Here is a 141,614-nt window from a genome sequence, read left to right on the forward strand (position 1 = left end):
AGAGAGAGAGAGAGAGAGAGAGAGAGAGAGACTGTGTGAGTGTGTGCATATGTTACTTTTGCCACCAGCTGTGGGTAGTGTGTGTAGGGGGCATTGGGGGATGGGGGGAGATGGGGGAGCCCTGCCATGTGTTTATGTTGACTAATGAGCTAATTACCTAGCCACTAATCTAACTCAACTTGTGTCATTTCACAGGAATGCTGCAGCAGTCAAACGCTTGCAGATTATGGGTCATTTCCTGACAGTTAAAGGCAAACTACTACAGCAGTAAGTCCTCCACACACCAGGCATTAAACCACAAGTGCTGCAGCCTCTCCATTTGCCTTTTTATGAATTCATTGTCTGAAAATGGGACTGCAGGATTTAAATGTACTCCTTAAAAGGGAACCAGTTGACTTGAGCAAGGTGATGCTTAGATGATTTGGCTATGGTTGTATTTGTTTGAACATTTGTCTTTTTTCACCATCTTTTAGTGATCATTAGGCATTATTTGGAAATTTGAAGTGTATCAGAAATATTTGTATAATTATATCAATTCTTGCTCAGGTCAGTTCAAGGTAAATCTACTTGTAAGCATAAGCATGAACCCAAATCTATCTATTTACATGTATATTTTAGCCTCGACTGAACTATTTGAAAAGTTGACTTGTGTCTTTGAGACTGAGCCCAACAATTTAATATTTAATATTTTTGCTGTGACCTGTGAAGGAAATAAATAAAAAGGAATTTCATTTTATGGCACCATACCTACTCATTTAGAAAGTAATATGTATGTAAATGCTTATCCTTGTTGTCAGGTAAAAAAAAAAATGTTTTGATTTTTTTGAAACTGAAGAACCAAGTGTTTCTTAATGGTTTATAAATCATTAAGTTAAACAAAAAAAAGTGATTGAAAAACCTGTGGGGATTGTCTAAAAATGCATTTTCTACAACAGAAAAACAGAGCATAGCATGATAATAATCTATAAAAAGGTAACAACCAATATGCATATATATATATATATATATATTAATAAGGGTGTTTCAAGTGTTTTAGAAACATAGCTTGATTCAGTATAAATATTACAATGCAACTGGAAAGGCTTCATATTTCAATCTTTGGGAATGGTTTACAAATGTATCAGGTGAGTGGAGACTAATCTGCTCAGCAATACATCTCTTGAGTATTGCCCGCTTTCATCTAAGAATAATTTCAAAAAAACATGAATAGCTACCGCTATACACTTAAACTGTCAGAAATGGAGTAAGTCATCTTTACATATTATAAAGCCCCTGAAAGTGCATATTTTTCAACCCAAACAACTAAGATGAAAGTGAAAGATTTGAGGAAATACAGACAAAAGTTTAAAGTACTTTTGAGGATGAAGTCAATCTAATTTCCAAGTCAGACAGCATGGGAGGTCTCCATCCCCTCCACCCACAACGAGAGGTGTGAGTTTAAATTTAGTGAACTCTCCCCCTGCCTGCCTGCCCCACCTCCCCCTGTTCATCATCCCCCTCCCCTGGGGTGTATGCTGGTTGCTCCGCTCCCCCTCAACAAGCTCCCATCCATCACTCCTAAGATTTCACTTTAATAGGTGGTCCTCTTCCTCCTTTCACACAGCCTTATGGGAAAATGTTGCTGAAGAGAACAAAATGGCAAAGGGTGGAAAGTAGGACTGGGTATTGTTTACAATTTTTTACCAATCATTTTACATGAAACCTGATACTAAAACAAATGGCTTCAGCTGGAACTTTTTCTGCCGACATCTTTATGTCTTCAGTTTTGATTACTTCACATAGCTTTTTTATCCAGTAGATATTTCTTTGTCTTTAACAGAAACAAAACACATTTATTACATGTATAATGGCAGTTATCAGTCACTGCACTTTATTCAGCAGGGACAACTTAACATCTACCTGCTATTTATTCTCTTTGTTCTCATTTTATTAGTTTTACAGTCTCTTTTTTCAATATGTACATCCTGAAAAAAATCTGTCCTGAAAGAACCTGTTCGTTTATGTATGAAGAGAATGACAATAAATTCTACCTTGAACTTTTTACAATACTTTTTCAAAACTTTACTGAATTCTTTTTTTCTATTAAACTAAATTAGTCGAATCAGTCACTGTTCATTGTTGTATTAAGACATACAAGCTGTACAATAATGTTATCTTAAATACGTAGTCTCAAGCTATCTGAATTATCATTTATGTCAGCAACTATTAAATCACAAAACAAGTAAACAAGAGTGAGAATTTAACCACTCTTATGATGACATATGATGACAATGCATCGGATGCTAACTTTTAGTACTCGGTGTTATGGTTTTCCATGTGGTTTTCTGTGTCTGGCCTGAACTACCACATAGAGTACATTTAATTTCACAATCAACCTGCAGGACATGTTCACCATAGTGCATTGTTTTGCTGTTGTTTCTCAGTTTGCTTCCCATCCACGGCCCAGAAGGCGAAACACGTAACAACAGCATACTGGACGAACTCGGGCTGCACTGTGCAGTAGCGCCTCCATTCAAAAAGAAAGCAGGTTGGTTGATATTTAAATGGCCTCTGTTTGTTTTTCTTCTGGTCCCGTGTGTGTATGTGAGCCGAGTATAAAGGACTGTGTCCTTTTGAAGGGGATAGCACCAGGAAAGTGAGGGGGAAGGAAACTTTGCTTTGGTGTTTTATATATCAACGGAATGACTTCCCTCAAATAAAGACGTGCTCCATTCTGCCGCTCGGTCTGGAACAAGCTGCTCGTTTCCTGTCCTGAAAACTCTCAGTATGCTCGAACAATGCTCCAGGCCAGAATAGAGGAGATGTCACGTCTTGAAGATCTGGTGTGATGCTTTTGTGTGACCGCAGGTTCAGGCTGAATCTTATGTTTACAGTATTTGTGACATTTGAATGAACCAACACAATTGTGCCGTTGGAATTAATATAAATGTTGAAACAATAGATAGCAGCGTTTGAACTGTCACCTGGAACAAAAGAAAAACATGAAAGTATTTCCTCTTGGGCTGTAAAGTTTCTCTTTAAAATCACTTTTCAGCCTCAAATAGCAGCTGAATAATAAATCTAACAATGAGGATAAAAATGTCTCAATCCCAGATTAATTCATCTTCCGCTGAACATTCACAGTTCTGCCAACGGCCCTGTCCGCACTGTGGACAAAGACTTCTCTTTGCCTCTGTCCGCCAGGAGCTTGCCATGCAGAGTTTCTCACTCGCGCAGCCCCCTCATCAAATTACAGCCCTGCTCCCTCCTGTCATGTTGGCAAACAAAGGTCTTAAAGCGCACTCCCAGTGTAATTGCCTCTAATCTCAGACATAATGTGCTCTTTCATGTCAACTGGTCGGAGAGAAAAGGGAGCTGTTGTCCTCTCTGCCTTTTTTTCTCGCTCTGTGCTCTCTCACTTTCACTTTGAGAAGAGCTGCTTTGCGCTTCTTCTTTGTTATGAAAGCAGACTTTTATTGTGACATTGTAAACATTTTTGAGAGTATAATTATTCAAAATCAGATGTTGTGATTACAATTTAAATGAAGAAATGTCTTTGGCAGTGCAGTAGTTGTTGGTGAGCTCCTCCACCTTTGGCCTGAATTCTCTCCGCGGTGAGCATCAGGCAGTCTGCAGCTGGAAGTGTTTCTGTGGTTTGGCCAGGTGTCTCTCTGCGCTGCCCGGGACAAGGCCTCAGCGGGGCCTGGGACTGGAGTCTGGGAGCAGGCTGGAGGCGCTGAGTGAGCTGGCTGCCCCTCCGTGATCTAAAATGTCCCGCAGACCCACCTGACTGGTGGTCAGCTGTAATTGATACAACACGATAGCAGTGCTGGAGGGGAAAAAGAGAAAATTAAGATGTGTGTGAGCATGTGGGGAAGAGACGGGGAAGCATGGAGCTGTGGAGACAAATGTAAGAAGAGGAACGAAAGGGAGTAAAGGGATGGTGGAAATTTTAGACAAATTCTTCTGCTGAAGAGGCCTGTTGGTTAAAAATATGAAACACAGACTTTAATATGGTTTCCAGGGGCTTTGGCAAGCAAAGATGAACATATCGTGTAAAAAACACAGTATCTGATAGCTGTGCAGTTCTCAGTGGAGAGGGAGTGCAGGGTAAGAGGAGCTGCAGTGTTTCTAAAACCATTCAGCTGGGCTTTTTTAAGGGACCCAGCTGTGCGCCCTGGAGGTCCTGCAGCTCTAACTGGGGCAAAATCAGCACAGTGAGGCCAGGCTGTAGCTTCAGAGCCTGGTTAGCCATGACCTGATGTTCCAGGAGCCTCAGTGAATTGATGGGCCCCAGGAGAGTCGTCACAGGGGCCAACGAACAATCACCCATTCATCCCTGCAGCCACAGAAAGAGGGCAAACGCTCTCACAAATCTTGCAACAAGACATTTAAAATGCAATCTAGTTATATATGGTATTTTTTGATAGCTGATGTGTTGCAGGGTTTTTTTACCCACGTGATTTTTGTTTGTTTGTTTTAAATTTTTGGATTTGCATTTTGGAAATATTTTGCAAGAAGTAGGTGAAAGGAACATTAAATCCTAATTGGTATAAGTGCTTCCTCAACCATTTACATTGAGATTCTGAAGTGAGCTGACTTCCATTTAAAATTTTCAGAACACCAAATAGGTTTATGCTATCCCATGAATAAGGCCAGTATATTTTTGGATTATGTGGCTGAACTGGCTTGAGCCCATCACGCCTCATCTGCCAGGACTACACACTGCTGTTACATAAGACAGCTGAGCCAGTCCAGACATCAAGACTAGTCCTTATGTGGACAAAATGGGAGTGTTCACCATGTCCCCTAGCCCAAATCCATTTACCATGACTGCAGCAGCCAACTTTTCGCCAGCCTTAGTTGCCTCTTTTCAAAGTTTTTTTTTTCTTTCACCCTCAAAGATGAGGGGCTTAGAGGTCAGCGGCGCATCGGTTACATTTTTCAGTGACTTATACCAGTCAGTTATTTATAGAGCAAGAACAAATATACAATACAAGGAGAGTAGTGGTTTGGGTGGGAGGCAGGTTAAGCCTAGGAACATCTGTCCTTTCAAAGGCATCTCCTCCTTGGTATGCTCAGAATCCACTCCAGGGGTGTTGGCGCTTCACTGGTAGTCAGAGAGCTGGCATGCTAGTCAAAACATAGCTGAAGAGTGGTGGGAGTGAAGAACCTCATCCAAGCCCAATCTTCCATATCACCAAGTACAATACCTGTTCACAAACTCACCTGGCTCTTGACAATGGTTGGTCTTCCTGAACTAACCACAATCTCCTCCGTCAGGGCAAAAAAGAAATTTCACCAAAAGCACAAGAAGAGAAATGACAGTGGAGGTGTTGGTGTGGGTCTTATCAGAGATAGAGATCTGATAATAATCGATGCAAAATTTGTATTCATTATAGCGAGCTATAAAAATACAACTGACTTAACATTCTCTTTTTCTATCACTGACAGCATCATTTTTTATCTTAAGATAGTTCTGTTCTTATAAGATAATGTACAGGGTGTGAAGCCAGTGCTTGGACCGATACAGTAAATCTGGACAGCAAGCAAAATTTGCATTTGATTTTATTCTTCACTTTGCCTTTGTATTTGTTTTTCCTTTGGACAGTCACATGATGTCTTCTTAAGGCCTGAAAAGGTGATGTGTGTGTGTGTGTGTGTGTGTGTGTGTGTGTGTGTGTGTGTGTGTGTGTGTGTGTGTGTGTGTGTGTGTGTGTGTGTGTGTGTGTGTGTGTGTGTGTGTGTGTGTGTGTGTGTGTGTGTGTGTGTGTATTTGCATGTGAGGCCAACACAGTCTCTGTTTAGTCTGTCTGCGTCTGAGATGCTTCATTACACTCTCGTAAATTCAACCGTTCTGACACTCCAAGTCTGACCTCTCACTCTCTATTTCTGTAATTCTTTCTGACATGCATGGAAACAAACACACATACACACACGCGCGCACACACACACACACACACACACACACACACACACACACACACACATTTTTTCACAAGCGCATTGCAGGGACACGACAACTATTTAACTTTTATTTTCCACTGAAATAAAATGCTCGCGCATCACAATGTAAATTTAACAATGGTTTTGACACAATCAGAACAATATACTTGAGGGGCAATTCAGTCATATCACAGTGTATGAAGATAACACAAAAGCAGTCATTGTTTTTATAAATAGCATTCAAATATTCTGCGCACAAATTTATAAATTTTTGCATTTAGCTGTTACATTTCTCCCAAAAACTCACTCCCTATTTTGTATATGTGCAATTATACTGTTAGTTATACAACGTATTTATATAACTAAATATAACATCAATGATGGCCAAAAACTATTATTATTTTATTGTATAAAATATTTATAGTTGCTGCTTTATTTTGTGTGGGAGTGTGTGAATCAGCAAACAATAGGTAAAACTGAAGAAAGAAAAGAATTAATTGAATAGGACCATTTTTTTTCTTCCTGTGCCCCCAGTGTTTTACTTTCTCAGCCATGCATTGCAGAACAAGTAAGGACATTTTGAGGATGAATAGCAGACTAAATAAACTCACTGAAAGCAGAAATATCACATACTTGAACTGAGTGAGAGATGTAACATTTCTAAAACGTTTATTGAGCTCTTTAAAAAGTATTTTCTCATTTTACCAGATACCACCTTTCTATCAGTTTTATTTTTATTTTTACATTGCACAATTATAGCCAATATTTATTCCAAAACTACATTAGATAATTGTTTTTAAATTTTTAAATCCCACTGCTCCATCCATTTTAAAGCTATCATCCACTGCAGATGTTATTCCGTTATCGGAAAATAAAGGCTGCGACAGTTTATTTTTTTTTATAAAATTCCTTGTATTTCAAACAATCCCCCATTTGCAGGCATAATTTTTTGAAAATGCTTTTGAACCAACATCTAAAACATATTCACATGTTTAAGAGGACTAATAACCTTATTATATAATTATCAGCAATCCCAATAAAGATTAAACTGTCAGATTTATGACAAATTGTGGAGTAATATGAGGCATAGCAGAATTTCACTTTAGCAAACAGTTTTGCTGTTTGCTTTCCCTTTTAGCTCAGGTTATACAGAAAAGGGGGTACTCTGTCATCTAGTTTGAAGCCTTTTGAGCAGAACTATCATCAATGAGGGGAGAGGATCCTTGCAAAACTTGAAAATCAAATCAAATCCATTTTTAAAACTCCATGTTTGCTAGAATTAGCCTATCAGTGTTATGCTAAAATGTGTTAATTGGGGAAAAGTTAAATTCTAAATTTATTTATAATAGAAAAAAAAAAGTATTTTGGTTAAATGTGCAAATTGTTAGAGCCCTTTCTAATAATAGTATTGTCACAGGAGGAAATTGGTTCTAATTGTTCTTGTGTATTAAACAAAAACCTCAGTTATGTCATGGTTATAATAATTTTGTTATTTGCCATCACAGACAAATGCAGTGCATGTAGCCATCAGTTTGTAATTTGACAAAATGTGACTATCACATGATCAATTTTGAAAATTCTGTTTATTGCAAAGTGTTAAGTACTGAAATAGTATTTTTTGAAGTGTACTTTATGCTTTTATCCAGTATGGTATTTATAAATAACAAAATGCATTTGTTAGGTTTTCATTTCTTAGAAATACTCAAAATGTCTAAGAGTTTAAATGTTGGGAAAGGATCAGAAAACGTCATCAAAAACCAGAGACAATGTTAAATATTCCATTCAAATTCTAAATATCAACAAAGCATCAATGTATCAGAAAAAGAGAAAATTTCAGCAGAGTTACCAAACGCCTGTGCAGGAAAGAAATCCCCCTATAATTACATTTTAAAAGCAGAGGAAGCTGTAGGCCTGAACCCCATCATTTAGCCGGCATTAAATAAACACAAGCCCCATCAGAGTCAGAAATGCCCTCACACAGTTGCACTGTAAATAATGACTTTCATGGCCGTGAGCACAAAAATCCAGGGTCATGATCAGGGTGCGTGAAGAACAGTCATGCTATTGAAAGCTGGCATAATAAATGTGGGTTAATTACTAAAGCAGGCAAGAATGTAGCATATTATCACTTTAGTGTATCATCAATCCTTATTTACCCATTCTGAAAATATAAAGATCAATCTTGAAACATGATACAATCAATATAGGATTCCAATTTTTCAGCAAGGGGGAAAGATCAGGAAGCAGCATGTTGTTACTTGTCAAGTAGTGTAACCCAACACAATATCAGCAGACTGTCAATGAGCAGTAGCTTTCTTTTAACAAATATTACAAGAGGTGACCTTTGAATTAAAAAGTTTAGTGGCTGGAAGGAAAAAAAACTGCATTAATTGAACTGAGTAATGTGCCGTTCACAGAGACGTTTGCAGGATTTACATTGAACTGAAATATGATATCGAACACACGTGATGGAATTTCTATTCTTCATCTGCCCCAGCTTGCCTTTGATGTTTTGCCAAAACCTTCGGTGTGATAAACCTATAAGAACCTATGGAGATATGCATTGCTGAGGTATTACACTGATGCAATGACAAATAATTATTGTGAGTGATTTTTAGATCAAAAGCAAAAATGTGCACAAGCTGTAACTCAGTATCCAAATAAGTAATTCATTCATTTTCTATAAATATTTTGTTGTGTGACATGTCTTTTATGTCAAATTGTTTGACCATTATTTACCATAGTTTTTTTGTATTCATTCTATTTTTACTTTTTAATTTCTAATGAATACGTTAAGGTTGGACAGAATATTGATCTAAAAAATAGTAATCAAAATATTTTTTTTATCTTTATATTTATTCCAGGGTGGAATACTATTGAATGGCCGCTCAATCAAACCAATAAAAAATGCCCCCGATGAGCTTTGTCCCTCTCAAGTTATAACTTTACATAACCTTAAAGTCAACATCAACATTGTTTCAAGGTGGCATAGTGTAGCAATGTCGGTGCTCTATGACACAATGTAGCACTCTGAAACATCTGGTTTGCTCATAAAATTTCTAATAATTGAGGTTACAAACTCAAAAAAATAAAACTCTCATCAATTGATCTTGCCTTATCATAAATTCATGTATTTTCAACATAGGTGACATTAAACATGTCCTCTGCCAACTAAAAAAAAAAAAAAAAAAAAAAAGATGAAATAACTTATGCCGGATCTCCCGTCTATGATCTTAACTGTGCAACGCACCAAATATTTAGAGTAATAGCTGGTTGCTGTGCTGTCTCCACCACTACAAGCTGTCAATCTCTGCCCTGGAGCTAATTAAAAAGTATGTGGTGTTTTATTTGTTTGCATACACTCTGAGGGCAGACTGGAACAATCAAGCGTGGGGGCATGACAAGCATGCTATGCCTCTTTAAATCACTCCCCTGTGCCAAAATGCTGACACCACACCAAGAAGTGTCCCCCTTGTAGGTAAGACACACAGAGAGAGAATCATGATAATGATTTATAGGCACTTTATTCATCAAGTAGGTTTACAGAAATTCACAAAAATCTATTTTCTCAATATTATCCCAATTTTTCATAAGTAATATCACACAGCTTCATGCTTGAGTCACTTTGCAATTATGCTATTTCCACATAATGTTCTGCAGACAGTACAATATAAAACATATTCCAATTACTTACAGTATTGTCCAGGGCCTGCATCCCATCACCAGCATGTGGGTGTCCTCATCCTTTGCTCACTGTATTTTTGTGTCACTTCTGCCGTTGTTCAAGTGGTTTTCTACCTTCTGGACATCTTGAGAAGTGACACTAAGATGGAGCTGGCATGGAATAAAAGTCACATACATCTTAATTGTATTGCAGTGGACCCTTGGGCATCAGCTGCTGCAGCCTCATGGCTCTCTGCTGCCACCTGTATGTTTCTCGAGGAGCATGTGAATAGCTGCTCTGAGGACAGATCTGCAGAAGGTGCTGAGTAATGCAGAGATCAATTTGCTTTGTCTTCACATTAATATTTTTGTCACTTATCAAATGTTAGATGCTGAGCTTATCTTTATGAAGGCAAGGTATTAAGCAGAAAACCTCTTTACACATTTTACATGTTTCTAGATTCAACACTTAAACCTCATACACAGTTTCCTTACATTAAGTACAACGTGCAAAAATACCAACATGAAAATCAAAATGTTGAGTGGCTAGACTTATACTTAAGGTAAATAATTTGAAGAAATCTCTGGCAGCCAGCAACAAAATTGTCTTGTTTCTGATGAAATCTCTGTAAATGAGTGTTTGCAGAGTGAACCGCTACTTTGCATGATTTGATAGCCAAACAGGAAGCCATTGAAACTCCAACATAAATAGTAATCAGGCCATGAGTAAACCAATCAGCAGCGTTGTTTCAAAATATGCACCAATCAATTAGCAAATGGATTTCCTTTCAAATGTACAGGCCAAATCAAAGCATCTCAGAAAACAAGTTATGGGCAATCTACAGTTTGTTTTTTCGTAACTGAGGACCTTGTGGCAATTTGCAGTCTCCACCTTCTGGATTTTTATTTACTTGAGATGTGTTTACATTTCAGGAATTTCAACGTGTGTTTCATGAGAATTTTCAGGAAGTACCATTTGCAGCCACCACCTGTTGAGTTCATTTTGATCTGGCATTTTGTCTCTTGGCAAAATCTTCTTGCACACTGTGCAGATTGTGATCAATAGCTCATTATCGCTTCATTACTGCTGTTTAGACTTTAAACACAGTTCACTTTCCTTACAGGTTTCCTGTACATGCTTTTGAAGGCAGCCTGTTGGCCTCATATGTACTCCAGTCCCACTCACACAGCTGTCTTCCAGGCTACAAGCAGAGCTCCATCACCTGCATCCAGCTGCAAACCACAAACAGATTGCAGTATTCCCCCGGAGGGAGATTTTTTTGCAGTCAGGTCATCATCAGTACGAAAGATGAAGAGGCTAAAATATTATTTAAATCCTCACTGCCCATCAACAAAGGGCCAGTGCCAGTGAGGACTGACACAGTAGTAGCTAAGAAAGTTATCTGAGCATGTGACAACATTTCCCAGACCACTAAACATTGAAAGCAGACCAACGAGGCAACATATTGTATTGATTTAGTCATTTGACAAATAGCTTTGGAATGAGTATCCTCGGCCAGTCATTCGTAAGCGGTTGCCATATAAGTAGTGGATAAAAGGAAACATGGTTTCTTATTTTGAGAACAGGAAATGAGACAATGACAGCAGACAAACTTATCACATATTGAGATGATTGTGTTGACAAAAGCTTTATGGATGGTGATTTTATTGTCTCTCCATGCTAAAATCTTTTTGTGGTCATCCCATTCACAAGATTTCTCATGCATCTGGTGTAGTTCTGCAGCTCATGTCTGCATGTTTACAGGATTGGTCCGCTCCCATATCTTTCAGTGAATTCTAAAGTGCATTAATCATTTATAATTTTCTCCGGGATTTTCTACTACATGTTCTTGTGTGTGAGACTATTGATTTCCTTAGTCTGTCTCTCTTTAAGAGAGAGTTATTTTAAATATAGTGGGTCTGCAAAGTAAGTTCAATCAAAAGAGATAGAGTCAGCCTACTGTAGCGACAAGCATCTGAACTCTTAGAGTGTTATGAAACTATGAATTGCTAATATTAATCATTTTAATGAGAAAGCTCACTCTGACTTCCCTGAAAACAGGCAACACGATGAAAATGTTTTTTTGTTTTTTTTCCCCAAAATGCAGAAACTACTGAACTGATCTGAAGTACAATTTTGCAAATCGTGCCAAATTTAATTTGCATCACCTTAATTTAGTATAAACATGCCAAGTTTTCTTTTGAAATTTGACAGAATTTCTTATCACACCTTACACACCTACCCTAAAGTATGTGGGAACTCACACTTTTTTAGCTACATTCTGCATCTGGACAATTTGCACCAAACACCCATCAAGGCTCGAGTTTGACTTGTCAAAACAAAGTGATTGCCCTCCATTCGATTTTCCTAAACCCTGCAAACTCCAATGTGGAACTTCTGTCAGCAAGAGCAGCCCACTTGAGAAAACAGGATTACTCGCTATGGCAACACCTGCAAGCAGCACGTGCAAGCAGGAGAGACAAATGATCCTGTTTAACTGCTGAAGATAATGGCAGTGCTATATTTATATTTGTCTTTGGCAAGGGACACCTCAGCCATTCTACTACTAACCACAGGCAGTTTTTCTTTTCTTTTTTGGTCTAAATGTGGCCGATACAACTCTCAATCAGTGTTATAGTGAAGTGCAACAGAAGAGTTTCAAAATACTAACAGGGTCAATGGTGTCAAGAGTTTGTCGTTACTTGAGTGAGAGGTTGAGCTCTAGAGCATGTCAATGAGTCAAAGCTATTATGTGGTTGACAAAGAAACACAAAAAAGTGAAAACAATAGAAAGTGTTTTGCTATGTAAATGACGCGGTAATTCATCCGTATTTGTAAAAGGACATATCTCTTGATCACAATATAGCTCTTCTAGAACAACATGTTTCTGCTGAAGCTCGCTGATAATGTTTTCCACATTGACGTGTGTAGGATAAAGTTAAATGGCAACAACTTTAGATTTGTATTTAACCCTGACATTTTCCTGGGTGCAGACCCAGCTTAAGAAAAGCTTGAAGGCTAAGAGGCAGCTGCCAAGTAAGTGGTTGCAGAGAAGGGCCTGGCAGACCACCACATACAGCTTGGAGGAAAAAGAAGTTTACAGATGCAGGAACGGTATGCTATTGGATTTCCTCAAAGCCAAAACAAAACAATATTTTGTTTAAATGAAGGAAATTCTCAGTGCTCGATGAAACCCACAGAATATAGACACAAACGTTTATTTATATTTTTGTTGGTCACTCATGAGGATGAACCCACAGAATTATTACCAAACTATGCTTGTCCTCTCATCTTTATGGTGAAGTCTTTTAGCCCAATGTTTTGGTTTTCCCCTGCATGACTGTTTTAGTTCACTCATTAACCCTTGGTTCCAGTGGCAACAGTTATTTTATGTTCTTTAAAAATAAAAGAAAACAGTTCAGCTGTGTTGACAAGTTTAGTTAGTTAGAAAATTACTGACGTATCAACATGTTTCATCACACGTTTCTAGAGAGCACAATCCTGATTTATCCATCAATCCCAGTCAGGACTGCTGATAATGCCTATCTCCACAGTCCCAGGCCTCAGGTCACATTCAGGTGGAGCTTCTGTTTGACGCCACAGGGCCACGATCCCACCTCAACAGATCTCTTTTTTTTAAATAACCCTCTGACCCAGAGGTCCCAGACAGTACGCTCATGCTTTTATAGTCTTTTCCGGTCCATCGCTGTAACCATTGTGCCAAAATGAAAGCTACTATCAAAAGAGACGGAGAGTCTGAGGTGAGAAAGGGTAAAGAGATGTACAAACAAAGGGAGTGAACAAGAGATAAGATGTGAGACAAAGAGATAGTGAGAGCAGAAAAGTGAAAAATGTGTGTTATCGCCAGTCCTGTTCATCACACACTCAGGTCAGAGGGGTGTGAGACATGAGTTGGCAGAGCAGGGACTCACTGGAATATGTGTGGGGCCATAGGAAGTGCTGTTTGGAGAAGATAACAGAGTGTGAGAGTGTATGTGTGTGTGTGTGATGGAGAGGAGAGGAGGCAGTGGAGGTGCAGAGGGGGTAGAGAGAGTAACAGTGTCCTCAGCGCTGCCCTGTTTTCCTCTATTCACTGCCCACATCCTGTCTGTGTGCTGCTCCTTAATGGCTTTTAATGAGCTACCGGTGAATCCTGCTTTTTCCTGCCTTCACACAACATGCCAGACGAGACGAGAGCGAGTGAAAGGAAGTGCGAGAGCGGGTTGACATATCAACATCACAGGCTCCAGTGGTGGTCATGAAATGATATAGTAAGGTCATGATAAGGGAGTCTCACCCTGAGTGTACACCATGCACTCCAAAAAGGCCTATTAATCTTAAATACAGTATATATATATATATATATATATATATATATATATATATATATATTCCACATATCAGTTTGTTTCGGTTATTTTAATTGACATTTTCATTATATTCAGTTAACTGCAACGTCCTAAATTGTTTAGCACAAACAAAATTGTGATGCTGGTTGCTTAGAGAACAAGTCCTTGAAATGATTCACTTCCAACCCAATCAACATGCACAGCTTTACTTAACGGGACACAAACACAGTAATCAATTACATAGAAATCATATTATAATTAGTAAATAAGTAAAATGTTATTAATAGTTTTTAATTAAAATTCATTGTTAATTTTGTTCAGTAATGCCTGAACAAAATGGCCAATACGTACACAGACTTAATGACCAAACTATAATGCTTCATTAACTTAACATGTAAAAATCTTCAGGTAATTTGAGATTTTTTTTAAATTAACTTTTTATTATCTACTATATTGTTCCCAAGTCTTCAGGAACTACTGATTAGTAATTCCTGATTTGTTCCTTGCTGACTTCAAAGTAATAGTGTCACAGATTTATGTTTGACCGGATAAAAATCAACAGAGAAATGAACAAACAGATATGTGATACAACAGACAAACACTGCAAAGGTTGAGCATTTGTAATTGCTCAAACACATAGAAAGTACAAAGCACTATGTAACGCTATACCTTAAATGTCTCACTGTCATTTGCTGTCTCCCCCCAGTGTGCTTTCCCGTTGTGGCTGCCAGGATTTCACAGATGAGAGTTGTGTCTCGTCGTTGTGATAGATGACAGGTGAGAGCGCCCCTCTGATCCCTCTGACACTCTGTAATCGAGTTAAGAATGCTGGATTAGAGGATCCTTTTGAAAGGGGCTGAGGTCAGCTCTCTATTCTGCCTGATGCATAGCTTCAGAGAGTAAGAAAAGACCTTACATTAATTGCAGGAATGTCTGTGCTTGTGTGTACGAGAGACAGGGAAAGAGGAGGAGAGAAAGGGGCACTCAGTTATAGTTCATGTAGAGGAGGCTGTGTGGGGCCTTCAAGCTGCTCTCAGGTTAGGGTTGAAGAGAAGCCCCGTCCCCTTGGTTACTGTTGCTATCCCTGTCAAGTTTTCCGTTTTCACCACAGTACGAAGTCAGTTTGGAGGGATAAAGGTGGCTGATTTATCACTGAAAATTATTATCACATTTTGAAACAATAGGACTTGAATAAAACCTTTGATTTTCTGAACGGAAATGCAGATTTTATCAGCTGTAGCCACCGGGAGTTTACAAATGCTAATGCAACAATTCTGTGGCCTAGGTAGGAACTCCTCATCCAACAAGTTATCTTAAATCTGGGCATGTGGATATAGATATGTCTAATTGCTGCATCCCCCAGGTCTAATGTTCAGCCCTGTATCACAGCATGTAATAGCATGTAATACACCCGGTCACCTTTTTTTATGACTAGGCAAGCCAAAACGTGACCTTCTGACAGATGTATTACACGCTTCGACATGATTCTTAGTACAAATGTCAGCACCCTCAACAGCTAATAGAGCAACGTTGAGCATGAATTGCAGCATACAATTATTTAGCCCTAGGCTTTTAGTGCTGTATTATGAACACAAATCCTATATAAAAGGTTGGTTGGTGAAACAAGTGGTTAAAAAAGATTACTATAGAAAAATACACTGGGGCAGGCTAATGTGATGAGGACAATTAGTCTGGCTAAGCTAATGCTGTCTGACTTAATTTGTTGGCTAACTTCACCAAACCAAATAAAGAAGGACAAAGCATTTCATTACTCCAATGCATGTACTCACAGGTAGAAAACTGGCTTATTTATGGTGGGTTATTTACTCCTCCACTCACAGTTGCTTTGAACACATGGCTGGGTCTACCCAGAAACCTGGTGAAACTGGGTGGGACAACCTCCATTCAGTTGATGAATATAATTACAGGAGTATCAGCAACGCCCAAAAAATGAAAAAGGTTTGTACTGTAGACAACCTGTGCTGAAAGAAACGGTTTAAGTCACTTTAAGTAAGTCAGCAACAGAAAATATATAGCACACTGCTTGACAAATCCGTCCACACAGCTTCTGCTCCCAGAGTTTTAACCGCATTTGAGTAATAGGAGGAAAAGTTGTCTTTTCATCCCTTAAAAATCATTTCTTTGAGAAGAACTTGAAAATAAATGAAGCAGACCTGCTAAGCCAGAGCTGTAGACAGCAGCCAACAGATGGTGGTTAGTTTAACATTAGTCATAATAGTCATGATGCCGATGAGGATGACAATAATAGCTCCAGCAGCAGACGATGACAGTTGCAGGTGGGGATTCAAGGAGGAGGAAATGTGTATATGTGTGAGTGTGTATGTGTCCATGCAAACACCTGAGTGTCTTGGCAACCTTTAGAGGAAGGGCCCCAGTCATCGGACATCCCTCTCCCAGGGCCCACTCTCTGCAGCAGACCCCCTAATCAGTGGAAACAAAGGGGGAGGGCGTGTAACAGCTCCAAAATAGCACGAGAAGTAGCAGTGGAAGGATGTAGGGAATCTGATGCAATGTGTTGGAGTGCATGTTTTAGTTATGGCCAAAGCTGACTCAAGAAACAACACAATTTGTTAATATCTGTCATGTAATTGCCTCCTATACAGGAAGCTCAGAGAGTAAAAACAGTCAAGGAGTCACTGTTGTTTATCTTATTCCCTTTTTTTTTTAGTAAAGAGTTTTGTTTTATGGTCCGTGTAAGGATTAGGGTTACGCAAGAAGTGGTTAGGGTTAGAGTAGGATATGAATGGAAGTCAATGTAATGTCCTCTGAAGTGATGGAAACACCAAATTGTGTGTGTGTGTGTGTGTGTGTGTGTGTGTGTGTGTGTGTGTGTGTGTGTGTGTGTGTGTGTGTGTGTGTGTGTGTGTGTGTGTGTGTGTGTGTGTGTGTGTGTGTGTGTGTGTGTGTGTGTGTGTGTGTGTGTGTGTGTGTGTTTGTAACTTCCTCAGCTGTTCATTATGAAGTGACAGCCTGACAAACTGTGGTTCTTCTGGTTGCATCAACTTCCTGACCCCACAAGCCACAATGTTTTCTCTGATGGACTTTACCTCTCAGACACCACACAAGATGGGAAAAGAGTGTACGGACATGGTTTCTGGGGAGATTTACATCACTAATCCTGACATGAATTTGTTGTGCAAACTACATTAAATAATGTATTTATTTGAACATAACCGTGTGTGCACAAAGATGCATTTTTGCCACCCAGATTAGTTTTTTTCATGCATGTTACGTGCAAATTTACTTGTAATTCACTACAAGCAGCCCACATTTTTTTCATGATAAGTCCCTGTCCATATGGATAAAGGCCCATCAAAAGCAGGAGATGATAAAGTGGACAATAAGCGGGGGCCACCAGGTCCCCCTCCTCTGGGGGCCACAGATTAGGCCTCCTGCACTTCCTTTGGAAAACAGGCACCGGACCCAGAGGAAGCTCCTGTCAGCTGCGCTCCCTCACCTCCCTGGCCTCCCTTGCTCTAACTCCTAACTCCCTTTCTCTACCACTGTCTATCTCCCTCTTTCTCCCTCTCTTACTTTTATTCTCTCTGTCTCAGAGATGAAACACAGGCCTCTCCATCCACAACTTGCCACCGTACTCCACCCGGATACCACAGGCCAAGGCTCATCAGGCTACTGCAGCATGTCGCTCTGACACTTTTTTTTTTTTTCTGTTTCATGCTGCTACATGGTACGTGGTAGCTGAATTTAAAACATAATCTTTTTTGTGGATAGCATTCATTAATAGATCATAACCCAGGCTGTGTGTGTGGAGGGGGTGGAATAAAAAAGGAACATAATTTTGTGAACAGAAGCTCCTGCTATGAATATCCTGCATTTGACTGTCTGGTGGATGTCAGATGATCAACTGTGATTGAGAATGGGAACTCCCTCCACTGACTGCAGAGCCAAATCACAGCTTAAGTCATCAGGCAGATAGTCTTGTGTCGCCTCCACCCTTCTTCCGTCTTCCGGATGACCCAGACAATTATGTTTGGTGGTTCTTCAACCTTTAACATCTCAGGAGTGTGTTTGGTTGTATGACATCGAGGTTGCTGCATACTTGAAATCAGCTAGTCTGTATTTTTTGGTTGCGTGACAATGTTACCAGATTTCACCAATTACTTTGGTGAGTACAGCTTTATTATAGCTGATAGAGCAGATTGCCTGAGCTACAAAAATGAAACCTAAGTTGCAGTAAACCATACTTTTTCTGAACAGTTTTTTATTTTTTTATTTTGCAATGTATTCAACCTTACTCCTGAACACACTTTCACTGAACCTTGCAACTGTGCCTGAGTCTAAATCCTGTCTGGCGTAGACAATGCCAAAAATCATGCTTAAATCGCAGACCCCAATGATTGACATGTTTAGTGTCACATGTGTGGTTATTATTCCATCCATGGGTTGCGTTCTGGTCTTTGTAGACATGACAGGCATCTCAGAAGACTGCAGGACTGCAGATTCTATTTCCAGCAGAACCGCCACAGGCAATTTGGATCTCCTGCTAGCCAAGTAGTGCTCCTGGTGTGGCCGCACATGGAAAGCCTAAGTAGGTAACTCTGTCAGGCTTCCCTGCAGACCCAGTGGCCAGTGAAGGCTGGCACACAGTGCCCTCTTCACCGCAAACACTGCCACAGGTAATGTTTTCCTGAAGTCATGCCAGTGTTTTAAGAATTTCCATGCATTGAGGAAAAAGACCTGGGCTTGACTCCTGAAATACAAGCAGGCTTTTCAGCCAAGACCGGCACTAATGTAGTCTGCCTCTACAGACAGCATGCAGACTAAAGCTCTGCTGTCTTGGAACCAAAGAGGTGAGAGGATTAGGGCTTGCCACAACATTTAACGACACTGAACCTTGTTTGATTCAATCAAGCGTGGTAAAAAGCAGGCACAGACAACTCCTCCTGTTTTTGACACCGCCATGTGATGTGTGGTTGTGTTCATGTGTATGGAATTCTGTGCACGCGTATGTGTGAGTGCTTGCATGTGTGTGTCTGCTGAGTGAGAGACTTCTGGCACCTTGCCACACCATTAGCAAGCTAAGAGGACAGGCTGATCTTGAAGCAAATTTCATCATGTTTCCCCTGACAAATTTGACAAATTCACAGGAAAATCCCATCATTTGTAATCATTGTGAGCCTTTGATGAGATTAAAGGTGAGACAGTGGTCCTTTCAGAGAGGCACTTACTTAATGTCTGAATTCTGAACAGCCCTAAGTTTTTTCTCAAAAAGTGTCAGCCTGAAAAACTTATAAAACTTTGTTAACGCTATAAATGCTGTCTTTTTGAGCTTTGCCACCTGCATACTCCTTCTGCACATATTGCCAAATTGACGAAATTAATGAAATTACGCTAAAATAGCTACAGTGACATGCCAACTGAGCATAAGTGCAGCTCTTGGATGAGATGTGTCTTTCTATCAACCCTTCCATTTCACATGAGCCAAAAGCCAGAGCTCAGCCAGACACCAATACACCAAATCCTCCGGAGACTAGTTCAGTGATTTGACAGGGTCTGGGACGCAATCTGGTCAGGCCGGAGTGGAGCGAGCCACAGAGGAATGACATGTGATAAATGGGTCTTATCTGGAGGTTGTGGCGTTGGGAAGCTGACTCTGTTTCCCTCCGATTACATTAGCAGGCAGGAAAATGGGACGCAGGGGGAATGGCTGGAATTCCATAGAGCGAGGGGCAGACACTCATTTTCACTTGTTTGCCGATTGATAAAGAGACTGCTAGGAGGCATGGAGAGGGAGTGCTAGAGACTCGCTGGGTACATGGCCTCATTACTATTTGCTATAACTTCATGGTTTCAATTTTGACATGCACAAAACATTACAAAGAGGGAAAATTAAATATAAGCTTTAGTCAAGGTTTTCTGAGGATACACAACTCGTTCACTTTCGATTGCAGGAGCAGGTTTATTTACAAATGAACGGAGGTCACTATATGTGCTGCTATCTCCTGACCTTCAGCCTTGGAATAACAGACTGTTTAGAGCCAATATCCTGGTGCCTGCACAGGTCCAACGGGTGATTCATTACTAAGGACACCTGTGCCACTTGACTGCACTTGACTGGATTGTTTCCCTGTCACGGACCTCTGCAGGGGTGCACAGCTTGATTTAACAGAGGTGTCACAAGGTGGTGTATCGGTGGCATAGTGCTCTCAGAATGGGAAAGAATTACACTAACCCAGTTACACACAACGGGCACTTTAACAGTTTTAATTAGTATAAATGTAATGTTGATTTATGATTTTAGCAATGGTTAGGTTTGGTCATTTAAGTAGTGTCCTATTAGCTAAACTACTGAGATGCTGTTAGTAAACCATTCATATAATTAAAAAAATTGATATATACTAAAAGTAAACTTTTCCTACACTTCATCATCCCCATTTTCCAGACGCCCTGTTATATATATATATATATATATATATATATATATATATATATATATTTTTTTTTTTTTTTTTTTTAGTCTGATAGGTGGTTAGTATGCAATTAATATGCATTGCCAAATTTTGACCAAATGACTGTTTCTCATTTAAAGAAAACATGATTTGCCGTGTTGCAAGTTTTCTGATTGTTTCCGAAAAAGAGTAACATTGTTTCATGATTTTGTACCGATAGAACACAGATATATCGTATGATATTGAGGGAGAGGGAGAAAAAGGAAGAGAAAGCAATTGTGATAAGAAGTAGGCAGCAGCCCAGACAAACATGGCGTGGCCCTTCCTTACTGACATCCTGAGGAGGAAGCTGTGCTGCGCTGGCCCCTCTGCTTGCAATCCCTCAGAGACGAGCTCGTCCAACAGGTCATTGAAGTGAGCCAGGATCAACGCTTATTAACACTTTCCCTTTTGCTTTTTCTCTCTCTCTCTTATTCATTTTTCTATTGAACTCAACCTACGATTAACATGTACGTGTTGTCTGCCTGTCTTTCTGTCCAGATATGTTGCTATCTACATTTCTTTAGCTTGCCCATTTCTTTGCTCCCACCATTGTCTCTCTTCTGCAATCTGTGTCTCTTTTTCCATCATTTCCATCAACTTCCCTCCCATTCCCTTCCTTTCCACTCTCCACATCACTTATTTTCCACACCTGCTTGTCATGGCTCTGAATGTAAATCATGTACCAAATAACTGCAGATATCTACCAGACATGCAGGAGGGCAAGCAGAGGGAAACTCCTGCTCCCGGCTTCATAAATCACTATTCAGACAATCAAGCTAATTGCTGCTCAAATGGCTTCTAACGAAGCTCTAATTGAATAAGGTGGCTTATGCATTTAAGCAGAGCAGTAAGTTGAACTCTGGAAAGGATATCTTCCGTGTGTGTGTGTGTGTGTGTGTGTGTGTGTGTGTGTGTGTGTGTGTGTGTGTGTGTGTGTGTGTGTGTGTGTGTGTGTGTGTGTGTGTGTGTGTGTGTGTGTGTGTGTGTGTGTGTGTGTGTGTGTGTGTGTGTGTGTGTGTGTGAGGACCAGGCCTGCTGGCACCAGACACACAGTGGTAAACGGCTCAGTTTAGCATTACAGTGGTGACTCCCTGCGGGCCTGTCCTCCACTGTAGCAGCAACCTGAGGAATTGCAGGCTCGCGAAGAAAAAGGCTGGAAAATAAAGAGTGAGACCAGAAGAGAACCAGGCTGTGCTAGTAAAATATGTACACTGCAAACACCCAAGAGTAAGCGATTTACACACAAATTCAACAAATTTTTGCTGCAAAATACAAATGTTCCTGTGCAGTTTAAGTCAGAAATGTTTATAGATTTCATTCTATTACATATTTCTGTTTTGTTTTGAAATATGCTCTCAGCTTTCAAACACAGGAGGCCATCGACATGTTTTGAACAAGGCGTGACCATCAAAAACAGACCAAAAAAACAATAAGAGAGCGACTTTTTTCACCATGTTGGTATGACTGCATCTATTATTATTCCGCTTTCATTTTTTCTCACATCTATTCATCCTCTATCATGGTTATCTGCCCTCTACATGCCTGTTCAGCACAGCAGTGGTCCCCGGGAGAACAAACCCACACCGGAGGGTATGGAGCAGTCCCACAGTCCCCCTCTCCCTCCTCCTTTCCTACTCTGTCTGCCTCCTCCTGTCCCACTGTGTCCCTGCCTATATGCCCCGTCACTTTGCCTTATGACCTGGTTGCTGATAAGACCAGAGGCCCCTGCCTGCGGTGCCCAGCGCCTGATGCCAGCACTTCCCTCTCATACAAAGTCAGTCGTGCTGTGTTACAGATGGTATAGGTGATCAAAAACAGAAGCCCTGCGCAAAAAAAGAGTAAAACCAATGAGACAATAGGGCTCGCTGACATAGTAGTCTGGCCCTTTTAACCCGTATGTTCCTACTTTCTTAGTAATCACTGAGATAAAATTTCATTTTGTCTAACAGCTTTTTTGGTTTGTGACCAAATTTATACAAAACAATTGCTCGTTACCATGAGCTCCATTTGCTCATGGTAATGGTAGCTCATTTGATGTTATATATGGCTCTGGAACTAGCTCTGTTTTTACAGTTGATTCGTTGATACGTGGCATGTTACTGTAGCACTTTTTTTTACTGTGTTTATTCAGGATTTTTTTTATCTATTTATTTGACCTGAGAATTTTAGTAATAGTATTTGGCCCCTTTTTCGCCACAGACCGACACCCATTCAAGGCGGCATACATCCTCCAAATGCTCCAGCAATTACATGTTTACATACATCCCCTCACTCATTTACTCACTTATTCACTCAATAATTCACTTAAGAGCACACCTATTTGAGAGAGAGTGTGTGTAAGTGTGTGTGCTGTCTGGTACAGCTGAGTGTAGTCCCTGTTACTATTTGTCTGGACACACATAACAAGGCTCATCAATCTTCTTCAGGGACTGTTCGGAGTTTGGATTGAAAACACCTGGGCCTCGCCAGGCTGACTCATGAGGTGGAAACACGCTCCTGCCCTGTCAGAACAGCAAAGAGTGGTCAGTGTAACACAACCTCACACAGATAGAAGATTGAGGCCACGAGCAGGATACAGAACCAGACTAGTGCTCTGGGAGCTGTCTGAAATATTATCCCTTCTTCCAGAGCACCACTGGGAAGACAAAAAGGAGACAGACAGTTTAGCATATGAACCTCTTCATCCAGATCCATAATAAATCTGTTGGAAAGGGTAGAAGGAAGCAATAATTGTGCACCGGCAGTGGTCAAAACCTGTGCTTATTGATGATAAGCTGGTGACTCACTATACAATGCACCTCCTACTGGTTGAATATTGAAGCAAAACATTAAAATGTCCGGGCTGTGAGAAGGATATTGGCTTCCTTTGTGGTCTGTTTGCCTTCCTTAGCTGTTTTTGGCTCTCACAAAGTTTAAGTCAACTACAGAAACAAGAAAGGTGAGACCTGAGGTAGACTTAAAAGTGTGCCCATGTTGAAAGGTTGGTATAATCCACAAGAGGAAGGAAGAACAGGCAATCTGAGGGTGTTCCATAAACACATTCCTGAGCAAAGCTGAAGCAGTGCAGAGAAATAAATTTGTCTGATGAGACATTTCAGGCAGTCCCTGCAAAGAAAGTTGATAGACAGTGTGTGTGTGCATGTGTGTGTAACTATGAATTGTTAGTATCTATGTGCATGTGGATGAGAGAGAGGTGCTTTGACCCCGGTCAAGTCACTTGACTTCTCAGCACCTCTGCCTCTCCCAGCTGTATCAACACATCGCTGCACTACCCGCACAGGCAGGCAGTGGGCCGGCAGTGTGTCAGGAGCCTGGCTTCAGCCCATCATACTGAGGCTGACTGGGTGTTTGTGTGAGTTTAGGTGGAGGGGATAGAGGGTGGCGGCACCCTCCACCACAACTCCACTCTGCGGAATTCAAATGATTCCTCTCCACCCTCTCATCCCCCACTGGCAACCATGCCCTGAGTAAACAAGCTGCTAGGGTCAGGGGCAAAGCAATCAGCACCACTGGGTAGCTCTTAATGGATTGCTGTGTTTGCTGACAGGTGGTTTAGCGGTGCCTCAAAATCATTATGGAATCAGTAGAAGCCTCTTTTATGTTATGTTGTAATACAACAATGTTGCTTACGCTATGTTGTTTGTTGCCATAGAAGCAGTTTTTAGATGTTGCATATCAGGTCTAATTTGAAGTGTCCTTCCACTTTGATTTGATTGTGTCTAAAATTACTCTCATTTTGTTCACTTTAACTACACAACAGGCATTAAATAGGTTACTTTGTACCACTTCATTTTCGAAAAAGTTTTCAATGAGCCATCAAGAATTTAAAATCAAACTTTCGCCCTTACTCGTCAGTATGTTGAGTGGTGTCCAGATGTACTTTTTCAAATTACCATCCTTAACCAACAACGTCATTGATTAAATGACTCTTGTTTCACAGCTTTCGAACAGAGTTCAGTGGTTGAGTCAAATAAAAGCAAAGGTTTAAACTTTTGATGGAAAATGTAGGATTAGATGGCCATTTATTTTAGAACGTAAACATTAATCCCAGGACCACATATCATTTTTTTCCAACTGAGTAAATGCTCAATAAGTTAAGGGATAGCAGGTGGTGGAACAGCAGATAGCACAGAGGTGACGGAAGTACATTGACATTGTATATTTCAAGCACCTATTAATCATCAGTGTTTTGCATCACCACTGACAGGTGAAGTGTTGCATAACTGTAATATACACATCTGTAAGGTCAGGAGCGAAGGTCAAACAATGCATTTTGGAATATTTGTAGCATGAAATAATGTACGCTTTCAAAGTATTTTCCTCCCTTGTTGAAAATCTCATTTACATTTTTCCCCTATAATTAAGCATAACAAAATGTGGAAAGCAAATATTAGCAAATTAGAGATGATTTGGAACACAAGAAACAATCCTCCCTTTATCCACCTGAGGTCTTGGCAATTTGTAGTAGTCTTCATATCATGCCTCACTCCAGGCTCACTACTGAAGGTAGCCGGAAGAGGATGTGAATATGGGTGGAGGCAGAGAGTGGAAGAGGTACACCCTGTAAGCGGGGTGTTTGTTTTGACATATAATACTTCTTCTTCTTTTTTCTTCTTTCTTCTTTCTTCTTCTTCTTTTTCTTCTTTTTCATGGAAATGTCACCACTGCTCGTTCAGTTCAGAATATTGCAAATACAAGGGTTTTCATCAGTGGACCACAGGTTTTATTAACATTGTGTTACCTCATCTGGTGATTGATAGCGACTCAACAGGCATTTATTTAGGTCCAAATTAAATATTTTTAGATGACTTCTTCTAAAAAGGGCTTGCACCATTTAGCTAACTGACACCCTAACTTGACCTTTGTATATTTTAACTTCTTTTCCATCTTTACCATAGTTAAACAGATTTGTCAAGATGGTTGGACACTTTTCCATTTTCAAGGATGACACCACAGGAAGACTGACTTTCTGCTTAAGCAGCTGTTAAAGATATGATGCATGTTTAATTTATATCCACTGGGTGCCTTTTTGAGTCTATTTAAGGATGTTGGATGCCCTCAGCAGTGACATTAAAGAGAAAAAAAGTCTGCTACATTGCTAATCCTCCCTGAATCTCTAATATCATTACTGTGGTAAATTCATCTTGGGGGAGGAAGAATGAATGGGCCTCTTTGTTTTATTATTATTATTTCTGGCACGGAGAACCACACACGTCTGTGCAGCACTGACCGAAGGTCTATACCCAGATGGCAATGGTGCTACAACTTATTGTACAACAAACACATCTTTCAGGCTTTCCAGCCAGCACTGGCCTCACTATGGGCTGGGACAGGGGCCAAACAATGCATTACCTCTCACCGCCTAACCTCCACTGCTTCCATCCCACATAGTTAGCCCTCCTCTGAACAGGAGCATCCCAATTCTAGGGATGATTTACAGTCTGAGGGATGCAATGGGTTTCCTGCTCCAGAGTACATAGAAGCCACAGTAGGACACAGCATGTAGACAAATATCCTTTAGAACAATGGTACAAACTACGAAGAAAAGGGAACATTCAGACATTTACTTGCTTATCATATATTGTATGCGTGCCTTTGGATGACAAATGACTATTTACAAATGAGAGCCTCAAGGCCTTTAGTGCTTGGGTGTGTGGTTCTGTACAGTCTGTGTTCTGACAGCTGGCAGAGGAAAAAAAAAATAACCTGGCAGAAGCCTGCTCTCAACAAAAAAAGCAGTCAATAACAGGAACTCAATCAAACTGCCCTGGTTTCCGGTAAGCTATGTACTCTGGACTGCCTAGTCTGACAGAGGCTGGCTTGCTGAAATACTGTTGGCAGCAGGTCGGCCCCCACCACAGCACGGAGCACTCTCAATTGGCTCTGTTGTGCCACACTCATTTGTACCTCATCTGAATGAGGTTTTCGTCTTTTATTCAGCCAGGTAAAAAAAAATGTGCCTACTGCAATGGTCTGCCAAAGTAAGTACTGAGGCCAAGCCTCAAGTCAGGTTAATGCAACCTAAAGATTTGACTTATCCTGTGCACGCAACAGAAACATGAAGTGGTCAAGTTTTCGAAACTGACACTTGCCATATGTAGAGGTGTTTGTATTACAGTATACATATAGTAGTCAAAAATTTTGTTTTTTTTCAATCTAAAATGTTAAGTTTTTGCCTGCTTTCATCCCTCTCTCAGTCTGACCAGTCTCCCTCCCTTTAAGCACCGCTATAACATGATGTTACTGCGACCAAGCTTCACCATAGGGATGGTATTAGCCAGGTGATATGTAGCGCATTATGTTTGCCAAACATAGTGTTATGAGTTCTTCCTAAAGGGTTTAATTTTTGTGTCATCAGTCCACAATCTTTTTTTCCTTGTGTTCTCAGGGTCCATAAGTACATAATATTTATTTTATTCAAGAATGACTTTCCATCCTGCCACTATACCATAAGGTCTAATTAATGGAGTGCCACTGAGATGGTGGTTCTTCCGGCAGGTCCTCAAATCTCTGTTGAGTTCTTGGTTTTTCACAGCTTTTTGTAGTTCTGAATGCTGTGTTCAATTAGCCTTTCAATAAATAATTTGAAGTATGACTCGGTGTCATACGAGTTTAACACATAGTTAGAGATGATGACGTGATAATTGCTAGCCACCTTGCCTCTAATGATGAATTCTTGCTCTGGTGGTAGGATGGAAAGAACAGAAAACCTCCCACTTTTCTTAATCTGGAGAAATATTACAAGAAGATGTAATCTTGTAGTCACATCAATACAGTGTAGAGCTACTTTTAGATTTGCTGAATGGACTTGTTTAGATGTAGTGTAGCTAATAGAAAATATTTGTATTCGTAAGCATTTTGCCAGTAGTGACCAGGTATGAGATATTGAAGTCACAACTGTGAGGCTGATGTGAAAGGTTTTCCAACCTAGTCATCGTCTGAACAATATAACATAAACACAACAAAAGATTGGAGCCAGGAAAGAAATAGATTGTAACTGTCTCTCATCTCCAACTGTTAAGACTTGCTTTGTGTTGCACTGAGCTAGACTTCTTAACTGGATAAGATACTAAATGATCCTAAAATGTTAGACTTTGAAGGCGAATGTGGTGCTGTTGTATAAAATTTGTACAGTTTGAAAGGTCTGCATGACGTGGTGCAAATTCATACCGATACGTAGAAGTACAATGGTGGTCAGGAAAGGGCTTGAGGTGGATGTGGCGGTACATGTGGCACCTAATGTCACAGCCAGTAAACCTCCTGAGTGACAAGCAGTGTTGGCTTTCCACACTTGGATTCCACACCTCCTGTCATCACCTCCTCCTTGTTTAGTCTAAGTGTCACTGTCTATCAGCTCACCGTTACACAGAAATATTCCTATTTTTCCCTACAGACAAGGAAGGAGACAGTGCTGTGAAAATCAGATCCAGAAGTGTAGAGTAAGAAGTGAGAGAGATGTTTATGGGAGCAATACATTTATTAGAGAGGGCTTTTTTTGTTCGATTTTGCTTAAACTGAGCACTCCAATAACTGTTTTCAGTGCTTTCTCATTTATAGTTCACTTCAGATTTGCAGTAGGAGATATCGCAGTGCAGTAATACAGACATAAAACCCTGAGGCCCCTGTTCTTTTTGCTAAAAAATTTTTTTAGCTGGTAATCAGAGGCAATAATCCAACATCAATACATGTTAAGTGACCTTTGGTGGTTGTGTGTGACAATAAATAACAGTGTATAGGTTTACAGATTACATTTGTTACAAAGCCCTCTGGTGGCTGTAGTAATTATGACATGAGAGGGAGGTCGGGGTCAAACACAGGAGTTTAATTTGGATGATTGTTTGTTTTCCATTTGAAACAGTTAGTCACAATTGTTTGATTTCAGCATTTTAAGTTTATTGAGATTGTCTTCCCTGAAGAAAATGACCCAATCTTCTATTCAAGCAGCAATTACAACCCACATATACTTGCCAATGGTTTTAATAAATAATGGCAATCGGGTGTCTTGGAGAAGTGATGCAGTCCACATTCGGTCCATCTAATTTAAGATTTTCAAAGTTAGGGGGTTAAGACAGTTTTTGAAACCATGTTTTTTGTTGCCATGATGACAAAGGTTGCTTAACTCTAAGTAGTAACTTTAACACATAACACACAACACAGCTTAAATCATCATTTTAATCCAAAACATAGTTTTTTCCAAATCAAGTGTTTTTAGTGCCTAAAGTTTATCACGGCACTAATTTAGGAAACATTTTGTGGGTTACATGTGAGGGTCAGAACAAATGGCCTTTATGGTTGTATAAGTTGGAGGACTTATTGGTTTATCTGCGGTATTTAATCACATGCCACTGCATATTCTTATGGGTCATAACAGAGGGTTGAGCAGAGGTGAAAACAGTCTATATGGTTGTTTAGTTTGGAGGACATTTCGCCTTTTGGCTAATGTTCCTCCCGAAGTTCCAAGTGCTTGTGTTTTTAAAGTTCCAGAGTGGTTGTGTGTTTGATAACACGCAATAAATTAAGATTCACAGTTGTTAATTTTCTCAGCTGTTTCAATTATGGCTTCTTCACCGTCCATAATTCAGTGCATCCTCAGTCGGCAAATAAGCTTAAGACGTTTTTATTAGTCCTCCTGATACATTCTTAATGTTTTGGAGTCACACTTATAACTGCTATTATACTTGGACTTGCAGTCAAACTAGCTGTTACACAGCAGGTCATGTGGGAAAACATGAATTGTTTTTGTAACTTAGGTCTTTCTATCAGCAATAATAATGTTTTCTGCATCAAGAGAATGGATACTGAATGTTTTTTTTTTTTTTTTTACAGTAGACAAAGAACAGGATGATTTTCCAGAGAGGGGAAGTCCAGAGCTGGTGACCAGAGCTTCAGGTAACTGAACAGCTGCCTCAGGCTCTGTGGTTTGGGCTTCAGGCTTAGTGATGACCCCTCAGGAATGGGCCGCAGTCTCTCCTGTCCTTTTTATCAAGCTCCCAAAGTTATTAACGCCTACTTATGAGATGTCATGCAGGCGCCACCCTCTGGCAGAAGACCTCATCTACGCTCAGCAACAATTTATTATCTCCAAATATTTTCAGTCTCCTTTCATGTTATTGTCTTCTGACTCCTGCTTCTTCTGTCCGGCATAATAAAAGACATATAATCAGTGCCAGGTCAGAGACGATTTAGGATGCAGCTTCTACTCCACACCATCACCTCCAACATACACACGCAGAGACCACCACCCTCTCTCTGTACACTTTCTCACACTCTTTCTTGCCCTACCATGTTTAGAGCCATGGCTTCAGACTAATTGAATAAGCAGCGACCCTGTGGACTGCCTCTCTGTGGGATTAGGATATGATCTCAAAAGAGCGCTCCTCTGAGGGCAAACACAGCCAATCTAGAGCCATTTCATGCTCTGCGCTCCAGCACACGAAAGGTCGGCATGGAGGCCACACACATGTAGTAATTCATGGGCTCTCAAATCAAGCATGCTTTAAATGCATGTCTTTCTCTTATGAAACACAGCTGTTTTTCCTCTCGTTTTTTGTCTCTCTCTCGTCTCCCAAGCCACTGCACAGACTTTTAATTATCAAAAACTACCTTGGCAAGACACCGAAATACACCATGTTCATGTAACACTTCTTAAATGCTAAATAATTACAATTCAGCTCCCAAAGATCTCAAGGGTAATTTTAACTGATTGATTGTTTATTGTGATTGGACTGTATTTTAAATCTCAGTGTTTTTTGTCCCCCAGCAGTAACACTGCTAATGGCTGTGTGCCAAGGCTCTGTTGCATCAAATGAATGACCAGAATCTGTTTATTAATGATGCTTGCTTCCATTACATTTATTATAGTCAGTCTATGGACTGTTTATTGCACAGATAATAATCCCTTACGTAGGACCCACTATTCTATTTTCTAAAAGAACACTGCAGTCAGTAAGCTTTGCACAATGCTAGCATCTAACTCAAAACTTTGTTTAGTTATGACAAAATGTACTTCGTATTGTCTAAAGTGGGGTACTTAAAGGGAGAAACATTCTGAGTATCCAGTCTTTCAGTCTTTATACTTGCCTGCTTTGGCTTTTCACTCCTTTTCTCAAATGTGAAATTCATAAGCATTCACATCACCTTAAACACCATTTCTATGAGCTCTAGGGTTCAGAGGAAGCAAGTCAAACAGTGTGGGTTTTATTACATGCCTCAGCAATCCAGGAAAGGGGAAGCACATGTCTCAGTGAAATACGATCGAATTTAGATTATCTGTGGATATTTTGCCCCATTTTAACCTCTCACATAAAATGAATCATATAAAAGTCTGCCCTAATTCAGTATACATTATTTGTTATGTGGAGCGTCTTCTCATTCCCAGGGCAGCCAGTGCAGTAAGTTGATGTCTGCCTTTCTTTTTCCAGCTGCCTATTAGGATTGTGGCTTCCCCCGTGGCGGTGTATTTCTCCCCCCTGGCAGAAAGAGAAGTATGCCATTAGTTCACCAGACCTGCCATTGCTGTCAAAATGTGAGTGGGGAGTAGATCTATTAGATTCCTATATTTCCTGGTAGGACAGCCTCCATCTCCTGCCTTCCATTTTGGCACATTAAATAGAGAGACAAAACCCAGATGACTGGTTTTGAATCTATGAAAACATGGACTAAGTACACTGCTTTGGATGTGGATTCTAAAAGAAAATAATGAAAAAGCCAATGGTGGAAAAAAAAAATGCTTCTCAAAGGACAATTCCATTGAGAAGATAGTTTGCTGTCATGGTTGATGCAAAGTGCACTTTTTTCATTTTCATTTTACTGATGACTTTATTTGTTTCTTACCTTTTGCAGTGTTCTTGGAGGATTCTTTAAAGGAGTGTTTTTTTGTAAACTTAAATTTTTCCGACAAACAAAGTATAAATCATTTTTCAATGACAGAAACATTTGCAAATCCTCTGTGCTGCGTCACCTCATCTATCTTTATCATGAGAGTCAAATACAGTTGGAAACCATCTTTGCTATTTAGTACCAGGTTTCAGTTCCACAATGAAGCCAGTCTGATTCCTTAAGTAGCAGAGGGAGAATGGTGCGAGAAAGATTTGTAATAAAAGCCCGTTCAGGTAAATCACTTTTCAACCTGTCATCACCCGCAAGGGCAATATTATTGGAAACAGGCGGTGTGTATAACATGTGGATATTGGCTACTCATTTCACGGTCCCTTAAGACTTGGGCACTGGTGAATTCCACATTTCTTTTTGAATTATCTTCAAACCTCATTTTGGCCGACACTTTGATGTCTTTTTTTTCCACCTTCAATTATTTGATAGCTCACCTTTTCATGTCTAAACTTAAATTGCAACTTATATCCTCTGTAATTTGTCCATGGTCAGAGGTGAAGGAAATATTCAGACATTCAGGCAAAGTTATGCCGTAAAATACAACGTATTTCATTATAACTAGTATTCTGGATTGAAAATGTCACTTAATTAAAATTAGTATAGAAAAAAATATTTAATGTGTCAGCGTACTTAATGCCAAAAATTGGTCCCTTGTTAGTGTTAGTGCTACATATCACAATATGGGATCATTCTATTTATTATCTTATTACTAATACATTAATGTGTAAGCAGCATTTTACTTTGGTGGTCATGGTGGAGTTTATTTATAATAGTTTTAATCTACACATCAAAAATCAGTGGTTTAGAATTTTTTTCTTATTTGGATCGACATAGAACCAGTGCAATACAGTGTTAACTATATCCAGTTTGGGTTGTTTTGACCCAATGTCTGTATTGTGATTTACACAAACTAAAATACAGTTCTTCCAACCCAGTGCAAGACACAACGATCTCAAGTTTAACCTTGAATTATGTGCATAACTTTTAAAAGGTACATAATAATAACAAATACTGGCAGGTAATTTTGAAAAGGGCTACATATACAGTTCACCATCTGGTATAATCCTGTAGTAATATAAATAATAACACTAATACCGGGGCAAAACACCTCCTTCGCTTGTGTGGTTGTTTACCCATAGGTACTGGCTAAAATTAATCCATATTGAGCCCATTGTTATAAATTTTTGTATGGTATACATTAATTTTATTTTGTAAGATCACCACATATTGAGTATGTAACACCTTACTTTATAAAGTAAAAAGTACAAGTACAATATATATCTAAAATAAATTACCTCAAATTTGTGCTGAAATACACTACCTCCAAAAATATACTTTATGACACCAAAAAGGGGGTTAAGTAAACAAATAATGAATTCTGATGATTGATTATCACAAACAAAACCAAACAAAAATAGTTTACTCTAGTTCAATGATCAAACCTAATTAATGTGCTTCCAGTGGAAAAACTGTAGTTTGTGCTCTCAGGAATATAATTCAGCAGTTATTTGACTACCCTGTCTGTCTGGCCAAAGCCTTATCCACTAAGCTGAGTCTCAGGGCAGTCCACTGTTTGTGTGAGCTCTGAATCTGCAGGCTTTTCAGGCTTTCCTCTTCCCCAGGCGAAGCAGAAAGGCTGCTGACTCCACATTCTCATCCCTCTATCCCTTTTCCTCCATCCCTCCATCCCCCAGTGTCCTGTTTACTCTCGGCAGCCCTGCGGCCGTGCCACCTCGGAGACTCTCCAGACCACCAAGGTCCTGGCCGCCACCTTGGATTGGTTGGTGACGGCCCTCACCATGGGAACAACGGGGAGAGGTGCTGGAGTGGGTGGGGGAGTGGCACGGACAGTGGCTTGTGGTGGGGAATTTTTATGCTGTGGATCAGGCCGGAGAGTGAAGGTATGATTAAATGTGGCCAGTCCTTGACATTCAAAATGTATAGCTATGTTGTGTGGCCAGGTGACCTCTTACAATGCTCCTCCACTGCCCTGGATTTTTAGATTTTTTTTTTTTTTTTTTTTTTTTCTTAGGTTTACAGTGGTTGATGGCCATTTAAAAACCATGAAACCATAATGAAAAAGAAATGGGATTTTACAGTGACGTTGGAGAAAACTTAAGAAGATGTTGCACCTTCCAATTACATTGTACACAGCCAGTGAATAAGAATATTCTTCTAGCAGATTCTACCGTAACATTTTGTCTCAGCTCTGGTTGACAGGAGGCTTTCATACCATCCTTCTTAAATATCCTCTATAGCCATGAAAGTAATGGGAGATGTTATTTTTGACACTCTGAGAAAAAGGGAGGGAGTTCATGTTGGCCTCTAATGTCCTGGGATTCTTTCCAGAGTCGTGGTCGCCCTCTGCTGTTTAAAGGCCACACTGTTCCTCTCTCCTCATCAGCAGTAATGTGGTGTGTTTGCACAGAACTACAGCCTACCGCAAAAACAACCACAGTAAGCTCCATCATGACGTTTAATTTTTGCATGGGTGGTCCCCTTTACATTGTTAAACTCAGTGACAGCAAGCTATAACAAATGTACAAAGAAAGCAGTGGTCCAATTTTGGGCAGTAAAAAGATTTCTGCTTGGGTCAGTCTGTCAGCGACCCATTAAAACCAACAGCACTGGCCAAGCGGTGCATATAGCTATTGAGGGCTTTCTCAAAATGCTCACTGGCAGGACATTATATTATCTACAAGAAGGCTTCTATTGTGGGGTGAAGGAGATATTTGTTTCTGTTTTGGATGCATGAGGTGTTCAAGGGTTATTTTCAAGGGTTAAAGAGAGACCGCTGGAGAAACAGAGGCAGGGGGTGGAAGGAGAAGGATACAGGTGTGCGCGCGCGCGCGTGTGTGTGTGTGTGCCACCTCAACATGAAACCACTCTGTGCTAATTTTCTGCTGAGTTTCAGGAAAGTGGGTTCCTGCTCCGAGGCAATCAGCACTGTTTTTCCCATGCTGATGTGTGCTGATGTAAGCTCTGCAGGCCTGCAGGTTCTGATGGCCTCTCCCTTTCAGACTGGAAGGAGGAGGGCTGCTGAGACAGCAAGGGAACGTGTGAGGCCTGGAAAGGTCAGTGATTTAGCAAATTGCTTGTCTTTTATAATAAACACGACCACTTCCGAACTTTGGGCTTTTTAAAGGGTTAGCAAAAAATTTATCAATATATCTCCTATAATATTCCTGTATTTCTTTCTTTCTCTCCTCGACCAGGAATTTTTTTTTTGTCTCCACCAACAGAAGGAAACATACAACAAAATGCAATTCTTAAAAATGCACTTTCCCGCGAAAAAATAAAGCAAAATTCTGCTTTCAAGACTTTACAAAAACTCTCCCGAACTGAAACAAAATCTGCACTGAGGGAAAAAGGGAAAATTGTGGGCCCTCACTCCAAAGTGTTTGTGTATAGGGTCTTCAAGATTTTGACAGCCACAGGATATGTGTGGGCCATTGTTAGTCACTCTAAGTGCTACCTCTGTGGTACAGCTTCCTCCTCTTCCACCAATACCCATGCCCACACACAAACACACACACTCATATTAACTTACAGCATATTTTAAAAGGTCATTCTAATCACAAAATTGAATGATTAGTTACTTTAACACGTTTAAAATGTTATTTTAAACTTCTGTAACTGTTTTATTTACAATATGTGATGTAATTAACAATATTTGCTTGTTTGTGGCAATGACTTCTCATTTACTTGTCGGTACTTTGTTATAATTTAACTCCAAACTAAATAATTATAAAAATTTAACTTCATGAGAATAAAACTAATCAAGATTTCTTGAATCTTCTCTACCATGCTTCAGTAAGAATTGTCATTGTTTAATAACATTAAAAAGTAAATAATTGGGTTTTGAACTAGATATTTTTTGTTCTCTAATTTTGTATTTAAAGACTCCTAGTTGTCTAAAATGTACTCTTAATTTATAAAATAATTATATATTCTAAATATAGACTATGTGTTTGCTAAATCCTTCATAATCAAATCTAATATATGTAATTGTACAAAATATGCAGTTACAACATATTATAAAGTATTTAAATATACAGTATATATGGTTTAAAATCTGTTCTAACAGTTTAAAATGGTTTAGTATTAGTAAGGATAATTGTATATTAGCGGCTTTGTGGAAATAACATTTATTTGTCTATTGTTTAATAAAATAACATTACTGTTGTCAGAAATATCGACCTGATAGTATTTCCCAGCTGCAATAAATCCTCAGCCCCTACCAGTAAAAGCATTAACATCATCCAAAACACCCCTGAATAGACACAGACACAGTAAATCTTTTTTGCTTGCGCTGCCTGCCACACAACACATAAAATGTCTCCCTCAAAATGGGCTCTTTGTGTGGTCAAGTGAATATGGCCCGAAGAATGAACCGCAGCACTGTGACTCTTTTCCTGTTTCCCCTGTCTAAAAGCAGACTGGCCTGAAATGAAGGCAGGCGCAAAAATGCCAAACCAAGAACAAACTAGCAAGGAATTTTTAGCTTAGGTCAGGTATCAGTGATCCCCCAACAGTGACCGACACGCTATAATCAACACCAATGGATGTTATCCTTTGAAATAAAGTTAATGTTACTAGACAGAAATATAAAAGAGGGTTTCTGGCTGCTGTGGTATTGTGTTTCTCAAAATATATGGTGTTGCAAATCTTGAACTAATTTTTATTATGCTGTACTTAATGTTTCACAAAGATACAAACTGAATTGACACCCATTAAATCATTACATCTCTTGCTTCACCTCAGTTCGACCCTTGTCTCTTAATTTCAGGGTTGTGTCATCCATCTAATCCTCCTATCCTGCCTTGAGCTCCATCGTGGGAAACATTTCACACTACAATAGCAGCAGCCGTACGGGATGCCATTTGGGTGCCTTGTGCTGTGTTTTTGTTGGCCATGGTAGCTGTTTTTGGGAGTCAGACATAGCACAGGCTAAGGGTCTTTTCCCTTCAGTACAGTCCCTGCTGCAGAGAGACTGGGGATCAGCTCATCGATCACTACATGCACTGGTGAGGGAGGACAGACTCTGTGGGTGGGATGGAAGAACATAACTGAGACATGAACAACATGGATATTTAAGAAGCTTATGGGTGTCTCGTATGCTGCATTCAATATGAAAGCTATGCAAGCATACAGCATGTGTGTGCGGCCAAGTCTCACACATTTTGTGGAACTAGATAAAGTAGATCCAATAAAACATGACAGGGGTATGTTGTGGGCAGAATAAGTAGATGTTTGCATGGGTAAGGGGTCAAGAAGGAGTTCATTTGTCTGGCTGGAAAAGGTCTGAAGTGATTAAATGTGCACACAAGCAGCATGTTCTGCCTACACACAAGCTTGTGTTAACATACTAACCTCAGACACAGAGAACATGCTCCTTCACTCTGTTTGAACAAGGAGTTTGGCTCCATTTAGTTCCTTCAGCAAAGACTCCTCAGCAAGAGCTAAAGCATAAAAGAGTGAAGCACGTACACACACAGAGGCCTGATGGATTGTGGCTCTCTGGGCCACAGAGGCCTCTCAGCAGGGTTGGCAGAATGAACAGAGACCCCATGCAGGCTGAGGGGTGAGCCAGAGGGATGAGTAAATACAAATGTGATGGAAAGGGCCCCATTGTGGGACCGCCTGACCAGCAGTAGGGCCCTACCTGGAGATGATATGGAGCCAAGCAGATGACCCAACAGCGGGAAACCTCAAAGATCATTAAAGGCTTCAGCATGGCCATTTGATCAGAGTTGAAACCACCGACTGAAAACAGTGGACACAGCAAGCTGCTGTGTTTTCCCCTCGTCTGGAAATCAATCAGCGTGTGGGTGGGAGCTATTTTCATTTCAAGTCATGTTGTAATGTTACTGAAAAAATGGTTTGCACCGTTTGAGTCCGGAGCATATGTGGACTTCAAGCTCTCAATCATTATTATTGATATTCGAGTAATTGGACAATTTAAAATCAAAATTATCAAATCCATTATGGGTGATATTCAGATATTTTGGCCATTTTTGGGGAAACGAGGGGAGACTACATAATTGGCATTTTACCTTTACTTTGATATTTGGTGAGCTTTAGCATAGAGTTGCAGGTGTGGAGCAACATTACCTTTCGCTTGAAGTGGTGTTTGGAACCACATGACAAATATGGGTGTACATTTTCTCTCTGCTAACTCTGTTTTTGCTCTCTGACGGCTCTTTAAATACCGAAAGCTCCATGTTGCGAGCTTATACCGATTTGCTTGCTGTGTACGTCTGCAGTTTGTTGCTAGCCAGGTTTTTTTATTATTATTATTAAAAATCTGCCTGTTGTGGCCAATAATAACGCAATGCGATCTGTGATAGTGAACCAATTAAGTTGCAGTTTGGACTCCTTTAAGCAGAAGGGGGCTGCAAATTCAGGTGATAATTCTCTGTAGGTTCAAAATTACGAGTGACACCTTTCACATGGTCACAAAAATATTAGGTATAGCAGCTCTCTAATTTTTGCTTAATGGCAGCAAGTGTGGTCACAAGTAACATGTATAGTAAATGCAGAAAAATAGCTTAACGATGGCACAAGAAAATAATACTCATTAAGCGAACAAACTGACTAAGTAATGCCAGTAACACAGAAAGGTTTCCAGAAGATTGACTAGACTAACCAACCCTGGAGGGGTAAAACATACTGAATGTATTGAGTTTAGCAAAACTGCATTTTATTGCTGATGAATTTTTATTAGTAAAAAAAAACTTCATTTTTTTTCTGTCTAAGTTACATAGTCTTGCTTTAATAGAGGTGCAGTGATATCCAGGTGTGACTACTCTCGGGGTGAACTGTGAAGGGATAATTGGACATCGCGCTCTCATTGGTGGCAGACTTCAGCGGTGTAAAAAACAGATCACTCACCCAGCATGTTCCCACCACTGGACGTGACGACACGTGTACTGCTATTAACTGAACATAAACGTGGTCTGTTCCCCCCTTGCACAAATCAGAACCACCTGCCCCTGGGCCCTGAGAACTGGCTGGTCGTCTCTCTGGACCTCCTTTGAGAGAGAGAGCACCTCTTGTTTGGACAAGCGTCAGGACCAGCTCCGGGGGTTCTTACATGAAACGAAGAGCGAAGAAGGGAATCTTACCCTTCACATAGTCTCCTTCAACCCAGAGCCTCGTCTCCTCCCTTCTGAGCAGGGCCCAATATTTTTTAATTACATACAGGAAACTCCTGTTACAAAGGACACTTTCTTTGTAAATCTGGAGGGAGGCTGTGAGGAGTTGTGGGGTCACCCTCTCCTTTTTTCTCTCTGTGTCCTTTCTTACTGAGTGTGTGTGTGTGTGTGTGTGTGTGTGTGTGTGTGTGTGTGTGTGTGTGTGTGTGTGTGTGTGTGTGTGTGTGTGTGTGTGTGTGTGTGTGTGTGTGTGTGTGTGTGTGTGTGTGTGTGTGTGTGTGTGTGGGCGGTAGGCGTATCGACTAACTAACTGGGGAGCATGCCACCGAGAAATTCGGGTCAATGCTGACAGCCTACTTTCCCAAAGCCAAGATGGCACCAGGTCTCTAAATGCAACTCCCCAACCCAGATACCAACACCAAAACTACAGCTGCTGTCTTCCCACTCACAAGCCCATGCACCAGCAGCCAAAACAACCTCAGCAGCAACTTCTGTCTTACTTTCTTGTCCACATATAGTGTATTATAATACTTGTCAATATCAATTAAATGTTATATAGTAGGACAAAGAGTTAGACATGTCAGTAAGCTTTTTCCACTCTCAGCTTCTTTGCTCCGGTGGTCTCTAACTGACAGGAACTCAGGCACTATTTGTTATCTTTAGGTCCAATAAGTCCATCTGGTTTTGGTTTGGCTCCTCATGATCGCCCCTGGAGATGTGGATGGAGGGGACTTAGGGTTGAGGCGGGGTGGTGGAGGGGCAGTTTTTGGAGCCTTTTTTTTTTCTCCTCTTAAATTGAATTTCTCACCATTCCAACCTGGGCCTTGGACCAGGGATAGAGTGAGAGCTTGCATTTGGTTCCCAACCCTCAGGCTCCCGAAAAGCTGTGCAAAAGAAAAAAAAAAAAAAAAAAGGTAAGAAAGAGTAGGAAAAAAATCTTTGGACCAAATCAGTATCACCTGTTTTGCCAAACGACTCACATGTTCGGAGTAATGGCTATTAAGTGACTCAGATTCTCTCTGCCTGTGTTTGTAATACAGGAATGTATGAACTCTCTCTGAACCTTTGCTGACATGAAACCTTTTGTGTCTGATGAAATGATGTGTGAAAATAAACAAATACTAGACTAAACAAAGAGTCCAGGGTAGGAAATCATTATGGAAAGTATTTGAAATCCATGTTTAGGGTGTTATATTTAAATGTTGTAAAAATGTTTGTTTTTAGTACATGTACACGACAGAAGAAAGGTTCTTAAAAAAGGAATCAAAATAATAAAAACAACCTCTCTAGCAAAGATCCATATAATGTTGATTGTTACACATGTACAGTAGCTGAGAAATCCTGGATGTACTTGTGACCATATGTCTGTGCATTCTCATCACAGAATTTGAAATTTTTACAATTTATTTATTTGTATAATATTGATTCTAAACATAAATATACTTTATACAAGATTTTCAAAACTATTCTTTTTTCTTTTTCACTTTAAAATTGGACCTAAGGTCTATAAATATTTAATATTTAGCAATCAGCTGTTTGTCTGGTGTAAGAGAGGCAATGCCTGTATGACAAGAAGATCACCATCCCAACAGTCAATCATCGAGGTGAGTCTGTCCTCCTGGTTGTTTTGCTGATGCAGGGACTGGTATGCTTGACAATATGACTAAAGCATCAGAGTATCTTTGAAATACCAGGTCATTTTGTAGCAGAATACGATTACATCGAGTTGACGCTTAATCCTTGAACTTTTCAACAAGACAACAAAAGCTCAACATTCTGATGTCAAAAATCAATCAAGTATGCATTGAAAAACTTTTCTTTGGTTGTACCTTATTGAATATATCTTTGTAAAACAATCACGTCATTGATTACATTCATGGAACATAGAACTTTTTGAGTATCATTCCTTACAAACCAATTTATTATATTTGCTTTTTCTGTAGTCTTTGATACCTGATGTTCTCTAAATATTTCTTGGGTGGTTTTACATTTGTGGCTGCAGTTTAGAGTTTGTCTCTGTCATTCATCGCTCATGTCACTGGCTGTCTCAATTCATGTACCTCCATTAGTACACTTACATGAAGTACAGAAAAGTGAAATGTGTACATACTTACAAAAAGACTAAACTTTTTGACAGATATGAGTGCACCAATAAGGTAGTCATAGTGAACTACGCTTATGTCATTATGTCAGGTTTAACAAGCTTATGCACTCAAAAGTAACATGTGTGAGTACATGAACTGAGACACAGCTTACAAATAAAAAATGCCATAAATCAAAACTGTGAATTATTTTCTCAACCCTTACAATTTTACAGCCATGACCATCTCAAACTGCTGGATTAAAAAGTGGTCTGCTGCTGGGTTTCTCTGCTCTTTGGTAGGACAGTTTGCTTTTCTGGTATTTCTGTACAATTGAATACATGGTTCCCATGGTACAACCTCATAAAGACTGCACTTATCCCGGACTAACCCTGTGGGTTCTGTAAAATAAGACCTTGCTGTCCCTTAAAGGATAGAGCGCACTGAAAGTTGAGGTTTCCTTTATGGAAAGGTAGCTTGAACTGGACACATCCTCACAAACTTGCACTGCTATTCCCACTGTGATTTTTTTTTTTCAGTCTTTAAGCCCTTTCTTTGTTCTCTGTAAAAATCCCTGATACACACTTTTCCTCCACCACATCTGACTTAAAACCCCATTCCCCCGACATCATCCTCATCATCCCACCCACTCAGTTTATTTTCACAGGTGACTGTGCAGCACACACTGACTCCCTCAGATGCTCTTTATTAGGCTCCTGGAATCAGCTGTACTTTCATCCTGAGTACGAATGTTTAAGATTAAAATAGGCTCACCAAAAATAGTACATCATCAGGAACAGTTTCTAATCACACACAAGGAATATTAGTTTTAAGATATGAAAAAAGGTTTATGTGACTAAATATCCAATGAAAATTGGGTTGATTTTTGATTTTTGGCTTTTCGCACTGGGCGATTACAAATTAGTTTTTGAAAGTGTGTAACATTAACTTAGTTGTATGTCTGAAATTAATGTATATGTAAATGTATAAATGCTACCATTTGACATGCGGTGTACTATTCTTCAAAATACAAGAAAAAGAAATCAAACAAACTATTTAAGACACAATTTCAGTTTAATGGGTGTGTACACACTTCACAAATACATGCTTGAGGACAATTTATTTTACTATTACTCAGTGTTCCATCAATCAACATAACATTCATCATGACAGTGTATTAAAACCACATAAATGTAGCTCTTAAAACATTTGAACAACTTAGGAAACAGTAGGTAGGTAGTGTATTACTTTCAGTTAGTAAACCTTCATAGAAGGCATTTTAAAGATAACTTTCTTATGTGGGAAAAGCATCTACAGTGCCACACATATGCAGCCAGAGTGGCATGACAGCTCAAACCTACAGTACAGTTAAAAAAAAAGGTTTTAAAAAATAATGACTCAGCATGTCAAGTTTAAGCTTTAGTGGCTAATCAAACAAATAAAGACATGCAGCAAAAAATCTGAAATAATATGGTTTGCTGATAAGACATAAACTATGTTTAAGGTAAAACGTATTTTCTTTATAAATAAATGTAGGAGACATGAGGAGATCCGAGCATACAAGTCTTTCCAGTGGAACCACAGTAGTTTTGTGAATTATTTTTGTTTAAATAAATAATATTATAAAGTGCACATACTATTAACAGCAACCACATAAATTCCATCCTGTCCTTACACACAATACCCATCCAGCATTTTCATGGAGTCCATCCCCCATGTTGATTTGATGCATCTATCTCAGCATCTATTTACAACCCAAAATTAATATTTGACCATTTCTATAAAAAGGGGGGGGGAGAAGTGCAGCACCCATAATCACATTGCCATAATACAAATATTTCTGTTGCCTTAATACATTAGCAGTTGAGGTATGTTCCAAAAGACAGAAAGTCGTGTTCTATGTGCAGAAAACAAAAGCAACATAGTGTTTTTGGTAAGAGATAAACATGAGTGAGTCAAACGTCAGCTGTCAAGGCAAAGGTGCCACACACTATCAATCTCAAGAACGTGATAATAGGCGTCTACTGGAGCTATGTCACGTCATGGCTTTAGCACCGTTTTTGAAATGCCACATACCACAAGATGGAAAAACATTCCAGTAAAACAACTACCACAAACACAACATGTTGAGTTAACATGTCCCTGACACCGTTTTAACAATAACGGCATGGCAATTTTACTGGATTGTTTAATGTTGTTTTTTCTAGCATTACAATGCATTAAAGACATTTCATGAAACCACAGTATAATGTAAAGTGAAACTATCCACTAGTAAATCCAAATTAAACAAAACTGTTTTCCTTTGTATATTTTATCAATATATTGCTTACATGAACAAAACATAGTGAATCACATGTTAGGAAAAGGTTTGCAGGGTAGCCAGAATTTCAGTCCATGTCATAACGTGCACAGACTGTGATTTAGGTCAAATTAAATGGACAGAAGGGTTGGTCCAAGTGGCCACAGCTGGAGCCGTCACATCAGTGTAGAGCTAAAAAAAAAAGAACCATTGGGAGGTTTATATCTGTAACAAACAGGTATTCTTCTGTTATACCTACAAAATTTGAGACATGCCTCCCCCTTGTGGATGATCTGAAACCGTTCCTCTGAAGGTTAAATGTTTAGGATCATATTCTGAGATCTCTTTATGAAAACATACGGACTTTAAAACGTGTGAAGATCAACACTTTCAAACCCACCTCAACTATCAGTCATGGGCACACACGATGATCTCCGTGATCTGCACATGGTTTTCTGAGAAATAAACAAAAAACAATAAATAACAATGTAGCAATCACAAAGGAATCTTCAAAAAATATTTGTTAGAACAAATGTGAAGGACAATGACACACAATATAGGTTTCTTTTTTCCTTAAAGATACTTCTGTCCAATTTTGTTAAAATAATTATATTAGAAAATATATTTTACTTACTGAAGCCCTTCAATGACATAAAAAAATACGTTATACTATTTCCTAGAGAGCTTTAATACAAAATAAATAAAGTATGTTTAATTAAAATGCCAGCAACCATTTGTCTTTTATTTAACTTAATATTCTACCTTTGAATGAAGACGATGATGAAGAACCGGGTCAGATAACCAAGGATGCCTCAAGGCCTCACATGCCCCCATCCTCCAACTGATGACAAACATAATAACACAAATATTCCTGATATTTGACCTCTCACTAGATATTAATATGTGTACAATTCAGACAGACAGAATATGAATACCTTTTATTTATAATGAGGAGGCGAGAGATGAAGTCTTTGGCTTGTTCTGATGTACTTATAAACTCTTGTTCCTCAAAGTTCCACTGACAGGCCAAGATGTTATTCAGAGTCTGGTTGACATCATCTCCGAGGAAGGGGCACAGACCGCTCAGACTAGTAGGAAGAGGGAGAGAATCTAAACTTAGCATTAGTGTGTGTGTGTGTGTGTGTGTGTGTGTGTGTGTGTGTGTGTGTGTGTGTGTGTGTGTGTGTGTGTGTGTGTGTGTGTGTGTGTGTGTGTGTGTGTGTGTGTGTGTGTGTGTGTGTGTGTGTGTGTGCAACCCAAGTAATGTCGAGTAGCCCAATTTACAGACGTTCCCTAAACGTCTCACCTAAGGAGCTGGTGGTATGAACGTACGAGCGGTTGCACGTAGCAGAGCTCTTATCCACCCCTCCCACTCTGTGAACCACGCACTCACCTACCGGAGACCCCGTAGCTAAGACAGGTGCAGGAGGCAGACAAGATATGGAGCAAAGTAAGGTATGTTGAGATTCCCAAGAAATATCGAGCGAATTTTTTTAGCAGTATTGCAAGTGAGAGTTACATGCTGAGCCGCAGCGGAGCTGTCGAGGGAGAAGTTCTCACCGGGACGAACTCCGTCCTTTTGTTAAAGTTACTGTATATGTTGTAAAAGTATGTTGAATGCCAAGTGTATTTGTTTAAAATTGTGGCAAAATTAGATAATTTAGTCACAAGTGTTTTAAAGTTGTGAAAGTTTTGTATAAATCTAATGTGATGGAAGGAACAAGAGTAAACTCAGACTATATAATGATGTTCTGCACACTTGTGTGCAGGCTGTTTTTTTTTGTTGTTGTTTTTTTGTTGTTGTAGGGATTCATCAAGTGAGGAAGAGCTGCTTCGTCTGCTGTCCCGTCTGGCTCTTCACCGCTGCTGGTGGATGCTGGACCGTTTCACGGGGCGGTAGGAACAAAATCTGAGAAACTTAAAGGATCCAATTTTATTTGTACTTTTGTTTTCTGAGGTCTCAGTTGTTGTTGTTTTTTTTATTCAAACAAACAACCGGAAATTCTTTGAAAGACACTAATGGGGAACTGTTGAACTTTAAGGAACTTCCAAAGATATAAATACGAGACCTACTTTGACTGACAACTGTAAAGGACTAAAACAGACTATTAAGAACTAACAACTGAATTATTTTGGGTTTAACAGAGTTAAGAGGTTTATACCTGATTTGAGTGACATTATTTGTCATAATATGCAATTTCATGGTTGTATATCCAATTTTGTTACAAGGTAATTTGAGTTAAGTGGAATTATTATTTTTTTTTTTGTTAAGAACTGAAGTTGGGTTAATGTGAGATTTAAAGGTATTGTTCAAGTGAGATGGTTTAAATAATTCTGTAAATATATTCCCTCAACATTGAGTCATTGATTGTGTGGGCTGGGGATCCCATTGCTCTTGTATAGAGTTGCTACCACCAATCTCCATACCGAACCCAGTAATTTAAATAAAGTGAACTGTAACCAAGATAACCTGCAAAATCTTGGCCTGAACTGTTAAAGAACCTCAGATAGTGATATTACATAGATAGTAGGGCCGGGGTTAGCATCATAGATTACCCTTTAGTAAAAGATGACGTGCTACAACAGCAAGGGTTACGTGTGCATGCGTTTGTGTGTTTACTTACAGCATGTAGGTAATGACACCGAGGCTCCACATGTCGGTGTTGAACGACACAAAGTCGTAGTTGATGACTTCAGGAGCAAGAAACTCTGGAGTGCCAAAATTCACTCGCAGTTTCTCCCTTGGTTTGTATCTTGGTGGGGATTTAATTGAAATCCATGTTATATGGTGGCATTTTACATTTTGAGTGATTGTAACGTAAAATTGTCAGTAAAATAGAAGCAAATGCTGGTAGCTACTTACATCCTGGCAAGACCAAAGTCAATGATCTTGATTTTATTTGTGACCCGGCTCACACACAGAATGTTTTCTGGCTGAAATTTAGCAACAACAAAGTAAGAACTTTTTACTTAATAACAAACAACAACAAAAAATTCTCTCAAATTAAACAAATTCTGTTTTACATTGTCTAAAAAATATCACGACAAATATATGTGACTTTGTTACCTTTAAGTCGAGATGCAGGACAGACATTTTGTGCATGTGCTGCAGGCCCTCACAGATCTGTCTGATGAACACCACAGCGTCCAGCTCCATTAAAGTGTCGTTTTCATCGATAATCCTGTCAAACAGCTCCCCTCCACCAACACTAATGATAAAGACAAATGCACAGAAAACATTAAACACGCATCCAACATTTAAAGCAATATCAAGTACTGATTTATTTTTGTATGATTAACTACACTATCAAGAATTGATTAATTCTCAAATTATTTTACACTGTCGACAATAGCTATATTAAATGAATGGCTAAAAAGTTCATGAAAATTCTACTGGGCATTATTGATGTAGCTGTAGCCCCACAAATTTAAGGACAATATCTCACTATAAAGTGATCAACAAGCTGTTTTGAAATTCATAACCATGCGCTAAAAATATAAAAGAAGGAGCATACTATTCAAGTACAAGGATGATGTCAATCCTTGACTCATAAGCTGCATAGAGCTGGATCAGGTTGGCATGGTCCAGATTATTCATGACCTGGATCTCATTCTTCACCACCTCCTACCAAAAACACAGGCGCGGACAAACACACGCACACAGATGCGAGACGCACAAAGACAGATACACAGACAAGCGAGCACATGGACACGATGAGAGCTGTCAGCTGTTCTCTGCTGTGAGACACAATGCATCTTCTCTTCTAGGTCAAATATTTCTCACCTTGGTGAGAAGTATTCCCTTCGCTTCTGTTCCAAGTGTAGCCTCGTAGTGGAACTACTGAAAATTGTAACTAGGCCCCTGCTTTTTATATCATGTGGCAGAGCTCTCGCTGTCGTTATCAAAACAGGACTAATTCGTTTTAAAGACAGTGTGTGTGTGTGTGTGTGTGTGTGTGTGTGTGTGTGTGTGTGTGTGTGTGTGTGTGTGTGTGTGTGTGTGTGTGAGAGAGAGAGGTGTTGTACCTTTTCTTTCTGACTCCTGGCTTTGATGACTTTCGCCGCCAACGTGAGACCAGAAGAGTTCTCAACACATTTGTGCACCTGGCCGAAACGACCGCTGGAATAGAGGGATGGACAAAAATGCGATCGGTGTAGCTGCATTGTAACAGTTGACAGCTCGATCATCTCAAATCATGTCCTGGCAGTCTAGAAACAGTTGTGAAACCAGACAGTGATAGTGTCGTATGTGATTTCCCATGACAAATCAAAAACTGATCTTCCTTCAAACAGGGATGTTTTTGAAGAGTATTGCGCCTAATCTGTTATTTCATTAAATCTGAGCCGGGCTGTGTCTCCTCTTTGAAGACTTGGATTAACACTTAGTGATTAGCTACCAGCTGGCACCGGGGATACAGTTTCACATACCACTCAGTCCTAAAGTAAAAATAACTGCCATGACTCTGAAGTTATGAACCAGTGGAGAGAAATAGGGGGGGGGGATGTTACGCAATTAAGCTCGTATGGGGAATTGAGAACCTCTTTCTCACTGTCTTTGATCTGAGTTAGATCAACTTGTCATGTGTAGCTTTCATTTGTTCTGCATCTCATGGAGATTTGAAGCAAAGTACAGCACTCACCCGCCCAGGACCTCCTGCCAGTTGATGGTGTAGAAGTTTCTGATCTGGTTGGGTTTGGCCGACACAATGCGGTGATTAAAAGGAGCCGCCGGAGGAGGAGTGGTGTCTAAAGTAGGGTGGGGGAGAGAAAAGACATAATCTGTTTTAATAAATTATGAGGAATGTGAGAACATACAAGCTCCACTGATAATCAGCCACACTGAGGCTTTTGAAAGGGTGCATGGCTGCCATAATCAAGTTAACACATTGTGTACGAAGGTGCTATGATTAACACTGACTACAGACACAGTTGTTGTCTAGATATTCCAGAGGAATAAACTCATTATTTGACTTCCTACCACTACAGTCAATCTCTCAACTAAGTATTTACACATTCTTAATGAAGATAGCAAGAAAGCAGTTAAATGTATGCACTGAAATGTAAAACTTCTATAAATCACTGTATAGAAATCTAGAGACCAAAAAAACTAAATGGAAGTTGAACCGTCTTCTGAGTATAGACTTTGTAATTACGATAAAAAAAAAAGCTTTAATTAATCTTTAAATTACTTTGACGTTTCCTTTAAGTGGCAAAAAACTCTTTCAATAAAACTCTAAATTTAATCTCCCGACCATGATAAGCAAATAGATGCTATGACTCACCAATAAAGTACCGCTCAGCATTATCGTCATCATCCACTTTTTCTGCATCTTTTTCCGCATCGTTTTTCTTTCGCTCCCTCTCCACCCTTTCTTTTAGGTTCAGCTGGAGTTCAACTCCGTCTGCCCTGAAGACAGCCCAGCCCTCAGACTCGAGCTTCTGTTCATCCTCCTCATTGTCATCTTTCTTCTGCTCCTCCTCTTCCTCCTCCTCCTCCATTGTATGTTCCTCCACTACATCCTGTTCCAGGATCACAGAGGAATTGGCGTTGGTGCTGCTAACCTCTGATATCTGGTCCTGTTCAGCCTCCACAGGTGGTAAGGCCTCTTTGTGGTCGTCACAGCTGGATCAAAGTTAATGGATTATATTTGTATATTTATATTCATATTTTTTAGATTTGTATTTTTTTCATTGGCTATAGTGTAATTTTTGGTACAGAAATGTAGGCATAGCTCAAGTCAATACAAAGAATAAATAGCAAAAACTAAAAATCAAATGTATCCAACACATGAATTTAGTCATTAAATTACTTTACTTTCTAGACTGGAGTTTATAATATAGGTCAATAGTAATTATAAATAAAATGGTAAATTATCACGTTTTTTTTTTTTATATGATCTCTAAAATACATCTGCATTCATAGGAGCTAAATAACATTGTTCTATTTAATTGCTGAATTAAAAAAATAAAAATAAAATGCCCATCAAAACTTCTTAAAGGCCGAGGTGATGTCGTTAAATATCTTGGTTTGTCCAGCCAAGATCCCACAATATTCCTTTTACGGATGTAAGACCAGGAAACACGGCTAATTCCCACATCCGAGACCATGAAACCACAAAATGTTTTCTATATTTTGAATCAAAAATAACTGGAATTCTCACAGTTTCTTGTAGTCTGACTAAAATACACTGGACTAATCACTGCAGCTCTTATTAGGTTTAAATATAGACTACCTGATGGCAGTTTCTCCTTTTTCATCGTCATGGGGAGCAGGCAGCTCTGGTACTTCAGCTACTTCTTCAGCAAAGGAGGCATGTTTTTCCTGTTTTTCCTCTGGTATTTTAAGCTTTTCTTCTTCTTTCTGTTCCACTGCCTCCTCCACATCAGGCTCGGCTTCCTTCTCTTGAACTGCTGCGTCTCCCTCGGGCACCTTTTCCTCAACATCCTCTTCCTCAACGGCTTCATGTTTCTCAGCCACAGCCACTTGGGAGTCTTCACGCAGGTAGTCCACTAAGTTGCAAGCAGAGGCATCGGGTTGTTGATCTTTGGGGGGCACGCCAGCCTCCAGATCCAGAAAACCAGGGGTGAGCTGGTGACTGGATTTTTCTATATTCTCCCTGTTGAGTTTATGAACTTCTTCGAGAAGTAGAGCTTGCTTCTTCAGGGAGATATTATCTACAGAAAGTCCAAACAGAATTTGAATGAAGTCTCTCGCAACATATTTAAAAGGCATACACATTGAATACTTTTTTGTGAAAAATGATGGGGCACAGCATGAGGTCGGCAGATATTTCACATGACCCTCTGAACTTGCTTTCTGTGTCAGTATAAATTCTATGTGGCTACAGCTATGTGATAATAGCATTCTAGTGAAGTGACATGTTCCTTTCAGAGTGCAAATTAGTGTATTTATTTACATTTTGCTTAAGCTGTGTCTCATTATTTTTGACTGGAAAAGATACTCTAGTCTCTAGAGAGTTTGTAGCAGTGACAGTGTGTTGATCTCAGCACCTGCTATATCTGGAGGCTTCATCTTCTTTTGAGCTTTCAGACCCTTCGGGCTCAAACAGGGTTTATCTGTCCCATCTTTGCCTTTGTGGTCCTTTAGCTGTTAAATAGAAAATAATAAATCAGTGAAACCAAAGAACTGGACAAGCTATCAAATATTAAATTTGCACATCCTCAAAGAAATTACATCAGTTAAAATGTTGAATGACTTGGCTTTTGTTCTTTATTTGAACTTCAACAACATAATAATACTCGCAGTATAAAGGCAGAGTTTTAAGCTCAAAACATGAAAAACAAGACCCCAGCCTGAAGCTAGAAATGCAAAACGCACATTGCATAAAGAAAATAGAAAAGACAAGTTCCTGTATAAATACAGTCTAAGCACAATAAACGTACAAAGTTTCCACATTTGCGAGAGGCGAGGAACTGCTTTGGTCCGTGGAGCTTTATCTTGTGACAGGGCTGCAGAGTACTGGGATCACATGCAGGAGTTATGTCTTGTTTCCTTTTACTGGCTTTATTAGAGGTAGTTTTCTAATAAAAAAATAAAAAAAAGACAAGATGGCAATGCTTAGTAGGGTTACATGAATGCACATAGAATAAGACAAATATCATAGTTTCGGTATGAATGTCAATAAAAGAGACGGGTTTATATGATGAAGTTAGAGTCGCACGTAATACACACGACAAATCAAATACCTCAAAGAAATTATACTAAGGTCGATACGTTGCATTTAGGGCCACATACAAAACAACACCGATTAATGGAATATTGCATTATGATTTGAGAAAGTGATAGATAAAGTAATGAAAAGGACAAACCCTAAGCAACACTTCCTGTTTTCAGCTCATTAGCACATTTATTGCACGTCTCCATGCGCAGACTGACTCGCATAATGGCATGCCTTTGATTATTCATAGCCGATGGATGGACAGCAGCAGGGCAGTGAATTTATAGCTTATCACTGGTCACACTCAGCGATGGAATGCAATGCTGACCCTGGGTGGAAAATATGACAAGCAACCGTAGACTGTTGTTCAGATGTCTCAGTCGAGGAAACCCACTAAACACTCTCCGAACAGGTTAGCATGGAAAAACCTGCCTTGAACCTGGGGTCTCTCACATTTGTTTTCTGACTGCTGTCGTCGGGTAAACAGCAGAGGAAGTATTTCAAGTGCAGTGTTTCCCCAGTGACAGCAGTGCAGTTCAAACCTCTGATTGGGAGATTGGGAAGTGCGTGTAGAGGCAACAGGAATTACTTGTGAAATATCTCACGCCAGTGGAGGTGAAGGAAGTCGGAGCAAACATCTGACAGGTGCTCTGACGACAACAGAAATTCCCTGAAACCTGAGTCACACGGAACCCATCAAATTAGTATGTGGTCATTAATCATCTTGCTATTAAATTAGAATCCAAACCCGGCTGGAAATCAATAAGTCATGTCTTAATTCAACACAAGTGTGAGGATAAAAAAAAACTGAGCACTGCCCCATAAGTATTTCTTCAGGTACAGTTTGTGATAACGTTACATGACAACACAACCACTCAGGTAAGTTTGCTCTTTGCTTGTTGGTCTTGCATAAAATAAAATGCAACCACTATGCAAGTGATAGTGGAGTGGAGTGGGCTGTAAGAGCAACTCATGCCTCTGATTGCCAAGCAGCACTCAGTGACCTTTAGATTGAGTCATGGTCTGTCTAATGATTGGGTGATGAAGACAGAAACCTTTGGTGATGAAGACTTTTATGGGTTTAAACGCATTGGTCAAAAGACACATTGCCGTGTAAAATAAAGGTATTTTAATTTTTCACTAATCCTACAGCGTACCTTGGATTGTTTTTAAAGAAACTTGCATTTTACATTTTGAACTGAGACCATATTCCACATATGCAAAGCCCTTCACAAGTTGGAATATAAACCTCAGGTTTGATTAGGATGTGACTTCAGTGTCACAGGAAATGCTATTTACTCCAATAGACAAACAAAATTGTACATTTGAGTACTTTATTCATTTGTGAAATCCAGCTGAGACAAAACTGAAACTTTGAGGCATGAAGTTAAAAATGTTAATTCTGCTCGTTGACATAAAGGGCAATGGGAGCAACAGTTACCTCAATGAGACATATTTTAATAATTTTATTTCTAATGCCTTACTTTTTGAACCACGAGCAGCATTTCCAAAACATTACGTGCAGCGTTAAATACAAACATTTATTGGAAGCCCTAAATCAAAAATACTTTGACAGCATTATCAGCAGAACTCCCTGCAAAGTTTTGACGAGCTATTTTGTGTTGCAGGAAGTTCAGTAATTTGCAAAGAATCACATGGCACAGTTGTCTGGAAATACTCAGTTTACAACAGAGGGGGGACTCCAGGAAACCAGGAATGTAAAACACACTGACCCTACTGGCACAAATTTAACTTGGACACAAGTAACACTAGTAGAGCTCTATACAACACATCCACAGAAATGTGAGTCAGCGAGAAAAAACAGACAGCAAAAGAGAGAAGGGGGGAAGACTAACTCATCACAATTTGTCGACACCTGACTCCTGAAAAGCTGAAGGGGTTAAAGCTCCTTTGGACCACAAACACCGATCCAAAAACAGCATTTCCAAACTTGGCCACTCGCATTTCACCCCTCGCCTCACTCTGGCCCTCTCGTGCAGCGTAGGGATCCCACAGTAAGCCTCATACCCTGGAGGCCATATTGCACTCAGCACCGGTAGAGATCCAACAACTATAAATGTTAGTTAAGTCGGGACTCTATCAGCCTCTATAAGTGACATGTTTATTGAGCAGTAGCTTACCTAACACAATTCAATTGGAGTTCTTAATGATTTTACCTTCAATCAGAAGTTGGCAAGCTTGTACATGCCAAAGTCCAGACCCTGGTCCATTTTATGAGGAATTCAACACACAAGCCAAGTCACATTCATAGACTAGAGAACTTTTACAGTGGTCAGCTTTGCTGCTATGATTATTTTCGCATGTTCTGCCAAGAACAGCAAGATCCTACTAAGATCAAAGAAATCAAAGTCATCAGGGAGAAGACTGTTGCTTGCAACACTGACCAGAACAAGACTAGATGTTTGTAGTGAGGGTGATGGCTGGCACATTGAGATACATCAGAATATTAAATGCACACTTCAGAATCTAATTTGGCAAATTAATTAACCACTAATTCACATCATAAACAAAAGTTGCATCATATTTCCCCAAAAGAACATGCAGAAATGCAGCCTTTTGATATTTGACTGTACAGTGGGTACACACCTTAAAGCAGGCATTTTAAGTGTTATTTCAGCTTGTCTCACCTTGTCAAGCTTCTTAGTTATTGTATCTGTGGAGGATTTCCTCTTTGTAGCTTGCTTTCCTTTACTGTCTTTGGGTTTGGAGCCCTTCTGAGCTGCTGGGCCTTTGAACATCAGCTCCATAACCCTCGAACTCTTCACAGTCTCCCCAATGAAGCTGAGGACCTGCTGCATGCTGAGGACCAATTTTTCCATCCCGTCCAGCTTCTGAGCCTGTTGCTCGGACCGCTGGTTCACCGTCGACATTATGGTGCTCATCTCCTGGCAAATCTCCCTCACCTCTCGCCCCATCACCTGAGTCTGGTTCATTACCCTGGGTGGGAGATGGATCTCCTCCTTGTCAACCTTCAAATTCTCCATATCTTTTTCAATGCCGTCAATGTCCTGAGACATCCCATCTAGTCGGTTGAGCACCTTTTCTTGTATGGTGATGAGCTTGTCCATCTTGCTGCTCAGTGACTCAATGCGGTTTTGAATGAGGTCGAAGCCTGCACTGTTGCCGTCTCCGGCTGTGTTTATTATTAAGGAACTCATGGCTTCTAGTGATACAAAAATCACGTCAAGACACCAGCTTGAGACAAAAATAGGACCAATAATGTCCCTGAAACAGAGACAAATGCTTCTTCAAAAATTTTAGCCAGCTCTATGCAAAAAAAAAGTTCAACATAAAAGAAATCCAGAAAAAACCCCAGTGAACAAATGACAGACCAAATGAGTGGAGATTTGAAATCTATAAAACTGTAAAGCTCAAGTAAACTGAGCTGCTGTTGTTATTCTGTCAAACTTCTGCTTCTGTCACGCTTTATCTGTGGCGCCTGCTCCTGTCCTCTACAAATGGTATTAAGAATGGACTGAGCCGGTGTCCCTAAATGTAAATGGACAGCCTACGTCAGCAGGGGTCAAGTGTTTGGGGTGGCGGCTTGGCAACGCTTGGGGTATGAGACATTTGAGAGCCTTTAAGTGCTAAGCCCTCCACCGTCACTTGCCTGTTAGGTGTCAAAATGGTCACTGTACACAGTTCTTCCTCTGCGTGTAAGACAAGTAGGATCATGCTCATTTATTTGTACCAATTTTTTTTATTATTCCACTGACAATGGCTTTAACTCACTGTAACAGATGGACACACGTGGTTCACATCTTTGAGTGAACAATACAACTCTTCAATAAGAGAGACAACATGGAGTCCACAGGTGGGTTTTTGAGATCATCTAAAAATTCTAATTTATGTCAATTTTAAAGATGAGTTTTGTATTAAAATGTTCATGGCTTCGACGAGTTTGAAAGACTTTTCTGCTCATTATTCGGCTCTGCTGCACGTGGTTCTGTCTGTACAATTGTGAATGAGCACCATGTTGCAATGCAAATTCCCTCATTAACTGTTGAACGCCTGTAACTTCCACTCAGTGTCAGGGGAAATGTGAAGAAGCCTGTGGTCCCTGGCTGAGGGGACCTATAGTAAGATGTTTTTGCCCCCGGAGCTGAAAGAAGAGACGGGTGACGCAGATGATTTATACGATGCCTGCTCACTGACAAAAACAGCCAGTGATAACCTCCCTTCAAAGAGTAAGGGATCCATTTTAACTGAGCACTTGTAATATGACTGTAATCCATGTTCCCTAGAAACAACAAACACGTGTTTATTTCAATTTACAGGGTCTGAGAAGATACTTGAGCAAACACTGAGCTACATCTGAGAATAAATGCTATAATTAAATTTATTTGAATAACTTTAAAGCTGCATTGTATTTACTGATGATTAATGAAGTTATGTTTCTTGACAACTTTGCCTTCACAAACTTCTCAAACTCACTTTGCCCCCATAAATTCATGGTTGACAGAACTGACGGGGAATCCAGCTCTGCTCAAACCACCATGAAATACTTTTGACAACAGAGGCATAGACTGCAAACTGAGCCACGGTGACCTCAGCCAAACTCTCCTCACTCCACTGACTCAAGCCAAAGTCTGCACGGACCCATGGGTGCAGGTACCAAGGAGGGATGTGAAATTGGCAGATAGAGGGAGGTCGAGTGGGGTAAGGTGAGAGAAGGGAAGGACTTCACCTGTCAGTTCGTACTTACCACACCAAGTTGCACATTGATCTCTTTCTGGTGTGGAAAAGAACCAAGCTGTGTTGTGCAAAGCCTTAGAAAAATCGTACACCCATGAGATTTGCAAGAGCATGCTGACCCACTGCGTTGCCCTGTATTTTTTTTTTTTTCTTTTCTAGGTTCACTCGAGCAAGCTGGCTACAGCAGAACGTACAAGTAACTCTGACGGGGCAGAAACAGATGGGAGTGAAACCAGCCATCAATCACTCGGGGAGATGCATGGACGCTCACACCTGTCTTTGAATGCCAACAGATGACAGACAACGTAGGTCATTCGCAGCATGTTGTGTCAATTTGAGGGGCAAAAACAGTCAACTGTCTTATGCAGTGGTGTGCAGAGATTATTCCACACAAGCAGTGGAAAGAACTTAAAGTTTTTGTTACACATCTTGTAATAAAAAAGGGAAAGAAAAGGATTCTGCGACACGGCATTGTTAAACATGTTATGTGACTGCACATTGAATGTTTGAGTGCAAAACTATGGTGGCACTATCACATTACAGTGTATCTTTCATTGCTTAGAGGTAGAGGGCTACTCTGAGGTTATTGAACCCTGCAGGGGATAGACAGACCTTAGGTCTCTGAGGCTTATGACATAAAACAAATATCGAGTTTATATCACTTACACTTTACAGTGAAACTAAAGCCAAAGAAAGTAACGGCATCATGAGCGGTGCTCAAAGTCCTCTCTCACCTTCCCTGCCAAGAGCAAGTATGTGTACACACAAGGGGGCAGTGGAGAAATCTCTGCCTGGTCCACTGGTGCATCATTAAATGTTGTTTAGTTAATGTGACAGCAAAATTATCAGGATGGCTGGAGACAGTGGCATCTGCTTAAATGCTCAGAAAGTCCATATAAAATGTGCTGAATAATCCTATGTTTACGTACTGTGTGTGTGTGTGTGTGTGTGTGTGTGTGTGTGTGTGTGTGTGTGTGTGTGTGTGTGTGTGTGTGTGTGTGTGTGTGTGTGTGTGTGTGCGTGCGTGCGTGCGTGCGTGCGTGCGTGCGTGCGTGTCCTGGTTGACCTTGTAGTGTGAACTTAAGGGCTTCTGGAGTGGAAAAAATTTAAATGTAAATTGATATACAGCACAGGGGATAGAGCCTTTAAATAGTAAACCTTCAAACATTTAAGGTCACCATGTATTCTTTGTATCCCTGATGAATGTGAAATCAAAATATTATTCGTGCAGAAGCAGTACAATATATATTTTTTTTTAATCTGGTTTATTAACATTATTATCAGACAAGTAGGGCTGCAGCTAATGATGCTAATTATTTCTAAATTAATCGATTTATTGTTTTGTTTATGTAATGTCAACAAATGTGAAAAAAAATGCAATACACCAAATAAAATACATGAACCATTGACAGAGTTGGGCCGGATTTTATTGACATTCATGAGTATGGAAAAAAAAGCAAAAAGTGCACTTTAATGCACCAATGTTTTTTAGTTTTTTTTATTTAGAGACAATCTTCTTTCTTTCTTTTTTAAGTCGGTAACCAAGACAAGAGAAATGGGTGAATAATGTGACCTACACGACCCTCTGTTAGGCTATTTGTTTGGCACTCAGACTCGACAAACTGTTAAAAATGGAGGCCCACCTCCATTTACAGAGAACACAATGTCCTGGGAAGCACCGGGGATGTGTGCTGTGGCCACTGTCCAGTCACCTATCCCGTCTCCACTCGCACATCGCTCAGCTCTGCCAGCGCTGGCTATACTTTCTCTCGGAAACTTGTGGGCTTAAATGTGTGAGGCAGCCATGAAACTGAACTCCTCGTGGTAATGTCTGAGCGGTCCTCCTCTGTTCTTCCCCTGTCATATTTTCTATTGGTGTGTAAACACATTTTTGGGGGTTTGTTTATATAATGTAATAAGACCACATTTGACTATATTATACAAAATTATTACATATGCAAATATGTCGCAGTTTATAAATGTTGTTTTACATGCACAACAAGTCTGTACATGTTGTGCATGCATTACACAGGATGTGCACTGTTGTCTTTTGAAATTGGACGTGCTATGAACTAAATTATGTGAAGCTTTACTTGCCTCATCGTTTTTGTTTTTTTTTACTAACCAATAAATTTACTCACATTTTGATCTCAAGTACAATTTCAAAGAACTTGTAGGCTACTATAATTTTATTTACAATGGAATATTTTATATTGTGTCCTGCTTCTTAATGATTTACATTGTCTGACTATATCTTCCATCACTGCTGCCAAAGTTTCTATTTCAAACAGTAGGTGGCATCGTTCATCTGTATAAAGGATGATGGAGCTCTGAAGTCAAAATCCATCCTTTGAGTATTATACTTCATATGCTTGGTGATGGCTGTTTCCACTTTAAAGTCTAAAAAATCACCCTACACGAGTGGCGAAACGTAACTCTGGGGCTGCAACTAAGGATGGTTTTCATGACTGAATTAATTGTTTTGTCTGAAAATAGAAAAACAAAATACCCACAGCAATTTCTTAGAGTTTGAGTTGACTGAAAACCCAGAGGTAGTCAGTTTAGAGGGCTGAGAAAGCCTGAAAAAAATTCACGTTTGACGGGCTGAAGAACAAAAACGGCATCTATAAATTTGACTACATCATTGTAATTTCAGCTCTATGGTGCATCAGATATGTTCACAAAGACTTGTTTTTTTTTCCATTCAGCAAAAGTAATCCTAATTGTACTTCAGTGACACCTAAACAGTCATATTGAGGAAGATATTCCCATATCCACTATTATCATCAGTATGGAATTGTAAGATGTGTTTTATATTGAGGATGCCGTAAAGGGTATTCATTTTAGCGACAGAATGCAAAGAAAGCTTTGTCACATACTTGTGGATCTACTATAGTAAATGTCAGTTTGCATCTCCTAAATGCCAAGAAAGGAATGGAAACAAGAGATGGTGAGAGGGCTTCAGCTTGTCTCTGCGCTATACTAAAACAGCATTAATGATAAATACAGGATGTGTGTATTTATAAGCAGCGGTGTATACATACACTAGTGTACAGTATATATTTACTCCCAGGCAGAAATCTCAAAGTCTGTATCAGCATTGTACGAGATGGAAACGTGAAAAGCGAAAAGAATGGTCAATTATTTGATATTATCAGACAGAAAAGCTTTTGTGCACTGATCTGTACACATTTGAAGTCAATTTAATGTGCAGTGATGAGACCATTGTGGTCATAAAGCCATGCCACAGTCCAGGAGCCACATAAAATCACTAGATGGCAGCAAAACCAGAATTTTCAGACAATATTTACTCATTCAGTTAGAAACACTACACCGCCCTCTGCCACTAGAGTGCACTGTGCCCCTGCAGCAGGTTCTAAACCCTGCTCCAATAAACACCACCAACCCTGATCTCGTGTTTTATCCTTCCTGCTTCTATCCATAACATAGCAAAACACAAATGCAACGAAACTACTGAGCTCACGTTTCACTGCGTTACTCAGGATCACATTATTGCTGAGAGGATAATCCGCCATATGTTGAGCTAACTAATTCAATTAAACGTGACATCTATATGGAGGATAAAATAAGAGGAGTGAGTGCAACAATAAAAACTTAATTGCATAAAAGATTGTTAGATCTGCAGGTTGTGGATATTATTATCTTTTAATAGATAATAATGTTCAGTTTTGATGACACTGTCAGAGTTATGAGCTCAACTATGTTTATTTAGATTTCCATTAGTTTCCAGATTTGTCTCAGTCATAAGGAGTTGCTGAGAGCCTATTATTTGTGAAATGTGATGCTACAATACAACACAAGACCCATCATGCTCCTATGCTGAATATTGCTCACATAATTCAAACTGTTAATATGCATCATGTGTGATCAGGTATTTTGACGTCAACTGTGCATTGTAGCCTCTTTCAAGATACCTAAGAATAATAACACAACAAACAGAGCAAACAGACAACTTTGCAACAACCAAAACTTGAGGAGTATTTTTAAGATGGCTGTCGGAATTCAGACCACTATATATTTGGTCACATATATAAGGGAGTGAGTTTGACATTTAGCGCATATAGAATTTTACAAATATAAAACATACCAGGTGCTCTTACTGTAACTCATTTTACAATTCTGGAAGCATCTCAACACATAAACTAAGCCATCTGTACATTTAAAAACAAAGAAGGAGAAAAAGAGGAAGACATGTGTAGCTTTAATGTGTCAGTAAACTATTTTGCCTTTCTGGTTGGACATTCCTGTGAGGACAGTAAATTTATCGAGTAATAAATGTTCTTGCTCCACCATCTGCTGCCATCTCCTCTGAAGTGTTTTTGGTAGGATTTACAGTATTAGTTTGGTATTCTGTTGAAGCAATAACTCAATAAGTGTTTCCAAGGAAAAGAAACCAGAACTCTAAATGCAATCATGTTTTTCTGCAGTATAGTCCCATTGGTATGCAATAGGCCTATGAATAATATTGAAGATATGGTATTCAGGACATGTATAAGATTTGTTTCCTCTCATCAACTGAAGTAGCGTCGCCTCAGCAGACCTATCATCCAAACGCCATCTTACACAGGTATCAGCAATCAAGAAAAGTCCTGAAAGTTCTCCAACAAGACTGCAATATCAAAGATAGTTTGGGAAATTCTCAGGTAATAAACCATGCAAAGAGAAACTGTAAAATATTGATGCCCATGCTAACAAGAACTACATTTATAAACACTGTTGCTCTGTTAATATTCTAGTTACATTTGTTAAAGAAAAACAAACATGTGCTAGTGTTCTTTAACTAAGCTTTAAGTATTGCTCCAGAAGTCACACAACCCTTTATGTACCTGAATTGCAGATGCTCTTTGCTTCCTCCTATAGCAGAGTAAATCCCACACCCTGCGCCAGAGGTAAGAAACAACCAGACACATGCTGTTGACTAGCCAAATGTCCCCGACTGTGACAAAGTTCTCCATGCCTTTCACTTTACTCTTCATCCTTACTCTACAGCCACGCTTTACTTATCTTTAACTAGCAAAGGGCCTCTTGGAGCTTAGAGAGAAGTGTCTCAAGTGAAGCAGATGACAGCACCTTCTTAGGGTGAGGACCGCCCAAATATTAATATCACACTATCCTCCACAGCCTCTGTTAATTCAGTCAACCCCCCACTCCTATCAGCACTTGCAGCCAAAGGACGGACACTGTGTCCTCGTGACAAAAGAGTGACAGGTGCCAGGAAAGGGTATCTGAGGGAACAGCTCTTTCTCACTCTATCCAGTCATCTTCATTAGAAACCAAGCCTTTAATGTTGTGTCCCTTATCACGTCCTTCACTCAGAAACTATGTGAACCACGAAATGAATCTTCAACACAGCACTGACAGAGAAAACTGAGAGAATTGTGATTGGGGGTCTACTCTGCCTGTCAACACAGACACTTGGATATAGTGTAAATAAATAGCCTGTGCTATTGGATTACTGCTGCATATGTCACACAGACTATCGCATGCATGGGCACTCACACTTAACAGTCGCAACTGAAGCTATTTTATTTTAACTTTAACTTATTAGTATATCTACATTGCAGGATATAGTGTAAACACAACAGCTGTTCAAATGTTGAATAATTATAAAATGCCAGGTGAACTTCTGATTTAAATGTATAAATCGTATTTTTAAGGACTTTTAAGCTCAACAACACAGTCTTTTGTATATTGCGTAACAAATACATTTTGGGTGTGAAAAATGTAGCCACAATGCTAAGAAGGCTTCATCTGCCCAACGGTGGCCAAACGCAGTTATGTGCGGCATATCTGAAAACCTCCCCAGCCTCCTCTGGCCTTCTCTGCCAAATACAATAATGAGCTCATTTTTGGATGAGAGCTGTGCTCTCACTGCTCAAATGGATATATTAGCTACCATGAAGGGGAAAAAAGGAACATGGTCTTTGATTAATTGCGTCATAGTACACTCCCTACGTTTCAACAGCAGCATGTGATGAAGTGAATCCCAGGCTACTTGTTTTACACTATTTTTGGCACATCTTGGTTATCACATAATTTGGCAATTGTTAACATAGACATAATCCAAAAATAACAGTTGCTCTTTAACTTTTGTCACACTTCAATGTGCAGTATGGGCATGAAACATGGTGCCATATTTTGCCACTGTATACTTCAGTAAATATTTGTTTTTGACAGTCTATACTAAAATATCTAATCATCAAATACCTGTCACAGCTGTAATAGCTGTAATGGTTGAATAGATCATGGCAAGGTCTCATTTCACAATTTGGGCAAATTATGACTTCCAGCACCCTACACTGCTGCTCTGACAGGTTAATAAGGCTGATTAAAAGGATACGACCGCAATACTCTGACATTTGTGAAATCTGCTCCAGAATTCATGAACTTCATGGATACCTCTGTTTCAAACTTCATCTCCCAGAAGCAGCGCATGGTTTTCACCTTCTGTAAATAAGGGAATAAGGCCAGCATGGTCATGTTTCGGCTGTTGGCCCACTGACGACCTGACTTCAGCTCTGTCATTCTCCCTGAGGGGGACACTTGGCTGCCAGTGCTTTCCTTGTTGAGCTTTCTCTTCGTCTTTCCCAGCCTGGTTGGCCTCTCTGTTGTGTTTCTCTTGGCGACGTCTTTTATCTGAGCAGAGACGGATAGACAGCGGAAGGCTTTGGTACAGGACCAATAGAGTTTGTGAGAGAATGACACCATTAAATCATTATAGAGTTTGTTTCCTAATTATAATGTTTGTGTTTTACTTTCCTTTAAAAATGTAATTACGTATAGTACCTTAATACTGTGCAACTACCTGAGTAGTATGAAATCCAACAGGTCAAATTTGAGCAGGTATTCAGACTGAAAACATAGTGACTCTGCTGCTTTTGGGCCCCACAAATCTGACAATCCAGCCTTGCAAGTTATATGGGAATTAATTAGTTATGAATTCATCATTGACTTTTTTTTTAAAAAATTTATTGTTTGTTTGTTTGTTTGTTTTAACAAGAAAATCTATTCTATAATTAAAATTGTTCATTTAGGTTAAATAAAAATCAATAAACACACAAAGGTCCTGAGGGCCAAGTGTGTATCTGTTACTGTAGGCCTACCTGTAGCTACTTGCAGCATTCACATACCACCGTTTTGATCAAATTGTTACAGACAATTATGCATGAATTACCTTGATAATTAAGACAAATCTTCAGGCAAATTCTTAGGTATTTCACTTCCTGGCTTTATTATTGTACATAATCTTGTCATTATAAGATAACTTCATGGTAAATATGAGATTGTTTTGAAATCTTCGTATTTATGACATAGTAAGTTGTGGGTTTTTTTCACTTGTGAATGCCATGCGCTTCCGTAAAAGAAAACGATGGACCAGAAAAACTCTGACGTCAGACTGTTTCATCAGCACGTAAACAACACAAACAGGAAATAAATCAAGGGAACTCCACTGAAAATGTTAAATGAACACAATTGTACACACACACACTATTTTCAGTTAGCTTATAAAAACGGTAAGTCGCATTTGGACATCACAGTTTAAGGCCCAAAACAACTTTTCACAGGTAAATATCGAAAACGTGTTTGGTCACGTGACTACAGTCCAACGTTTCGCGGGAAATTAACATGGCGACCGAGATGACATCTGCAGCGCCGGACTCGGTGCAATGTCCCGTTTGTTTTAAAGACTTCACGTCTGACACTGTTAACGGACATCTCGACGTGTGTCTGCTGAACGGCGTTACCGACAGCAGCCCGTCAACACCGGAGGAGAGCGGACCTCCTGAGAAGAAATCCCGTATCAGTGCGGAGCCCGTCAACAAATCTGCGACCAGCCCTCCTTCCTCCTCCATGGCAGCTCCGCAGCAGTCCTCGGCAGTGTTTCCTCTGTTTCACAACAACAAGGGGAAAGTTACAGCTCAAAGCGAGCGAACTGGTTTGTTTATGACGACACAAAGTCCCGTCCGCGCTGTCAACAAGGGGGTGAAACGTTTCCTGAATGAGGCTGATCCTGGACCAGCAGCCTCGGAGAACCCGGAGAGCCAACAAGCTGCATCTGCGTCCAACGGACAGACTGTGAAAACGGGTTTAACGCCAAGGACATTGTTTAAAATAGACAAGCCTCTGGCTGATATTCTGAGACCAAACACACTGGAGGAATACTTTGGTCAAAGTAAAGTTGTCGGGCAGCAAACGCTCCTCCGGCCTCTTCTCGACTCCCAGGAAATACCATCTCTGATCCTCTGGGGCCCCCCGGGATGCGGAAAGGTCGGTGTGGAGGTTCACAGCTGAGATGATGATGCAGCAGCTTTCCCTCCCTTTCATCGGGGAGGAGGGGGGGGGGGGGTTCAAGACATATTCACATCCTATACTTGAGTAAAAGTACCAATACAGCAATGTAAAAAAAAAAAAAAAAATACTCCATTACAAGTAAAACACCTGCAGGAAAAATCCTACTCAACTAAAAGTATTCAAATATTAGCAGCGAAATGTAGTTAAGTATTAAATGAATCCTGGTACGGTCCACCTGACTGATTTATTTGTACTATGACATCATTAGATTATAAAACACCCAAAATATTCAAAAACAAAAAAAGTCAAATCATTTCATTTTAAATTTTAACTAGCAAATATTTGGTATTTTTATTTATATGTCAACAGATGATCAAAAGAATTAAAAGTGAATTATCTGTTCATGCATTGATCCTCTAATCGTTACAGCTCGAGATTAATTGACCAACTGTTTGGTCTTTAAACAGAAAACGTGAAACTATTCTTGCAATTTACCAGAACAAAAGATGACACTTTTCCCCAAAAAAAAAAGGAAATATTTTTTGGGGGGGTTGTTGTTGTTAAATCACTTGTGTAAATTGTTTACAGGGGAGAGGATCGTTTACAAAATGACTAAAGCCAAGAATTACCTTTTAAGTAAGATAGAAGACAGATTGGTCGAACTTGATAAATCTAGCTTTAAGTAATTGGTTGTAACATTAAAACCACACTATTCCACATATTCTATTAACCCTTCAGATTGTTGTTTTGAAATATCCAGTATCACTCTCGGCCCAACTGCACTGTGTATAGAGAGGTCGGGGCTCGCCACCGTTCTCTTGGTCAGGTGTCAGTAGAGCATGTTAATGACTTCTTGGGTATGCCGAGCTACCAGCGTAGATTGTTGTCCAGCCGCTTGTCATTCTTAGACTTTGTTGACATGCTTTCTTAACACGATACCTCTTTAACGTCTCCTGTCAGTTGTCTTATAGCGTTCAGGTTTCCCCATTGAACAGTTATTTTTGGAGCTGCCTATGAGGAGCAACAGTGGACAGATTCAGAAGGCTCTCAGAGGAAGGTGTATTGTATGATCCCCCTCTGCAGTGCACACATTTGAATTCAATTGCTCCTGTGATTTGTTTTATCTTTCAGACCACTCTCGCCCACATAATCGCCAGCTCCATTAAAAAGGAGGGAACAGCTCGTTTCGTCACGCTGTCTGCCACCAGCACGTCAACCAATGAAGTTAGAGAGGTGATCAAGCAGGCGCAGAATGAGTTGCGACTGTGCAAGAGGAGAACCATCTTGTTCATAGATGAGATTCATCGCTTCAACAAATCCCAACAGGTGAGAGTATTGAGCCAGAAAGATGTGCTCTGGATCAAAGTTTGCAATGTTAGGCACAAAGTCCAGCCAGTGATCAGAATAACTATTGAGGCGCAACGATAGAATTTCTACATTGTGCTACAGGTCATGTTTGGATTTATCCCCCTTTTCTGTGTCGTACATATGAAGTCGTGGCAGCGTCAATACGTTTATTGTAGTCTGTTAAGATGTTTTAAGAAGTCCATCCTCCTGCCAAACCACACTTACATTTTCTCTGCAGGAGTAAATATAGCGGTGTAAATAGTTTACAGCCCAGTGTGTCTGCATCACCGGGCATCATTGAGAAAATGTCACCCAAATATTCACTCAGTTGATTCCCTCACAAACAATCCAATTCCTCCAGCTCCGACGTCTGATCCTTGGAAAACATTTATTATGGATTTAGAGTCCGTAAAAGAAGTGATTCTACATACAGATTCCTTGATTTACAGTACGATATATTTTTTTCAGTTGAATGCCTGTATGCAGCAGTTCAATCAGAGTTCTGCTTGTTTCTTCTACTTTTATTTTAAAAACTACAGCTTTAGTAAACCAGTCTAGGATTCTGTAAAGTCCTGTGTTAAATACCCTTAAATCCTTATATCAGATAGCAACAAGGACTAGTCCAAATCTATCTTTAATGACCTCGTAAGCATGACAATGCATAACAGAGTTATGCAAGTGACTTTGTCTTGTGTTGGTGGCATGAAAATGATCAAATCCCCTTTTTTTAAATGAAGTTTTATGAAGGTAGTAGAATAAACACTCACCCTTGATATTGCACGACTTCACAGGTGGTCTGTCTTCTGTGCTGTTTTGCTTCGCTGTCTGCGCTCACCTTTCTGTTGTCACTCAGAGTGTGTTGTGTATCTATAGGACACCTTCCTTCCTCATGTGGAGTGCGGGACAGTAACTCTGATTGGAGCCACCACCGAGAATCCGTCCTTCCAGGTGAATGCTGCCCTGCTGAGCAGGTGCAGGGTGCTGGTTCTGGAGAAGCTGTCAGTGGAGGCAATGGGCTCGATCCTGGGCAGGGCCGTGGCCACGCTTGGGATCAGAGTCCTGGGACAAGATCCGGCAAATCCCAATGATCAGGACCAAACAGATGGACACGAGTAAGTGCGTCTCCCGGCGTCACACAATCCAGAATCCTTTGGTTAAGTGGAAGGCCTTCTCATTTTTTCTTGGCTTAGTGGGTTCAGTTAAATCATTTATGGGAGGCGTGTGTTAGTAGTTGTCGGAGCCACAGCAATCCCCTCAGCTCTGGTCTGGTCTGGTCTGATATGTTGACAGAAGAGGTTTTGGCAGATGGGTTGATGGCTGTTAACTTCTGGCTGCAGGTGGTATGTGATCTACAGGGAGAGCTATATTATTATTATTACATTACAGCTGTATCATCTGTATGGTTTGGGATGCAATGAAATCTGGGCCTGTGACACATATTGGGATTAAAGGGTTAGCCAGTTTATTTGAGGCTTAAACCACAGTGAATCTCTCTCACTTTTATGTTGGTATATCACCATGGGAACCTACAGTGTAATCTACTGAGCGAGAAGCAAAAGTACTACATTTACAATAAATAGATTAACATAAGTTATATATAACTACAGTTAGTTAGTTAGTTAGTTAAGTTAACATATAAGTTACTTTGCTTTGAATGATTTTCATATCAGAGTGACTCCTCTTGTTTGGACCACAGTGGTGCTGCATCATCTTACATACACTGTCAGTGTAGATAAATGTGAAGAAATGGCATTATAGCATATATACATGTGATGAAATAGACCGTATTTAATCAGTTTGATGGATGAGTTTTTGTATTTTGACCGCCCACCCCTGAGCCTGGTTCTGTCGGAGGTTTCTTCCTGTTAAGAGGGAGTTTTTCCTTCCCTCTGTTGGAGGTTTTTCTCCCTTAAAGAGGAGTTTTTTCCACTCCTAGCTTATGTGGGAATTGTTGAATTGTTGGGTTTCTCTGTATAATATTGTAAAGTCTTGCTGTAAGGACTTTAATGTGTTAAGTGCCATGAAATAACCTGTGTTGTGATTTGGCGCTATATAAATAAAGTTGAATTGAATTTTCTTCATCGTAGCCCATATTAAAAAAGTATTGACACAGATACAGTATGTCTGATATGTCTGATTGTTTTTAGGCCAAGAACTTTCATTGAACAAAAAGCCCTGGACACCATAGCCTACCTTTGTGATGGCGACGCAAGAACAGGAATCAACAGTCTCCAGCTGGCTGTTCAAGCTCAGGTGAGCTTGATCCGACCAAACCTGTCAGCACAAGACGGTCCTCCTCAGGAGATACTGGTGACGGAGGAACACATCAAAGAGGGTCTCCAGAGGTCCCATATTCTCTACGATAAAGCTGGTAAGCTCAGATGTGCTTATGTGTTAATTCAATTTACTTCAATGTTATATGTATAGCGCCCCAATCACAACACAAGTTATTTTTTTAGCACACTTAACAAGGTAAAGTCCTTACAACAGTACTTTACAACATTATACAAAGGAACCTAACAATTACCACATGAGCGGCTGGGAGGTAAAAACTCCCCTTTAACAGGGAGAAAAACCTCTAACAGTATGAAGGAAAAACTCCCCTTTAACAGGGAGAAACCTCAGACAGAACCAGACTCAGACGTGGGGCGGTGTTCGGCCTCGACCGGTTGGGGTGAGGGGAGGGCAGATGTTATGGGACTTATTCTCCAAAGTAGCTCCTGTAAAGCATAAAAAATGTCAACTAATAATACCATGACATGTTCTTGTCCTTTTTCTTTTTTTCATTTTGCACAGCTACCCTACATATCTATATCAACAGTTTTGTTAAGGACTGGACCAAAACGTAGAACGCCGTCTGAATCGTACGTCCCTGTATCGGTTCTGTCCTGTTCAGAATACACCTGAATCATCTGTAACTTTAGATGAAACATCGATATAACTTTGAAGCGTTACTAATAGTGGGCCTTTGGCAAAGAGGGTTTCACACAATTAGAGGCATATTGAAAGATTATTTAAGGGCGGGTATCAGTTACTACATATTTTACAAATCAAAATCCTCTCAGTAGCTTGAGTGTAACAGCTGCCGTCAATCTCTTCAGGTACATAACTGCATGTTTTGAGCTTAACAGCCCTATCATATCACTTCCCAGTAATGGTGATCACTGTTCCTTAGTAGAGCACCCCTGCCCTAAACAATTATGGATTTAGGACTCTCCTCCAGACTTGTGTGCTGTACAACTAGAACAACTAGAAATGACTGTAATCAGGTGATTGCATAACTATAATAGCTAAATAACGCAGAGATTCAGTGTTTGCTTTGTTCTCCTAGTTACAACACTACTACTCAGCGCTGTGGTTATTAACCGTCCTGCAGTTTTAGCCGCTCCAATCGTCTACGCCTTTCGCAGAGCGTCCATCGATAACTCCCCCTCATAAGACTTATTAGTCCTCCACACTGTCCTGTTACACAACACCCAGCTGTCCCAAAACATAGAGATTTACTGTTCCCCTCCGTACAGGGTGATGAAACTCTGTCTCAGCTTGACTAATGACCTTCATGGAGACAGCATTTGTCTCTTCATTATGGCTTTGTATGATCTGATCAGTCTTTATTTTGTGTTTCTTTGTGTTAGTGCAGCATTTACATTTATGAGACAATATGTTTGTAATCCAACCATTCACACCAAAGTGATGAACTTGGGAAAGTGGTTGATTAAATGCCACCTGCAGGGGGCTCCTCTTTCCTTGCTACATGTAGTGATGTGTGTGTGTGTGTGTGTGTGTGTGTGTGTGTGTGTGTGTGTGTGTGTGTGTGTGTGTGTGTGTGTGTGTGTGTGTGTGTGTGTGTGTGTGTGTGTGTGTGTGTGTGTGTGTGTGTGTGTGTGTGTGTGTGTGTCTCATTTAAAGGTGAGGAGCATTACAACTGTATCTCAGCGCTACATAAGTCTATGAGAGGCTCCCATGAGAACGCCTCTCTCTACTGGCTGGGCCGCATGCTGGAGGGGGGTGAGGGTCCACTCTACGTGGCTCGCAGACTGGTACGCTTTGCCAGTGAGGATGTGGGTATGTGAATATATCTTATCTCAGCTTGTATTTATTTACGATTCTCCAACTTGAATCATCTAACATACAGTTGACAATCACCGAAAAAGCAGACTGCATTATTCTGATTCACCCATCTCCCCGCATGGATTGCTTGTAATTTTTTTAATGATGTTGGTAATGTTTGTACTGTACTCAGTCATTGTTACACCACTGACATGAGCATTTCATATGAACCAGAGAGTAGGCTGTGCCTTCAGTGCCTTTTGGTTGTTCCTAAATCAAAGCTCTTAATTAAAGACTCCCATCAGCTTCCTTCAGTTTTCCTCTTCTACCCTCCACGCCAGCTCTTTCACTTAGTGTATGTAATGTTATTATGCTAGTATATGCACTATATCACTATGTAAAAACCAACCATTTTATTTGTTGGAAAATTAAAACCTATAAAGGCAAATAAAGCCATTAAATAGTAGTAATTCTCAAAGTATTGTTTTATATATTTTATGTTATTCAGAAGTGATTATTGCATTGTACTTACTCAACAAATTTGTGGGCTGACCCCGAATATTCAACTTCATTTGTTGTTTAGTTGCAGGTAACGCGTAATGTATTACATGGCGTGCAACAGGCTTTGCGTTACAGGCTTTCTAAATTGAGTGCACCTTCTACCTTCTCGTCCTCTTTCTGTCACTCTCACTCTAACACACTCAAACACACACACAAGGACGCCGGTCCTCTTATGTCCTGGCTGCCATCTGTTAGCAGACTAGACACAGATTGTTACCTCGTGAACCTAAAACATATTAGATATTTTCTGAAAGCCTTTTCGTTGTCAAAATGCTCCTAAACAGTATATTTTTAACGCCGTTTGTAGTATGAAAATGTCATAGGAAAGAAAACCCTGACTGGATTGAAACGAACTAATACATGCAGCGAACTTGTGCAATAATAAAAGAGTTTTATTTTATAATGCAGTGTGATTGGACACGTTGCGTCTTTTGTCTCTTTCAGGTATGGCAGATCCCTGCGCTCTCCCGCAGGCTGTGTCTGCCTTCCAGGCTTGTCACTTCATCGGGATGCCTGAATGTGAGGTAGTCAGAGATTGTTATTTAGTCTTTTTAATTATGACATATCAACTCTAATTTTCTGAGAATCTGAGGCTTGCAGCATCAGTGACATCTTTTAAATCACTTTTCAAAACTTATCTTTTTTTTTTTTAAAGCCTGGTAATAATTATAGCACAACATTCTTATTTCCAACATGTGTAACCTGATTTCTTGTTACTGTTGTTGTCTTATATCTTTATTGTTGGGGATTTTTTTTTTTTTTCAATTTCTTTTCCATATTTGTATTATTTTAATTGCCTGATTTTAATTCCTTCAGTCTTGAAAATGTTTTGATCCTGGTTCCTCCATGCAAAGCACTTCATAACTTTGTCTTGACAACTGCTGTATGACTAATCGTCATTATTATTACTATTATAATGTTCACGTTTTTCCCCCGGTGTCTTTACCTCCGCTCTCCTTTCTTTAATCCGTTGCTGATCAGGTGATCCTGGCTCAGTGTGTGGTCTATCTGGCACGAGCACCGAAGTCTGTGGAGATCTACAAGGCCTACAATAATGTGAAAGCCTGTTTGAGAAACCACAAAGGCCCCCTGCCTTCCGTCCCCTTGCACCTTCGCAATGCCCCCACCAGGCTGATGAAAGAACTGGGCTACGCTAAAGGCTATAAATACAACCCTGCCTTCAGCGGTCCCATAGAGCAGGACTACTTACCTGAGGAGCTGCGGGGAATGAACTTCTTCACCTGGACACCTTCCGACCCATGAATACTTCTCGTAATACTTTACCCTGCATCATGTAAAGTCTTAAACCAAAGCTGCTGAAGGAGAACAGTCTTTTGGAAATTGCCAGTAGAGGGATAAAAGCTTAATTGTGGCTGTTGATCCAAATTCAAACTTAAACTGATAATCAGTCAACTATCATAGTTATATTCCAATTAAACTACAATTTTACATTTTCAGTTTCTTTTAGATATGTTCATAATAAAGTCCTGAATTTATTCAAATACAGTAAATAAATATACAGGGTTTGACTTTCAGTTTTCATAATAGTAATTTCTATGTTTACAATGTTAAATATGTGTTAAAATTGAAATGTACATTTTATTTTTTTGTTGAACATTATTGTAGTTCTTATCTGTGTATATTTGAATGAAACACAAGTAAAAAATAGGTTGAGCATTTAACTATATAGTTTATTGTTCCGTCTCATCAGTTGTGAAAACGTCCTCAGTTTTTGGCCATTGTCTGCAGAGAAATATCAAAAGATTAAGTTCATACATTCCACAAAGAGCCTCCTGCATGTCTTTATGCAAAGTGATTAATTTGTGGGTTCCGGGACGCTTCCCTCACCTCACTGATCCAGGGGATGAAAGAGGCCACACGGGTAAAGATTGTGGGTTTTCGAGGGCTATTACATCCACGTCCATCCACAAAACTAGTAACTCCTTCGACGTACCATCGGCCGTCTCTGCCCTCACAGTTCAGAGGGCCTCCGGAGTCTCCCTGGAAGTTGACGATAGATACAGGATACAGGACCACTGAACGACAATATCCGTTTGTTTTACATAAATATAATATCACGTTACATTACATTTCATTTAGCTGACGCTTTTATCCAAAGCGACTTACAATAAGTGCATTTCAACCATGAGGGTACAAAACCCAGAACAACAGGAATCAAGATGTTATGGGGTTGTTTCTCACGTGGCACGCTGACTTGCTTTCTCCTCCGGCACAGACCATTGTTGTCTTTGCTGAGCTACCCCACCAGTCACTTTGACTACACACGCTGTGATCCACCACAGGAAGTAGGGCCTGCTGTAGAGTAGTTGCCCGGGGGCCGCCAGCTAAAGAGAAAATGACAATTTGATGCATCGTTTGAATACAGCACACTCCATATGAGCCAGGTGTCAGCAGCGGGTCTCACAGTAGAGACGACCCCAGCCTGTCACGTAACAGGGCTGGTTGTGGGCGAGAGCAGCACCGTGCTGCGGCAGGCAAGCCGCCTGAACCTTGTCATCGATGACAGCGCTCTTCTCCAGTTTAAGCAGGGCGATGTCATTCCTAGACAACGGGATTAAAAGAAGCATTAAACATGTGAGTAATTACATATTTTTATTTGCGTTGACTCAACTGTGTAGAGTGCCTGTTTTTTTCCACAGGTGGAGGTTTATTTGTTTATATTTATTAAAAATGATCTTTACTCAGCTGCTGTTTGATGGGAGTACACAGAGTAAACATACTTTTCAACGACGTTACATTTCCCTCATCTTTCATAACAGACCTACAAAGCAACATCTTACCCACAAGACACACAGTTGTCATTCCATTTGGGATGGATGAACATTTTTTCCACCATGATGAACTGCTCTGGTCCCTCGTCCTTGTTCATATCATGCTCTGCAAGCACCACCCTGTACGTGTGGAAACTGGAAAACAAAAGTCATTTCAGAAATTCACATCAGAGACAATACATAAGGAAAGGTCAATGTCAGTGTTCCACTCCCTCAGTTCTGCTTCCTGTTCTGTTCTGCACGTCAGTCTTGAAATTTGACGTGATCATCTCAAGAAAAAACATCTTGCAATGAATTCAGGTACCTCACGTGACATTTACTGACCATATCTGAGAAGCAAACGCCACAAAGACACTTTTCCTCACGTGATGCAGTGTGCAGCAGTCAAGACCCAGGTAGGAGCAATAAGTGTTCCTCCACAGGTGGGGAAGAAAGACTCCAATGAAACCTAAAAGAAGACAGAAAGACTTTGATCAGCATAAGTCATGGGTAATTTTGTACATTTTGTTCAGAGGCACACTTTCAGGTAATGTGGGGCAGCCCAACCATTGATTTCCATCATGTATAGTAGGTGTTATAAATACAGTACTACAATATAGTACTGTGGAATTGTTTTAAAAAATTGCTCTAGTATGATCAGTAACTTGTCTAATCAGAGAATGAATTACTAAAACATGGTTTTAAGGTACTAAAAACATTGTATATATATCTTTCCATTAATATGCTGTACTGACTCACCTGCCATGGCCAGCTGTATGGTTGGGCTTCCTCCCCATTCACCACACGACTGGTGTTGGCTGGGTAGCTGGGGACACCACAGCCAAATACTTCAACACAGTGAGAGAAAGAACCAAGACGAGCCAAGTAAGTGTAAGCAAGTTCCCAACCTACGAATGGCTTTCTTCCAAATCAAGGCAGCACCCTTGCTTCATGTTTATTAGGGCCCGGGCACCGATGGTGCAAAAGCCATATTGTTATTCAAGCGATTATTATTATTATTTTCCGTAAAACAACTGCATTTTTGGCTGCTTTATCATACTCAAAAACTCATGAAAGTTGGTACACGCGTTTCTCCCGGCAAAAATAAAATAAATTTCTTATTTTAGTGGAGTCGCGAGTGGGCGTGGCCAAATGGCTCGCTAGCGCCCCCTAAACAGATGTCCCGGCCTACATGCACGAAATATGTCAACTCAACAGGAAGTCTGCCATTTTGAATGTATTCGCCATTTTGGGCGATTCACACTTGTACTTTAACGAACTCCTCCTACAAATTTTGTCGGATCGACTTGAAATGTATTCTGTGCACTCTGAACATGTTTAGAATTAAAAGTTATCATAAGAATTTGTTTTTCGGCGATCGGTGTGGCGTGGTGGCCAAAAAGTGACCCAAAAGTCATCCAAAAAGTCGCCCAAAAAGTGACTATAATTTGGACAACATGCTATAGTATGATCTTTTTTTTAAATCAAGACAGAGGGAGGGATTAAACCCCTAATATTCTTGCTGAGAGGCAACAGTGCTGACGACTGCACCACCAATCTTCCCAGGAGATATAATGCATTGTGACAAATCTTTGGCTCACTGCAACCTATAACTCCACTGTCCACAAATATTCATTCAAACGCGACCAAAATTGCCATGTGACCTCATGAAGATGCAGGTTCGAGCCCCGCTCAAGGTAATCCACACAGTTCACAGAGGGGGCGAGTCCCTCTAAGGGTAAGCCACATGTTTCACAGAGGGCAAGTCCAAGGGTAAGCCACACAGTTGCGGTTTTGTGTTGTAAATGCAGTCATACTAATACCAAACCAAAGCTCAACAATAATACAAAACAAAATCCTAATACCAAATTAAAAAAAAAAAAAACTCAAATCAAAGTCAATTAAAAAAAATATAAGGTGTGTCTCTTTGGATTTCTATCCAAACTACCGCAAACTTTATCCCCCAAAATCCCATTGATACGTTTTAATGCTATAGTATGACTTTTTTTAATCTTATCTTAAGGTCAAACGATGCTCCAAACCTCACGAAACTTACGTCAAGCACCAACTTTCAAGAGTTTTTGAAGATGTTAAAGTCGCCTTTTTTGGCTATTGTTTTTAAAGAAGAATAAGGAACGAGATCGAGAAAAAAATGTAAACTACAAGGGGGAATATGCCAACCCTCGCGTGCTGCACGTCGGGGAGCCGGCGGCCCCGACCCGCTGGATTCCCGACGTGCAGCGTGCGAGGGCCCGCATATCACTGCTTGCAGTTTGAATTTTTAGTTGTAATGCTCTTCACTAAATATGGTGTGTTTAATGTAAACTTACCAGTTGTGACAACCAGCAGGAAGACAAGAGCCAGTTCCATCTCTTTCGTCCAAAAGAAGTGACTTCTCAAGCAGAGCTATTTCTGGGAATCAGTCCAGACGAGACCAGACACAGCCTGGGAGTTTTCCTTCCATTTTCCAGATGGTGAAACTCCTGTGTACACAACAAAGAAGTCAGATAAAGTCTGAAATTCAAACCGTGTACATGAGGTGCAGACTGAGATATTCCTATAATGCAATACAATATAGACACCTTGTATTTTATCCACATTTCAGATGTTCCCTTTACAACTGTGAGAAAGATGGTGTCAGTCATAGGTTGTTTTGGACCATTTACCATTTTCTCCGGATCCCATACTAAAAGCAACAATTTATGGCATTTGGTGTGTTCTCATGGGTAAAATAGGAAAATGGAAAGTTATACTGTAGATCCGATAGACAGAATGATAAATCCTTTCAAACAATCCAATAATAATTGGGGTGTTTTCAGGGATTTCGTTTCACCTTTCACAAACTCGACAATTGATACAGCTAAGACAAACTAACACGTCTTTAAACATTTCAAAGTGATGTGTACATATGGGGAAAATATCTATACCACTATAAATCGATTTAATTTGGAAATTATGAGTTTTTGAATTTCGTTTGTTAAGGGTTTGGGTTTTGTCATTGAGAACTTCATAAATAGGCATTATTGATTAAAAGCCGATGTAGCTTTGCCCTGATAGGGATGTAAACATTTTCCACATGTATGTGTCAATTAAGGGAAATTATGTATCCCCATAAAATCGACTTTATTTTTTTCATCTGCGCCTTTATCTATGTGCTTTTAAAGGGTTTCATTTTCGTCGTTTGACAATGCAACCCAATTTTTTTTTTATTTTATTTTTTTGTTTTATTACTCCCCGCCACGCGGGGCCGCTGTGAACCCGGATGCTTACGTAAGCGAAAAGCGGCAGAAGAAGCTATTAGTTTAAAGATGGCGCAGCCCGGTGTTTTACTCACGCGACTGAGAGCGCTGTGCAACGTTGGAAAATGCGTCCAAACCGGCAAAACAGCGTCCAGCTGGAGCAGACAAACGCGGTGGTATGGGACCAAACCTCGGAGCTTTCAGGAACACGGAACATTGGACTCGCAGAGTAAACGAGGTGGGTGAAAACAGCTGACGGCTCACCGCGGCGCTAAACCTCAAGGGCATCCATCGTGCAAAACGCCGCATCAGTCCTGCTTTTATTTTTTTGGGGGGGGTTTCCTTTAGTATTTACGTAAGGCCGGAGTATTAAACCGTGGTTGACCTGGATTTGTGTTTGACCCTTTTTGTTTGTACTGTTTAGGCAACGGTAGCTCAAACCTCCTGAATGAGTTTCCAGATCCTAAAAGCCTCCTGAACAACACGATCTCCCGGTCACTGGGGGTCAACGACCTGTCCCGGCTCATCCACTACAGCTGCACGGAGCATGCGGGCGTTAAGGTCAGACCAGAAAGCCTTTCTGCACCCAACGCGTCTCCCCAAGAGCCACAGTCGTTTGTTGAATTACCATTGTGACTTTGTTTTTTTTTGTTTTTGCAGCAAGCCACTGTCACGCTGCTGTGGCCCTGCAAGATTGAAGAGGAGGGTTTTGCCTCCAAGAAGATCGACGCGGAGCGATTTGCTGCCGCTGCCGCTTGTTTCAAGCTCAGAGTAAGCTGCTGAGAAAAGGGTGCACGGTTTTGCGTTTTTTGTCTCGCTCAATCTGCAATAATATTTGCCCCCTCGTTTACCCGGCCATTCCTTCGCTCCTTGTGCACAGGAAATGGGCGTGATTGGTCCAAACAACCAGCTCCCTCAGAGGAGAGCTGGCCGGGGGAGAGGGGTGCCACTTTCACTGCTTTATGACGATGAGGGCGACTGCCTGACGGATGACGTCCACGTGTCCAAAGCTGGAGCAGTTGACGTGTCGCCTCTTAAAGAGGACGTCTCCAATGTCTCTGAGGCGCTCTCCCTCTTTCCACAACCTAAATCTCTTCTGACAAAGGTCATCCAGGTGGCCACATCGCCCAACAGAATCTGGGTTGGTGCCGCTCTTCCTTTTCTATTATGATATCGAAATCACCTTTGACTCACCCCGTATTTTAAATGACCCCGTAATTGCTCCGCCACAGGAGCTAATAAAGTTCAGAACGACAGGAGGGAAGCAGAAGAAGTGTGAGCTGAAGCTGCTCTGGCCCGAGGAGATGACGTTCACGGCCGTAGCGACCAACCGAGTGACGGCGGAGAGGAAAGCTGCAGCACTCGCCTGCGTGAAGCTGAGGGTGAGGGTCGCTTTGGAAAAGTTGCGAGAGCTTCTTGAGCTGCATGTTAGGACATGCGTTAAGATGTGTATCGTGCCGCCCGGTTTCAGGAGCTGGAGCTGCTGGATAAAGACAACAACCCTCTGACTCACGCCAAGTACCATCGAGAGAAGGTGAAGGAGGCGGGAGAGAGGGAGAGACGTCCACTCCCGCTGGAAATCCCTGAATACCTTCAGCAAAGCATGAGAGAGTATATCGCACAGGTCAGTTCTCCGCTGATGGAAGAAAGATTAAAAAATGGTATTTAGAGCTTATTTTTCTTTCTTTTCTTTTTTTCTTTCTTTTTTTTTTATGATTGTTCACTCTATGGCTACAATCTGTGGGACGGGAGCTGTTTTTAAGTTTTTGTACGTTGGAGCTTTTCGTGGTTTGGGACCGACCCCTTAGTCTTTTATCAAGGGATTCTAAATGCCACAGCAGACTGGGGCTGCGACAGTTCGTTTGTGTTGGAAAATTTACTCGGGAGGCTTGTTTCAAAATCAAACACATCGGACATTTTATTCTCGCAAGAAGGAGCAACTACATGCACCCTCAAAGAGAGGTGTCCAGCAGTGCTCCCCCCCCCAGCAGTCCTCTAGCAGGGCTCTCCCCAGCAGGGCTCCAGCAGTTCTCTACAGCAGGGCTTTTATACAGTTAAAATTAAGTTTAAACAATTGACAGTCACCCCCATTCCTTTTGTATCTGCTTTCGTATGGTAATAGAGTTGGTTGTAGGTCACAAGATAAGGACACAGGGAGTCGTCAATTAGATGCGGAAAGAATCACTTGCAAATAAGACCGAAAACAAAGGAAACTTTTCGGAGCCTGCTTGACAAAGAGACTTTCCGGAGCCACAATGCAAACGAGGCAGGGACAAATCCTTTTTTTTGCTTAGACAAACAATTAAAAAAAAAAAAAAAAAAAATGCTAAACCTTTGCTGGTGTTACTTAATTGAGGATTTGTGCTTATGTTACAAAATCCAAAAGTAAAAATTCGGTAAAATAAAAATGTTGTAACAAAAATGTTTTGTTTTTTTCCCCCCACATATTCTTCGTTACTTTGTTACCGCTCAAATGTATCAGCAGTGACAGGTATCCCCCCAAAAAAAAAAAATCACGTGAAACTTGTGTTAAAAGTAACAACTCATTTTCCAACAGTACCCAGTGGCAGCAGAAGTCCAGAAACTGCAGGAGGAGGACGGCGACGAAAGAGGACAGCAGACCTTAAACCAGGAGGAAGAGGACGACTCTGTAACCGACGCCATCACGGGCAGGAAGTACAGGCCGCTGTCTGAACTGGAAACGCTGCAGCTCAACATCCACCTGCAGGAGGATTGGGAAACGGCAAACCCCAGACTGGCGGTGGCGCTCCCAGTCGATGCCCACCGTCAGCGCGTGGTCTCGGCTGTGAAGTCCTCCAGAGCGGTGGTGATCGCCGGTGAAACGGGATGCGGCAAAACGACACGGATCCCCCGCTTCCTGCTGGAGGAGCACACGAGAGGCGGCGCGGGCGCCCAGTGCAACATCCTGGTGACCCAGCCCCGTCGGATCAGCGCCGTGTCGGTGGCCCAACGCGTCGCTCATGAGATGGGACCAGCTCTTAAACACTCTGTGGGCTATCAGGTATGTACAGGTTTACGTAATATCGTGATATTTACCGTGTTAAATCTGTTGGACTTGAAACAATTCGTTTGATTTTTGTCAATTAGTTCAGGCTTTTTAACTTGAAGATGTCACTTTGGCTTTAGAACATTTTGACGTGCATTTTTGAAAATATTCAGACATTTTATAGACTAAAGGGTGAAATACAAAATTAAGAAAAGTATTGGCAGATTAAGTGATGAAATTAACTGTTGATTGCAGCCCTCATTTTATTGCTTTTGCTATTAAGGCGAGCAGCTCTTATTCCAGTGGCATAGAAGTAGACATGGCAAGAAGAGAAGTATCTGAAACAAAATCAAGGATACCTCTTATACTTTTGAGTAGTTTGTTTTTCTTCGATTGACATATTTTAATAAAAGTAATCGTATGTTTTTTTATTATTATTCAAAAATTTTCTTTTGAATGCATTGACCGTACAGATTACATATTAAAAATAGTTTGTAATTCCCCTTTTAAGTCCTTTTTTTTTAATTGCAATGCTATGTTTAATTACAACACTTTTTGTGCACTTTTGGTACAATCAATCTTCTCCGTACAAAGGTGAGACTCGAGAGCCGACCCCCAGAGCAGAGCGGAGGAGCCATGCTCTTCCTCACAGTGGGCATCCTGCTGAGGAAGCTGCAGTCGAACCCAGGCCTGAAGGGAATCAGTCATGTGGTGGTGGATGAGGTCCACGAGCGAGACATAAACACAGACCTGCTGCTTGCCTTACTGCGCTCCAGCTTAAAGGAGAACCCCGACCTGCGAGTGGTGCTTATGAGCGCTACTGGGGACAACCAGAGGCTCGCGAAGTACTTTGGAGACTGCCCCGTTGTAAAAGTGCCGGGCCTCATGCACCCAGTACGAGACAGATACCTGGAGGACGTTCTGAAAGAGATGGGACGTCCATCGCTGGTCCGAGAGAGAGGGGAGACGGACAAGCAGGTGAAACTCAAAACCTGTCGGATTTCTGTTTTGTTCTCAGATTTAATCCCACATTCAGTAGATTTCTATTTTTTTTTTTTATCTTATGAGTCTTATGAGTTTGCATCCTGTTTTCTTTAAGGGAGGATTCAACGAAGCCTCACCAAATCCAGATTTAGTAGCTGACGTTATCGAGCACATTGACAGACATGGAGAGCCAGGTAATGCTTTAACTTAACAGGACTTCAAATCATGCCCTTTCTTGTCGTGTTTGAAATTTTGTCTTCCAATCGTATTTGACAAAATTGCTTTCTCCTCATTCTCCAGGTGCAGTTCTGTGTTTTCTCCCCGGCTGGCAGGACATCAAGGCGGTTCAAGAGAAGCTCGAGGAAAAACGACACTTTTCCTCGGGCTCACAGATGATCCTGCCATGTAAGAAAAGAACGGACAGATCGGCTAGAACCAGTTGAGAAGAATTTCTGACCCCTTGTCAAACTTTATTTAATTTCTTCCACTTTCTTTTAGTGCACTCTAGTTTATCAGTGGCTGACCAGCAGGCAGTATTCCAGCACCCCCGACCGGGCCAGAGGAAGATTGTGCTTGCCACCAACATTGCCGAGACCTCCATTACAATAGATGACATTGTTCATGTGGTGGATGCAGGAACTCACAAAGAACAGAATTATGACCCACGGACTAAGGTTAGTTTGTAACATCTAACTTCTGATTTGGCTAAATGTAGTAATAATCCAGCTAATCATACATTTATTTGGTTTGCCAGGTCTCCTGTCTGGATACAGTTTGGATATCCCACTCCAACGTCACTCAACGAAAAGGGAGAGCAGGACGATGTCAACCCGGACAGTCTTATCACCTGTTCCCAAGAAAACAGCTGGAATCCATGACTCCCTTCCCCATCCCCGAGATCCTACGTACCCCGCTCGAGAGTTTAGTGTTACAGGCCAAAATCCACAGTCCCAACTGCAAGGTACTACAATAAAACAGTGGTTTTTTTCTGCTTTATCTAACCTATTTGTAATCTTTCTGTCATATTAAATTATGTCCTGTGTCTTTTTTTCTTCTTTTTTCTATTTGTGGAGGCTGTAGATTTCTTATCCCAAGTGTTGGACAGTCCAGAACAGGAAGCTGTGAGAGATGCTGTTCAAAATCTACAGGATATAGGCGAGTTACTCACCAACAATGACCCATGTTCTGCATTTTGGGGCTAAAGTTAAAACATAATGTTTGCCTTGAATTGATGTCGCTTTCTTCCTTTTTACAGGAGTTTTGGACAAGACGGAAGCCCTGACTCCTTTAGGAGAGCGTGTTGCCTGTATGTCATGTGACCCACGGCTCGGCAAAGTGCTGGTCTTGGGTAGCATGTTCAGATGTGTTCTGCCCATGTTGTCTATAGCTGCCTGTCTCACCAGAGACCCGTTCTACAACAGCATGCAGAACAGAGCACGAGTCAACAAGGTAAGCTGTTTTGTCAGATATCAGGTAAGTTTTTTTTTTTTTTTAAAAGTACATTCGACTTAAATGTAATACATTCAATCGTCTGTGTTCTGTCAGGCTAAAGAGACTCTTGGTGGCTCGAGCCACAGTGATTATTTGGTGTTCAGTCGAGCTGTTCTGGGCTGGAGGCGACTTCAGCAGGGGGGCAACAGAGATGAAAGAGATGAATTCCTGGACAAACACACTCTGTCCAAAGCCGGCCTTCGCTTCATCAACGGTTGGTTTTATCCTACATTTAGACATTACCAAAAAAAACTTTTTAGAAGTAAAAACACCTTTTTGTGAAATTGCAACAGTCACAAAATGATTCCTGTTCTTTATTCATCCTGTTGCAGGTCTCATCTCACAGTTCAGCGAGAACCTGCATGAAGCAGGGCTGGTTTCTCGAGCCAGTGAGTGCCAGCGTCACACTTCTTTCTACAACGAGCACAGCAACCGGGATGAGCTGCTTAAAGCTGTGCTCCTGGCTGGACTGTATCCCAACCTCATCCAGGTACATGGTTACCGCCCAGAATTACCTTGTACAGCTTATTTACAGCTGAGAGAACTGGCAGTTATCTGAATTGGTATATACTGTGGTTCTTATATATGTCTTTACTCTCTGTTTATGAAGTCATGTTATTCCTCTCCTGTAAATTCTCATATAGTAAAAAATTTCCTCTTGTTGTTCTATAAAACTTTTCCAAAAACCTACTACCACCTCTCAGCTTGAAGCTGTTTTTAAATTATGGTTACCACAAATACTGCGTGCTGAGATGAAGGCCAATTCATGGTTCCATACTACAATTTTAAGGTCGTGTCGATCTGCTACGTAGAAGCGAGCCAGATTCCGTTGGCTCCCCCCATCCAAAGTGCAGTGGGCGAACTTCCCATCGATGGTTTGAGCACCATTGATGGAAAGCATTCACAAATCAAAGCACCGCCAAAATCCAGCTTCATAGAGCTCATGACTGCATGTGATGCACATTATCACTTCACAATAGTGGGCGTGGGTGGGGGCCTAGTCATGAAAGTGAAGGTGGCATATTCAAGGAGAGGGCTTTCACTGGGGGCTTAACACCGTCGGTGTGTCCTTTTGACTCTTTTAAAGATGAACTACAAAGGTGTGAAGTGGAAAATATCTTCACACACTCGCACCTAGAAATAAACATCTGTATTGATTACCTGGCGCATGTGCAGTCGATGCACTTGAAGTGCGTGCGGTCCACATGGACCCTCAAGAAACTGGATAGATCATTAAATTCCTCACGTTGACCCGAGCTGATGTGGAAAGCATGAATTGGAGTTACGTTCCAACTTAACATAAATTCACTGACTTTGTTTTCAGGTGAAGAAAGGTGTCGTGACCAAAGGAGGACGCTTTCGTCCTAATAATATGTCTTTGCGCACAGTCAGCGGACCAGTTCTGCTTCACCGCTCCTCAGTGAACAGGTTTGAGAAAATTCCCAAAAATTCAACTACAGCACATCTTGACTTGCACAACGTCTACGTAGACTTTATGTCTGCCTTTCTGTTGTAGAGGAAAAGAGAAGCTCCCCAGTCGTTGGTTGACCTTCTTCAGCGCAGTCAAGTCCAACGGGAACGTTTTCATCAGAGACTCCTCTGCAGCCCATCCACTCGCCCTGCTGCTGCTTACAGACTGCGACATCACGGAGACGAGTAAGACGTTTACTGCTGTCCATGCAGAACAGTTTAATAGCACAGGCTGTCGGGCAGCCGCAGTGTTTGCCGATGTTTGGGAGTGTGTGCAGGATTGGAGGACACCTTCATGCCTGATAATCAGACCAAAATGGTGTTGGTGTTTTTATTTTTTTTTACTTCAATGATCAGTCTGAGCAGTGTGTCAGATTCCTGGACAGTTTAAAAAAAAAAAAAAAAAACAACATTTTTTTAAAAAAGCATTTATTCACGGAGATGTTGTGTTTTTGATTTGACACATTTTTCTGCCTTGTCAAACCTACGCGCCTCATACTGCACTACATTTAGTTCAGAGGTTTCAGTATGTTATGCTAACAACAGCTAATGTAGGCTTGAAGCTTCATCTGAGGAATATTTCTAAATTGAAATGTGTGTCTGCACACTACATATTTCTCTGGAAGTCTGTTTTTTTTTTTTTGGCTCTGGCACAGAAAGTTGACATCCCCTTCTTTATCTTTTATACAAAGCTGATTTTATTTCAGTTTTTTCCCAAACCAGGCAAAAAAAAAAAAAAAAAAGCCTTACTTTCTACCATTTAAGTGTAAAACAGTGCTGGCTAATGCTTTTGTGTTTACTTTATGGAATGCTCACAGACTTATTTGCCCTAAGAGCACAACATTTGGTTTATGTACCTGTTTGTCCTGTGCATTAAAAATACATTTTGTAACATCTCCTAACCATCAGAAAATATAATTCCCCTCTTGCATTACCAGACTTAAATATTCCTCTTCTCTTTGTTCTTCTGTCCCAGTGAAGGGAGACAGAGTGGAAGTGTCCTTTCCTGGACGCTCTCTGGTGCGCTGTGAGCTGTCGGTAAAGACGTGGGAGCTGCTGTGGGAGCTCCGCACTTCCATTCAGACCATGCTATACCGAAACCTCAACAATCCCGGGAACGCAAACACTAACTTTTTTCAAGACGGAAACCTCGTCTCTTTACTCGTGGAGCTGCTCAACAACACCGAGCCACACCGCTTTGCTGAGAATCCGAACGGCGACAGTGAGGTGGATTAATAATGGCGAGTGTTTTCCGGACGTGTACGTTGGATCTGCTGGCTGGCACAGAGGAACCAAAGAGGACAAGGATTTGTCGTTTCAGAACGGTTGTTGATGCTCTGATTTAATTCTTAACTCTTTCTGGAGCAGAAATCCACAGTGGACTGTGATGCTGTTATGTTTTTTTTAGGAGAATAATGGGCTCCATTGTAATGTGAGGAAATCCATTTGGATTGTGGACTTTTCATTGTATTATATATCATTAATTGCTTTCTCAAAAGCAGTATTTGTTGGATGTTACTCTAATGAGTAAAGAGAAAGGATGACTGGCCAGAGGTCAATGACATGGACAGAATGCAGAACATAATGTAATATTTATTGTAACAAACATTCATGCCACCATGAGGAAAATTAAAGTGAGATCAGAAAATAACTTTTGCCCTTTTGTGTTTTTGTTCTTAAGAAAAGTCTTTCATGAATTTTGCATGAAAGCTGCTCAGGCGCCTCAGTAATTCTTCACTGATGTCCCGCGAGGTCATAATCAGAAATCTGCAAAAGACGTGGTTAAAGACCGAGTGTAAAGTTGCATTCAAAGTCCTTTTTGAAATTCATCTTTTACTTATAAAACAGGCTATAAAACCTACCATATTGAAAAACTTGCTCTTTATTTAGTGAAAACCTTGTATTGACTCTGTGCTGAGCCTAATGTTTGACTGATGTTGTATTGTACCTGATGTGGTAGGTTCCTTCCTTTTGTCCGTACTCACAACCAGGACTTGCGAGCACTCCAGCTTCCTCGAGCAGTCTCATACAGTAGAACATATCCGGTTGCAGTCCTACTTCCTATATCCAAAGATGATAACATTTTATGGCTCATACCACAGACACGTGACCTTTTTTTTTTTTTTTTTTTTTTAAATGAGTTGCATTAATGAAGTCATGTTGCTGTGGTTCTGCAGTGTGTACTTCGTTCTGTGTGACAGTACTGTAACCTTGGCTTTCTGAATGGCTTTAGGTGGGAGATACACTCGGGGGAACGCAAACGCTCCTCCTTCCACTGGTTGGCTGCTGAAACCCGGCAGGCTGTTGACAACCTCGTAGGTTCTCTTTACATTTTGAACTAGCATGCTCCTGATGTGCTGGGTCTCCTGCAGAACACAGAACCGTTTTCATTGCATGTTCTAGAACAAATGAAATCTAAAATTCTTTATTAAACGCTCCTGGGAACCACACAACGTTATCTGCTCTATGGCATGACAGAACTGCATTTCTCAGGTCTCACCTGATTATGGAGGTGATAGGACGGGTCTCCAGGCTGCGGAGGGTTCACCATCAGATCGAGGGCAATCTGACCCAACACAGGCGCACAGCTATCTTTGGAGAACAGATTGTAGATGTATTTCATCACGGCAGGGTCCAGATTTACGAGCTCAACATATCCACCACGCAGACCACACCTGGTGGAAGAGACTTGCATGTAGAATCATAACGGTACCATCCGATTGGTAGCTTTCACTTGCAACAGATGGCCGGCTGTCACTTGTCATGTTACAGTTAACAACTACGCTCTGTTAAGCAGGCAATGCGAAAGCTGTAAAGGAAGTGGCGTTCCACTAATTTAGAAGAATTTCACCTGGCCTGGAAGGATAATCTATCATCTAAAAAAAGGCTCTTCGTAAGGCCAGAACTGCGTATTATTCATCACTAATGGAGGAAAACGAGAACAACCCCAGGTTTCTTTTCAGCACTGTAGCCAGGCTAATGGAGTCTTCAGCTCTCTTCAGTAATGATGTCATCAACTTCTTCACTAATAAAATTGTTACCATTAGGGAAAGAATTGGACATACCCTTCCTGCCACTGTCACTGATATATTGCTAAGCACAGCAGCCCTGGAAGCGACCGTGGGACCGGATTTGTACCTTGAACATTTCTCTCGTGTTGAGCTATCTAAGCTAACCGCAATTATTTCCTCATCTGGATCATCTACCCGTTTCTTTCTAAACTCCTCAAGGAAGTCTTCCCTCTAATTACTACTTCCATATTAGATCAGATCAACCTACCTCTTTCAACCGGTTATGTACCACAGGCTTTTAAAGTGGCTGTAATTAAGTCTTTGCTTAAAAAGCCTACTGTTGACCAGGCTCCAGCTAATCTCAGAGATCTTATAGAACCATATCATCCTGACAGAGCACTTTGCTCTAAGAACGCTGGCCTGCCTGTGGTTGCCAGAGTTTCCAAAAGTAGAATGGGAGGCAGAAAACTTACTCTCCCATGAAGCCTTTGGATGTTGAGTGGAAGGATGCCAGCTCCACTGTATCTGAAAGAGGAGGCCCCATATCAGCCAGAACCCTTTTGTAGGAGACAAACTCACTGTTTTCCCCGTAAACACAGTCCTGATAGACCTGAAGAGGAACACGTACAGCCATAAATTGATTTACACATGCTTTCAGATTTTTTTTTCCCCCACCATATGCTGGAATAGATAATACACAGTAAGATATCCACCTCATCAGCCAGAAGGAAGAGCCTCTTCTCTGAAACAAACCGGATCACTTCTTGCATTGATTTTCTGCTTTGAACAAGACCTGCAGGCAAGGTAGCATGTAAATAGTTGTATGATAGGCATTCTCAATATATATATATATGTGTGTGTGTCCCCATGCTGATTGGACTTTTCTACCTGCTGGGTTTCCAGGGTTGATGACATACAGAGCTACAGGGTTACTGTCTCCTTTTGCAGATTCCAGCGCTCGCTGTAGCTCCTCCACCTGCAGCGCCCAGCCCTGCTCCTCACTGAGGTAGTAGGGGATGACAGCGGCTCCCAGGCTCATTATGGACAACGTCATGGTACAGTAGCATGGCACTGGAGTCAACACACCTGATCTGGGTGAAGTCTCACTGTTCACCAAGACATTCAGAATGTTCTAAGCACAGTACAAAAAAAAAAGTAAATTGGATTAACTTGAAGATTATAATTCACCAGAAAAGGAGACCCGGCAGCACATAACATGCAGTAAGACAGTAACAATGACGTTACCGTGAGTGACCACTGTGAGCCAGGGCTGATGTAAATGTTTTCAGGGCTAGATGGAACCCCACCATCTCGTCTAGTTATGAATTCAGAGATTCTGTGGACTGTTTCTGATATACCTGCTGTAGCAGTATACGAACCTGAAGGAATAACAAAGATGCTGTTAAACTCTCACAAAACATGCAGTCAAATATACTGCATGTTGGCATGTTTAAAACATGTCTTGGATACCTCTATCATTTCTTAAAAGTAGAACTACAGCAATTCAATGGTCAACTGACAGAAAATTAAATGGCAGCTATTTTCAACCTGTCAAAATGTAAACCGATTACGCTTAGGAGCACACGTGTATGTGTGTAGGCGTTTACCCGTGTGCACATGACACGTTAAGTAATTCAGGGGTGTGCCCTCGACACGCCTGGCTTGACCAGGCTAGATAACTGTAAAACGTAATCAACTAGGATGCACTGACAAGACTAGATCAAACCTCGCTTTACTCTTTTATCCTAGATTTCCTAATTCTGCTTTTGTCAAACATCCCCATGATTCATTTGTTGGTCTGCAACACTGGCTATTGGGAAGTAATAAAATATGTTGTTTTGTTTTTATTTTTATTTAAGTGAACTGATTGTTTTACATTTTTACCATAATACCACATCCACAACCCTTACCCACGCTCCCTCCAACACAACTCCCAAGCAGCGTTTGAGCCCTCTGTCTGACATCCAGTGGCAGTTTGTCGCTTTTCATAAGCTGAGGGTAAAGACAGGCTGCAAGAACCTGCGAAACAGAAGAAGAATGAGATTTGTAGGCAAAAGGAAATCCAGAAGTTTGACAGTCTTTGAAAGTCACAAATTACCTGTCTGACAAATGACAGAGGCTTCACACCTGCCCTATGTGAGTCACCCCAGGTGACATCTATCACCTCTTTGTAGGGCTTTCTCACTCCCTGTGCATAGGAAAATTGAAAGTAAAATCTCCGGATATCACAACACGTTACAAAACAAGTCTAGCCATCAATATATCCATCACCTTTGAGAGAATTAATTTTTTTCCTTACCCGTCTGAGCTCTTCCTCAATCTGGTTTGCTCGTCTTGCCAGGACTGCATACTCTAACTGCTTCATGTTCTTCACATTCGGGCCGATCTCCTGCAGGACAGACATTTCTGCAACTTCACTTCACTTCTATCAAACCAGTAGCTGTGTTGAGGGAAGCTGATCTGAACTGTTTCTCATTGCTTGGATTGATGCAAGTGAAATTATTTGGTCATAGAGAGGTTTTCTAGTTAAAGATATACATGGAAGGAATGCGGTAATATGTGTCTTATTAACAGACTGTGCAGTCTGCGGCCAGTCAGCTCTTGCTGGGTGTCATTTTGCTTCATTCATTCACTTCCTTCAAAAACACCAAGTGAATAACAATTTACTTCTTTGTTACATATTAATTTTTAGTCCTGACCATGCATGATAGGAGAAATTAGAAGTATCTTCTCTCAATAATACATGTTTATAAACATAGGAAATTTTGACAGAGATGTGAATTACTCAACACTTTAGTTAGATTTATAAACCCAATAGGTAGATAGGTAGGTAGGTATTTATATTAATCCCCGAGAGGAATTTTTTTTTCGCTACAGCAGCATACAGAAGCAATAAGATAATAATAGAAATAATAGAATAAAATAATCAAATAGAATATAATATAATAATAGAAAAGCAATAAAATAGCAGTAATAGCAGTAAAAAATATAAATAGAAAATATAAAATGCACAGTATATACAGTACATTATATATCTATATATATATTATATACAAACAAACCAAGAAACACAGTCAACAGTGTTATTGTACTGTGATGGATTTTGCCAGAGGTGAGTTATTGTACAGTCTTATTGCAGTGGGCAGGAATGATCTCCTGTATCTGTCCTTGTGACAGCAGAGCTGGAGGAATCTTTTAGAGAAAGTGCTCCGCTGTCCCTGCAGCCCTGCAATAGGCTATATTCAATCCATTTACTGAGCCTAAAATGTGAGTGATGAATCAATCAATCCACAAATTACAAAAGTAGCATAAATATGCTGGTAACACATATCTCAGCTGTCTGTACTTATTTAACACTTTCTCACAAAATCTCAGCACAGCCACCTCAGGAGAAAAATATTGGTAGCTGTTCAGTTAAATAAAACTCCTGCTGTGTTTTTTTTTTTCATCATTCAGGTTTTTTTTTTTTTTCATTCAGTAGACACAATTACTGTAATCATTACTCTTAGGTCTACACCAAAAAAAAACTTAAACTAAAATAGGTGAACTTTTCATGCAGAATTTAAATCTGTTTTTAGAACGTCTCTATCAGAGATGGTCTGTAAGCGGCAAAGTGTATATTACACATATATAAGGCTTTTTTGTACAAACTTACTTCCAACATGTACAAGTGTATGATTTATGCCTACATTTGACCACAGGAACATCACTCTTTAGTGTCCAACAATAGTCTGCCAACAAAGAGGGGCTCTACTTTCCTTGGTAGCCAACTGCTTTTCTGTGTCGATGTGAGCACGCTGGAACAAAACAACCATGAGTGATAGAGAAATTCTGAAAACATATTAGGATTGTGCTGGCAAAAAAAAGGGAAAAAGCTGGAGGAAAGGAGTGTTTTATTTCTTAGTCCAGATTTATATGGTATAATTGGACCATTCCTGGTGGTAGTTCAATAAAAACTCTTTATATTGTGAAAATTACTTTTGTGTGTCATATAGAGTACCTTAATTTCCCCTATCATAACAGTCATCTCTAAGTTAAGCCTTGTGTATTTTTTTGCGTAGTCTGGAGGATTTTACAAACCAACCGGTGTAATTCTTAAACCTCTGTAAGGTGCCACTGTATGCAGAACGTTGCTGTTAAAATATCTACAATTCTTATTAAGTATTATTTATTGTAAAAAACGTATTTCCAAATGGTTTAGGTCACCAGCTGCTACTTGACACTTGGTCGGTTTTTTTTAATTTTTATGAATAAAATAAAAACGGAAAATAAAGAACACAATCGAAAATGTGCATCTGTTGATGTCTTTATTAATTATTTCAAAAATAACTGTAATTATGAATTGATTTTTTTTTCCATTGAGCTGTGTTTGCCGCCCAAAAAACCGAAATAAAATGGAAATGAAAAACTTTCCTGAGCTTCACTGAGGCATTTATATGAGGCCGGATGTACCGCGGACACGTTTCTCCACGGAGATAAATAATAGACGTACTCCTCAATTTCCTGTTTTGTTTTTCTTTCGCTCCGTGTCTGCTAGGGTAGGGTAGATATGGAAGAATTTGCGAGGCGAGGAGACGACCACAGCCTGCCCGCGAAGAGACTCGCTTTCCTTAGACATCGGTGGACCTTATAAACCCAACAGAAGAAGCGGGCAGCAGCTACGACCCTCACTGCGCCTCTGGTGTCCGCGACATGGCACTCAGCTCGGGCGGCTGGGCTCCGCCAGCTCCCGTCGCTGCCTCGTCCCATCAGGCTGCGTGCGGCGGGCCTGCGCCGACCGCTTGCTGCAGCACTGTTTTAATGTCAGTCCGTGTTTCGGTGTGCCATTCCGGGATCCGACCCTTGTGCCTCCCCGGAGCAGGCAGCGAGGCTCTGCGTCTGCAGCTCAGCATGGACCCGAGCCGGGCCGGAGAGTTCCGACTCGCGCTGCGAGATACAAGCGGAAACCGCAGTGTGGTGAGATTTCACACACACGCACACACACACGCACACATACACACACCTGTATGTTTAGGAGAAATGCTGTCGCTTACCGGTTAGATATGTTTGTGCCCGTATTGAATCATATTTATATTTTATAGCAGCAAAGGCCCGTACACGCCATTTTATGGAGCAGTCAGCCAAAGACACTTCAACAGATTCAAATTTGGGGGATGAATTGAGATCGTTTTTTTTTCTGAGCATTGCAGCTGCACACTTTCCTGTAAATCTTAAAGATCCACTATAACAAAAACGACGTGCCAAGAATTTCGCGGGAGACTTCAGACTTTCTGACAGTATTTCCTACATGTTTTAAAAGCTTCACGTTGCTCTTTTGAGCTACTAAAACTGTAATCCAGGAGGTTTTTTAGTTTCACTTTCATTCAGTCTTCCTACAACAAAGCAGCATCACGGGGAAATCCTTCAACACCGATAATTGTGGTAAACAGTTTCAGCACGACTCTTTAGGTCTTAATACTGAGGCAGGTGGAATTTCCCCGTTCTCATTTTGTCATCTCAAGAAACTGTTTTCAGCCTCATGTTTTTCACATGGACCATGTGCACCATGTCACTGCCCACTCTGGATCGTATAGGAAGTCGATCCATTCAAATTCTGCACCTTTATGATTCAAGCTCAAACATTTGGGCCCCAGAAACTGTAATCATGCTTCTTGGACCTTGAAAATGGTGGATTTTGTCATTACTTTTCAATTTGGGCTTCTTTACAACAGTTTTGTTGGTGGATGCAGCCTTTCTATGAGACGAGAGGAGCGCCAAAGTTGAACCGCGTAGATATAAATAACAATGTGGGGCAGTAGTGGGTTTAACAGGAAATTATGGTTCTCCACACTTTGAACACAGAGGTACAGCTACACCACCTCTGCTTGTTCTTAGGTTACATATGGCGTGAACTTTGTTTAAAGTTTCGAATCACAGACCAAGACAAAGGCAACTCTTTTGGCCTGAAGCTGATTTATTACCATGGTAATGTGCAGCTCAGGACGATGAAGCAGCTCTAACCTGACACACATCAATAAATCCTGAGCCTGTGCTTTGTTTGAGGTGACCTAAAATTGTCCCAGTACACACTTTTGATCTATCAAACAGCTCACAATCGCTCTGCTGCTGACATAAAACCTCGTTTGTCTTGTCTGAGGGGTGATGTGGCTGCAGCATCGCAACTGAAGTGGTTCAGAACTCTCGTCGCATGTCATCTCACAAAGATGACAAAAGATTGACAGACTCCCCAAAATAATCCTAAAAAAAACAACCTTTACAATCTTTGCTCAACGACTGGGAAGTTTTCTCCAGTTTTCATTCAACTTGCAGCTACTGTACATTAAAGTGATGACCATTACACCCTTTAAGTAACAATATCACATTACCTAATAAATACACAGTCAATTGACAACAATCAATTAAAAGTAACTCATATCTATAGGCCTGGTTTAAAGATGCTAATCTGGCCTTCTGTTAGGCGCATTATACTATCAGAAGTAGTAACTGATCATCAGAACTGTTTGAGTTAGGGCTTGAAAACTTTATTTTTGTTGATTGATTATTATATCAATTAATTGTTTAGTTTATAGATATCAAAGTGGTCAAACATGTATTTGTATGCATATATTAAAATGTGCAATACACATTGCTTATTTTGTCCAAACAAAAGCCCAAATTTACAATGACACACAAAAATGATACACAACAGAAAAGCTCTCTTCTCTCTTTTCAATTTATGGTTTCAGCTCTAGTTTGACTAACAATCGCTTGTTTAATTAAAATTACAACTACAGCGCAACATAAGGTGCTCTGTGATGTAGGTGTAATGAGCAGTTTACTGGTTTCTCACTTTCCTTCCCTTCCTTCTTTCATGTAGAGATTTCTGGTCACAAGCTTGTTTTTCGAGACTTTAGGCCACCACTGAAAACATGTAAGCGTTAATGTGATGGTAAACTGGTATTTTGTGAGTTTTGCACCACTCATATGGCAGAGCAAACAATTTGAAGCTGTTAAATTGGTTGTTAGATCATTGTGATGTGTTTTTTCTGACAAATTTACAGTTCAAATGGTCAGTCGAGGAGATAATTAGCAGATTAACAGTTAATTGAAATAATAGTTAGTTTCAGACCTAACTTATTTTTCTGGTTACTGTAACCATATAAAGGTGATTTAAGGCCACTTTCTCCGTGCAGTGCCTCCAGGCTTTGACATCAATGGACTAAGAAGGCATTTCAGTACAAGGACGAGCTCTTTCTTCTCTGGTTGCATTATCGAGTATCCCCTGTCAATGGCCACATCAAAACAAACTGCAGACGCAGAAGCTCAATCAGGCTTGAAGTTGACCTCACCTTGCACTCTACTTTCTTCACCACATCCTAACTTAACTCTCAAATCTCTGCTTTGTTTGTTAACTTCACTTTGTGTCATCTTCCTAAAATCTGACAAGCTCGGCATCGGCTTTTCATCCTAAGTTAGACAGATTTCCCCCTGACAATTGAGACGCTTCTTGATTCGCACGGTTTTTACTTTGATCCCGGCTTCTTTGAGGTCGCCTGTCTGCGCTCTAAGAGATTTTCTACACTGTTAAATCAGAGAATTGCTACACACTCTTTGTGGCAGGAGGCAAATCCTTCCTTGCTGCCTTTGTCTCCCCACAACACACTTCAGTTTCTTAAAGATTGCCTCAGTGAATGTTAAAAGACAGATAATGTTTAAAAAAAAAAAAAAAAAATCTCTGCTGCCAAATGCACTCACTGATGACAAGTCTTTCTCTGTCAGAGTGAAAATTTCTCCTGCTTTCTGTCATATTTCAAGGGATTATTTCTTACTGCGTAGCATTTTTTATGAAGTCCATGTGAAGTTCAAAGGCGAATATGAACAATTAAGAAACGGTCACGTTCCAACATATACGTGTACATTTTGAAGGCTGCCTTAATTCAGCAACACCTTAAATATATTTCTGCTTTTTCCAAACAAACAAAACAAACAAAAATGTCTTACAGATGAACTGATTCTGTCTTTTTGACCAAACCTTAAAGGTCACTGTGACCTCACAAAACACCATAACTCAAAATTTCATACGAAATTATGACAAAAACTGACGCAAATGTCTGATGGGATATAATGATGAAGTGATGACATTGTATGTCCCAAAGGTCAACTTTACCCTGACATTATAATAGTCTGCAAAAACACTTTTCTGGCTGTTATTAAACACCACAAGTCAGAAACAGAAGGGGAGACTGACCATATTTTACATTTGGTCAGATGCTTTAATTGATGACACTAATCTTGGGTGTTCACCTTGAAACGGTGGCGGTTGTATAAATCGTGCGTCCTTTTGGGTTGAAGATGTGTGTGAAGCCTCCATGTTGAAGAATTTGTGGCTTCTTTTCAGCAAAATCTATATTTGAAGCATTGCCTACTGCCGTGGCTACGACTTTATGTTTTCTCCGAATCAGCTTTTTTTGGCCAAATTCATTCAAAGTCTTCATTGCAAATGTTATACAAGTCTGGGCAGATACGGAGGTAAACCGGAATCGACTGGTTGGCGGCAGCATCCAGCCACTAGTTTGAGATCTTAAACAGTAAAATCAGATGAATGAAAAATCACAGTAGTTGTTAGTTCTAATCCCACTTGGCTAAAAGTAAAAACTGAGATTTTAGGGTTTCGGATCAATTTCTACAAACTTTTTGCTTATTATACATGTTGTAACATTCATTCAAATTGAACTTTCCTTTGTGTTTTTACCCTCAGTTCATTGCGGAGTTTGACTTGCGCTCGGTGCAGTATGAGGTCAAATCCTCTCGCAGCCATGAGATGCGTCTCGCTGCTCCGCCTCACGACTGCATCCGCTTCAACTTCCGCTGCGACCGAGAGGCCGAGGAGTGGGCCACCGTGGTCATGTCGTCATTAAGAGAGGCACATAGAGGTCAGCTGGGTGGCTTTATTATCTTTCTTGGCTACTTTGTTTCTGACAAAAGCTCTTCAGTTTGTGTTTTACAAGCAGCGTGTTGTGGCCACTTTTCAAAAAGAACAACTACTTCAGGTGCTCCGTAGCTGACTTCTTCAGGAGAGAGCTTGAATTCTCAAAAGCCGAAAGTAAAACCAAGCCAGAGTAAATCCTGATTATCGGTTGATAATCGGGGCACTTCAGTAACACGCTTCCCCCGTCTCTCCTCTCACAGTCGCAAATATTAACGCGTACGAATCGGACGGCACGCAGAGCGACACGGCAGCGGCGATGGAGCAGTGGAGCTCCGCCTCGCTTCCACTCAGCGGTGAGTATCTTCTTGTTTGTCGCCGTGTGTTTTCTCTCTCCGCTCGAACAACGTGCTCTTAAAAATGTCACTGTGGATTGCGACCTTTCGTAGAGGAGCGCTGCCTGGAGCTCGCCAGGGCGATCGAAGCGGGCGACACTCAGGCTGCTTCGCAGCACGCGTCCGCGCTGGCTCGGCAGAAAGCGGCGCTGACGATACAACTGTCGGAAAAAAACTACGCGGACGGGGAAATCAGGTGAGGGATGAAACGGGTTTATTCAAGGGCACTTTATATGTCGTCCGGGTTAGCGTGTGGATGTCACTGACGGCGCCATGTCTGTGTTGCAGTTTATCTGTGGTAGTGGAGGATGTTTCGTCGTCATGTTGTGTCACAGTGAAAGTCTTTCCCTACATGACCGTGGCTGCACTCAAGCAACAGGTCAGACAACTGTTCGTTCATGAAAACGCGACTCGCGGTGGATTTTTATCCCCCCCCCTAATTTCCTCCGCTCGTCTTCTTCAGGTGTTTCTCGAGTACGGTTTCCACCCTCGCGTGCAGCGCTGGGTGATCGGTCAGTGTTTGTGCACCGAGCCGAGGTCGCTGGCCTCCTACGGGGTGCAGAAGGACGGCGATACGGCGTACCTCTACCTGATCTCTGCCCGACAAGCTCGCATCACCCGCCAGCTGTTCCAGCAGGACCTGGAGAGCGCCCTCCTCGCCCCGCCGCTCCCCCCGGGCAATGGCCCCACCTCCCAAGACTGGAGGGGTTACAGCACCCTGCCCTCACGGCTTCCCCACAACAACCAGGGTGAGTTCAACAGAGGGTGACTCCGGCTCATTGGATTTGTAAACTATTTATAAGGAGCTGAAGTGTTGCCTTTCAGCTACAAAGGTAGAAATATATATATATATTTTTTGATCGGAGGGCATCTTTAACTTGCTGCCGGTGTAAACCGAACCTTTCCTGTTGTTGCTTTTCATACTAAAAGCGTTCTACTGCCAGCCAGAGGGTTTCCACGCAGTTAGCTGCGGTTCGGGTGAAGTGCTTTACCTTCCGTGTGGTAAACAAGCCTGGCGCAGCTCATCGCGATTTGATGAACCCGAACAGTCCCTCAGACAACGCCGTAGAACAGCGATTTTAAATATGCAGCCTAAGCAGAAAAGGAGCTTTAGGGCTGAACACTGCAATGTTCCAATTACTCCTCTGAAACCTCATGGTCCGTCCGCTCATGTGTTTGACTTGATGAATACCAAGCTGAAAGGCCAAAACAAGAAGACGTGAGGTCCAGCAGAGCATCACCAGAGTAGAGTGGGTGGAGATGTCCAGTTGTCTCTCTACCTTCCTGTCTTTTGGGAGGAGACGTGGGTACAAACCCTGCAGTGTAGAAATTGTCATGCCGTACACTTGACGGGTATAGTGTAAAGACTATGGGACCTTGTACCCAGACGACGTGCTTTGTCAGCAATTCATGTTTTTTGGTTTTTTTTTTTAACTTGAAGGTTTTTAAAAAACCAAAAAAGTTTCCCTTTTTTGGGATTTTCTTATGACTGTTTTGAAATTTGAAACCTGACGTAAATACAGTCACTTTAACCCTGTAACCGCTGATTTCAACAGGTGCAAGTGGAGGGAGTGATCGACCAGGTGACAGCAAAGACCTCCCCGACATTGAGAAGCTGCAGCTGAATGATCACACCAACAAAGCCAGTAAAACACAGGTACGTGACCAACCTGATTCTTTATAGGCTACAAGATACACAGTGATACTAAACATTAACTGATAGTTTGGAGGGAATACAAGGTTGTTTTTTTTCCATTCTAGAATTATCGATCTATTCTTTTAGACTGAGTCCAATTTAAAGGTCGGTTAAACACAAGCTCAGCCCTGATGGGCTCCCAGCCAATTTAACGCCCACCCATTGCCACATTAGGCTGGTGTTCCCGGACCTAAATTTCCTTTGTGAATATATGGGTTCAGTTGTAGCATCTTATTAGGCAAACTGCATATGGTGCCCTGACACTCTACCACTGCTGCCATTGTTGGAACTACAGTTTAAAACAAATGCTTGATCACTGTCTTCACACTTAACCACTGTGAACGGTGATTGGTCCCCCCCGCCCCCCTTCACAGCGGCTGAACAAACTTGAATGCAAACAGGGTTTCCCATCATTACAGTGAAGACTGAAGCTTTGAGCAATAGGCGAGCAAAACCAGGCAACAGCCACATCAGTTCAAACAAAACACGCCTAATTTGACCTTCTGCCTTCACCGTGCGCACCGGACACGTAAAACGTTACCCGTGATCTTGTCCGAGCTTTATCGAGATACGTGAAATGAATTGAAGAACAACGGTAAACTTATGTCTACTCGCGTTTACTCAGCAGACAGAGTGGGCTTGTCCCTCATGCACTTTTATCAACAAGCCATCTCGTCCCGGCTGCGAGATCTGCGCTACAGCCAGACCCGACACGCAGAGCTGCATCCAGCAGGTACACGACATCTAACAATCGATACGTTCACGTTACTCTTCTCGACATTTCCCCTCACTGACAGTCCCCCCCCCCCCCCTCTGTGTTTCATCTCTCACCAAGGAGAAAGGAAGGAGAGAGGATCGGGGAGAGTCGGGTTTAAGCAGCAGCTGACTGCCCATCATCGCTGTTTGGTTCTCATTTCTCACTCACTCACTCACTCACTCACTCACGCACACACACACACACACACACACACACACACACACACACACACACACACACACACACGCACACGCACACAGTGAGGAGGCTAATACATGTTGACAAAATACTCACCTAAAGAGTGTTGAGTGCACTGAGAGTCCTCTGACAGCTGGCTGGCTGCTGAAGACCGGGGCGTTCGGAGCGCTGTAGCACGACACAGAGCTGCACCGGTCAAGGTTCAGACGATGAACTGCTGACGGGCCGTTTATATGGACACGACAGGGCCGCGACATACATCTGCATTCGGCCAGACCTCTTTGCTATTTATTTTACAGGGTTTGTGTGTGTGTGTGTGTGTGTGTGTGTGTGTGTGTGTGTGTGTGTGTGTGTGTGTGTGTGTGTGTGTGTGTGTGTGTGTGTGTGTGTGTGTGTGTGTGTGTGTGTGTGTGTGGCGCAAACAACACGGACGGCCTAATATTTATTTTAGGGCAGGAGAGAAGCGATGTCATTTCTTTGCATATGATTGGAGCTGAAGATGAGGGAATGTCACACTCTTCGGTGTCTGCCAACTGTGAAGTGAAAAGACGGGTGAAGAAGCCCTGTGCAACACACGGTTCTGTTTGTTAATGCGTCAGCTGTTGGTGCCAAAATAATATCGAAAGTAAAAAGAAAAAAAAAAAAAGAAGCCATTGCTGAGAGGAGAAGGAAAGTGTCGTTTACAGGGTCGTCAAGTGTTTTATTTTTATTTTTTATAACATTGTATTTTAAGTGTATTATTTTTAACAAGATGCATTGAGTAATTGATGTACATTTTAGCATCTGATCTAATTTTACTCAACTCCCTCTGAGCTGTGACGGCAATGGAATGATATGTTTTCAGTACATGATACTGTAAAAACTTGCATTAGCTGAATAAATGAATAAAGAGTTAAACAAATCCTGTTTGTCCATGCTTTTCATGTACACTGATCGATGGACAAATTGCAGTTCAACAGCAGGCTGTCAGTGCAAAGATTAAATTAGCGGTCTCGAGTCATGTTGGAGGAATCGCTCTACCATGAATGGCAATAGTTACCTCAGTTGGTTGGATTAAAGGTCCGATATTATAACATTTCTAGTGCTTTATTATTCGTCCTTACACCCTCATGAAAATATTTTTGTGCTTTTTGGGGCCAAGGCCGTTTTACAACATCCTCTCGAGTGCTCATTAATATTAATGTTCCCCTCAATACTGAGAAAATAGCAATCTGTCCCCCAATATAGAGTAGAATATATATATATAAAAGTAACGGATACCTGAACAGGTAACGGCTTAGTAGGAGAGTCAATAATAACAGACATCTCAGTCGACTGCTGCCACTGCACAATGTACCTTTTATAAACTTTTTAACTAGGTTAGCTAACCAACTCCTGTCTTGTTTTCTAAGTGTCTAGCAGTGTGTTATGGAAAGGATTCTTGCAATGTTGGATCTTTATCAGAAATAAGCTGTAATATCGCTCTGCTCAAAGGCACCGGACTGAACGGTGATTTGAAAGTGTAGAACGCTGGAGTTGAGTCTGGTGGCTTTGAACAGAGCGATATGGGATGCAGCCTAACATCCACAATACAGACATATTGCTATCTATCAGTGATATTTATCAGAGATCCTTTAGGTTTGCAGGTTTCCTAGGTGAAAAGAATAAAGAATGCAAAGTTCATCCTGGTGAGCATGTTCAATAGGTGACTATATTATGACAGGTTTATGACATTTTGGAAAATTTAATATGCCGTGATATTTTTTTTTTTTTACATTTTGGACAACTTACAATAGTATGACCTTTTTCTCATATTTTGGGCAACATATAGTATAACATTTTTATGACATTTTGGACGAAAAACTATAGTATGATATTTTTATGACATTTTGGATGACATACAATAGTACGATATTTTTTTATGTCATTTTCAACAAAATAGTATTGTAAGATGTTTTTATGACATTTTGGATGGCATACAATAGTATGATATTTTTATGACATTTTCAACAAAATAGTATTGTAAGATGTTTTTATGACATTTTGGACAACATACAATAGTATGACTTTTTTTTATATTGTGGGCGACTTACAATAGTATGATATTTTTGTCATTTTCAACTAAATACTATTGTATGATGTTTTTATGACATTTTGGATGACATCCTGTATTATGACAATTTTTTTAAAGATTTTGGGCAACATATTATAGTATGAATTTTTATGGCATTTTCAACGAAACAGTATTGTAAGATGTTTTTGTGTTTAGGGTTAGGGGTTAGGGTTAGGGACTGTTTTTCACATTTCGGACGACAAGTTCATGGAACGTGTCATATGGCTTTTTTTTTTTTTTTAATCACATTTTGAACGACATGCTGTAGTATGACTTTTATGTCATCTTTCGGATGACATGCTATAGTATGACTTTTTTTTCACATTTTGGTCGACATTAAAGAAGTATGACTGTTTTGTGCTATTTCTGATGACATGGTATAAGTATGACTTCCGTTCAAGTTCTGACAGGCAACACAGTGGTGCAGTTGCTAGTGTGTTTGTCTCAGTCAAAAGGTCCCAGGCTCGATACCCACCTGGTAGTTTCTATGTGGAAATTGCGTGTTGTTATAGTATGGCTTTTTTTTTTAATGATATTTCGGACAAAATGCTATACTATGACCTTTTTTCACATTTTGGATGACAAGTTCAACTGCTGTTCACTTGGAACCCTTTTCAACTTCCGCCTTTAAAGTTCTCGTTTGAATATTCTATGACTTTTAGACATGCTATGGAAGAGCGATCAACGGTGCAGTGGTTGGCATTGTTGCCTCCAAGTCAGAAGGTTCCTCGTTCGAGACTCACCCTGGAACGGACGACATTAACATCTTAGATGAAAAGCCAAGTCAAGGGGAAGAATCGAACCATTGTGTTGCCTGGCATAACTTGAACGGAAGTCATACTTATAGCATGTCGTCAGGAATAAGCACAAAAGAGTCATACTTCTTTAACGTCGTCCAAAATATGAATAAAAAGTCATACTATAGCATGTCGTCCAAAATATGAATAAAAAGTCATACTATAGCATGTCGTCCAAAATATGATAAAAAAAAGTCATACTATAGCATGTCATCCAAAATATGATAAAAAAAAAGTTATACTATAGCATGTCGTCCAAAATATGACAAAAAAGTCATACTATAGCATGTCGTCCAAAATATGATAAAAAAGTTATACTATAGCATGTCGTCCAAAATATGACAAAAAAGTCATACTATAGCATGTCGTCCAAAATATGATAAAAAAGTTATACTATAGCATATCGTCCAAAATATGATAAAAAAATTCATACTATAGTATGTCGTCCAAAATATGACATTTTGTCATATTCTGAATGACTACTATTTAACATTGCATTCACATTTTGGTTGACATACTATTGTGTGCCGTTTTTTTTGACATTTTGGACGACATAGTGTAACGGCCTGGGTGACATGAACTGGTCATTCTTGTCGTCATCTCTGTACCTATGACAGAGAGCAGTGTGGGACAGCCCGTCTGTGATTTCAGAAACGTACCCGTCCCTTTTGGGAGAAAACGACTGACTCTCCATAGATTTCAATGTAAAATAGTGTTACAACACCAATCGGTTGTAAACCTTCAGATCAAAATTACTTTAAAAAAAATACCACGGCGGCAGTATTTGCCTCCACCTGCCAAAGAACAAGCTGGATAGGTGAAAAAGTTTAATTTGATCCCTCCTTAGTCACGTCACTTCAGTTTCTCCTATAGAGTGATGCCGTACAGCCTCTATATCAGGATCTTTTTTAGGACATAACAGAGAAACAAATCAGAGATACGTTTTTCACATCAGTATTGGTGCAGCTAAATACACAGCAACTCTTCGGCATAGTGTTGTTATTTAAACTGGTTAGTTTAAAGCAGTAGTTTGGAGAAAAGTCTCAACTTCCTCAGATTCTCCGTTGCTGTCAATGCAACTCAATGTCAATGTTTACCCCCGGAAAAGGCCGTGGAGATGAGAGCCTGCTCTGGATGACAAAACACAAAATAACCCTGACATAAAGCTATTAAATTAAATATGAATTTCTTTGTTTTATTGGGTCCCTACTTTGAAAGTACGCCAAGTACAGTAAAATATCAAACTTTTCAGTCTTTTATTTTTTTTGGCAGTTATAAATATGAAATAAACATATCACAAAAGAAAGTTATTGAAACAAGTATAAAAAATATTGGATGTAGTGATGGCTTGTTCAACAGATGCAGATAAATAAACATCTCAAAAGGAGGCAGACGACCAACCACCGCAGTTTCTCCCGTTATACCACTGTTTACATGCTTTGTGCTGTCCAAACGGCTTCCATCATCACCATCGTGATTAAAAAATAAAACCAGTGCAGTATTGTTCATCTTGTACCATGACGTTTATAGTTAATTGGGAAAAGACCTTCCCCTCCCTTCATGCGTTTCTATAATTGTAAGAGTGATGTTAAGTACAAAACAATTCCTCCCGCTTTGTTTAAAATAGTTTTGTTGATTCTGAAAAGGCTCCAATGTTTACAGAATGAAATACTTGGGAGAAAATATTCTAACACCAACAAAATGTTCAAAAATGGAGTCATTGCATCTTCTCCAAACTCTCCAGTGGATTTAACCGTTAATTCTTCACATTCCCTCGGTAAAGATAAACTTGAGAACACCTGAGAGGGTGGTGGCACTCCTGAAAGCCCTCAGTGGGCGTGCTTCCTACTTCCAGAAGAGGATGTTCCAGAAAAGCAGCCAGCATGGATAGACCAGCAAGGCTATGAGCGGGTAGACCAGAGATCCATACAGGAAGTGGTCCAGAATGCCCTGCGATATGACTGACAGGTACAGCAACCAACCATCTTGGAAGCTGACAGGCATTTCCTCCAGCTCCTGGAAGAAAAAGACAGAGAGGAGGAGGGTGCAGGCTGGGCTGAGGATGACCAAGACGACAGCTGACACGGGCCTAAGGAGAGAAGAAGAGCAGAGTAAGGCTTTACTTCCGTAAGACTTGAATATGGAAGTGCAGACCGGCAACGGCCACAGCGTGTGTCCCCGGTGTATTACTTGGGCATGTGGGGCGTGACGAAGGCAGCCACGGGCACCAGGGTGAGAGCCAGGATGAAGCCCAGGGAGAAGTTGATGAGGGCGGTGCAACCCAGCAGCACGGCGAGGTACAGCATGGCGGTGAGCTTCAGCACTTTCCAGCCCTGCTCCGTGCCCTCACCTGACGCCAGTCTGCAACACGGGGCGGCAGTCATATCTCTCTACTGCATCACAGAACTCTTAAAAAGCTCAACAAGTTTCCCTGGTCTGTCTCTGTCTGCAGGAAATACGATTTCCAGCTTGTGACACAACGTTCAGACCTAATTTCTAAACCTGCAGGAGAAGATCACCCTCCGTATTCAGGTTAGTAAATGTTTAAAAAAAAAGAATGTTTAAATACTTTTAACTTCAATGTGTGTTTTGTGCAGGAGCGCTTCAGTCACACACTGAGAGGTATTAACTTTCAGTTTTGAAACTGCACTCGCATGTTGGGGAAGAAAAAAAACATTTCAGATTTCTTTTTTTTCCAGATCCATTGTGTAACCTCCCTGTTGATATATTTGTACATTCAGAATTTGTATACAGGTTTGGGTTATACGATCTCTTAGATTAAATAGAGTCAGCTTAGCATACTGTTGCAGATTTTAAGACCAAAGAAAATGCTGTTAAAAGCTCTACAGAAAGAAGAAAAGAAAAGAAAAGAAAAAAATAGGATTAGCATTCGTAGTTACCCGTGTGTGTTGTGCGGTAAAGCCAGGCCTGCTGTGTAAACAGCGATAGCTGTCAGGACCACAGCCTCAGTCTCAGACACTGGGAAGTGTTCGACAGCCATCTCCTGAAACCGGATGGGCAGCGTGTAGAGAGCTACTCCGGTCAGGTGGCTGATCACCAGAGGAGTCAACACCGACAGCACTCCCGGACTAGACTGCTGGGAGGAAGCAAGATTATGATGACACAGACTCGAGACAAGAAAGCACTTTCAGTTCTGACGTCTTTGTTGTAGCGCGCATCTCACCTGCTCAACATCAGCGATTCCATCCTCTGTTCTTGGTGGTGGAGCTGCGAGTTGAACCCATAAGTCTAAGGCCTGGATCACAGTTAAGGTGAAAAACTTAAGATTACACAACTTTAGATTTGATCAGTTATATTCTACTTTCAGCTTGCATTCAATCGTTTTCCTCCATTTCATTTTAGATCTATTAAAAATGTCCGTAAAAATGATGGGGTAAGGATACACGAAGCAGCAGGATGACAGCGAGCAGGCCAAAGGCTGGCATGTAGTATCCAATAGAGACAAAGTGAGACAGTGACGGCATGAGGTAGAAGAAGTAGGACTGGTGGAGGCGCTCCAGGAGGTTATTCAGCTTACGATACATTCCTTCCAAAAGCCTAAAGGATATCCATTAAGACAGAAAAAAAAAAAAAAAAAAAAAGTAACAACAAAGCTAGAAATTAAATTTAAAAAAAATCTAAGATAAACAGGAATTGGTATACACTTGCTCGTACACCGACCTGCCGATGGTGGTGGTGTCGGTCTTGTACTGGCGGAAGCTGTTGACGCCCTTGATGGTGGCGGCCTCGATGTGGTAGCGCAGGAACAGACCGTGGTCTCCCCACGGCCGCCCACTGGCCTGCTTCATCACCATCAGCATCATGGTCTGCACCGCGTGGCTGTAGCCCGACACACTGTCCCAGTCGTTCCTCTGCAGCTGCAGACACATCAGAGAGACGGAAAAAAGCAAATGACTTTTCCACGTCAAGACACGTTACCGTTGTGACGAACCCAACACGTCAGAGGAGAGCGTGTCTGTTTACCTTGCCCTGGATTGTGCAAAGGACCCCTATCTTCTGACAGAAGGCATGGAAGAGGTTTGCTAAATCCAGGTTGGGTAACTGACCATTGAGTCCTTCCAGGACCAGGTCCATGCTGGTGACGACATCACTGCTGAGCTCCAGGGACAGGGCTGCCTGGATTGAACCGCCGCGGCCTTGCAACGGAGACCAATCCATACCTGGACGAAAAATGACAGGAGACAAGCCAACTGAAGAAAACAGTCTTCTTGTTTTCAGTCAGCTCAACAGGACGGTGGTCGAATAATGCCAATCACCTGTAGTGTTGGTGTGATGGTAGCCCTCCAGCCAGGCCTGCATACCAATCAGATCGTGCTCATTCACGAGAAAGATAATGTCCTTGGCCCAGTAAATCTGATCTGTTGAAGAACACGACACGCGTTAAACCAAAAAAAAAAAAAAAAAAAAAAAATATGCAACCGCAACGTCGTTCAAATGTTTTCCGACTGCGTTGACCGAGAGGGCGAACGGGTGCCGCGCTCACTCCGGAAGTAGTGAGCCAAGCCAAGCAGCAGTCCCACAGCCTGGTTGTTGTTGTCGCCCTGGGTGCAGGGAGCGCTCAGCACCAAGGCTTCAGTGCGTGGAGCTCTCGGGGCCCGGAGGATCCCGTACACATTAGTGCCTTTTACCATCTGCCGAAGAAGAAGGGACAGAGTGACAAAGAAAAGACATAAACACAACGTGGGAAAAAAAAACCCAACAACCTGTGTTTCTGTCTGAGAGCAGAAATGTGAGCAGAGAAACAGCAGAAGTACAGAAATGCGGAATAGTTTCTGTCACAAACGTACATATCGCTCTTTGTTTTCGTCGGGGAAGGGTAACGTGCGAGAGAACCTCTGGGTAAACACTTCGAGCCCCCGGGCCTGCATGGTCTTCACCAGCCAGTCCACCGGCATCCCGCTGCGGAGAAACCACCCACAGATGAAAGAAGACTCGTACGACGCGGCGAGAAAACCACCGCCGACTCTTCACGGCGCGTCTCACACAGATCGACCCGAATTCCCGATCAGGTCGACGTCAGAACGCGTCCGTCGCAGCTGCGTGTTGCTCACCCGACTTTCTTCTTATGAGCTGCGAACTCCCGGCCCGTGGCCAGCGCCCTCTCCCCGGACGGAAAGCGCTCCTCCACCATGGTGGACCCCATGGCGTTCTCCGACATGTACGTCCGCAGAGTGAACGGCTCAAAGGCCAAGCCCATGAACCAAGCCACACCCGCCATGTAGCAGACCACACTGAGACAGAGATGGAAGAGAGAGAGAGAGAGATCATGTGACAGTACACTCACTACTACAAAGTGTACTTTGGGTTAAACAAATAAATAAAAAATGAACGGTGTCGTCCGGTGACTACAACTCACCAGATTGGAGCATTGAGGCGGGTCAGCAGGCTGATTAAAGCCCTTCTTCTGTTTGGGTCAGACAGCAGTCCCATGTTGTTGTCCGTTGTGACGTTATCCTGAAGCCTGGAGACAACCGACCCTGAAGGCAGCACGCACGCACACACACACACACACACACACACACACACACACACTGCTACTATCATCTGAACACGAGTGTTAACATGATCTAAGTGTCCAGTGCACTCACGCATGTCATTATAGATCGTTCCGTGTGTTTCGAGCTGAGAAATAAGGTTTCTTTGCACCCATTGTCAAAGCTTGCTGCTGGCTAGCTTGCTGCTTTCACGAGATCGTACACGTTTTAAACTTTCGTCCTCCGTTAAGGCGGGCTGTCGTTAATATTTATGAAGATCATTTCGCATCATTTCACAAACTATGCGTGAAAACGTACCTCTGTGAAGTGGTCACATCCACCTTCAGCGGTGTGTCTTGGTCACAGTAGCCGCTTGCTAAAAGGTTTCTACTTCCTTGTTCCTGCGGAAACATTAATGCGACGGACTGACTTCCTCTCCGGCAAAATAAAATGTCAAAACGGAAAAGTATAAAATAACTTCAAGAAATACCAAAAATACAGGAGAAATCAGCTGCTTCGTCATTAGTATTTCATATTTATGAATAATACTTCCTCAAAACGTATCAAAATTTTCTTCTTGGTCAACATAAATTTGAAATTTCACTGCTGAATAATATTGTTTAAACTTATAAACTACAAGTTTTAGTCAACTGTTCTTTTGTATATCTAGCCACTCAAATAAACAAGCAACAAAGACAATAAGCAGGTTTTTAAAACAAACACATATTTATTGTCAGGCTTACCATATATATACAAAAGGTATACAGTAATTGCTATGAATGCATACAAAATTAAATCACAAATGTTCATAATTTCTCTATTTAAAGTCCAACAACACTTTCAGAACCACAGTCCAGATGTTCCTCCTTTGTAACACATCACTCTCCAGTGGACACCGAGACTTCCTGAAGATGCTGCCTCACCACCTCATCCAGCACTTTGCTCACGCCTTTACAAGCAGTCATTGCGGCTTCAATCAGAGCCTCGAGGTGATCCTGGTGCAGCCTTGCGTCCATCTGCAGCAGAGCGATCTGTCCGCCCCGCGGCAGCAGCGCTAAAGCTAAAGAGCTCACCCCTCCGCTTTCCTCCGCGTAGCAGAGGTCAGCGAGGGGCGTCTCATCCACGACGCCGACCGTGCAAGCGCACACGTAGTCCCGCATGGGGATGCCGGCGTCTATCACTGCCAGAGTGGCGGCGTTAACACACACGCTGTAGTTTCCTCCATCTGACTGCAGAATCTGTTGGAAGAAGTGAAAAAATGATTTCCGTGTTAGTGCATTTCCCAAAGATCCAACTCCACAAACTCTCGGCATAACACGAACCTTGACATAGATGTCTATTTGAGAGCGCGGGTAGAGCTGCGTCATCACGGCAGCCTCGAACGTCTGCTTGAGGTGGAGGCTCATCTCCGTGGATTTGCGGTCTCCGTGCGGTCTCCTCTTCCTCTCCGCGGTGCTGAATGTGGCCATGCTGTACTGACAGTTGATCACTGCTCGGTCGTGAAGAGCACGACTTCGGGAACCACGGATCTGCAGGAAACACGCATTAAAAGGTAAGAATTATTGATCAACATGGCGACACTGATTTTAACTCCGTTATCCAGCCCTTTATCTGACTGCTACATATTCCGCAGAATAAATATTTAGATCCTTCACTTAAGTGAAAGTACCACCCCAGCAAAGTAAAAATACTCCATTACAAGTTAAAGTGCTGCATGAAAAATCCTACTTAGAGTAAGAGACCAGAAGTATCAGCAGTGAAATGTAATTTAAGTATTAAACTAAAAGTTCTGGTATATCATTATTAGTATATACATATGTCCTCATTAGATTATATTTTCTGAAGCATCAGTGTGTAAGCGGCATGTTACTGTTGTAGCTGCTGCAGGTGGAGCTACTTTGAACTACTTTAATATCCAGTTTTCTATCCAGGGACGGCAGATAAATCTGAGTCCTCAGATGATTACTGGGAAAAGAAAGAAGAAGAAAAAAAAAAAAGTTCTGTGGTACAAATCTGTTTTCAGACTTTGGTGAAGTTTTTATTTTTTTTATTTTTTTTGGGGGGGGGGGGGATCTCTATTTGGTGTAACTGTTAATAACTTATACACATCTAAAATTTGATCTTGAATATGAACTTTTGTAAGACGTCAGAGGGAAAAAAAAAGTTTGAATTGCACGGGTTTTAATCTTCAACAATGTGTTGTATTTTAAAGGTTTTAATAAATTGTGTCACATCTTCATCTGGAAAGTAACTGTAGCGGTACAATAAATACAGTGGAGTACAATGTACAATATTTCCCTCCGAGATGTAGTATAAAGTAGCAAACGAAAACAGAATAAGTACTTTTGTATAGTCCATGAGTAAATGTAATTAGTTACATTGCAGCTCTGCAACTAATAACATGTACAGCTAACAACTAAAACGTGATTTAATCATTTACAGGGTTTTCGAGGCCGTTATAAATTCTGATACCGGAATCGTTGATGCTTGTTTTATTACCAGTCCCTGGTTAACAAAACCCACCGCGTTACTTACCTCATGCGGGCCGTAGACCACAGCCAGAGCTTTAGTGTTTCCCTGCTCTAAATACGCGGATCCGTCCGCCTGAGCGAACACTCCCATACGGGCCTGAACCTTCCGTAGCTCGGTCGCTTTTCTTCCATCCAAACGGTATCCCTGATCAGACAGGAGCTCCAGACCCGCCATGTTTTCAGCCAACTTCGTTTACAGATGCGACGCAACGTCCCACGTGTCTCCGGCTGCACTACATTACCCATACACCTATTGACCAGAAGGGCTACGGCAACACCAACGGTCCAAACATGCGAAGTTTGGTTTGTGAAAATGAAGTTTTGGAATTTGGCAGTAATATGATTTTAAAAACAGTATAACTGAAGTCCAAGAAAAGTTAAGGTTTATTAAATTATTTAACTGAAGTCCAAGAAAAGTTAAGGTTTATTAAATTATTATTCAGCGTAATACATTTATGTGTGAGAAAAAGCCTTTTTGTTTCTATGTTCTGTTCCTGGTATGTAAAAAAATACATGAAAAATCCTCATAATGCTGACCGCAAATGTTCTATCATGTTCATGGATGCACCTACGTTTTGGTCAATTTACTTCATGTTGGTTAAATGACTAAATAGTTACTGAATGGGCATTTACATATTAATATTCAGATCCCGATGAGACAAATGCATGTCCACGTAATAATTGTTTTCAATTTGTTAGGATTTATCTTTTTAATGTGCTCGTACCAAACTACAGCATGTACAAAACTAGGCACCATGATATGCCCATGGTGATGACAGTAAAACACTTGCTTTTATTTGGCTGACTTCAAAGGCTTCAAATGAAATGTTACTTTATCTTGAGACCCCTGGTAGTCTGTGGAGGACCTCTCAGACTCACAACACGATCCACTACTCTCCAACAAATGAATCAAAGGTGCGATGCATACCAGTAAACATGAGGCCGAGTGGTCAAAGTCACAATGGAAGGATTGTTGCAAAACTTCAACACTTTTAAAAATAAAATTTATTAGCATCTCTAATGTGTATAAATAAAAACATATATGAAACAATGCATGTAAGTATAATGTAATGAGCTTAACAATAACAGGGTTACATGTGATACAAAGGAGCAGTCTTTATTTTAGCCAGTGTATTGTGAGGAAAACTGTACTTTGAAATCAAGCTTTCAAATATGCATACCTATAAGTTGCAAAACTACATTCTTTGACAAGAATGGAAAAAGGAAATCTGTTTGGGGTGTGGCAACGGGGAGAATCTCGTAAATATGCGGTTTTCCTTTTTTTTTTTATAACATCTTTCATTTAATACATTTTCAATTCTGTACTTTTTTGAAGGATTCACTAACAATGTCGGGGCGCAAAGCTGCAACACTGTTCACACAGACCTTCTCAACTTTACATTACACTCAATAAAAATCCAAAAGGGCTTTCACTTCACTCTTTTCCATTTACTGAAGTCAAATTGTTCCACAGACTCATAACAAAGGGTCTTCATAAGCAGACCTGAAATCTAGGGACAATATGACTATAATGATAGACACAGCGACAAAAAATAGTAAGATAGCAAATGACAAATTTTACATGTAACTAACAGACCCAAAAGGATCAAACAAACAAGTGGATTTGCATTTTACTAATGTAACAAGGTTTGTCATTTCTGTTGATGGCTTGCTGTGCCCGGGTCATAACACAGAGAAGACAGTGAATGGATGCTTTAGTAGGGGGGGTGGGGAGGGGGCGGTCTGAGGACTTGGCTCTCTAAGGCATAAAGCAAAGAAAGGAAAGGACCTCTCTTCTTGTGTCACCCAATGTTTTCTATTGGTCATGCTTTAAACACTCGTCATGTTCAAATGTCTTACAAAACTGACAGATATGCACATTAGACAAAGTCTACCTCTGTGTACTGGCCAGATCTTTACAACAGCCATTGTGATGTGGACTTCAAAACATAGACTGCTGACAACTGGAGGGAACACCCCTATCCAGCCACACACGAGTCAGTTACTTGGTTATTATTGGCCGCCGTCTCAGTTTTTCCTCATAAATCGAAAAATATCACATTTGAATCGGGGTTAACAACATCCAAGACTTACTGCTTCAAAGTAAAAAAAAAAAAAACAACAACAAAAAAAAAAACAGTGGGAAGGTACAAAAACAGAAGAAAGAAAAAGAGAAAAGTGATGTGTCTGCTTTAATACACAGGTGTATGTGACAGTGAAAGGTTATCGGCACCCAAGGATCATGGCGACCTCATTCAGCCTTGTGGAATGAAGAGACTATGTGGTAGATCTGAAAAAGATGGTCTCTGCTCCATCCCAAGTCTTTAGAAGAGTGCAAAGATCCCCTTGATTTTCCCTGATATATCCGTCTTCTCGTGTCCTAAAACTCTACAAACTCCTTTCCGCACTTTTCCATAAAAGAAACGCGGATTTCCTCCTCCTCGTAGTCATCAAAGTTGCTGGTGTCCCCGGGGCCTCTGCACTTTGGTATGAATGGAGCTTCAACCTGCAAGAACAAGGGAAAGATCCATTTTACTAGACAGGGTTATATTTATGTCAATGCCTGTTAAGAAGAGCATGAAATTATTATTATGAGAATTCAGAGAAATTGTCAAAAAAAGAGGAACTGAGTAAAAACATATACTAACCTACTGCAGGGATACAAAGGCGTTATTGCATTGCATATTTCATCAGCAGCATTAATTATCAGTTGCTCCAGGATTTTGTGGCGCTTTCTGTGATTGTTGAAAATGTTTGATTTTGTGGCAGCTTTTTTATTTTTTTTTATATATAACTGAAAATGGTAACGCAATTTGCAGAGTTTTATGTGATTTTACTTCTGTAAAATTGCAGAAATTGGCAAAAATCAAGGTAAAGTCGAAGAAAAAACCCTTCACTTCCGTTTTAGCCTTTTTTTTTTCTCCTCGTCAACATGCAGTTTGTTTTGTTTGAAAAGGCTCACTTTGTGCTACAATGTCTTCAGCAGAGCTTCTATTGAATACTTTAATTGTGGGAATAATTTACAGTTTTATGACTAAATTAGTATAAAATACATTGAATGCTATTCGCTTTCAATTTTTTTTAATGAAGTGCCTGCGAGAAGGTTGGTATGTGGAACCCGAGCCGTCCACAGTTGGACACTTCATGCAGCAAATCACCAGGTTCGCGGAGGAGAGACGGTAAGCAGAATCTCCAAAGCCGTCTTACCATGAATACAATTAACTTAATCACTTTGTATGTGTGCAACACCATCAATTGCTTCGAAGAGGGACCACCCCAAAGTGTGCTTCGGCTTAATCCCCATTTTAACAATTATGCTTAAATCCCCTCTTGAGGCTTTTCATCCACTCGAAACTGCTACAAACACTTGTGCCTTTAAGCAGGGCTGCATGACACTTTGTAAAAACCGGTTAATCTCAAGCAGAGTTAGACCTTAAAAGGTACCTGATGTCATGGATTTTTTTTTTTTTTTTCATATGCCTGTAAGGTTTTCCTTAAAGCGACTCCTTTGCTTGCTGCGATTTTTGACACGTACAGCTGAGAGGGACATACATTTTAAGTTGTACATTTTGCTGATAATTCCGAAAAACTGATTTTAAACGTGAATTTATATGTCTTCCTTGTTAAGATTCTACGATTGCAGTTTGTTTTGACTGGTTGACGTGACTTTGCTGAGGATCTGAAGCAGAATTCGAGATCTTTCTGCCATTTTTCTCTTCACACTGAAATGCTGCACCACTTTCTGAGCATTCAATCTCCTGAACATTTTTTCATGTTGAATAAATATCAGTTTATGAGTTTTTGGTTTCCAGGCTACGTTATGGCTCCCTGGATTTCAATAAACGCAACAACTAAACGATAAAGTGCACATTGTTCGAGGCTAAAGCTCAACAAAATGTGTAGTGAGCCTCCTGTGTGCTGTTTCTTCAGAGTTGTCAGTTCACCTCTCTAAACTCTGTATTTACTGAACATGTAGTACATTTGTCTTTAAGAGAAAAGACACGTACAGAAACATTTGCCATTCGCCGGTATTCAGAAACATACAGGATTGTTTTTTGTGTGCAAAGTAAGCCTCCTGATTGCCCCTAAAGTCTAGACCTTGATTATTATCTTCAAAGATTTTGCGGATGATCAATATCATCAAATTAATCTGATTATTTCATCCATACAGATGACTACAATCTGTTTTTATATTCATTTAAAAATAAAAATAATAAATTCAAAACAGCCAGCCTGCTTTATATGGCAAATGTAGAAAATAAATATATTTTTACTATTGTTTCTACATCACAAAGCCCAAGTAAATATGGTCTTATGGAAGCAGGAACTTTGCAGCGAGGAAATACTGTAAAAAAAAAAAAAAAACAGGAGGAAACTATTAAGAGTTAAAGAAGATAAATGATAGAAGAAAATGGAGCTGACATAATATTTGTTTCATTTTGTAACAAATGACACTTAGCAAGCTTAAAAATTTACATTTACTAAAAAAACAAAAAACTAGTTGCATTAACAAAAGCGAAACAAAATCAACAGATCAATGAGATTTAAGCCTGAGCTAAATAACTATTTTGATTAATCGAAACTCTCCATTATCGCTGTCATCCCTGCAAAATGTCATTTGGCACGAACAGCTCACCACCAGCAGTGAAGCTGGGTGACTTCCAAGCGGAGAAAAAAAAAAAAAAAAAAAAAAACTCTGGCCAGTTGTGCTGCATGCACCTCCGAGTACCGATCATCACACTGGACCATAAAACACACTGAACAGTTGTCACACAACTTTCCACATATAGAAAAATATAAAATAATAGTGTTGCAGCATTATAGCTGGAAATGTAATAAGGTCAGTATGATCTAAACAATATGTAATTAACTTGGCTGACACTGATTTGCGTCAGTGTAAAATGTGTTTGGGTGACTTGCCTTTCTCTCATAGATTGCGATCCAGTCTGTTGTGGCGAACCATTTGTGGCCCTTGATGTCGTTGACACCGTTCTTCAGGTTGCCGTACCGTTTGGTCAGATCCACCTGCAGCAGGTTTCTCAACAGATCCTTCAAATCTGAGCTGAAGTGGGAGGGGAATCGTACCTGGAAACGGCAAACGTTTCACAATTTAGGAAGATACTTAGTGCACGGTACCACCAAAAAAGTGACTCAACTTATTATCTGTGCCTGTTGCCACGGAAATGTCCAAAACAAACAACTGTTTACCTTTCCGGAGACGATCTTCTCGTAGATCTGAATAGGTTGATCTGCAAAGAAAGGAGGGTAGCCAGCTGCCATTTCGTAGATGAGGACTCCAAGGGCCCACCAGTCCACAGCTTTGTTATAGCCCTGAAACAGACATCAGTATGACTAAAAACAACAAAAAATACACTTCTACTAAGGTGTGATTTTTACTGACAATTAAGACTTCCTCCTCATTCTGATTTATAACTTCCTTGTTGAGACACATTTTAAATACACGAGGGAAATTCCAAATGGCTACTACAATTCCACTTGGACTCAATGATAACATTAAGAGTGGAAGCTAGTCTTTGTTTTAACAGTTTTGCTCTGCATTAAAATAAGCAGTATTACACCACACAGCATTTTACAATTTCACAGCGCGAAAACCTAAATATCATACGACCCATATTTTTGTATTTTGTGATATGTCAAATACCTGCTAAAGTTTCTTCATTTTAAAGCTACTTTTTTTTGTCATAGTTTTCTGCATCTTTTTCAACTGGTAATTTTCTAAATTTTTTCAAACATCAGATAGTTTTATTTGTCAGTGGAGAAAACTACCATCAAAGGTTAGTACATTTTTTTTCAGTTGTAAAAAAACTTTTCCCCCTTCAATAAAAATACCACATGTCTACTGAGGAGGCTGATGGTGGAAAAATTGGTATGTCTTTCCTTTCCACGGTGGATTTCTTCCTTTACAGTTGTTCCACAGTGACTGAAGAAACCTGACTTTTATTATATTTATTTATAATATTATAAGTTGCTTGATGTTAATTTGCTTCAATTTCCCATAAATACTTTAACGAGACTAATCATTTACTAAGTAAAGTAAGGAAAAATGATAAATGTTCTTCCGGAAATGCTCAAGATTTTTTAGGGTGGACTTTTAGGTGGAAGGCAGAATACATAAAGTGACATTTATGCATTAAAAACACAAAAGCAATAACATATCCGTACTTTGCTGAGAATGATTTCAGGCGCCAGGTACTCCGGTGTCCCACACAACGTCCAGGTCCTGCCTTTTACCCTCTTGGCGAATCCAAAGTCTGTCACCTGGAAGTCATGAATATATTTACTGTAGTGTGTGTGTAAAAAAAAAAAAAAAAAAAAAGAAGCAGCATCACATATTCGTTCATCGCATTTTGGCTCACCTGTATGTAGCCGTGGTGGTCAATGAGAAGATTCTCAGGTTTCAGATCTCTGTATATGAGATCTAGTGAATGGAGGTATTCAAATGTCAGCACTATCTGGGCGGCGTAAAACCGTGCATGTGGTTCACTGGAAAGGAATAAGAGACAAGCGTGTCATAAAAAAACAAAAACATGTGGACACAATTCTAGAAACTGATCAATCTTTAAGACATGTCAAGACCACTGGAAATAATAGATTAAACAAAGATGGCACTGAAATGCAAGCCGATGTATATTTGAGATGCGATACACACCTGAACCTTCCGATTCGTCTTAGGTGTGAGAACATCTCTCCTCCTGGAACATACTCCATTATCATGTACAAATTGGAGTTGTCCTATAAAGACAAAAAAAAGACAGTTACGTTTTGCCGACAACCAAATAAAAGGAATTTCAATTACTAAATGTTATAAAACTACTCCAACTTTACCTTAAAGGCGTACTCAAGTCTGACGAGAAAGGGGAAGCTCACTGCCTGTAATATCCTCTTCTCATTTAATGTGTGTTCTATTTGCTTGAGTTTCACCACCTGACATATGAAATGAGATTAGATGACCTTGTTGGGCAAACCGCACTTACATTAGCAACAGAGATAGCTGAACACTGAAAGCAAAAGCAGCTTTTAGTTATTAATTATTTATTTTACTTGTGTCCCCTAGTAACCCTGTAATACAACAAGGACAGGTTATAACGTTGATTTTTTTTTTTGTATTTATTTTTTTAAGAGGATAAGCTGGTGTTATTTAGATAAATTAAGTGGCAGCAAACTTTTATTGTCCCTGCACATTTACTGCTCATGTCAACACTGTTGTTTATTCTAGAGCATCCCAGGAGGCCTGAAAAACGCTGCCACTGACCTTCTGCTTGTCCAGTATTTTCATGGCAAAGTATTCCTCTGTTCCTTTGTGTTTCACCAGCATGACTCTCCCAAACGAGCCGGTACCCAGGGTCTTTAATCTTTCAAAGTCATCTAGGCACGTTGTGCTCTGCGGAAACAACATCACGTTAGCCTACTTTGTGTACAAAGACTGCGGACGTTAAGCTCAACTTTTTGTCGTTCTGACCTGTGGTGGGCATTCCCATTTCTGTAAGAAATCTTCTTTGGCTTTGGCTAGAAACTCTTTCACTAAAATTTAAGAAAGAGTGCAGACAGAAACAGTTAGCACACACTTTGTTTTTGGCAAATCAACTTGGCTTAAAAGTACAAAATACACATTTGTTTTTTGTTTTTTAAATGGAACTGGCAAAAACATCAAAATGCTATCATACTAGAAGGGAAAGGGAAGACATATGGGAAATGGAAATAAAATTGTAAGTCAATGGAGAAGAATAAGGGCAAAGTCAACTCTCATCTGGATATGAATTAAATTGTACAGTAAAAATATCACGTACGTTAGTCTAAAAAGAGGGAAAACATGAACACAAAACAACCACATCGACGACAGGCTGACTAGTGATGCATGCCAAGAAACTCTGTATGTTTTCAGTTATTTAGTAGCCTTATTGAAAAGGAGAAGGGGAACACAACACTCAGAAATTACAGACAGGGTTTCTCTGAGCATCTTGTGCATCACTGAACACAATTTGTGGGAAGGCTATCAAACACAGCTTAAAAATGGTAAGCAAAGACAAACCAATGTATGGGAAACACAGCAGACAGCAGATATCCAGATTGAGAGAAAGCGGATAACAAAAAACACGGACTTATTATCAAAGCACACAATAAAATGCAAGCACATCCAGCAAGTTTTCGCAACGAGATCAATGCCGTTCTGCCTTTTTTTTTGGAGGGGGGGAGAGAAATCAGCATACCAAAAGTCTCTATTGATCACCAAGGTTTTGCAGGAGCAATCACCCACATGGATGGGTTGATACGGAAGAGAAGACAGAGAGAAATATAGAGTTCATGTACATAACAACAAGTGTAACACATCAACAAACAGAAAGAATATGTCGTGAATAGGAAGCAACAAATATGAAAACAGAGTTGACAATAGCCTGAGGAATTTAAGCGGAGACTGACTGTCTACTGCAGTATTGGAAGAACAGGTGTACCAAAATGCCATGTAGCAGAAATTCAGTCATGCATATTAGTTCAGATTGAACAGATAACACTCTGTAGTGAAGAAAAACAAACAAAATCTACAGTGTGGTACAAATCTTGAGACTTTGTAGAACCTAGGACTGTTTTTCCCAGCAGATTAGTCGGAGTTGTTTCCCGAAATAACTTTGAAACTATGATAACCGCACTGAGAAATATTTATATTTTTTATAAGTGACTACTTGAGTTTTTTTTTCAAGTCAAGATGCAAAGCATTGCTTTGTTCCAGCTTCTCAAAGGCAGCAAATCTTCACATTTGAGATGTGGAAACATCAAATGTTCAACACTTTTGCTTGAAATGTGATTTAAACTAATAGTTAATGATAAAATACTTGTCAGTGAACTCTTGAGATCTGTAATCTGACATTTTATAAACCACGTGATCAATCCAGAAACTAACCTGCAATTGAATCTATAATGAAAACATCTGCCCTCAAACAACAGAACCTTCACACTGACTTATCATCCCCGGTCCAAAACCTGACATTTTTAGTAGTTGAAGGTCCTTTTGTACAAAGTTCTCTTCAACATTTTTGTGTGTGAAAGGAAATAATGGAATGCTACAAAGTCAGAACAGTTGACCATCCCTTTCTGAGATCAATGCCAAAATCCAGACGAGCATAACATGGTTGAGTTATGTCGGCCTCTCCTGTTACGCTACAGTGTGAAACACAGTGCATGGGCACTGTGAAATAAAATAGGTGTCATGATGGCAACCGTTTAATCTCCCTGTCTGATTGGGACTGCGTTGGTGCTCTTCCAAATGCTCAGGATGGTCGCATCTATATACAGTAAAAAAACAACAAAACAAAAAAAACAGGTTAACATGCAGCACTGTGGGTAACCAGGTCGTCTTGTCACAGCAGATACACTCCAGACAAATCTTCATCTCAGAGTACAGTGTCAGCTTAAATGGGTTTAACAGTTCGCTGCGAGCAGGATCTAAGGATCATCTTTGTGTTCAACAGAAATGCTTGGCAGTATTGGCACTATTGCTGATCTGATCATCTCTGTATGCCTGAGTGTCTCTGCTTGGCACAGTTCACTTTGCCGGCCTGGTGTCTCTCAAAAGGTCAATAAATCTCAGAGGTACGTACTCACTGCATCACAAAGTGACATGACTTTAAATAAACTAAGTGCACAAATGAACACAAATGGTTCTCCGTGTTTATAAAAGTATAAAAATGTATTAAAGGACTGATCATCTTTCTGCAATACAGATTCTTGTCTGTCAATTCAAATTAATTCTGCAAAACACAATAAACAGCTCCAACTTTTGTGTTTACAACCGGGCTTAGGGAACCATTTATGATTTACTGCATGGGATGCTCGACGATGACCAGCTGCACACATCAAAGTATATGAGCGCAAAGTAACACTGGCCTAGGCCGAGTTACGTCAAACCTTTCAAAGCTTGTAATACCCCTTATCCTCTGACGAAGGTCTGATGACAAGCTGCTCCAGTCAATGACAAGCTGAGTGTGAGAAGTGAGCCCTGGTGGACCTTTACCACACATAGCAAGATTAGAGAAGGGGCTCCGAACAAACCCAAGTGACATGATTCAAGTGTGTGTGTTGTTTCAGCAGGCCTGCGCGTGCATATGCAGGGCAGACGGTAGTAGGTCCCAGTTTTATGAATGGAAAGAGGGCATTTGTCATTTCTTCACCATATTTGGTCACGGTGCAGTACAGAGGGAAAGCTTTGTTTATGTAGCCAAGAATAAGATGTGGCAACGTAGCCTGGGGGGTGGTGGTGGCAGAAACACTCCCACAGAGCCTTCAAATAAAATTGATTGACTATTTATAACAATTACTCACCGGTCTGTGGCTTATTGCTGCAGATTTGAGATCGTGAATACGAAGTTTCTGTCCGATACGGCTGTGCTGACCAGAGCCTGCAGCCAAACATGCTGCAAGACCCACATCCTAATCGTTGTAAGTGCAAGATTATAGCACACAAGAAAGGGTGAGGTGTGTGTGTGTGTGTGTGTGTGTGTGTGTGTGTGTGTGTGTGTGTGTGTGTGTGTGTGTGTGTGTGTGTGCGCGTGCAGGCCTGAACGGCTAACCACCATCAAGAGGCAATGAAACAAGGCCTTCTGAGGGCTAATCCCCAGCTAGTGTTAGCAAAGGCTAGCAGGTCTTCAAGCTTGATTCTTCTTGGTGGTCTAGTTGACGTGTAAACGGCTTTTTTTTTCCGCGTTTAAAATGAGCATTATAAAGGAATTGATCAATACGCCCCGCGATCCCAGCTCCGTTTAAAGGCTTTAATTGCCCGTTTACACTGACAGTCCCCCTCCTCCTCCTCCTCCTCTCCTCCTCCTGGATGCTAAGAAAACCACAACACTCTCGGGGTCTTCTGGCCGTTAGCTCCCTTACCTTCGGCCTTTAACTCATTTTAATGTGCAAAACCTCACAAACAATTCTCGTATGGTTGTTTTTATCCCCCCCCCACACACACACACACACTTTTCGATGAACTTAAAAGGGGAGCGTTGGTGTGATCTGTGGGAATGTGCGGGGGGGGAGGAGGAGGAGGAGGAGGGGGGGATGACGGACGGCCCTCCGCTGCTTTAACTGTCAACACCATTTCACGGAGACTTGACACAAATGCAACTTAAAAACACAGTCGGGACCGACCCGACCCGACCCGGGCCGACCGGACTCACCGCTCTCCAGCTCGTTGCCCTTCTTGGCGGTGGCAGCGTTCCCCATGGTGGTGGAAGACACGGCGGTCGCTCCGACTGAGAAGAGGAGATGGCGGCGGGCGGGCGGGCGGGCGAGCGAGCGGTGTCGCTAGCTAAAACCTTCCAGCTGATGTTTGCGAGCTCCTTTCAAATAGGTTAAAAAAAAAACTTTAAAAAAAAACGAATCAATATAAATATTTACGAGGTTCAAAGGTGAGGAAGTAAAAGTCCAGTGTCCCTTCCGGCAGCCCCCCCCTTCAATCTCTCCCTCTGTGTCTGTCTCTCTCTCTCTCTCTCTCTTCCTCTTCCTTCTCCTTCGTCCCTCCGAAAGATTTGCTCCGCTCCTGCTCGTGCTCTGATGCCTGCTCGGTTGACATGAAGCTAAGCGGTCACTTCTGTTCCTGACTAAGCCCCCAAAAACCTTCACCAGCTGGTTTACAGCTCGGATTGGCCAGAGACGTCTCTCAAAAAAAAAAGAAAAAAAAAAAGAAAAAAAAGATAGCAAACCGGCCTTGCTTCCGCGTTGTTTTTTTTTGTTTTTTTGGAGCATCACGATCGCGCACAGATACGGACTGACATTTAAAACACTCCTTTAAGCCTTAAACTTTCTGAAATGCATCCTCTTCGTTTCTTCCACTAATCCAGCTGTTAATGGGTGAGACGGGCCCGGACAGATAATAACACACTTGTTGCATTCCTGTACTTAGGAGACAAGTCGTTTTCAAGTTTAAGTCATGACTCTTGCACTTTTTTTATTCATTTATTTATTTATTTATTTTTTTATTGGCTGCACATACGGTATGCTTTGATTCTTGTGCCATTAAATAATTGTAAAATGATATATGGGTATGAGAAGCATAAAGGAATAGACAGAGAAATACGTCTATATGTGAATATATATATCAATATTTACATATAGAAATTAATATGAATATATAATGAAAACAATATATAATAAATGTATACTGAAAAAAATAATGAAAATCCCGACAAGTCTGAAGGCAAAATGAAGTAAAAGTATTAATAAAACGAGTTCATAAAATAGTATAAAATGAAAAAACATAAAGTAAAAATGATTTAAAAGGACATTTTTTTGTACAGCACTTTTAGTTACTTTCCACCAGTGCTAATCCAGTGGTTATGTTTCATTTTTCTGACCGCAAGTACAAAAAGCACCAAAAACCGTGCTTCTCCTCAGGCATGTGCATAGTACATAAGCTACCTGTGACTCCCAGCTATATATAGCACGTGATAGCTGCCAGCATTTGATCTTCTTGCTGACTAGATAGTTTGATCCCCACAAGATCTGTGTCTGAGTTCTGTGCTGTGCTTGCACACCGGCCTTATCCACAGTGCAATTAGTTGCCATGTAAGGCTGTAGTTCACAACTATCCTTCCCTTTTCTGTCTGTATGGGTGACTGTCAAGCTTGTGCCATTGAATTCTTCCAAAAAAACCAAAAAAAAAACAACCTCTCCTCTTGCAGGCATCCCTCTCATCTTGATTTTATAACATCTGTAATAACGTCCTGCCTTGCTTATTGGGTTGTCTTGTTGGTGGCAGCTAACCGGAAGCCTTTTAGGATGTTTTGCCGGTCGCGTTGATGAAGGTTTTGATTTGAGTTCAGTGGTTTACCTCAGTCCTGGCTCAGATCACGCACTGCTCAGTATTACCTATCAGACTGAATAGTTAATGTGACCCGCACTTGGGCATCTTAGAGAGAAGTAACTTAGAGAAGCACTTCTACTTTTGTGTCTCCTGACACTTTTTAAGAAACAGGAAAGGCTACATCAAGGTTTATCTATAATTGTTAATTAGTGAGTATTATAGTTAATAATTTATAAACGGAATACATACATTAATAAAACAAACTAAATATTTTTAGATTACAAACAAAGCCAACACAGGTGATCTTAATCGGCCGATGGGCGTAGCACGCACTGAACTTTTGACTTGACTTTCACTTCCTGTTGGCCAGAGCAAAAGTTTTGATAACTTAGCATCGGCAAAGTGGGTGTGTCATGGATCAACATCTTGAAAAAAGTGTGACTGTGAACTTAACAGGGATCGTGCAGGTGATGTTAGTCGATATGAAGGTGTAGAAGTCACTGAACAGGACAAGGAAACTCTGGAGGATGGAGACGAGGAAGGGAGGCAGCCCGCGAATGCTGCTGAGTAAGCCGGCATTGCCGAAGAGGCCGCAGGATGGCCAGTTCTTCCAAAGTATCTGCTATTTGGGAATCGGCAGAAATATTTAAATAAAAGCTGGTTGGATCTGTATGCATGTCTAGAATACAGCGTGTTCAAAGAAGCAGAGTTTTGCTTTGCCTGTCTGTTTTTTTGGGTTTTTTTTTTGCAGTTTTGTAGCAGCACTGGGGACTCTCCAGCCAGGCTGTGTTGACTATAAACATTGAGAACATGGGCCCTGGATACCAACAAAGTCACTGATGCGTTTGGACTCAATCACAACAACAGACGCATTGTTTTATTATGGAAAGGTCTACGGGTAAGTGCATGATTTTTTTTATTTTTTAATCCTTGGTTGCCAGCTTTAAGTGTTATGCATTTGGTGGTTGAGGCACACATGTTAGTGTACGTGCGTCAGTTCTGGAGGGCGCCACTAAATTAAACTGTGGTGCTCGGCAAATCAATGACAAACCTTTAACTTTACAGCACCTGAAGTAAAAAGCCGTGCATCTCCATCGCACCAGCAAAATAAAATCCCTAGTGTAAGCACTTTAAAATATTTTGTCATACAGAAAAAGACACAAATTTAAGGACTATCTACATCTAAGAAGGCTGAACAACCGTCCGAAAGGTCTTCTCATTTCGGACCCTACGTTCAATCAATGTGCTTCGGGCATTCAATCTGGGGTCGTGGTTTTACCTCCATCGAATTCAAAGATGCCTACTTTTGTAATTCTAAACACGAGAACACGAGAAATGTCTTCACTCTGCCTTTCAAGGGCAAGCATATCAGTTTGCCTTCCTTCCATTCGGCATGCATGGTTCATGGCAACTTTCCAGGAAACATGAGGGCAGCACTACCATAACTGTGCCTGAGGGGTGGGAAGATCCTCCGTTACTCGAAGGACTAGCTTATTTGCACCCTTTTGCGCTAGGAGGCGGTGCAGAGAACATCCGTGGTCCTCCCTCACATCAAAGAACTATGCATGTCTCTGCACTGAAGGCCCTTTTCATCCAACACAACAGACCACTTTCATCAGGCTCTCTGGACTTTGTGGCAATGCCAGACAACTTCTTTCCCTTCCTTAGAGGCAAGCGTGTGCTTGTTATTTTCACACCGGAGGCGGCCCTCCAGGGAATGGAGGCTGCACTGTCAGGTAGCACAAATAATTTGCCATTGTTATGGGAGAGTTCAGGTCTTTGCTTCACACACAACTGGTCGTTCTCTGTGGTTGTCTCTGGTAGTGGCCAGCACTCCTCTGGGATGGATGGTCTCTCCAGCGGCTGACTGTGGGGTCTCTCTCCTCTATAGATTTACTTCAATCCCCCCGACAGCGCTCCTGCTTCACTGGGTAAGATTGTCTTTTCACAGAGTCCTCCTGATGTCAGTCTGTTGGACAAGAGCTGCTGGGTGTGGCCTCGGATGGGGGTCAGCCACCCTCAGTTGTAAGAGTAGTCAGAGTTTATGTATTTTTACATTGCCATACTGTACATTTACCATTACTTCAGTAAATAATCTGAATACTCCTGTCCAACACTGCAATAGTCTTGCTGTAAGGACTTTAATGTGTTAAGTGCCATGACATAAACTGTGTTGTGATTCGATGCTATGTAAATAAGATTGAATTGAAAATTGAATTGAATTATTGTTTAATAACTGTTTTTTTTTTTTTTTTAAATGATTAAATCTCAATATCCAATCTGCCCCTTTGTTTTTAAGAAATGATTGGATAACCAGGGATAAAACTTAAGTATGTTGTGGGCTCAGGGTTATGGAAAGTACATCTAACTATGGCTGACTCGGTGGAGAGGTTGGAACTCACTGCTCTGCCCAATGCAGATATCATGGGCCTAATTATCATCAACATGTGGGATGGGAGGTTTCAACTTCAGTGACAGACTCAGCCAGCTGTCAGAGTTTGATAAGGTGTTTGATGATTGCTGTTTCCTGTTTGAGAGCAGACTTGGTGCACACTGTAACCCAATATCTTCTGTGGCAACCATTTGTTTTAGCTACACTGATCCACAGTTAGGTTTATGTGTGTATTCTTCACCTTTATTATACGTGTAGTTTGTTAGATGTTTAATTTTAGGCTTGAAAATGTCCGCCGACTTAGCAGATGGACTGTGAATTTGTAAACAAAGTTTTTTCTAAGAAATATATTTTTGTTATTTTCAACCTTCCAACAACTACAAATTTTTAGTACAAACAAAGTATTAACAGCCTCAGAAAATTTAGAAATATTTTATATTCTGTGGAGTTTACCCATTCACTGTGGGTTAGTTGTGCAATCTTTGTCATTTCAAGTTTCAAGTTTAGAGCAATTCTTTAATTCAACTTTTCCAGAACAACAAATAATGCCTTGGTCTGTGAACCCAATTAAAGAAAGGAATGTATACTGTTGTCTTAGTGGAAACATGAGTTCAATTACCAAATAGTTGAAGTTAATTGTCTTTCTCGGAATGTTTCATTTTAAATTTACTTTTTGAGATACGGAAATGTGAAAGTTTTCAGTGTTTCACAAGCAGAAAACAATTGTTACGTGAATTATCTCACAAAAGTGTTGCAACACACTTTACAAAAACACCATACACATCAAGTAACTAACATTAGAAGTTAGGAAAATTGGGATTATTATTATGTTATAACTGATGTTTCCCAACTTCAAAGTAAATTTTAGTTTGGGGACTCTAAACATAAAGATACATTTTCCTGTGAACTCTTGAATATAATCCCTAAGAAGTCTTGACTTGCAGGTAGGGAAGCACTCAGATACTTGTGACAGGAAATACTGTTTTCTGTGTGCTCTTGTTGCATCGGGCCAAGCGTTGTGCTGTAATTATACTTTATTACACAAGAGGGCAGCAGATCTCTGTTACATAATCTGCGATGAAAACCTGTGCCAAATCTGTGGGCACTGCTGTTTTGCCTTGACCACAGTCACAGGGAGTTGATTTAATTTCTTGATTTAAGTTTATTGCGGTCAGTTTTGCGAACTGTGTAATTATATTGCATTTGGCTGATGGGAGTCTGCTGGTTGTTTACTGTGTGAATATAAGATTTACAAACAAGACTTTCTCTTGTAAGTAAGTTGCACTTTTTTTGTAACAAACATGTGACTGTGAGTCTTGCCAGAGCTGTGGCATTTTTGATGGTTAAAAAAAGAAGTGTTTTGTGGATTGATAGCTGTCCAGGAGTTTTTCTCTCTGAAAATATGGTGCTTCATTTTGTTTTTCATAGAAAATGCGTGCAAGCCTGTCAAAAGATATTTTAGTTATTGAATAGGATCATCTGTTTTCACTCTTTTATGTCCTCGTTTCTCCATTTCTTTCTATTTTCTTCTCAGCAAACAGCAGGTCATGTTCATCCCAGCTGACCAGCTGCTCTCCATATTGGCTTTCTTATGTTTCTTGCAAACAGGATCGGCTGCGCTTCAAAGGGAATGATTTATGCCCTTAAATGAATGAATAAAAAGCCATATCATTCCTTTTTTCAGATTTTCTCTGTTTAGAGCTGTAACTTGTAGTGGGCTGCATTATTTCAGCCTTCATTCATCTAGCTTTAATCACAACAACAATACTGATTATAATGTTCTTGCTACAACCACAAATCTCGATTTACTTGATTTTTTGTGTAAAAAAATACAACTTTAACACTATTTCAAGTCTGTATTTGTCCAGACAATTGACATATTGGGTAGAGTGGCTGTATTTCAGACACACCCTACAACACATTCACACAGGAGTTGCCTAGTACAACCACAGATTTCCTCTTTTGGCTACCGATCAACTCTACTCCAGTGGTTAGGGCTTGAGTGCCTTCCTCCACAGCACATCAACTGAATTTATAGGGAGTGGGGTGTGTGATATTTGCAGCTCTCTAGCTTCTGGTTGTCACTGAATCCCTAAATTTCCTCCCTCTTGCTGGGAGTAAAACCAAAAACATTGGAACAGCAAGCTCACTGCAATCATTTTAGGATTACCAAGACCTGGAGAGGACAACTATTGGACTGGTTTTGCTTAAAAATCTCTTTTTTATGGGCAGATGGCATGAGTGATGAGCTTGGCTCTGGCTGCATTAATATTTTTACTGTTAAACATTCGTTACCATAGAGTGCTGAATAAAAAGGAAAGTAGACTGATCAATGAGTATGATTTAATGTGGTTAATATCTGCAATATTTTAAGGTTGTGAGCTGAAAGAAAGAAAGGTTACAGGTTGCAGACAATAATGTTCTGGTTATCGCCGTCTTATCAGTCACCAGCTCCTATTAGGATGTTGCATGTGGTTCCAGGACATTACCCATTTCCTCCTCTGTATATCAAAGCCTCGAGCTCTCCCCTCCCTCCCACCCAGCTAATTCACTCCAGATGAGCACAATGGGACATTTGATTTAGTGTGCAAAGACACATGTATACAGCTGTGTCAGCCTGCCTCAAACAGCTGGCGTGGTGCTTCAGCACAACTTTTAATCATGCATTTGTTTATGTAATTAAGATTAAAAAGAAATTTAACTGTGTTGTATTGTCCTCAGCTGCAGTCCGATCAGATATTTCAGAATGAGGTAGGTCCTGTCTTTGTTATAACTCACATTACAAGCAAATGCTCATGGTTTAATGACATGCAGGTGATACAAATCATGTGCAAACTGCCGAGGGTCTTCCAAGTGTGTTTCAACACGCGTGACAGCTCTCCCACTGAATATGTTTCTCTTGAATATGTACTTTGGACCCCAGACAAGAGGCTCCAATGACCTGTTGCAAAGACCCAAAGCCTGATTCTGGAACTAACAAGGAGACATTTTTTTTTATCAGCTTTTATTAAGATGTTTAAAATTTGAGACAAAAAAATGTAGGAAACATGAGCTATGAGCATGCAGAACACACCCTGTATCTCCACCTCCCATTTTTGTTTTATAGCCATCAAGTATTGATGCTAGCATTTGCAGCTTGGCACCCTCTTCCTGTGTAAGCTCCAAGCAGGGTGAGCACTGGGCATCAAGAGGTATCACATATTTACAGCACGTCTGTCTGGGAATGTTGATCTGAAAACCATAAGGGTTTTTCTCTATTCACTGTATACCGGGTCTCCTTTGTGGCTTCAAGCGAGGAATATCCGAGTTTTTTTGTCCTTCGGCAGGCTCATTGGTGCACTACAACATGAATGCCTGTAATTTCACAACCACAAGATAATGTATTCTAACAGAGGATGGTCTCAAAGTGCTCAGACAGTTGCACAGGCAGCTAATTTGGGATAGATGCACAATATCCCTTTGAAGTTTTGCTTTAGTGCTCGCAATCCAAAATTCCCCCCTTAGAAAACAGCACATAACAGCTTCTCTGTAGTGCACTGTTTTAGTTGCTGAAGGGAAGGTAATGTTGCATTTGATTAAGTGGAAGGTTGATTCATTAACAAAACAGGCCATGCATGAGGAAGTCCAAGTGCAAAGTGTGGGAAGAAAGTGGTCAGGGTCACCTTGCCAGAGTCATACTCATATATTCTATTTCAAAGAAGTGCATTATTTTCTTCCTCAAAAGACTGAACTATATATTTTTTGGGAGTATTCAGTGTTCCCTCAGAGGGTTTTCAGTCGGTTCTTATTCATAGATGAGGTGATTCATGCTTATCGTGAGGAGTGAAAACATTGGCCAGGGCAGAGACAGAGAAACCCAGTCAGTGTCTTTCCCACTGCAGTGTTTCGGAGATGGCTGAGATTATGGGAGGATAACACTGCACAACATGGCCGCCCAAAACCAGATCAAAGCAAAGACAATCAAAGCCAGAGTGAAAGCTACAGCAGTGAGCTCTTTTAAATGTCTGCCTCCCCCGCCACGACTGAGCAAGAGCTTTACCCTCAACTCAACTGTTTCCATCCCCAATCGTTCCACTTCTGGGACCGATATAAGCCCCTTTTGCCTGAAAACTGGACAGTGAGTAGGCTGGACATAAATCCTTCAAAGCAATGCAAACAGCACAGTAAATGACCTATGATAATATTAAACCTGAGCCGCCGTGCTGTAAAGCCTGTGTAATGCCAGTACTGATAAGACATGACAGTGGTCATAATCATTTATGATGTGGGGTTTCAGCTATATAAGAATGTCATGACAAACGATTTATCATGACTCATGGTTTTTACAACGGGCTTGCACTCTGCTTGGTCGTAGCAGAGTTATTTTGACCCATTTTACCGCCCAGGTTAGACTTTGTGATATAACGGCAGCTATGCAGTTTACTGACACCTCACCATACATCTCAAAAGTAAAGCCTGCTTGACTTTTCAGCCTTTGACATTTGACCTCCTTGACTTTTGTCCATATGTTTTTAGATTGATGGATGCATTTTTTCTACCTCCCAGACAGCTACTGGTTTCAGTTTATTTCCTTATGGTATGAAAATCAACATCAGAGACTTTACCTTGCTTTAGAAAAGGAATTCATCATAACAAACATTTATCTTTATTCTTCACTGACATGACAGTGTGCACTTTCTAAGCTTTTGTAAGGCTTTGAAAAGTGCATGCTACAAAGAATTGCTTTGGATGTTACTTTTTGTTATGTTTGTCTTTTCAGATTTTGAATCAGAGCTTCCTGCCAGCACTTGAATGCACCACCGATGTTTGAGTAATTCATAGTTATTTGCCAAGGGGAGCATGTTTTTGGTGCAGTTTTTTTTGTTTGTTTGTCTGTCAGCAGGATTACAGAAAAACTACAGGCCCGATTTTCATGAAACTTGATGGAAGGGTGTAGAATGGGCCAAGGAGGAATCCATTCAATTTTGGAGTGGATAAAATCAGGGGCGGATGCACAAATTGTCCTTTGCTTTCATTAACATTGCGAAATAGGGATGTTGGCTTACTAAATGACATACATCTTAAAATCCAGCAGATGGCAGTGAAGTTCATAAGTGACAAAATATAGGCAATTCTAGAATTGCTCTATATCACAATCTACATTCATAAGTTCCAGCAACCCTCTGGGATAGACATGTACTCGCTCAAAATGAATACAGCAAGCAGTCATTATGGCGCATTCAGGGACAATAGTTTCATGGGGGCCAGAATTAGTAATTGTAACATCATCACAATTGTAAATATATTCAGTTGTGTGGTGGTTGCGGTTGCAGATTTGCATATCATACAAGAGTGGACTATTGGCCTTGGTGGAGGTCTTCCCTCTCTGAGTGCCCTTATAGCTTTATTTGTATTACTATGCCACAACAGCATACCTCAAAAATTCATAAATAATGTCAAAGAATATTCGCTGCAATAGAAAAACTACCTGAAGCAGGTTTCAAATATCTGTAAGTTCATTTTCAAATGGAGCTGACACTAAACAGGAGCTCGCTAGATGGAATTGAAACTTTAGAAAATTGTTGGCAGTGGCATAAAAAATTGCACAGTTCTTGGTCAATGGGAAAACACTATTATGGTCGTGTAGAAATATCTGTGGACACTTCACATAACTGTGAAGTCTTAGATGTTTGATTTTGCCTCACAGGACAGAGGTGACAGGTTACATGGATCTAATGTTTTACCCGGACATGCAGCACTATGGGACAAACTTGTATCAATTAAGAGCATCTTAATGGTTATGACTGAGATCAAACACCTGACCTGGCCCTGCTTGTCAATTCCACAGACAGCATCTTTAGGAGTGCCTGTAACATCAGTGAGAGATGAGCACGCTGAGAGGGAACTCTCATTTTGATGAGGTTTCATCAATCTATTTGATGTTCTTTTGGTCCCTTTTTTCTTTTTAGTTGCACTCCTGCTTGGTTTGCAAAAGCTTTCAGTCTTGATGACTCATAGGAATACTTTGCTGTCCTAAGTGTCCTCGAACATTCCTTAGCAAATGTGGATAAAGGCTAACTGACAGCTCTTCATGGTGTGACAAGAAATTCTATGGTATCTAAATACACAATTCAATTACACCAGGCTATGGGATAAGTGGTTTATTGGCTGGCCTGTGTTGAGATTCTGAGAAATAGGCCAAATTGAAAATGACTGTATATAGTAGATGATAGATGTATTATCAGGTACAACCTGGAAAGGCTTTTGACTTGACCTTAACTCTGTATTTACTCTCAGTAGGGCATGAGTTACCCTGTCAGCCTGCTGCTGCTTATTTTTATCTTGAGTTTAGCCTTGTATTATTTTTACTATTAGTATTATCTTATCAATAGAGCAATTGTGACAGTTCAGTGTATAACTTTTGTATTGTTCTATTTTTCCACTCCTTAGTTCTCTGAGTACTGAATAAATTACTTTCTGGCATCAGCACAACAGACTGTGGTTGTGTGTTTCAAGCAAATAAAATGACTGCTGCCTCTGCTCTAAATATTTAGCCATTGCAAACATACAGTTCATGCACCGTGTCTGCTTTAATAAGATGTGACTGCTTCTGAATTTAATATCCATTCACATTATTACAGTTTTCAAATAGCTCTGAATTTGGTCATGGACATGAGAGACAGTTTTGGCCTAACGTACCAGTGTTCTGCAGGGAATGGGTTGTTAAATAGCTTAAAAATCAGAAATGAGAAGTCTGCACGGGACCCTCACACATGCTGCTCAAGACATGGCTGATTCCAGGAGTACTTTCTGATCACTCTGTATTCAACTTGACTCCAACTTTCCCTTTATAAATCAAGAATGTGGGAGTGGTATTCTTAGCTCATCTCCGTTTTTTAAAAGCTCTCTTGATAGCTCTGCTTCCTATGTTCAACATCTTTTTCCAGCCAAGGTCTGCCTGCTACCATTGTAATTAAGACCAAGAATTATCAGACCGGAATCAGATGAAAGGCTCATAAAGCACTGCTGAATTCAGACGTATGCCAGGGGCCAGCTCAGTTACAGACTTAATTCATATTCCCTTTGTTCCTCTCCAATCTCAGAGGGCTTGAGGCAGCTGAAGGATGGGTGGGTCTAGTGACAATATAACAGGTATTAAATAGACCATTTCCCGTGTCACCATGTGGTAACCGAAGGCTTCAAAGAGCCAACAATTTGCTATGAAATTAAACCAGAGATCAGTCTGGCCACGTGATATTGTATATCTTCAGTGATGCAATGTGAAATATTGTGATGCAGACATTAACATAACCTTTCCAAACAGAGATTCCTCAAGAACATGATTTTGTTGTTGATATTAGCCCCACTGTGGCATTTGTGTGAAATTGTTATGTTCGTACACACTAAATATAAATCATGCAGTGTTTCTCGAGGATGTGGTGTGAACCGGAGTGTGCTACATCATCCATTTTGCTTTCTTTTTCTGGCTCAAGCCCTCTAATCGGCTGTTTCAAGTCTATTTCTGTAAACATGGCAGAAATTATGCTACCTTGCAAGTAAAATGATTCTGTTTGTAAAGCCTGTTTGGTATTCCAGTCATTCCCCACCAAACCATCTGGTGGCGGTCTTTGCACTCTCCCAGTGGAACATTACTCTTAGTGATCTTGTTGCCCTATTACTTGCAACCTCATTAAAATGAGTGATGATAATAAATCCCACAGGCCACATGCAATGAAATCATATTGATTTGCAAACATGCAAATGCATTAAATGCATACGTATCAATCCACCAACAAGCCCCTACAGGAGCGCTTCAAACCACTCCACTATTAAAATATTTAATTTCATATCCCTTTTCACAGTCCAACACCTTTGTAGATGCTCAGTACATACACAAGAGAGACATAGTGAAGGCTGGGTTTTCAGAATTCAGACCACAGAGGAATGTTTAATCAGCCAAGGTCACTGTGTGTGTTGCCATGCACTGTTGTTAAAGGAGGTTCTGGGAGAATAGAGGGACCATCTCTCATCTGTGTTCTCTTCAGATGGCTTACGCTAGTAGGATCATGCAGATATGGGATTTTTCTCTGAGAATTAAAACCCAGATGTCATACTAACAGACACACACATCCTCACCACGGTTATTATTTATGGCTCTGCAGGCAGCATAACTAATGCCTCACACTCGGCAATCACTCACTGTGAACAATGCAAAAATAGTCTTCAATTTGAACTTGCTGGCAAAAATCCGGCTCCACCCATACCAGAATTTATCCGGCCTCCTAACTCCCGTCACATACACTCACACTTGATTGTTTAATATGAAACTATTTCACAGAAAGCAAAACAAAATAGTGCTGTTTCTTTGATTTGAATCTCGCTTTGGCCTCAGTTATTTCTGGATGCTACTGGGAATGTAAGAAATACTGATTAAAGGACTGCACCCTGCATAAATTCTGGTTGGTTAGGCTGTTTCCTCAACAAATCCTCTAAACATCAACCTTTAGTGTAATATTGAATGCATGGAGAACACATTGCCTTTTGCACTTTAATGCCCCATGCGAAACATGAAAAGTGTGAATAATGAATCTTGTCATTTAATTTCATAGAGGTGAAAAATGTAATCCTGCATTCAAGTAATATGTGAAAAATCAGATAGCCCCTTCAATGTACAGAAAAACATATCAGAAGCTATTCTAACAGAGAATGCCTTTCAAACATTTAATGTAATATATGATCAATTTATGTTTGCATAGCACCCCCGTATCTGCAGATACATTTTACAATATGACATGTTCATACATTTTGTTGTGTAGCAGAAATTCCAGATTCATCCTGAAGCGGCAATTGACTGAGATACTGATACGAAGCCGCAGAGAGCCTTCCGTAGTTTTATAGAAAACAGAGGCTTTGATGTCCCGCAGTGAATTGTACTGCAATAACTGTCTGCACAGAAGAGATGATAACACGTCGCAGATACAAGCAAGGCAACAATGCGACGACTAGGTTTCATGCAATATTTGAGTATGTTAATGCGCAAAGCAAATAAACCCAGGAATGAATACAGACACCAAAGAGCACTGTAATAAGTCTGTTCTTTCGCGTTGAGACAATCTACAAGCTACCGTAATAATTTCTGTGATTTCTGATTTACTGAAGACAACAGGTAAACCTGCCATTTACCTTTTACCCTACTGATGGAATAGTACACGAGGCAGGGTATTATTCTTCCCTACAAGCACAGAAGCAGCAAAGTTGAGAAAAGGGTTTAAAGTTTTTAGGCAGGCTTGTTTTCATTTTACTAAGAGGAAAGTTTTGCCCAAACAATTATTGCCATAGAACCTCCAAAAATATCTGCATTCTGCCTTTGTATAATATTCACTAATTACATTTGAAAAACACAGAATGTAGGCCCTATTTAGATTTTTTTTGGGGCCATTTTAGCGAGTTTAAGAAAATCAACTTATTACAGTTAACAGCTTATATATTAATTAAATGTTTGCTAGGTATCTGTCCAATCACTATAAATATGCCGAAAAAACCGATATAATCAATTAATCTACAATTGCAGATATTTATGTAATTTAATGGTGGCCAAGTCACAGAGACCTGCTAAGTTAGTTATGTCAGCTTTAGCACAAATCTTGCTGAATTTATTGTTCTCCAGTACTTGTGTTTAGGTGGAGCTTTATCTTGTGAGACTAATTAAATAAATAACCATGTTCATAAGATTGATGTTTTTCAATTACAGACAACAACTAAGGAAAACAAATGAGTACATTTCGCATTATCTTAAGCTTGCATTAGCCATCTCAGCAGCTAACTTGGCTTGATATAGCGCTCTTGCTTTAGGTGTAGCTTCAGCAGCAATAACTACAGTTTGGCTCAGTTTTTAATTCACCGCAGAGGTTTTTTTTTTTTCTTCATAAAAAAGTATATTTCTGTTTTTTGTGTGTAAAACAGAAGTCAAAAAGTCATATTTAGGTCTTTCCAGAACTTTGACCTATAGCTTCTGCTTTCCTTGCCAGGTGTATGTGAATTAAAATACTAAAAGAGATGAGGCCTCCATCATTTTAATTTTGGCATTTTTATGGCAGAACACACTGTTATTTGGGGAGCCTGTGAGTGACCCCTTTTTCAGTCAATGCCCTTATTATTGCATTCTCTGTCCTGTCTTTAGAATTCCGCACAGCGGAAACGCACTCTGAGCCGATGCCAGCCACCTACACATAGAGCGGAAGACATTAAATGGAGACATACCTGAAGTGACACAAACTTGGCAGGGCCCGAATAGTTTCCAGATAGTTAATTAACCTCAGCGACTGGTACAATGGTCCTGCGTGGCTGGACAGTTGCAACCTGTGCAGGGATAAATACAACCAGTCATGTTGACATGTCAAAGTTCATACATGTCATGCGTGTACTACCAGCCGTTACACTTTGTTTAGAGCCGAGTTCACTGAGTATTTTCGTCAAGGAGGGGAAAATGGTGTGTAAGCCATAATGTTATGCAAACATACTCAAACTCTCTCTGTCCAAATAGTTTGGAATTTGTGTAGACTGCTGACACCTTTATTTTTTGTTAATTTTTGATAATTAGAACAACTATTTAAAGCGCCAGTTCACCCAAATGATATAAAAAAATATATAGTCAGTTTCCTCTTTCAGACATTTTTGCCTGCAGTTTGATAAAATGGAGGTGAAAGGATTTTTTGTTTTTTGTATGTTGCTAACGGCAAAGAAAAATTACTTTTGAAATATGTGAAAACCACATTTCTCAGTAAAGTGTCCTCTTTACCACACACTTTAGACCCACTGTCAAAAGTTTTCAATTAGCGTGCACACATCTGAAAACTGCAATTAGTCAGTCAATTGATTGGGTGATCAACAAAAAAATGTATCTGCAACAATTTTGACGATCAATTCGGTATTTAAAGGATTCCCTCTAGTTTTGTTATTGGGTACAAATCCCATGAAAAGACAAAACCCCAAAATGTGTCTCTGAGTTGTGGCTTCATTTTTATGCCCTTTTTTCATATTTATGCATATTTCATGCACTAGTTAAGGGATCTTAAATAAATTATCTTCAGAATTTGGCTCGTTGGTCAGACAAAAAAGGTCTTTGAAAATATCAGCTCTGTAGAATTGTGAATGGATTTTGTCACTCTTTTCTGACATTGACAGACTGGTGAATAATTAAAATAATTGTCATTTGCAGTCTTACTTTAGACACTTTCTTTCTGGAATGTCTAGTGAGTGAATACATTAAAGCTTTACTCTACTGGAGAGCAGTTTTAATGTAGATAGGTAGTGAAAGTCATCCTGACGTTTGAAGTATTAAAGTGGTTTGCTGCATGAAGTCCAGATGTCACTCTGCTGTGATTTTATGGAGAGAAAATGTCAAGCTAGGAGGTGGCAGCCCAAAGTAACTATTAAGTCTACAGTGCGACATAAACATTTATGTGGATCACTCTCCTGGTTTTGAACATTTCCATATTTCACACCACTGTTGCACACATAGCTACACTTCGACTAGATCTTTAAAAGCTGTGATTGAATCGAAACGTCTGCGGACGGACTAAGAATGGAACATATGGCTGGTAACAGCTCACAGCTTCTGGAGAGAGAAAGCAGTCATCACATTTGTTGAAAGAGATTGCATGTGTCACAGAAATGGATACAAACTTGCTGGAATGAACCTGGAACTGAAATGAGGGGATGATGACACGAGCATGGCTGAGATTACACAAAAGAATAGAAAACAGGTGGAATCGGCATTTGCCTACTATAGAGACAGTTTTACCAGTGTTCATTTTTTTTTCAGGCTCATTCTCAACCATCTTTGTGTGAGAAGGATCCTTCTTTTTGACAGATTCAGATGCTGTCTTAGCCGCAGAGCCTCCATCCTGCCTTCCCACTGCACACTTGGCATTTTCTTATAGCAGGCTCATCCTCTTAGTTCAAGCACTGAGGATTGAGACCTTTAAATCTAGACCTGGAACAAGTCCAGTTATGTCATTGGAAAGTTCAGCTTATAACTCTTTTCAGTTACTCAAATAGATGCCTGAAGAGTTTTGTCCAGACAAACAAAGTGGCAGAAATGTTTTGTAGCAATTTGTTGAGCAAACCTAGTCAGTTTGAAAAGACTATATTAGAATGATATAAATGCCAAAAACAATCATGACTGACTTGTACTATATCCCAACTTCTTTCCTGTATAAGCCCCACAAACGTCATACCCCCACGCTTATTGCCTGATGTGTCCCTGTCAAATTGCACCCTGATATTTTGTTTTAGCAAAGCTGAGGTGATTTAAGAAACCCTAACAGAAGAAGACATGCGGTTTGTATTCTCATGGCTGTCTCAGCTTAATTGTCTCCAGATTTTTTATGGAATGGATTGTAGGGGGTGATTTGCTGACGTTATTTACATGGAGAAGGTTTTGTAGCCTCCCTATTGGCCAGAACATCAGGATTTTGGAATTTTTTGGCAGTGACCTACATCTGGATTTCTGCACTAGAGGGTGCCCCACCCCCTGACTGCCTCTGGCAGAACCACAAGGCACATTTTTCTCTCTTTCTCCAAGTTACACTGCAAGCCACACAACTGTGAATGCAACCCTTCAATGTTCTCTGCCACACCTATCACAGCAGAGTCTCACAGAGTCCAGTTAAGTCCTAAAACTACACTTCCTCACCGTATCTCTCTTATAAATGTGAAGCGAAGCAGAAAGAGAAAGAGAACGTCCTTCCGGCCTTATTCTTCATGCTGCATGTGGAACAGTATGTGGAGCACCCAATCTGGTTTTCATCCTCTGTGCCCCACCCTGACTGAAATACAATGGATTGAGAGCAGGCCCGTGACTTTTAACTCACTCTGCAGATTCTATGCTCTGCCGCCAGTCTGGCCAATCTGCAGCCCAGAAAAGTCCCTTGATGTGTCGGCCAAAGCAGCTTTGAATCCAATCATAAGGCCATAGGTTCCCTTGTAATAGAGCATACATGTTCCTTCACTTAGACCCCGGGGAATTACGTTTATGTTAAGCAATGTGGAAAAAGACAGATTCATTTTAGTCATGAATCTCAGCTCCAAAAGTAATGGATTGCAAGACAGCAAAAGTTTAGTAAACCTTGTCAATAATTAATCAGTGAAACTCCCCGGTGTTTCTGTTGCTGGAAAACACTTAAATAATTCGCAGTTTTTTGTCAGTTGTTGAAATTTCACCATAATCTTAATATACAGTCAAATGGCACACTGCCCAGGACATGTAATCAAATCTATATTTGTCTTTGTTACTTCCAGTCTGTTATTGAAGCACGGTTTTCCATAATAGAACAAGAATGGACACTTTAATTAAAGAAAGCTGGGATGAATGAGTGAATGTCAGTCTTTGAAAACCCAGTTGTTCATTTGTCAAACTTTGAACCACTGTTCTACAGAGTTCAGTGTCTCCGCAGTGGGTTTTGAATGATTTTCTTGTTGTAGCCACCGTACAAACAAAGGCACCCCTGTAGATTTACGTCTCATCCCTCTCTCTCATATTGGACTCTGAGGGCTTTGAGGCTGTAATTAAATTCCAATCCCCACTCTCACTTCTCCACTGACTGTCCCTGTCTCTGTGGGAGGCTGAGAAGCTGGGTTTTACTGCCTGTTGTGGTTTGTTTGAAAGATCCAGAGTTCTCTGGAAACCCCAGCCATTACGATAGAATTCACACATGTGGTGCAGAGAGAAAAAGAAAAGGCCTGTGCTTGTACACAGACGCAGGACTGGTGTGACATCCGGTCTGGTTGAGCAGTTGAGACATTGAAGCATGTGTGCGTGTTTTACCCACATCGCCACCTCTCCCTGTGAACTGCAGGATTTGAGCATTCTCACGTCAAAGTCAGGGATTGCCATTCCAACACGCTGCCATTTCATGCATATGATAGTGCTTTTGGGGTGTTAAGATGCCCACATGAATAACTTCATCGTTTTACCTATCAAAGCTTTGCCCTTACCAGACGGCCACCCACTGCCAAAGCACAGATTGCTGGCTTCGGCCCATAGCAGGGCCAACAAACTGGAATCAGCTGCAGCAGCAGGCTGTCAGTTGGGACTCTTGACAGCGATATGAGGGCTAGACTGAGCAAGTCCAGTCTGGCGGGGACCAGCGGGAGAGGAAGAATGAGTTCTGCACCACTGATCCAGAGTGACAGTGATGGACAGGTTCAGAGAGGAGAGCTGATGGCCAAGGTTTTTCTCCTGTCTGGACAGTGTTTGAAAAGATGGACATGACGGTCGCAAGGCTTCTAAGTCCAGCAGGGCATGTGTGCCTGAGTGTGTGTGTGTGTGTGTGTATGTGTGTGTGTGTGTGTGTGTGTGTGTGTGTGCATGCGTATGTGCATGTGCGTGTGCATGAGGGCCTGTTCCAGAGTGTTGATGCGGGTTCGTGCGCGTGTGTCAAACGGTCAAGCAGAGCAATAAATGTGAAAAGTGACACTGAAAGCTGAGATCAAAAACTTGTTTGTGTTCAATTTGAGTTCCATTTTAGACAGAGTGGTAGAATAAATATACAACATGTAGAACTGCAGGAGGGCTGCTACTTATTTTCATTATTTATCCACCGATTATTTTTCTTGCTGATCGATTTGTCATTCATGAAAGAAAATGTCAGAAAAAAGAAAAATGCACATCAGACTTACCAAAAGCCGAAAGGCACATTTTCAGATGTTTTGTCCAGCCAACAGTCAAAACTTAAAAATGTACATGAGAGAAGGAAAAACAGCAATTAATGCTGAACTCATAACACACAGTGATACTCTCGGGCCCTGGATCTAATATGAACGTTGGCACCCTTTGTTGTGCGTTTACCCAGTAGCCTGCTCTGATGACTCGCATAGTTAGAGTTTTTCTTATTAAGTTGCGTGCATCGATTTGTCATTCATGAAAGAAAATGTCAGAAAAAAGAAAAATGCACATCAGACTTACCAAAAACTGAAAGGCACATTTTCAGATGTTTTGTCCAGCCAACAGTCAAAACTTAAAAATGTACATGAGAGAAGGAAAAACAGCAAATCATTACAACAGAAAATATTCTGGATTTTTACCAGAAAATTAATCAAAACTAATTGATTATTTAAATGGTCGCAGATTACTTGTCTGTGGTTCAACTAATCACTTATACAGCTAATTGTTTCAGCTTTTAGAAAAAAGGCAATTTATGAACAATATGAATATTAAATAACTTTTTTGTGGGTCAAGCCTATGTGCTGCAGCTGCAATTACTCTAAGTGCCACTGGCAGGGGAACACATTTGCTCTTCATAGTAGTGGGAATCAGTTCTGTCTTGTTAAAAACCTGAATTATTTGTCACAAAACATGCTCCTCCACTGCTCATGTTTCATCAAGATTCAGGGTTCCTCCTGACAAGTAATTACGTCAGGAACAAACGTTCCCAAAGGCAGCAATTAATGCTGAACTCATAACACACAATGATACTCTAGGGCCTTGGATCTAATATGAACGTTGGCACCCCTTGTTGTGCGTTTACCCAGTAGCCTGCTCTGATGACTCGCATAGTTAGAGTTTTTCTTATTAAGTTGCGTGCATGCTTCATTCACACTCAATATTTTCTCTATGTCCTTAATTCAAGGGATTGATGTCCCAGAAACAGATTATAATATCATCATACCCAAGGACAAGTAATAGAAATCCTTTCTTTCCCAAGCGAGGTGAATTTCTTTTAGACATATACATTATCAAACGGTGCAACTTAAGGATGCAGCCTGGCTATATATTCTCTTTATGATAAAATTAATCTTTTTTGACTGCGACTTTTCCTTCAGGATTTGCACTTCCTCCAGGAAATATATGCCCAGAACATGCAGGACAGATCCCTTTTTCCCCTTCTGGAAATAAACTAAAACACAAACCCTGTCCTCCCCATTTCTCCTGGATGCTTTCAAGGTCTCCGCTATATCTCAAAAAAGCCATGTCCAAGTTTGAAATATGTTAGTACAATTCATTCATGGTCGAAGAGATGGTTTCAAAATGAATACTTGAAAGGCTCGGTCAGAAAAATGAAAGTGAAATGACCACTACCTCTGCGATGTGGAAGATTGACATGCAGCATTTGTAGTCTGATGGGTTGAGGGACTGCTTCCTCTTTTTGCGTGAGGTGGTCAGAAACAGCTCTGGGTTTAGGCTTTAGGGGCTTTGTGAGGTTGTTAAAAATGTTCCTGTTCACTTTTCCAGCTGCAGCCTTTTAACGGTGCATTAAACGACAGCTAACCCCCGAAAAACCCACCAGGGAAAACAAGAAATTCCATCTGAAAATCAAGGGAGGGTCAAGAACAATCCTTTGGCACTACGGATGTGCAAAGAGAAAAAACAGATCTACTTCTGAGGCCACTTTAGATAGAGAAAAGAGCATTTTAACTCCTAATCACCAAGAAAGTATGCCCTAAAACATTATTGTCATCAGGAACATTTTCAGCAATGAGGAATTTTTTATTTAGCCAAAGTATTCATTAACAATTAAACATTTTCATTCATTATCTGTTTAGGCACAGGAAGAGTTGTGTTCTCACCATTTATTAAACGTTTAAATACTGCTTATAAATGCAAAGTAGGGAAATGTAAAGTGCTGCCCTGAATCTTTTGATATAATGATCATTATTTTTTTCTATTCAGTTATTACAAAACTTGCAAAAATTAAGGTTAATTTTGAACAATTACATTCTTTAAGTCAGCAGACATGTTTGGAAAATTGTAGTCATAGAATCTACAGTCATGCTGGCAGCTTCGCAGCGCTGCTTTGAGCTAAATGCTAATGCAAGCATTCTAACGAGCTGATGTTTAGCAGGATTGATGTTCACCATGTTCAGCATTTTTTGTTCAGTGTTTAAACAAACATTTGCTAATTAGCACCAAGCACAAAGCTCAATTGATGTGAACAATAGTTTATTTATATTATTTATAAAATAGTTTTAGTTTATTTGGTCAAATGATGCAGGCTCCAATAAAAAAGGGGTCATCAAAATCCTAGCAATTCATCAAGAGAGGGCATTAATGTACAAGATTACTGGAACTGAAGTACAGGCAGCACAAAATTCCATGATAATCTAGTAGTTGTTGAGATATTTCACTAAAAACAGATGTCAACTTCATGATGGGGCTCGGGAGGAAAAATCAGGGGATCACCGAAATATAGACTATAGTTACTAGGAAAATGAAGCAGCTGCATATTTGGTCAAGCCAGAATCTAACACGTCATTTACTTTGACACGTTTTTTTATGCCACAGAAATGTAAAAAATCTAAGCAAAACATGTTTTGCAATAAATCACTGCCCTGACCTACTTTGTATACAGTGTACACATGTAGAGGTTTTCCTATTTACAAAACAATTCAGTTTTATATATGTTTCATTTATACAGGCTCTTTTGTTTATACTGTGCAAACTTCAGTCTTATTTTATTTGTACTGTATAAGAGAGTTCGATGTGATATATGTATTCTGTTGCAATGTCCCTCGGGAGCAGCTGGAAGCCATCAAAAATTCCAAATGCGTAAACACACACATGTCCAAATGAAAGAATCTTGAATGTAAAATGTGGAGTTACAACAAAACACAGCTGGAGACCAAACCAAACCACACAGCCAAACCTTGAGAGCTAAATCCAGAATCCCAATCCAGGGAGCAGCTAAATCCAGCCATCGAGAACAAAAAACACTGAAATAGTTCTGCCAAAAAGGTAACTAGCTTAACAGAGTTACAGTGACTGTGAGCTTTTGAGTGCATGTAGTGCAATAGGAAATGTAGTGTGGTTTCATTACTTACATAATTTCATGTATTCAAATCTTAAAGTGCTCATACTAATTTCAAATTAATATGATTTTAGTGTAACAGTATTGTTTGACTTCTTATTCCCTGAAGATGTCAATGCTTCTTTTTTTTACATACTGTAAAGTGAAAACGTTACATCCTGATAAAGTTTATTTAGTCTAACTAAAAACTTCAGGTTTTTACAAAATGTTGTGCTAATCCATCCAGTAGATCAGCAGATGTGAAAGCTTTGACCTCAAGAGGAAGTTGAGGGGGGTCACCGAAAT

The 141,614-nt window shown here is 40.6% G+C and overlaps 9 protein-coding genes and 1 long non-coding RNA gene across 18 annotated transcripts; 4 read left to right on the forward strand and 6 right to left on the reverse strand.

Moving 5' to 3' along the window:
• Positions 1-41,601: 41,601 nt before the first annotated feature.
• Positions 41,602-53,992, reverse strand: mylk4a (myosin light chain kinase family, member 4a). Of its 2 annotated transcripts, XM_069692077.1 has the most exons (15): positions 53,166-53,992; positions 50,243-50,380; positions 49,850-49,946; positions 49,072-49,513; positions 48,121-48,461; positions 47,479-47,584; positions 46,865-46,958; positions 46,354-46,463; positions 45,906-46,047; positions 45,702-45,772; positions 45,463-45,591; positions 43,774-43,926; positions 43,601-43,679; positions 43,239-43,293; positions 41,602-43,032 (listed from the first exon to the last, which is right to left on the reverse strand). In XM_069692077.1, exons 1-14 carry the CDS (start codon positions 53,694-53,696, stop codon positions 43,240-43,242), a joined length of 2,487 nt encoding a protein of 828 aa, XP_069548178.1. In that variant the 5' UTR covers positions 53,697-53,992; the 3' UTR covers positions 41,602-43,032; position 43,239. The 2 variants fall into 2 exon arrangements, with proteins under 2 accessions (XP_069548178.1, XP_069548179.1); XM_069692078.1 differs by lacking the exon at positions 50,243-50,380.
• A 151-nt stretch (positions 53,993-54,143) lies between these two features.
• On the forward strand, positions 54,144-56,537 carry LOC138617184 (uncharacterized). The gene is made up of 4 exons (XR_011310646.1): positions 54,144-54,194; positions 54,279-54,725; positions 55,001-55,202; positions 55,393-56,537. It is a non-coding gene; the product is annotated as an uncharacterized lncRNA (long non-coding RNA).
• A 6,286-nt stretch (positions 56,538-62,823) lies between these two features.
• On the forward strand, positions 62,824-71,748 carry wrnip1 (WRN helicase interacting protein 1). 2 transcript variants are annotated; one of them, XM_069692079.1, is made up of 7 exons: positions 62,824-63,522; positions 64,678-64,872; positions 65,767-66,005; positions 67,041-67,264; positions 68,803-68,958; positions 69,949-70,028; positions 70,486-71,748. In XM_069692079.1, exons 1-7 carry the CDS (start codon positions 62,881-62,883, stop codon positions 70,765-70,767), a joined length of 1,818 nt encoding a protein of 605 aa, XP_069548180.1. In that variant the 5' UTR covers positions 62,824-62,880; the 3' UTR covers positions 70,768-71,748. The 2 variants fall into 2 exon arrangements, with proteins under 2 accessions (XP_069548180.1, XP_069548181.1); XM_069692080.1 differs by having other exon boundaries at positions 69,949-70,023; positions 70,486-70,659.
• Positions 71,178-74,960, reverse strand: LOC138617166 (proproteinase E-like). The gene is made up of 9 exons (XM_069691920.1): positions 74,942-74,960; positions 74,606-74,687; positions 73,035-73,101; positions 72,662-72,744; positions 72,306-72,431; positions 71,930-72,066; positions 71,707-71,849; positions 71,353-71,505; positions 71,178-71,247 (listed from the first exon to the last, which is right to left on the reverse strand). Exons 1-9 carry the CDS (start codon positions 74,958-74,960, stop codon positions 71,230-71,232), a joined length of 828 nt encoding a protein of 275 aa, XP_069548021.1. The 3' UTR covers positions 71,178-71,229.
• A 623-nt stretch (positions 74,961-75,583) lies between these two features.
• Positions 75,584-84,146, forward strand: dhx30 (DEAH (Asp-Glu-Ala-His) box helicase 30). Its single transcript, XM_069692082.1, has 19 exons — positions 75,584-75,752; positions 75,939-76,075; positions 76,175-76,285; positions 76,395-76,655; positions 76,747-76,896; positions 76,986-77,138; positions 78,072-78,536; positions 79,116-79,499; positions 79,621-79,699; positions 79,806-79,910; positions 80,004-80,179; positions 80,260-80,466; positions 80,579-80,660; positions 80,761-80,954; positions 81,051-81,210; positions 81,329-81,486; positions 82,321-82,424; positions 82,513-82,652; positions 83,443-84,146. The coding sequence occupies exons 1-19, from the start codon at positions 75,584-75,586 to the stop codon at positions 83,700-83,702; spliced, it is 3,495 nt and encodes a 1,164-aa protein (XP_069548183.1). The 3' UTR covers positions 83,703-84,146.
• Positions 84,112-88,192, reverse strand: LOC138617265 (alanine aminotransferase 2-like). The gene is made up of 11 exons (XM_069692083.1): positions 87,777-88,192; positions 87,576-87,665; positions 87,388-87,496; positions 86,723-86,856; positions 86,366-86,609; positions 86,191-86,270; positions 85,951-86,087; positions 84,967-85,141; positions 84,677-84,832; positions 84,415-84,527; positions 84,112-84,233 (listed from the first exon to the last, which is right to left on the reverse strand). The coding sequence occupies exons 1-11, from the start codon at positions 87,879-87,881 to the stop codon at positions 84,143-84,145; spliced, it is 1,434 nt and encodes a 477-aa protein (XP_069548184.1). The 5' UTR covers positions 87,882-88,192; the 3' UTR covers positions 84,112-84,142.
• A 1,977-nt stretch (positions 88,193-90,169) lies between these two features.
• Positions 90,170-98,329, forward strand: sharpin (SHANK-associated RH domain interacting protein). 3 transcript variants are annotated; one of them, XM_069692084.1, is made up of 9 exons: positions 90,170-90,433; positions 94,215-94,389; positions 94,646-94,738; positions 94,832-94,973; positions 95,066-95,156; positions 95,241-95,526; positions 96,334-96,434; positions 97,099-97,206; positions 97,309-98,329. In XM_069692084.1, exons 1-9 carry the CDS (start codon positions 90,170-90,172, stop codon positions 97,357-97,359), a joined length of 1,311 nt encoding a protein of 436 aa, XP_069548185.1. In that variant the 3' UTR covers positions 97,360-98,329. The 3 variants fall into 3 exon arrangements, with proteins under 3 accessions (XP_069548185.1, XP_069548187.1, XP_069548186.1); XM_069692086.1 differs by having other exon boundaries at positions 97,316-98,329; XM_069692085.1 differs by having other exon boundaries at positions 97,102-97,206.
• A 3,230-nt stretch (positions 98,330-101,559) lies between these two features.
• Positions 101,560-106,217, reverse strand: gpaa1 (glycosylphosphatidylinositol anchor attachment 1). Of its 2 annotated transcripts, none has more exons than XM_069692088.1 (13): positions 106,131-106,217; positions 105,695-105,815; positions 105,390-105,569; positions 105,126-105,237; positions 104,822-104,969; positions 104,595-104,696; positions 104,302-104,498; positions 103,999-104,195; positions 103,722-103,875; positions 103,502-103,573; positions 103,218-103,411; positions 102,508-102,678; positions 101,560-102,406 (listed from the first exon to the last, which is right to left on the reverse strand). In XM_069692088.1, exons 2-13 carry the CDS (start codon positions 105,766-105,768, stop codon positions 102,163-102,165), a joined length of 1,845 nt encoding a protein of 614 aa, XP_069548189.1. In that variant the 5' UTR covers positions 105,769-105,815; positions 106,131-106,217; the 3' UTR covers positions 101,560-102,162. The 2 variants fall into 2 exon arrangements, with proteins under 2 accessions (XP_069548189.1, XP_069548188.1); XM_069692087.1 differs by having other exon boundaries at positions 103,218-103,414.
• A 298-nt stretch (positions 106,218-106,515) lies between these two features.
• Positions 106,516-108,532, reverse strand: exosc4 (exosome component 4). The gene is made up of 3 exons (XM_069691939.1): positions 108,348-108,532; positions 107,135-107,341; positions 106,516-107,050 (listed from the first exon to the last, which is right to left on the reverse strand). Exons 1-3 carry the CDS (start codon positions 108,516-108,518, stop codon positions 106,691-106,693), a joined length of 738 nt encoding a protein of 245 aa, XP_069548040.1. The 5' UTR covers positions 108,519-108,532; the 3' UTR covers positions 106,516-106,690.
• Positions 108,533-109,330: 798 nt separating this feature from the next.
• Positions 109,331-119,979, reverse strand: prkacbb (protein kinase, cAMP-dependent, catalytic, beta b). 4 transcript variants are annotated; one of them, XM_069692093.1, is made up of 11 exons: positions 119,527-119,978; positions 116,572-117,642; positions 115,824-115,885; positions 115,617-115,745; positions 115,190-115,288; positions 115,014-115,096; positions 114,721-114,847; positions 114,527-114,622; positions 113,552-113,674; positions 113,264-113,428; positions 109,331-110,849 (listed from the first exon to the last, which is right to left on the reverse strand). In XM_069692093.1, exons 4-11 carry the CDS (start codon positions 115,677-115,679, stop codon positions 110,724-110,726), a joined length of 882 nt encoding a protein of 293 aa, XP_069548194.1. In that variant the 5' UTR covers positions 115,680-115,745; positions 115,824-115,885; positions 116,572-117,642; positions 119,527-119,978; the 3' UTR covers positions 109,331-110,723. The 4 variants fall into 4 exon arrangements, with proteins under 4 accessions (XP_069548194.1, XP_069548193.1, XP_069548192.1 ...); XM_069692092.1 differs by lacking the exon at positions 116,572-117,642 and having other exon boundaries at positions 119,527-119,979; XM_069692091.1 differs by lacking the exon at positions 116,572-117,642 and having other exon boundaries at positions 119,518-119,979.
• Between the last annotated feature and the right edge of the window lie 21,635 nt (positions 119,980-141,614).

This window comes from Brachyistius frenatus, unplaced genomic scaffold (assembly GCF_029030835.1).
Source record: "Brachyistius frenatus isolate BFR_SWC_R1_liver_20210118 unplaced genomic scaffold, ASM2903083v1 Contig_12, whole genome shotgun sequence".
Lineage (NCBI taxonomy): Eukaryota > Metazoa > Chordata > Actinopteri > Embiotocidae > Brachyistius > Brachyistius frenatus.

Excerpts from the sequence above, each read along its gene's own strand:
- mylk4a (XM_069692077.1), bottom strand. The coding sequence starts at position 53,696 with ATGAGTTCCTTAATAATAAACACAGCCGGAGACGGCAACAGTGCAGGC. Across the intron at positions 49,947-50,242 it reads CTCGCAAATGTGGAAACTTT|CTAAAGGACCACAAAGGCAA; the intron begins GTACGTTTATTG and ends TCTATTTAACAG. Across the intron at positions 46,959-47,478 it reads TGGCAGGAGGTCCTGGGCGG|CGGTCGTTTCGGCCAGGTGC; the intron begins GTGAGTGCTGTA and ends CCTCTATTCCAG.
- wrnip1 (XM_069692079.1), top strand. The coding sequence starts at position 62,881 with ATGGCGACCGAGATGACATCTGCAGCGCCGGACTCGGTGCAATGTCCC. Across the intron at positions 66,006-67,040 it reads GACCAAACAGATGGACACGA|GCCAAGAACTTTCATTGAAC; the intron begins GTAAGTGCGTCT and ends GATTGTTTTTAG. Across the intron at positions 68,959-69,948 it reads CTTTGCCAGTGAGGATGTGG|GTATGGCAGATCCCTGCGCT; the intron begins GTATGTGAATAT and ends TGTCTCTTTCAG.
- LOC138617166 (XM_069691920.1), bottom strand. Across the intron at positions 72,745-73,034 it reads CATACAGCTGGCCATGGCAG|GTTTCATTGGAGTCTTTCTT; the intron begins GTGAGTCAGTAC and ends GTCTTCTTTTAG. Across the intron at positions 71,850-71,929 it reads AGGCTGGGGTCGTCTCTACT|CTGGCGGCCCCCGGGCAACT; the intron begins GTGAGACCCGCT and ends TTTTCTCTTTAG.
- dhx30 (XM_069692082.1), top strand. The coding sequence starts at position 75,584 with ATGGCGCAGCCCGGTGTTTTACTCACGCGACTGAGAGCGCTGTGCAAC. Across the intron at positions 76,897-76,985 it reads TCGCCTGCGTGAAGCTGAGG|GAGCTGGAGCTGCTGGATAA; the intron begins GTGAGGGTCGCT and ends GCCCGGTTTCAG. Across the intron at positions 82,425-82,512 it reads CACCGCTCCTCAGTGAACAG|AGGAAAAGAGAAGCTCCCCA; the intron begins GTTTGAGAAAAT and ends TTTCTGTTGTAG.
- LOC138617265 (XM_069692083.1), bottom strand. The coding sequence starts at position 87,881 with ATGTCTGTCCTGCAGGAGATCGGCCCGAATGTGAAGAACATGAAGCAG. Across the intron at positions 86,271-86,365 it reads CAACCCTGGAAACCCAGCAG|GTCTTGTTCAAAGCAGAAAA; the intron begins GTAGAAAAGTCC and ends CCTTGCCTGCAG. Across the intron at positions 85,142-85,950 it reads TCCAAAGGCTTCATGGGAGA|GTGTGGTCTGCGTGGTGGAT; the intron begins GTAAGTTTTCTG and ends CTCTTCCACCAG.
- sharpin (XM_069692084.1), top strand. The coding sequence starts at position 90,170 with ATGGCACTCAGCTCGGGCGGCTGGGCTCCGCCAGCTCCCGTCGCTGCC. Across the intron at positions 94,390-94,645 it reads ATTAAGAGAGGCACATAGAG|TCGCAAATATTAACGCGTAC; the intron begins GTCAGCTGGGTG and ends CTCCTCTCACAG. Across the intron at positions 94,739-94,831 it reads CGCCTCGCTTCCACTCAGCG|AGGAGCGCTGCCTGGAGCTC; the intron begins GTGAGTATCTTC and ends GACCTTTCGTAG.
- gpaa1 (XM_069692087.1), bottom strand. The coding sequence starts at position 105,768 with ATGGGACTGCTGTCTGACCCAAACAGAAGAAGGGCTTTAATCAGCCTG. Across the intron at positions 103,574-103,721 it reads CTGTCATCCTGCTGCTTCGT|GCCTTAGACTTATGGGTTCA; the intron begins GTATCCTTACCC and ends ACTGTGATCCAG. Across the intron at positions 103,415-103,501 it reads GAATCGCTGATGTTGAGCAG|CAGTCTAGTCCGGGAGTGCT; the intron begins GTGAGATGCGCG and ends GCTTCCTCCCAG.
- exosc4 (XM_069691939.1), bottom strand. The coding sequence starts at position 108,518 with ATGGCGGGTCTGGAGCTCCTGTCTGATCAGGGATACCGTTTGGATGGA. Across the intron at positions 107,342-108,347 it reads TGGTCTACGGCCCGCATGAG|ATCCGTGGTTCCCGAAGTCG; the intron begins GTAAGTAACGCG and ends TGTTTCCTGCAG. Across the intron at positions 107,051-107,134 it reads AAATAGACATCTATGTCAAG|ATTCTGCAGTCAGATGGAGG; the intron begins GTTCGTGTTATG and ends TTCTTCCAACAG.
- prkacbb (XM_069692089.1), bottom strand. The coding sequence starts at position 118,769 with ATGTTTGGCTGCAGGCTCTGGTCAGCACAGCCGTATCGGACAGAAACT. Across the intron at positions 115,289-115,616 it reads AAATACTGGACAAGCAGAAG|GTGGTGAAACTCAAGCAAAT; the intron begins GTCAGTGGCAGC and ends TTCATATGTCAG. Across the intron at positions 113,429-113,551 it reads AGAAGATCGTCTCCGGAAAG|GTACGATTCCCCTCCCACTT; the intron begins GTAAACAGTTGT and ends TGCCGTTTCCAG.